Source organism: Leucopleurus acutus (assembly GCF_964270905.1).
Source record: "Leucopleurus acutus genome assembly, chromosome: 2".
Taxonomy (NCBI): domain Eukaryota; kingdom Metazoa; phylum Chordata; class Mammalia; order Artiodactyla; family Delphinidae; genus Leucopleurus; species Leucopleurus acutus.
In genome coordinates this window covers 45,959,171-46,083,089 of record NC_139143.1, presented here as the reverse complement: position 1 = coordinate 46,083,089, position 123,919 = coordinate 45,959,171, and the positions used below count along the sequence as shown (strand labels likewise).

General features: G+C 44.8%; 4 protein-coding genes across 5 annotated transcripts; 2 read left to right on the top strand and 2 right to left on the bottom strand.

The window, feature by feature from the left end:
* The first annotated feature begins 13,221 nt into the window (after positions 1-13,221).
* Positions 13,222-29,177, top strand: IRF6 (interferon regulatory factor 6). Of its 2 annotated transcripts, none has more exons than XM_082834786.1 (8): positions 13,222-13,488; positions 17,919-18,095; positions 21,659-21,863; positions 22,880-23,008; positions 25,428-25,586; positions 26,623-27,015; positions 27,727-27,845; positions 28,502-29,177. In XM_082834786.1, the coding sequence occupies exons 2-8, from the start codon at positions 17,922-17,924 to the stop codon at positions 28,724-28,726; spliced, it is 1,404 nt and encodes a 467-aa protein (XP_082690912.1). In that variant the 5' UTR covers positions 13,222-13,488; positions 17,919-17,921; the 3' UTR covers positions 28,727-29,177. The 2 variants fall into 2 exon arrangements, with proteins under 2 accessions (XP_082690912.1, XP_082690913.1); XM_082834787.1 differs by lacking the exon at positions 13,222-13,488 and adding an exon at positions 17,296-17,373.
* A 4,029-nt stretch (positions 29,178-33,206) lies between these two features.
* Positions 33,207-35,020, top strand: LOC309958628 (UPF0739 protein C1orf74 homolog). The gene is made up of 2 exons (XM_082834698.1): positions 33,207-33,394; positions 34,096-35,020. Exon 2 carries the CDS (start codon positions 34,191-34,193, stop codon positions 34,980-34,982), a length of 792 nt encoding a protein of 263 aa, XP_082690824.1. The 5' UTR covers positions 33,207-33,394; positions 34,096-34,190; the 3' UTR covers positions 34,983-35,020.
* A 321-nt stretch (positions 35,021-35,341) lies between these two features.
* Positions 35,342-54,957, bottom strand: TRAF3IP3 (TRAF3 interacting protein 3). Its single transcript, XM_082834697.1, is given in 16 exon segments — positions 35,342-35,444; positions 36,045-36,158; positions 36,935-37,014; positions 37,017-37,061; positions 38,155-38,214; positions 39,704-39,766; positions 40,301-40,436; positions 42,434-42,571; positions 42,694-42,834; positions 45,104-45,175; positions 51,802-51,897; positions 51,991-52,020; positions 52,282-52,306; positions 52,584-52,647; positions 52,780-52,927; positions 54,558-54,957. Coding segments are annotated over 16 exon segments (1,650 nt in total). The 5' UTR covers positions 54,903-54,957; the 3' UTR covers positions 35,342-35,351.
* Positions 54,958-74,427: 19,470 nt separating this feature from the next.
* HSD11B1 (hydroxysteroid 11-beta dehydrogenase 1) lies at positions 74,428-103,903 on the bottom strand. Its single transcript, XM_082857333.1, has 6 exons — positions 103,713-103,903; positions 102,841-102,971; positions 101,971-102,082; positions 101,649-101,840; positions 76,655-76,798; positions 74,428-75,043 (listed from the first exon to the last, which is right to left on the bottom strand). The coding sequence occupies exons 1-6, from the start codon at positions 103,798-103,800 to the stop codon at positions 74,826-74,828; spliced, it is 885 nt and encodes a 294-aa protein (XP_082713459.1). The 5' UTR covers positions 103,801-103,903; the 3' UTR covers positions 74,428-74,825.
* Positions 103,904-123,919: the final 20,016 nt, after the last annotated feature.

Sequence of the window (123,919 nt, the reverse complement as noted above, 5' to 3'; positions counted from 1 at the left end):
AAGTAACTGTACTATAGTCTCTTTGATGGCTGGGGTGGATGACAGTGAATGTATCTGGGACAAGGCAGGAAAAGAGATGAGGGCAGCATGGGTAAGTGTTGAGCATTGTTAGCTGGGACCCAAGGAGGACATTCTCTTCAACCAGCCAGGAATATACCCAGGAACCAGTGTTTGTTCTTCCCAAAACAAAAAGACCATGAAGAATCATTAAAAGAAAATAAAATGAGACAATTGTGTAGCCCTGATTCAAAAATGAAGAAAACACTAGCCTTTTCTCTTAGAAAAGATAGTTAAGGTTTATTTCCTATGAAGGGTATATATTATTTGAAGAACAACTGCTCTTCAAAGTTGTCCCTGTACTTCAGCCTTTAACTAAAGAGACCAAGTCTCTTTTAAAGTAGGAATCCCAACGACACTGAGTACAATGGACTGAATATTTGTGTCCCCGCGCCCCATTGCCAAATTCATATGTCGAAATCCTAACCCCCGATGCGATGGTAGCAGGAGCTGGGGCCTCTGGAAAGTGCCTCGGTCCTGAAGGTGGAGCCCTCATGAATGGGATTAGTGCCCTTATGAAAAGGACTCCAGAGAGCAACCTTGTCTCTTCCACCATGGGAGGACACAGCAAGAAGATGGCCTTCTAAGGACTTAGAAGTTGGTCTTCACCAGGCACCAAATCTTCTTGGACTTCCCAGCCTCCATAACTGTGAGAAATAAATATCTGTTGTTTATAATCCACCCAGTCTATGGTATTTTGTTATAGCAGCCCAAATGGACTAAGACACCAAGTTTCTCCATGAGTAGATTAGCAAGGAGTTCAGTCTTCCCTCTGGTTTGGCCAAGTCTCTCAATGATGCTGACCCAGTCCAAAGGGTCAGTCCTGGTTACATTCATCAGCAGTCACTGCTGAAGCCTGGCTGTGCTCCAGGGGGCAAGAGCAGACATTCTCCCCAGCTCTCCCTGTGCCCTCCCCCAGCTCCCCCCAATTTGTTATACTCAGTCTCAGGCATGCCACTAGCTCCCAGTGGTATAGCTCTTTAGGGTCTGAGTTCTTCACTTGATGAGTGCATGGCCATTTCCCTTGGCACACCCATAGTGTCAAGGCAGGTGGGCTGGAAGGAGGCTTCAGCGTCAGCCTCATGCCGTTCCCAGAGCCAACTCACCCCTATGATGGGCTCCAGGCCCTAGGTCACTACTGTCTTACGGTGAAGGCTCTTTCAGTGGCCTTGTCACAACTGTCTGTCATTGAGCCTTGTCAGGGCCCCTCTAGTTCATCTGACATGTTCTGGTGACTCTGAATCTCAAAGAAACTAGATCTACAAAGCTCAATATGCGCCATTATTGTTATTGAGCATCATTTGCTGTCTAAGCATAAGTTCCTATTAAATTAAACTGAATGAAATAGGAAGGTGGGGAGGAGTTGACTGCCACTCATGGATGAGTGTGTGTGTGTATGTGTGTGTGTGTATGTTGTGGGGAGAGGAACAGGCTATAAAGACCTGAGAGCACATTCTACAGAGGTCCAGGACTCTAATTTTCCTTCTTGTGATTTCCTAAGAGTCTAGGGTAGGACAATACCAAGGTGTTGAAGACAGATTTGGGGTGACAGGGAAATTTTATAACCTCTAGCCGTCATCAGAGTCAACTGTCTAAAATTCTTGAACCTTCAGCCAGTTTGGGCAGAGGCCTTGCACTGCCAATAGTAACAACATAGAACACTTCTGTAAGTTTTTACAATCACATAACAGGCCAGATAAAAATCATACAGTAGGTATGTCAGGAAACCCAGAGAGAGCTGCTAAGAGCCCTGGGAATGCAGAGAGAGGCAGACATGCTTCTTTGGTCTATCACAAACATCAATTTTTCCGCAACCCAATTAGTAATGCTGAGTATCTCCTCTATGCTACACCTTTAGGGAATGGAATGCTCTGGCTCTTCCTGTGCAAGAGTTGATCACCTTGGGGAAAGCAGAAGGATGCACCCCTAGAAATAAATAATGAAGACAACAGACTCTGGACAAGGCCTCTGGGCATGACCTTTAGCTGCCCTGGTTACCATTGTGTGACCAGCTACCTTCCGAAGGAAATGCTATATACCTCCCACATGGCCACTCTACATAACAACAACCTGATTCCTGGCATTAAGGAAGAGTTTGCTGTTAGTGGTCGGGGCATTTGGGTTGAGAAGTGAGATGGCAGCAGCTGGCACCCCTTCTGTCCGTTCCAGAGCTAGGGTAGACCGGACGGAAGGCTTTTTACCATTTACCAAAAGGCTTTACCCCAGGCTTTACCATTCATCAAGAAGGCACAGACATCTCCCAGGAGAGGGTGGCTACTGTGCCTGGAGAGCCGGGTGCCTTGTAGTGAAAAACCATCTGAACAAGTAAAAAGACAAGGCTAAGTCAGGGTAGGTGGGAGCAGGGACTGGGGCTGGCAGGGACATCTACCCTCGTATTGGATTAGAAGAGGTTGGCCATCTCCTGGGAGAGTGAGGTAGGTATTTCTTACAAAAAGCAAAGTCCCCCAGTTTCCTACAGGGCTATGAGCAAAAGTGCTGTTAATTATGTTAATTACAATAACAGAGCACTTCAGTTCTCAGGAGAGCTTTTCATCTTCAAAGGGACTCCAGGATGGAGCATTACCGGTTGACATGAAAGTCTCTGGAGTTTCAGAACTGAAGTCTGAAGTCCGAGGGGCCCTAGCTGTGTGGGACAGGCAATGCCCAAGGAATTCTCTTGCTTCAGGGTGGGGAGCAGGTCAAAGCAGGGTTATGTGTCCAGAAACTGGCCCTTGCCTCCCTGAAATTGGAGAGACAGGGGGATGGAGTGTCAGCCTCAGTCCAGTTCAACCGAGTCCTGCCTCCTATATTGGGGTTGCCAGATAAGTTCAGTTAAATTTGAATTTCATTTAAGCAAAAAGCGCATGGATGCACTAAATTATTTGTTGCACACACACACAGCCCCTGCGCAATCAGAGGCTGGGCTTCCTACCCAGAGACTCCTACCTGAGAGCTCAGCAAGTCGGGGCGTGTTCCCCCAAAGCCACAGGGAACAGGTGCTCTCCAGACCTGCCCAGACCCAGCCTCTTTCCCACCCTCCTGTAGGAATGTGAGAAAGTCCTCCTTTCAGGGACTCAGGACTGGGCTGCTGGGAAGACAGTCCAGCCTTCCCAACTCCCTTATTTGCCTTGGATTTGGGGATGAAACAACCTCAGGGATGGAATGTCTCAAGCTTCCCTTCCCTCCCCTCTTTACTTCTCTACACACTGATATCCACCCCACCGCTCTGTAGCTTAAGAGAGAAGAAGCCTGTGGCCACCCACCCACCCCCATCGCCCTGAACTGCTGGAATAGAAATTCCTCTGTGACAAAACCCAGGGAGAAATGGTCCCTGGGCTGAGATGAGCTTTCTGCCTAGGCGGTGGAATCCAGGCCACCAGGACGGGTCCGGGCCTGAGCTAGAAATGCCTCCGGTTTCCCAGGCTGGGCGGGAAGGGAAGACAAGCTGGCACTTGCCACAGCGCAGAATAGCAACTGGGAGGTGGCCATGCCTGCTATGAAACAGCGAAACTCTTGGGGCCTGCAGACATTGAAGCACTTAGAGGGAGGTTCCCAGGCCCCTAAACCTCCAGATCCAGCCCCTGGGTTCTGTCAGTCAGGGTCAAGGACAGAGCGTCTTGCCTTCTTCACGCCCCCAGGACAGACAGATGGTCATGCACATTCACATCCTGGGATATTACTTCAGGCCCGTGGGCAAGATTAACATTCCAAAGCTTGGGTTCCCCTCCATGACCTAATGCAAAGGACACAGAGCCGGGCAGATCGGGCCTGGCCAGCTTCCTACTCGCCATTTACCAGCTGGTAATTTATCCATTTACCTTGGATAAGACTCTTTTAAAGATTAAATTTAAGAAAAATCCCCTGATGAACTTGAAAATAAATCCATTTAAGGAAAATGAATGTGTGCAAGATGAACTGACTGGCCAGCAATGCAGTGCATGGGGTTCTGGTTCAGAAAGCAGAGCACTGAGCCCTGACTGTACCTTCAAATACAAGAATCTGGAAAGAGTCCAGAAATTGGTAAATTACTCTCAGAATTGTATAGAGGAACAACAACAGCTTTCCCCTGCGAATTGTAATAGTTGGCAAAACACGCTAGTGTTTCCTTCTCTCCTTATCCCTTCTTAATAAATTGAAAGTGTATGAATATATGAATAAAATGTGACACAGTTCACGGGCATCATTCAAATCATCACCTGCCAATTATGGGAGTCTGTTGAACACCGAACAACAAATGTTTCTTGACTGACTAAACTACTGTCTGATTTGATGAAGGGAGGAAGAGAGGAAGAAAGAGGGAAAGGAAGGAAGGATTGATTTTATGTCAACTGAGTAGATCTTAGCCTGACGCTGATTTTAGAAGCCTCAACCACTGATATTCTATTTCCCCAAATCCCCCTTCACTGGCTCTATTGTTTTCCCACCTCCTTTCATTTCTTTCTTTTTTTTAAATTAATTTTTATTACTTCACAATGTTGTGTTTCTGCTGTACAGCCCACCTCCTTTCATTTCTACGTATGCAGCAGCCATGAGCAGCTCTGCTAATAATGTTTGTAAAAGAGTGAACTAGATCAGAAAAAGCCTTGTAGCTACCTGGTACCCCTAGGGATTTAGTCGTTCAGGATCCTGGCCAGCAAGATCTGGTGGGTCCTTGTTTGGATTTGAAATACCCAGAAGAAACTGCTACTGCTAGCAACTCAACGTTTTACAGATGTCACTGTGCTGGGGAGGGACAGGTGGTGAGTGGGCTGCCTCATCTCTGATTCCTAGGTCTGAATAAGATAAGAGAGGGAAAACAGTCCCAGAGAACGGGATCAGAAGTTTCCCAGGGGGGTTAAAATCAAGTGGGAGTCACACACAGGACATCTGAGCTGTCCCCACATCCTGGATAGGGGATAGGGGGGTGGTGTAAGGGTCTGACGAAGAGCTGTTTCTACTCTTCTACTCCTAGTCTATCTTAATCCATCTTTCTTGCAAGACATTTTGTCTATTTCCAAGTTCAGAGATTTGAACTTGAACCTGAGTGTGGCCACTTCCCGTGTCATCTATTATCCTCCATGAGCCTCAGTTTCCTCAAGCGTACAATACGAATACTAGTAACTAACACATACATATACATTTAGCAAACATGTATGAACACCTACTGTGTGCCAGGCTCTGTGGCAAGCACTGAGAACACGGTGGAAATAAGACAAAGTCCCTGTCCTCCTGGAGCTTACTTATACTCCAGGCAGAAGCCCCCAGAGGGTGGCTGCTATGCGGGGTTTTATATACAATTAAAATTTTATACATAATCAAAATTTTTTTAAAAACTTGTTGCAAACATATAAAAAATTGGAAGATTTTATATAAAAATCTAGATTTCCCAGTGGCAAAACTGGGCCTGTCTTTCTGTACAGCAACCATCAGCCAGAACCCTGGCTGCTTCCTTTAAAAGGAACGCAGGCTTTCCAAGTAGACACAGTCCTCAACATTCCCGGACACTCTTACCTTGTTCAAACTTAAACAATATTTTTGTTTACTTATTTGTTTACCTAAAACCCTTCAAAGTTCCCTCACTGTAAATAGGAGAAAGTCTAGCTCTTTGATATGACATTCCATTCAAGGCCTTCCACATCTGTTTCCTGCCTAATGCATCCCTATAAATGCTACACACCAGTAAACTGCAGTTTCCTGACCATCCCATGTGGTACCTCTGAACCTGTGCAGTGCTATTTTCTTTGCCTTAAATGTCCTTTGCTTCTGTTTTTCTATCCAGATAATTAATGTTGACATTTAAGGGTCATCTTAAACATCTCCCTCTCCCTTTGTGCAGGCTTCCTGTGAGGAAATGCCTAGAGGGTCACATGGTCTGGAGACCCTCAAAGATGCAAATGGTCCACTTGAGACCAAAGAGGAATCAATTGTTCTTTATCTTATGGTTGGGCCCAGGGACCTTCGAATTGGTGGCAACTTGTAAAAAGCCTCAGCTTTCCCAATACGTGGGGACAAAATATAAACATTAAATGAGATAATGTCTGTAAGTGAAATTAGACAATACTTTTTAAAAAATTGAATGGAATTATTGATGCTGGATAAGTAGCAGCTGTTATTCCAGGTGTTATTATTATTCGAAGTGGAGGCCACTTCATCAAGGATGATAGGTCAGCAGCTGCAAAGTGTGTTCAGGGAAGAAGAGTCTGTTAGGGCTACAGGGTAGCAGAATAGTAAGAGATGTGATTGGACAAACAGAAGAGGGCCAGCAAGGGGCCTTCCAACTCATCTCCCTGCTTGGCCATTTTCTCTTTTCTCTTTATTTTAAACACTGCAGCCAGAGTGATCCTGCAAAACAAGTCACTCCACGTCACTTTTCTGCTCAAAACCCCTAGTGGCCCCCTATCTCTATCAGAGTAAAACCTGCAGCTATTAGATCTCAGATCTCACATGCCAACCGTCTCCCCTCTCTCCTCACTCTGCCAGACACTGGGCCTCATTCTGACCTCCCTGCTCATCCTTTAAAGTGTGCTCTTACCTCAGGGCCTTTGCACTTGCCAGCCTCCCTTTCTGGACCCATATTCCCTCTGCTATCCCCAGGGTTCCCTCCTTCATTTTCTTAGATCTTTACTTAGATGTCTTCTTCTTGCTGGTTAGTCTATCTAAAATTTTACTTCTCCCTCACCCCCTCCACTTCCTGACCTGTTGCCTTATTGTTCTTAGAACTTATCACCAACTAACACGCTTTACTTATCGTACATGTTTATCTTGGTTATCGTCTATCTCCCCCACTAGAATATAAGCACTATGAGAGCAGAAGTTTTTATCTGTTTCTCTTGCTCACTGCTGTATCCCCAGCACCTAGAACAGAGCCTGACACATAGCAGACACACAATAAACATTTGTTGGATGAGTGAATCAAGTTTCTTGATTCAATAAACATTGGGAAATCACAGAATGTTTTTGACCAGAAGAGTAAACCGATCAGAGCTCACAAAGGGGCTTAGGATAGATTAAGGTAGGGGATAGGATGGGGCCACAATAGTAGAAGGATACACATGCGAAAGTTTAAACAGAGGGCTTCAGTAGGAATAAAAGAAAACAATAGGAGGCAGTAAGTTTCATGAGGGTAGGGATTTTGTCTGGCATATAAGAGCCGCTGAATAAATATTTACTGAAGGATGAATGAAGGAATGATGCTTGTGTCTCATGTGGGATGGACCCAGGGCTCTGGTTTGGGTCTGTCTTAGAAAAGATATAAATCCTTTTTGATCTTGACTCGGATGTGCTCGTGGTCAGGGGTTACACGAGATCAACACTGAACTCTTATATCTGTATGTACATCTTCCCTTTCTTCCTGGATTGGGCTAACCCTCCATGGCATTTAGTCACCTTGTAGGCCTCAGTTCAACTCAGACAAATTGGGATTCAGACTGTGGTAACTGAGGAGGGGGGTCGAGCTGTAGGTGTCTAGGAGCAGCATCCAGATTGAATGACCTGTTTGAATGCTATACAACCAAAGTCTTAAGTGATGAGGAGACGTTAGTGTGGAAGGCAGCCCATAGTGTGGAAAATCAGTGTGCCAGTCCAGAGCCACTCAAGACAGAGGAAATCCCTGTGGACACCATCCTTACCTTTTCTGCAGAACTATAGGTAATGGAATAGGAGGCTAGTCTAGGTTGAGGCTGTGTACGTGGACACTGTTAAGAGAAAGTTCCCACAGTGGAGGGGTGGAAGGATGGAGGGTACTTGGTCAAAGAACCTCTCATTCATGCCCTCCCTTGTCTGCCCTTTAGTTAGCTACCTCTCCTCAAAGGAATTATACTAGGCTCTGATATCCACACTTGGACCTTGCCCCTAATACAATCAACAGAAATGAGGTGCTTCACATTCTCCCTGCCCCAAGAATAAATATAAGAGTAACCCATTTCTGAACTCTTCGGGTTTTAATTAAACCAATGCCTGGTGCCCAGAACTATGCCGGATCCTTGCCTAAATATGGGAGGTACAGCAGTGGAGAAAACATACATTTGCTGCTTTACTTATTTCATTTAATCCTTTTGTCAGTCCTGAGAAATAGGCAGTATCCTCATGCATGAGTTGAGTAAACTGAGGCCCAGCCAGCTCACACAGCTAGGAATTGAAAGAGGGGAAATCTGAGACAACTTTTGACTAATTCCAAAGCACAGGTTGTTTTTCTGAGGACGTCAGTGCTGCCTCTATAATTTACTTGTAGGACTAGGAATTGTTAGAACTGGAAGGTGATTGTGGGATTTGTTCAACTCCTTCAGATAAAGGGGCTCAGGCTCAGACAGCGACGGCGACAAGCTCTGCGTGTCACCAAGTACCAAAGAAAGATCTGACACCCAGGTCTCTCCTGAGTCCCAGGTGCTCTTTCTTCTTTCTTTAAAAAAAAAAAACTGATAATAATGTTTTTCTTAAATTTTATATATATCTGCTTTAAAAATTAAATAGTCCTGAAACCTTTATAATCAAAATATCAGCCCTCCCCACTCCTTATTTTTGTTAACATAATATTTCATCTCCTAATATTTTCTGTTGAAATCTTTCATCCATCTTATCTCCCCGCCTGTGCTTTTGTCCTCTCTTAACCTTGTGGGTTAAAATCTTTTTTTTTATTCCTTCATTGTCATTTTACTGGAATGGCCTGGGGAGGGAGACAAGATAAAACACATTTGGTCAATCAGTCTTATTGAACAGAAGTCCAGTTTTTCGTCTCACTGACCCCCAATGATCCTGTATCCCCAGGTAACTCATTTTTCTGAAGTCAACACATTCTCCGCTGCTCACGGAGATCACCCTGCCCCTAGCCCTGTGCCAGGAGCTCCTGACTTACAGGAGTTCCTGTCTTGCCTGTGCCTTGCTGCCCTCAAGGACTTGACTGAGGCCTGGAGAGAATGATTTACAGGAGGAAACAAAAAGCAGATGATAGCAGTGAGAAGCCCTCCCATCCACACAGCGCTTGTCCAATTTCAGAGAGCTTTCATATCCACGATCTCATATCGTAGCCATAGATAATCACAGGATAGGTAGTTTGGTGCTGACCAAAGTCAAGACACTGCTCTGTCCCAACAGGGAAACATATTTGAAATCAGGACTATGAACCCTCATGTTCATGGTACTTGTAACTTCTTGTTTGGCTCTTTTATCTGCAGGTCCAGTGACAACTTTCTTTGCCAGGGGAGATGGAAGTGGACTGTTAGATTGGTGCTGAAGGGAAGAAGTTTGGAGCGAGGGCCCCAGGTGGGCAACGTACTTCCAAGGGAGTTACTGAGCCTTCTTTTTCCTCCTCCTCCTCTTATACAGATCCAAGTTTGGAATAAAGAAAGCTGCTTCTCTGAGAACACGTACCAGTGCTCAGCTTGGTCCAAGGATAAGAAGAGAGTCAGAAACAAATAATTCTGAACACTTTAGTGGGCAATTCTCCTAAAGTCCCAAGCCAAAGTCTGTTTCATTGTCTGGGTTGGAAAGTGAGATTCATTTATGGATTTCTACTGCAGCTTCCGTTGCAGAAATCTCAGTGATTCTAGGATTTGGATTGCATTCTAGGATGCAGTCTATGGAGGGTAAGGGGACAGAGGAAGGGGCAACACCAATGTGCACTACAATTTAGGTTGTTGTTCAGGCAATGCGTTAGGCCCACCTGTGGCCCCAGTACCTTGAAACACTTGATGGAGCCAGAGATAAACCAGGGCACAGAAAGGACTGGGGGTAGACGTGATGGGTTCCAGAATTGCCTTCCAGAGGCTGGCTGGGGTCTGAGTTCCTCTGAGAGAGCACAGAATTGAATTGTTTAGCTTGAAGTCCCTAATACCCCTTCTTCAGCAGCTCCACTGACGTGCAGCCCAGTCTCTGAGATTATTCGTTGTCACTGATTCCAGGAACACTCTCCGCTATAGCGAGCCATTGGGAAAGGTTCCAGTTGCCATGCCCTCTACTCTGCCAAGAAGAGGGTGGGATTTGGGTCACATTTGGGCTTTATTGTCATATGTTTGATACTGCAGAGGCTAAAGCCACAGGGTGGTGAAAAAGACCCCTCCTCACCAGGTAAGAGTTGCCTGGGAGCCAGAGAGGGAAATTCCCTGATTCCCTGTAGCTGTGAATCACAGCCTCTGTGCTCAAACGTACATCTCACTGCCTGAAACTCAGGCTCACAAGTGACTCAGTAATGCCTCACCTGAGCAGGGACATAGGGCAAAATGCTGGGAACACTGCAGGCTCAAGCCATACTGGGGATGTCTGAATCCCGTGACAGCTCTTTTGAGAACATAGAAGAACTGATTCCTCTAGAGCCCTTGCAGGGACTCACAAGGTGTTCTTCTTCCTCAGACCAAGCAGATGAGGTATGTCTCAAGCAAAGGAGACTTCAGGGTGGCCTATTGCCAGCTCTCATAATTTGAAGAGCCAGAAATTTCCTCCTGATCTCTACCTTAATTCCTCCGGCTTTATTCCCTTTCATTGATTCTTCAGTAGAGTGATACAAGAGTTGTTCACCATAGTATCGACAGTGTCTAGATGCACGGGCAACTTTAAAAAAAAAACTTAACGACCAGTGCAGTACAGTCAGAATAGAGTCTGGCTGGGGTGCTGAACAGGGTCCAAGCGGGAAGAGCTCTGGGCTTGGGTTCTAGTCTTGGCTTTGTGGCTAATTTGCTATGTGACCTTAAGCAAATCACTTGACCTCCCTGGGCCTCAGTTTTCTCACCTTTAAAAAAAGGATATTTGGACTAGAGGTTGCAAACTCATATGCCTACAGAATCGGGAGATTAAAGTAAATGAGTGAATCCAATATGATGGGGTTGTCCTGACTGCTACCTGTAGACTCTCTCTAAATGGGCAGCTGTTGCCTGTTGGAAATGCTGACCTAGGCTGTCCAGAGCATTTGACTCTTCAAGAGATGCTAAGGATCTGGATGTGTATGTGAAATCTCCCAATGTTTAAAAAACTGTGTGGGGGACTTCCCTGGTGGCACAGTGGTTGAGAATCCTCCTGCCAATGCAGGGGACACGGGTTCGAGCCCTGGTCTGGGAAGATCCCACATGCCGTGGAGCAACTAAGCCTGTGAACCACAACAACTGAGCCCGCATGATGCAACTACTGAGCCCGTGTGCTGCAACTACTGAAGCCCATGTGCCTAGAGCCCGTGCTCTGCGACAAGAGAAGCCACCGCCATGAGAAGCCCGTACACCGCAATGAAGAGTAGCCCCCGCTTGCCGCAACTAGAGAAAGCCCATGTGCAGCAACGAAGACCCAATGTAGGCAAAAAATTTAAAAAATTTAAAAAACCAAAAAACGTGTGGGTCAAACAAATATCTCTAAGCCAGTCTCATCCCGAGACTAGAGGATTTGAAGGGCCCTCCCAGCTCAAATTTTCTGATTCTAAAATATGTGTCTTCCAGGGAATTCCCTGGCAGTCCAGTGGTTAGGACTTGGAGCTTTCACTGATGTGGCCCCGGGGTTCAATCCCTGGTCAGGGAACTAAGATCCTCACAAGCCACACAGAGCAGAAGAAAAAAAATGTGTCTTCCAAAGAAGATCGCTAAGAAATCACCTTAGTTACGGTAATTTCAGCTACTGGAAAAGTGAATGTCCGTGTGTGCACTCATACTTGTATGCCATTGGGCTTTTGGTTCCCCTCAAATGACACTCCCCTGGTGGTCTTCCTCCATCACACACACCTGCAGTGGACTGTTTGCTTGGTCCCAGGAGCCCAGCCCTCGGCCAGATGGAAGATTTGGCTTGTCCGGTGAGCTCATCAGCAGTAATAGACTGGCTGTGCTGATGAGATAGCCCTTCCCTTCCCCTGAGTGAAGGGAAGAGTGGCCACAAGCAGTGACTGAGACAGAGGCTGCCTGAGTCAGGATCTGGGCCTTGCTGCCTTCCCAGGCCTTTGCTGGCTATGTCACTAGGCTGAGTTGGGACTAGGAATCAAGTCCACAGTATTGCACAATCACATTCTGAGATACTGCAGGTTATAGGACCTCAATATCTGAATGGGGGGGGGACATAATTCAGTCATGACACTACTCCATCATGGTCTCTAACTCATTGCTTTAAACTCCAAAACCTAAGTACCCTGCTTATGCCCCTTCTTACCTGTGACAGCCTAGTGCTTCCACATCTCATGTGCTAGTACACAGCTCACTGTAAGCATGCACTTTACATGGACTGGAGTTCTCTGCAGTGGGAAAGGTGAGGGAACTTTTATCAAGCACCTGTTAGGGGACATACAGGCCTTGAATTTCACGTAACAGTAGATGTCTGTTTATTCCATGAGGCAATGCCAATATGGTACTTTTTATCCTCACACCAATAAAAATGGTATTTATACTGCACTTGGAAAGTGCCAAATACTGTTCCAAGCACTTTATATGAAGCAATTTTTTGAATGCCCACAACGCCCCTTTGAGGTGGGTACTATTATTTACCTCCTTCTACAGATAAGAAACTGAGGCCCAGACAGCTTAAAAAACTTGCCCAAGTCTGTAGTAACCGATGGAGTTGGATTTGAATATCAGTAGTTGGCTCCAGAGGCCATGCTTTTAATCATTACCTGATAGTATTTGGAAAAGGCAGGACTATTATTTTCATTGAATAGATGAGGAAACTGAAACTGAGCAGCTAAGCAACTCACTCAGGGTCATAGGGGTAAAAGGCAGAGTGAAGGCAGAATTCCTGCCCTGTAAGCCACAGGGCTTCCCTCAGAAGGGACCAAGTGTCCTGAGTCCCTTCCCAATACCCCACTCCACTTATACAGGCCCACAGGTATTAGGGCCAACCCAGAATCTCTAAATCCTTATTTGTAGTTAACCGTCTCCATACCGCAGGGTGATTATGGGGCATGAAGGAAGGGAGGCACCTTCTCGACTTAGATCTAAGTCTTTTCGACTTATTTTTCCTCCCAGTCGCTTCCAGTTCAGAAGACCACTAGCGCCAAGGGGTCAGGTCTAGACCCCAGTCCCGGAATTTTCTCAGCCCGGATTAGAAGCGGGGGAGGGCGGTGGGGAAGGGGCTGGGGGGGGGGGGGCTGGGCTGCCCAGGAACACAGAGTATCATATTTCTCGCAACCCGCCAATCCTGAACGCATGGGGGCGTGGCCACACCTGGGAGGCGTGGCCGGACGGTAGATGGGTCCGCGGCGTCCCGAGGCGAGGCGCTGACGTGAGCTTGGCTTACCTGGGCGGGGAAGGTGAGGGCCGGTGTGGGACTGGGAGCGGAGCCTGCAGTCCCTACCTGCGCAGAGCCAGGTGTTGCTTGCCCAACCGGCCGAGGAGAGCAGTGGCGACGGGTGATCCTAACTGGGGACTTGGTTCGGAGGGACGTTCGCTTCTGGCAGCCGGATTGAAGAAAGGTGGTGGCGCCAACGTCTGGAGCCTCGCTTGAGGGAGGGAGGACACGCCCGCCGGTGAAGAAGCGTCCCCTCCAGAGTTTGTGGGGGTGAGGAAAGCTTGCTTAAGGACATCTGTTTGTTTGGGGATACCCTCTAGGGCTGGGTGCCCATCGCTCTGCTTCAGGTAGCTTTCGGGCGGTCCTAGCGCGGGGGCGCTGGGCCCTTACCGACCCCCTACTTCTGTCGACTCCCTTTCCCTCCCGCCCAACTGGAGTGTGCGGCTCTCGGGCCCCTACCCACCAACCGTCGGGGAGCGCTAAGGCTCCTCCACCACGCTGGTCCTCCCAGCTCACCGCTCCGCAGGCCCCTGGATCCCGAAGAGGGGATTTCCCAGGCCGGCCGGCCGGCCCTTGATCTTGGTGGGTGTTTGGGGAAATTGCGCGTCGGGGCGGCCAGTAACTTTAGCCAGTTTGTTTCCTCTCCTGGGATTTGTTTAGCACAGTCAGGCCCCTGCCCTGGGCCTGAGAGACACCCGTGAATTTCCAAGTAGCTAAGCTACTTGCCGGCGAGGGTGGCGCCGGGCGTGGTTGCTCGGGGGGTGAGGCCCTCTTCGCCTGAAAGGGCTGGAGGCCTGGTATAGAGAAGTGGGGAAAGTCTTCCAGGCCAGACTGGAAAGCAGGCCCAGGGTGCCACTGTTTACAGGGAGCCTGCTGTGTGGCAAAGGGGTCATGCCTACCCCAGCCCTGCTCTCTTGGTGGATGTCACAAGTGGAAGCCAGGGAAGGGAGAGGAAGAAGGCGTTTGAGTAGGGGTTGGTGAAGGCTGGTGCTGACCCAGGAGAGTGGTTTTCGATATTTGTATAATGCGTGACAGCAGCACCTGTACCCTGTAGCTCCCTCTCTCCAGCCCCCAACTTCAATCAAGCAGGGAGGCAGGGCGTGGGAATTATGGCTAGAGGTCCAGAGTTTACCCCTAAACAGGGCTAAACTAAATGGAGGAAAGACTGGGGAACTTGGAAGATGGCATTTCAGGTCTCTCCAGGAGGAAGGGAAAAAGCAGGACCACGCCTGAGGCCTGTCTGCAAGAAATGAGGGTGTGTGTTTTACTCTGAGCAAAACCATTGACGACTGAATCTTGGCTTTGGGGTGGCCATGTTCCTGGAAACTAGTCTGGGCAGGGGCCGCAGAGGTGGCAGTACAGGTGTTTGTAGGGGACCTGTTCCCTGGAATGGGGGTGTGAGAGAGGATGGTTTATGCCTTGGGGAGGTTGATAGTGTCCCTGCTCAGTGCCCAATATGAGGGGAGTGGATGGGTTAAATCTTTGTTCTTTGGCTAGTTGAATACCTGTTGGAGACACAGGCCTTGAATTTTGCTGTGATGGCAGCTAGAGATACCAGAGCTGAGTTAAACTAGGCTAAGCTTGTTCTGTGGGCATTGGGATTTGGGTGGTGAGAGTGTTCTGAAAGAGAACTCTGGTTTAGGTGTGTTTAAGGCTGGGTGTCATGCAGTCTCCTCCCTAACCACTTCGTTGGCCCTCCATGCTGCTTGGATCTTTGTTGATGTTTTTCATTTACTTTCTTGGTGTATAGAAGAAGGGAGGGACTTAGAAGCCTGGGTGCAGTGGCAGGATATGGTACAGCAGACTCTGACTGAGAAGTGTTGGGTCCAGGCCCCAGATAAAACACTTTGCTGTGCCTCAGTTAACCCAGCTGTAAAATGGGGATGATAACAATGGGGATGATAATTTCATTTTGAGGATGAAATCAGACACGTTAAATAAAAGCGCATGTAAAAACTGTTAAGCCTATGTAGATAGAGGATTGCTGTTACCGTGGTTTCATTAGCTGAAGGCCATCATCTTTTATATCTCCCAGTGGCCAAGAAATGTCTTAGCTTCCTGTGGTTAAAAAAAATACTACTTGTAGTGTTTTGTTTTTAAGTTGTGAATCGAAACACGTCATTGTAGGAAAATGTGAATTGTATATAAAAGTACTTAGGCACGTATAAAATTCACCCATGGTCCTATCACCAGGTAACCACTAAGAACTTCTTGTTGCATTGATGTATTATTTCTTTCCCTTTTCAAAAATTCTCAGTGCTTATGTACACAAGTGCACGTTATGGTACAAGATGGAGATACTACTATACAGTCAATATTGTATGATGCCTTTTCCCCCCTTAAGTACATATTTAAACATTTTCCCAAATCCAGTAAACATTCTTCAGATGCCTCGATGTTAATGGCTACTTGATATTGCAGCCTATGAATGTCTAATTAGATATTTTTCTCTGTGATTTTGGTTGCTTCCAAAGTTTCCCTCTCTGCCTGTTCTTATAGTCTTAGGTGCTGGGTGGCTGGTGGAGGAGATCTCGGTGGACTTTCAGAAGGTGGAGAGGGTTAGCTGTGATGGAGGTGGGGCATAGAGGAGGAGGAGGCTGGGGCAGCGTTGCTCCTGTGTACTGCCATCTTGGGAGAACGCTGAGAACGCAGGGCTCTAGATCTTAGTCATCGACCTCTAAGGGCGGCTGCCTCTCCCTCCCCGTCACTCTATGCAGTTCCTTGCGTTGGCCTGGTTGCCTTAATTTTTTTTTGATGTGCTGTGGATCAACTAGGATAAGCCCTTTTCTTCAAAGCCCATGATCTGTCAAGAGGTGGATTTCACGTGTCTGCCGGGCCTCGACACAAGACTGACCAATATTGCAACAGAAATTCTCGAAAGCCCCTCACTGGGTGGACCAGTTTGCTGCCCATTTCCCTGTTCTCTTTGTTCTTCCCTTACCCCATCCCCCTTCCCGCAGGCCAGGACTGAGGAAGAGAAGGCTAGAACTTGCCCTGGGGAGAATATGCATTCCCTCCTCCTTATAAGGTAAATGTTCTCTGTGGTTTGATAGCTTGACTTTGCTGTCCTACAGAGCAATCTACATCAAGGCCAAGAACGTGGGGGTGGGGGGCCCTTGAATACCGAGTGCTACCTCACCTGCCCACTGTGAGCTGCTCCCAGGGGGGAAGGTTTCAGTTGCAGAATTTGGTAATTGGGTCAGAAGGCTCAGGTGAGAGCAGGTCCTGCCGTGTTCTTAAAGTGCCAGTGACCGAGCTGGGTTTGAGTTTTCCCGTTTGTTGGGGGCCTGGCTGGGGAGAGAAGTGGCCTTAGGACCCACCCCTTAAGCTAAGTTCCTCCGAGGGGGAAGCCTTCGGCTGACTCAGCTGGTTTGGTTTCTGAACCCGCGATCCAGGTGGGAATCTTTCTGGGTGGGAAGGTGACTTATTTATCTTCCTTTTCTCAGGTCAGTGGATGTTTGAGCAATTCCAATGTGGATTTCTTCAGGGAGTCTGATGAGGACATTGTGTTTAGTAACTAATGTCGCTCTTGTCACACAGTAGCTGACGGACAAATATTTGTTGAATGAACGTTCTTTTGCAGGCCTGTCTTTCTCACCTAAGTAAAAACAAAGAGAAATGAGAACGCCAAAAAATCTAAACACAACACCCCAGGCAAACACTTCTCCGGTAACTGCTTTTTCCTTTAGGCACCCAATCTGGGCAGGCCTTTGTTTCCCGCTGTTGAGTGCTGGCTGCCACCGAATGTTATCTGCTACGCTATGCCCTTTATGAGAATCAATTGCAGACTTTACCCAGGCTGGCTCCAGCAACCAATCAGTTCAATTCAGCCTCTGTGGGGAGGTAAACAGACCCAGGTGAGGAGGCTGTCCTAGCAGTACAGAGCTTGTCTTATGACTGGTTTTAGTATTCTATAGGGTTAGGAACTGTGGTATTTGATCATTCTAGGGCATCTTAGCTTTACCAGACTCAGATACAGGGCAGGGTTCTTACACTTTGTCTCCAGTGCTCCCAAGCCTTCTCCTAGACACTGGATTGTCGTGGGGATAACCAGCTCAGACCCCCCCCACCCCGCATTTGGGTGGCCCAGAGAAAGGAAAACTGACTCGAGGCCCAGCTCTCAGATCCCTGTGGATACACTTCCTGCTCATCTATGTAAGTGAGGACTTTGGAACCAGGGACCATCCCTCGCCTACTTCTCTCTCATCACGATGCTGTCATTTCTTACTAAAATATTCCCATTCACCTTAGTTGTCTAAGAAGAGAGCATGCTTCAAGTTCTTGCCTATATACCTGCTGTTTCCATAACTTTTTTCTTCCTTCTCCCGAGATGAGATTGAAAAGAGCAGTTTCTCTTCTCTTCCCTTGGTACTTGCGGAAGGACTGTTTTCCAGCAGGGATGACATCATCTCTTTATTTTTCTGCCTCAGGATTTAAATAGAAGAAATGTGATCTACTTACGTGATAAGTCTGATTTGGCTAGAGCATGAAAAATAAATGGCTTTGGAATAAGAATCAAAAGAACCTTTTAACCTGTTTTCTTTTCTTCCCCACCTGGCACAGTTTATTCCCATATTTAGTTTCTTTGCTGTAATCTAGTGAAACTGTAGCTCTATCATATGGGAACAGTGGCTGGGAACTTTTCCCAGGGGCTGGCCTAATTCTCCTCTCCCCATTTCTTCCCCCTCCCGCCAACCCAGATCATGGCTCTCCACCCCCGCAGAGTTCGGCTGAAGCCCTGGTTGGTGGCCCAAGTGGATAGTGGCCTGTACCCTGGGCTCATCTGGCTACATAGGGACTCCAAACGCTTCCAGATTCCCTGGAAACATGCCACCCGGCATAGCCCCCAACAGGAGGAGGAAAATACCATTTTCAAGGTAAAGGTATTCTTTTGCCATCTGACTTGAAGTGTTTTCCAGTTCTCTCAGACCTTTCTGGCTTTTTGTTCTTCTGTTTTCAATTTTGGCTTGAAGAAGGTACTAGATCCAAAATGCTCATGCCACAAAGAGAATGTTTATGATGTGGGGCGGGGGCAAACTTAGCAGGCATAGTAATTTCTCTTGTTGGGGCTTGTCTGTTATGGTTGAGGCCGTTTATTCTTTCCCATTGGTCAAAGCTACTCAACTCACATCCCAAGGGATCCCAGGTGTGATTGGCTAAACTCCTGTAAGTGCGTGTATGCTGTGGTTATTCTAGAGCTCCCAAGGGTCAGCCAGCAATCAACCCTTCATTCGCTCAGGGCTCTTGCTCTGGCCCGGGAATGGCTGTCCAGATCAGGGCACAGCTACTGAGTGTTAGCAGGCTCCTAACAGCCTGTAGCATGGGTGTCGAGGGCCCTTTGCAAGTTTTTCTTTTGATGTTAAAACATTTTGCCCATCCATAACCTCCACTTAAGAATGAAAGGCGATTTAATTACAGGTTTTTATTCTACAAATATGTTTTCTTAACTGAAGAGTAGCTCTGATGTGAGAGTTATTTTGCTTCACTGAAAATAAGATTGAATCACATGGCATTTCATAAAATGTAAGTGAAACCAAAGTCTAAGACAGAAGTAGGTGGGAAGCTAGTTGTGGGAAGGGGTGTTATGTGGTTTGTAACTCCGCAGCCCATGCCTCTGCTCCAGACCAGCTTCTCTGTGCCGGTCAGTCTTCCATCTCATGAGTAGCTTTAGTTCCTGCGCTCCCAAGACACGGAGAAATGAGTTTCCCCATTTCTTCCGTGACTATAAGCTGGAAGTCAGAAGTGAAATGCAGTCCCTACCCTGAGCCCCTCAAGATTGATGCTCCAGGTTCTTTCTGAGACTGGGCCGGGAAAGGTGGGCTCATACCTCAAAGGAGAGCCAACTTAGAGTTGTTTCCCACCCAACTCAGTTATATTGGGTGTAGAGATGAGAGGTAGAGAAAAAATTGGCCTGTGAATACTTAGAAAGTAAATGAATGCTTTTAATGTAAAAATTAAATAATGACATGAAAGTGGTAAGGAAAACATCCGTAAATCAGCACCAATTATTGGAGCTGGCATCAGAGGGGGATGGGCCTGCCCTGGCCCAGCTGGCCTCTTGCTGTGGCCTTGGTCTGAAACTGGACTTGCTGTTAAAGTGCCTGGTGGTGGCTGGCCGTGGGGGAGGAGGCTGGTTCCTGAAAGCTCCACTGGTGAGAATGTTCTGTATGCTTAGGGCTTGAGGAAAAATTGGCTGTGGGAAGCTGCTTTGTCTTACTTATATCTGTGTATCTGTTTGCAGAATGCTAAGGGAGGGCCTGGGTGTCAGGAGAAGAGTGAGGGTGCTTTCACAGATCCCAAGCTCTGACAGGCCTTTGGCAGGATATGGGGTGTGGGCAGTTCTGACTAGCATTAAGTGGGTGCCCGCTGCCTACCCTAGGTCCGTTATCTCATTTGCTTCTCGACAACACTGTAAGGGGGGCGCACCCTCATGTTATAGATGCAAAAGCTGAGTCTCAGAGGGGCTATGTAACTTGCCCAAGTCACACAGCCAGTAAGTGGTGGGGTTAGGGTTTGAACCCAGGCCTATCAGCTCCCCCATTATCAGACGGCCCCTCCTGACCAGGAGCTGGAAGACCTGGCTTCAGATCCTACTACCATCACTTGCATGTGTGGTCTTGAACAAGTCACATAATCTCTTTGGGCTTTAGCTTCCCCTTCAGTAAAATGGGGCTAAAACCAGTCTTGCCTGCCTCACAGGATTGTTGTGAGAATTGAGTGAAATCAGTGTATGGGAAGGGACTCATACATTGCCATAAAAATGCAGAGACTTGTGTCCATTTTAGGAAGAGAAATAGGGACCTGCCCAGTGACCAGAATCTCAGAAGCAAGACTCAGAATGGGTTTGAATGAGGGATGTTTATAAAGCACAGCGATTGTCACGTGGTGGGCACCACCCTCTGCTGCCCCAGCCTCAGGTTCTCTGCATCATCTGAGTGGGCCCTGGGGAATGGCTGTGTTGTGAGCAGGATGTTAGTCTGGCTGCTCTCTGTGGAGGGGCAGGGATTCAGGGAGCCACAGAAAGCTTGCAGACCTGGGCCAAAGTCAGCACAGCCCAAGCCAGCTGGATGGGGCCAGAGGGGGAGCGGGCACGGAGGATCCAACAAAGAGAGGGGAAAACGTGAGGAGGCAGCAGCCAGGTACTGCCAGGTGCAACTGGAGATGTGCCTCTCCGACACTAGGGACTGGTGAGGCTGAAATCCCCTACGGGGGTTGGATGGAATGGAGCCTGCTGAGTGCCCAAGGGCAGCAGCTTTGTCAGACCGCTTCATTCCATACTGCACGTCAAGTGGAGGAGCCCCCAGGTCTGAGAAGATGATAAGAAGAAATGAGTGAATTGGAGGAGAAGGATTTAGCTCAGCTATTGGGAGAAGCTTCCTCGTGATTGTGAGGCTCTGCAGGGGTTGACTGAGGGAGACCAGAGAGCTCAAAGGATGGGGCCAGAAAAATTCCCTTTCGGCTTGAGGAAGTAGTCTACGTTCAGGAGCGGAGGCGGGGAGTTGGGACTGGACAAGCGATATGCCCTGTCCACTTGAACAAGCTGCCGTGTACTTCCTGATCTTGAGTCCTCTGCAAAAGACATCCCCCTTTTCTGCACCAGCACATACGTCACAAGCCCTGAAGAAAGTGTAGACATCTGAGATATGTTCACAATGGGGGAGGGCTGATATCCCGTGAACAGACACATAAATGCCTGTTAGACCTGGAAATTGAAAACCAGAGAGGCGGGGCCACACTGGTTTTGGCCCAGGCCACCAGCCGCTGGTGTTCCCAGCAAAATGTTCCCAATGTGGGAGTTTGAGGAAGCAGGGAAAGGCAGGTGGTGTGAGTTTATTAGGACTTGATGCCCTCAGCCTCCCACTGAGGCAGGCTGAACCCCCAGAGTGTGCTTCCTGCCCTCCTATGGTCTGCTACTCCTAAAGGTACTTGGTTTCAACAGTTTTTGTGCATAAGATGGAAGACTGAAGGGAGAGGGAACAGCAAGCCTAAATTCTTCATATCATACGCCATCTCCCTTTCTCTTCTTATTATATAAGCAATTCATGTGAAAAATAAGTCAAAACAAAACAAAATTACCTGAAATCTTGCTATCCAAAAGTTACCGTTAGTATTTTGGTGTATATTTGTTCCAGATTTTTCTTTATTTTCAACCCTTCATTATGGCCATTGTAGTCTTGACAGATGATGCTGGCATAAGCACTTGAGACGAGGCTCCTCTTTTTAAAATATTGTATTTGCATTTGGCTTAATTTCTCTCAGGCCCTGGCTTGCCTGGTCCCCAGCGTGGTGTTTCCTGCTGCAGTCTCTATAAATTGGAGTTGGGGTGATGGGGCGGTCAGGCAGGGCTGTGTGTATCTGTGTCTGTATGAGGGAGGGCGGGCACACTTTCCAGTGTTTCTGGGCAACAAGCAGGCACTCACTGCAGTTTCCTATCCCTCAGGCCTGGGCTGTGGAGACAGGGAAGTACCAGGAAGGGGTGGATGACCCCGACCCAGCTAAATGGAAGGCCCAGCTCCGCTGTGCGCTCAACAAGAGCAGGGAATTCAACCTGATGTACGACGGCACCAAGGAGGTGCCCATGAACCCAGTGAAGATATATCAAGTGTGTGACATCCCCCAGCCCCAGGGCTCTATCATTAACCCAGGTGAGACCCCAGCTGCTGCGGAGAAGGTGGACAGTGTGCCAGGTTCCGGGCTGGACCCTTAAAGCGATAGTCGACTTGAAAGTCGCCTCGCTTACAAAGTGGAAGACTGGTAAAGCAAGAAATCCTGTCCCTAGAAAGAACCCAGAGAACAAAAGATATAAACTCAGCAAAGTCTTCCTGCCCACCCAGTGGAACAGTAAAGCATTAGAAAGAAGAGGGGGTATTGAGTTCTGTAAAAAAATAACTTCTCTTGGGACTCAACACTGAGAAGAGAGGCCAGATAGTTTAGAAGAAGGAGGGATTAAAACTTAGAAGGTCTGAGTTATAAACCTCGTTCTTTCCATTTCACTACTTGTGGGACATTGAATCAAGTCATTCAACCTTTTGAGCCTCAGCTTCTTCCACTATAAAATCTGGGTTCTCATCTTTCCTGCGTATTTCAAAGGCTGTTCTAAGAATCAGTTGACATGACATTATGAAGGCTATTAAGTTCTCTTTATAAATGATGAGTAAGTGATCATTTAATTTGTATGGTATTTTTCCTAGGAGAATACCACCTGATCCCTATGTTTACTCAATGTTTAGCAAGTTCCGACTAAGAGCCAGATTATTTAGACTTGACCTCCAGTGAATCTAGTGAGGCTCTGCCATGAGGGAAGGGTCTGTCTTCACATTAAGCTTACAAAGGAGAGAAGCTGTGCTCCTTGGGTCCTTAGAAGGGATGCTAATGTGTAGAAAGGGGTTTAGAGTAGGAATTAAAAGATTTCTAGAAGGGAGTAGGGTCTGCAGCTCCTGGATAGGGGAGGGGATGAGAGCTTGCACTGGGGCTCCGTAGGAGGAGCTGGGAGTGGGGTGAACACCCTTGGTTCCCACTCTTTGGCATTGAGGGTGCACACTGAACCCAAGGAGCCTCTGTGCTGGCAGTGCCTAGCTTGAACAGTGGGTCAGCTGCAGGGATGACAGTGCAAGGTGAGCGGCTCACCTGTGACCTTTGTGTGTGTCTGTTTCTCGGGTAGGATCCACTGGATCTGCTCCTTGGGATGAGAAAGATAATGATGTGGATGAAGAAGATGAGGAAGATGAGCTGGACCAGTCACAGCACCACGTTCCCATCCAGGACACCTTCCCCTTCCTGAACATCAATGGTGAGTGGGGTGGGGGGTGGGACAGAGGCATGGAGAGGATGTAAGGGGCTTTGATTTTGCAACCGTTGACACCATATCCACCATTGCACTGGGAGCAGCGACCAGGCCCTGTGACCAGGCTGCCAGTCCGTTAGCAAGTAGGAGTCATAGGCAAAGGAACTCCGTAGGCATAGTTATCCCAGTGGGATGGCTTCTAGGCAGAGAGAGCATCTTCTGAATCTTATGTGATAATTCAGAGAAATTAAAAAATTAAATTCATTCTCAATCCCGCATACAAATACACAAGCTGTTATAAATTTTGCTGATTTCCGTCAGGCCAAGTGCAGAGATCATTTTCGTGAACTGTAGGCAAACTCTTCTGCTATTTCCCTCGGTATACATTTTCTGTCACTGCCTTAACAGCGTCTGCTAAGGCTGTATCATGGGAAACTTGTGGCTCTACAGCTCTTAATACTAGGCTCTGATAAGATTTATCTACTAGAGACTTTTATCTTTTTTTTTAAATTGACTTTTTGAATTCAACTTCCCAGGAAGGATGAGTTTAGAGGTTGCAGGGTCACTGTGAGACAGAGCAGGTACTGCATCTCCCATTGCACATTCTGAGGGTGCTCAAACACAAGGTGAATTGCTCTTCCACAGCATCTTCACTTGAAGTTTTCACTGACATGCTCCTAGTCATATGACTTGCATTCAGTTGAGTAGCTTTCCACTACTTTTCTAAGTTCCATCTGGCTGCTAGGGTCAAATGAGATACTTTTGCCACCTAGAAAATTTAGTATATCAAGATGATTCCTGTAGGATTTTGGAGTACCCTACTCTAGGTGATGCCCCTTCTCTTGAGAATCAGGAAATGACTCCTATCTGTCTACTTGCCCTCCTTCACTTACCCTGTCATTTATAACTTTGCAACCAAGTGATGAGTAAAGACAACGACCATAGAGCTCTCTCAGGTTAATATTGCTACAGCTACATTCCCACTTGGTGCAATTTTAAGATTTGGACATTTGGAAATGTGAGATCCTTTCCCAAATCTTTGGCTGACTCATTCTGTTATTCTCACCCCTTAAAAGGATGCAACCCATTTCCAGAATCCTGATTTCCCTTTTTTTTTTTCTTTTTTTTGCGGTACGCGGGCCTCTCACTGCTGTGGCCTCTACCGTTGTGGAGCACAGGCTCCGAACGCACAGGCTCAGCGGCCATGGCTCAGGGGCCCAGCCGCTCTGCGGCATGTGGGATCTTCCCGGACCGGGGCGCGAACCCGTGTCTCCTGCATCGGCAGGCGGACTCTGAACCACTGTGCCACCAGGGGAGCCTCTCATGTCTTTTTTCGGTACGCGGGCTTCTCACTGCTGTGGCCTCTCCCGCTGCGGAGCACAGCCTCCGGATGCGCAGGCTCAGCGGCCATGGCTCACGGGCCCAGCCGCTCCGCAGCTTGTGGACTGGGGCACGAACCCGTGTCCCCCGCATCGGCAGGCGGACTCTCAACCACTGTGCCACCAGGGAAGCCCCCCCCTCATGTTTTTTTAAAGCTTATGTTGTGTGGCCTTATGTTATGGGCCACCTTGGATCCTTTATGGAAACATGTGAACATATATTGAAAATAAAAAAGTAAAATACATAGATATAACCAGACTCGTACACAAAGGGTCAAAGAAACCTTAACCTCTGTGATTTCAGAGCTGTTGGGCAGAGGAAGAATTGTTGAAGAATAGATGCTTAAAAGGTGAGGCTAGGAGGAAAAATCTGTAAACTTTGGAGTGAGCCAACTTTGACAATAGCAGGGATATAGGATGTGTTTTTCATTCTCTCTTTTAAAAGCTTTAACTAGATACTTTTGAATAAATAATACTCTTACATGGTTTAAAATTCATAATGGTACAAAAAGGAAATCAGCTGAAAGGTTTTCCTTCTAACTTGTCTGAACAGTTCCTTCCCTGGAGGAGACAGATCTTTCCAGGTTCTTGAGTATCCTTCCAGATGTTTCATGCATGTAAAAAAGTATGTGTTTGTTTTTAAAGGAATTTCTATACATTAACACTTATTCGAAGCTAATCAGTCAATTTAGTTGAGTTCATTTTATGGAAGACAACCAGTTTCTGTTTAATCGCTGGGTTCAAATTTTGTAACAGGGAATCTCTCATTCATGCCTGCTCTAATTTAACCCCAGAGAGTACCCACTTGTCTGTTAATCATCAGCAAATGCATGTTTTCAAAATTATGAGTTTATGAGAGAACTAATAAGATTAGGAAGCAGAAGCAGGGGAACCTTATTTCTTTTGGTGTTTGTTGGGGGAATTACTGATGGGCTGCCACACTGAGTTGTGGTCCAGTGTTGGACCTTTTAGATTTGAGAGCTTCGGACCCAGGTGATATGCACGTGTGGTGCTCCTGCCTGCTCACCCACATCCTTCTTTTCTAGGTTCTCCCATAGCACCAGCCAGTGTGGGCAACTGCAGTGTGGGCAACTGCAGCCCCGAAGCAGTGTGGCCCAAAACGGAACCTCTGGAGATGGAAGTACCCCAGGCACCTATACAGCCTTTCTATAGCTCTCCAGAGCTGTGGATCAGCTCTCTCCCAAGTAAGTGAGCCTTGATATTCTAGGTGGATCTTCAGCTCCTATTACAGTCCATTTCCTGCCCCACCTTCTGCCTCCATTTCTTTGCCATGTATAGAATAGTCCCCCAGGCAGCCTCTGTGTCTGGTTCCTGGCTGGCTGATGAGTCACCAGCCCATACCTACTTGCCCATGGGGGTTCTCTGATTGGTGCTGTGCAGCTCTAGGTTACTCACCTATTAGGTGGGTGGAAGGCCTGGGTTTATCAGTTTGCCCAGGGGATTTGAGGACAAGGTCAGTTGTGGGTTGGGGAAGTTAATGACTGGATTTGATCAAGGAGGCTCTTGGGTTTTGAGGGACTTTAGGACCCAGAGAAAATCTCTTTCTGAATTGGGTACAAATTGATCTCAGTGAAGAATCATTGTCATTGCACCTCCCTTTCACACTACATATGGTAGGGGAGGTGCCAGGGGAGTACTAGCATTTTGTCCAAGAGGCTGATAGCTTTGATAAGACCTATAGGGTTCAATGGACACTTGCTGAGTGAAAATTTACTTTGTTGTGCACTGTGTCCTTCTGTGATATATTATTAGAACATATCAACAGTGTGTGCTCATCTGTGTAATTTTCAGAAATATGCCTTGGTATTTCTTATTGTTCCTCTGGTTTCTTTAAACAGTGAGTCAAAAATGATTCACAAACCAGATGCTGCCTTAGTTTTCAGCTCCTTCCAATGCCTATTGATGTAAAGACTCAGTCAGTACAAAATGGGGAGACCAGGACCCAGAAGTTTGGTTGGAGAAATTCTAGCTGTTAGGGTGTGGTGACTGAACAGTGATAGTATAGATGGAATTTGAGCTGTTTGCTTCAAGGCAGCCTCTTGAGTGAATATTCCAGGGATATGTTGATGTCTCCCTTTGTTGCAGGAAGGATAACTATGGCAATGGCCTTCCTGAATGCTGGTTGAAAGGTGGCTTGATCTTGATGGACTTGCATGAGTCCTAGGGATGGATGGGCAGAGCAGCAGAGCAGGACTCTCACTGTCCCCCCTCACCTTGCAGTGACTGACCTGGACATCAAATTTCAGTACCGTGGGAAGGAGTATGCACAGACCATGACGGTGAGCAACCCCCAGGGCTGCAGGCTCTTCTATGGAGACTTGGGTCCCATGCCTGACCAGGAGGAGCTCTTTGGTCCCGTCAGCCTGGAGCAGGTCAAGTTCCCAGGTCCGGAGCACATCACCAATGAGAAGCAGAAGCTGTTCACCAGCAAACTGCTAGACGTCATGGACAGAGGACTGATCCTGGAGGTCAGCGGTCATGCCATCTATGCTATCAGGCTGTGCCAGTGCAAGGTGTACTGGTCTGGGCCATGTGCCCCATCGCTTGTTGCCCCCAACCTGATCGAGAGACAAAAGAAGGTCAAACTGTTTTGTCTGGAAACGTTCCTTAGTGGTGAGTCTTTTTTCAGACCATTGATGATGGGAACTGCTCCCTACAAGTATGTCTTCCTCCTTCCTTCCCCCCTTTCCTATCTCTGCAAAGATCTTAACCAAACAGTTTCTTCTGGAAGAAGTCACGGTAGAAGGGGACCTTGATTCTGAAAAACAAAAGTGACCTGGGCAACAAAGAAGGGTGTTCCACTCCAAAGCTGTGCATTTGAAGCCAGTTTTAGGTGGTTATGGCTCCTTTATTGGCAGAAGAAGACAGCCTTGTTATTGCTCCCCACATTCTACCAGCTTATCCTTAACTTTGGAAGGTGACCCTGTTCATCATAATCAGCAAAACATATACTCTTCTCATTTGGGACACATTTGCATGGCAAATTTAAGCAGACATATTTAGGGAGAGCACTGAGATGTGAATTTTCCAATGTGATTTGAACCCTAAGTCTGGTTTAAGCGGTGTCCAATAGAACTCTCTGAAATGATGAAAATGCTCTATATTTATGTTGTTCAATATGGTAGCCACTAGCCACATGTGGCTATTGAGTATGTAGATGTAACTAATGTGACTAAGGAACTATTTAATTTTAATGAATTTAAATTCAATACCCACATGTTGTGGCCAGTGGCTACTATTCTGGACAGTATAAAAGAAAGTGTTTACTGAGTAGGTGTGGAATGACCCGGTACCCCAAACTCCATGCTCTTCCATGTTCTGCAGATCTCATTGCCCACCAGAAAGGACAGATAGAGAAACAGCCACCATTTGAGATCTACTTATGCTTTGGGGAAGAATGGCCAGATGGGAAACCTCAGGAAAGGAAACTCATCTTGGTTCAGGTGAGGAGATAATAATGTGTCAACAACTCTTTGCCTTTTTATCAATGCTTTAGCCCCTAGGTCTGGGCTTGAGCCCTGAGTGAGGATCCATCAGCCTCTGTGGGTTTTAATCACATCAGATGTAGCAACCTGAGCTTTGTACGTTGTACAAAGTAGGACCAGGCTGGAGAATACAGTGTCCTCAAAGCAAGTGACTGATTCAGGGGAGACCTTATTCTCTTACTGACGTTAGAGTCTTGCTGAAACCTAACAGGATATGACTCTTTCTAGCTCTTTTAGTAAAACCTTTTGAGGTACTTGTAAGAACGTGTTCTCATTCTGGAAAATGGCAGCAAGACCACTTGGGTCTGGCTGTGGATTTGTGCATCAAGACAGGCAGCAGATGAAATTTGGGTAAAAGTCTTGCTAAATAAGCAGTTATTTATTTAGGCATGTGATGTGATGCTACTTCTAGGTACTTTACCTTCATTTGAACCAGATTCTAAAGTGAACCTTGGCAGGATGGTCCAGAGAGATGAAGGCATAGTCTGTATCTAGACATTAAAGTGGTGGGTTCCCCACAGCCTCACTGGTCCTTCCGTCAATCTTGGGCCCCTCCTGCTGTTTAAAAATACCCTTTCCTCAGTGGATAGCTGTGTGCTCTGTGTCCTGAACAGGTCATTCCAGTGGTGGCTCGGATGATCTATGAGATGTTTTCTGGTGATTTCACGCGATCCTTTGACAGTGGCAGTGTCCGCCTGCAGATCTCAACTCCAGACATCAAGGATAACATTGTTGCTCAGCTGAAGCAGCTGTACCGCATCCTGCAAACCCAGGAAAGCTGGCAGCCCATGCAGCCCACCCCCAGCATGCAACTGTCCCCTGCCCTGCCAGCCCAGTAATCATGAATGCCATCTTCCTTCTCTTTTTTACAATATTGTACATATGGATATTTTTTATTAGATTTAACCAGCTTTTAAACCTTTCTTCTTTCTAACAATATTAGTACTCTCTGACTCTCCAAATATGCCTAGCTTTTAAAGTTGATTTAATTTATGGAAAAATCACCCTTCATACTTTCCCTTTCTTTTTTAAACCTCCCCATGGTAGTGTAATGTAGTAGAAGGAGATTTGGCCTGGGAGTTTGGACACCAGGGTTCTAGCTGCAGCTTTGCTTCCAGTGGTGTGACCTTGAACCAAGTCATTTAGCCTCTGGGCTTCAGATTCATTACTGTAAAACGAAGGAGTTGGAATGATGCCTGAAATAATGCCAGCTTTAAAACTCTGACTCAGTGACTTCCTTCTACTTGTACAAGGCAAAACTGCCTGGAACAGAACATTTCTGCCTTGTTCTTGCACCACTTTTTTTTTTTTGCTTTCATTAAAGTTCCCTCAAGCACTGATTTGTCCAGGATTGATCTCCGTTTGACCTGTTCTGCTAGTATAGTAAGCTGGCTCCCTGATGGGGGAAGAGGGAGGGAGGGGCGCCGGCTGGTTGCTTGGGAACCAAGCTAGATATCTAAATAGAAATAGGTGCCAAAGTCTGAAAGTCACCCAGCCTGTGGAGTAAAAACTCACAAAGTGAGCTTGTAAGGGGAAGGTGTTGATGTAGAGGCTTAGGGATTCTGTAGAAGAATTGGCTGTCAGGTTTTCAACTTATCACCACTGAAATACAGGCATACCTCGGAGATATTGCAGGGCTAGTCCCAAACCACTGCAATAAAGTGAATATTGCAATAAAGCAAGTCACAAATATTTTGGTTTCCCAGTGCATATAAAAGTTATGTTTACATTATACTGTAGTCTTTTAAGTGTGCAATAGCATTATGTCTAAAAGTACAAATGTGCATACCTTAATTAAAAATACTTGGGGACTTCCCTGGTGGTGCAGTGGTTAAGAATCTGCCTGCCAATGCAAGGGACATGGGTTCGAGCCCTGGTCTGGGAAGATCCCACATGCCACGGAGCAACTAAGCCTGTGCGCCACAACTACTGAGACTGCGCCCTAGAGCCTGCGAGCCACAACTACTGAAGCCTGCACGCCTAGAGCCCGTGCTCCACAACAAGAGAAGCCACTGCAATGAGAAGCTTGTGCACTGAGTAGCCCCCGCTCGCTGCAACTAGAGAAAGCCCGCGCACAGCAACAAAGACCAAATGCAGCCAAAAATAAATAAATAAATAATTAATTAAAAATAAATAAAGATACTTGATTGCTAAAAAATGGTAACCATCATCTGAGCCTTCAGCAAGTCATAATCTTTTTGCAATAGTTATATCAAAGATCACTGATCACAGATCACCATAACAAACATAACAATAAAAAAGTTTAAGTATTGTGAGAACTACCAAAACATCACACACAGACATGAAGTGAAAAAATGCTATTGGAAAAATGGCGCCAATAGGTTTGCTTGACGCAGGGTTGCCACAGATCTTCAATTTGTAAAAAACACAGTATCTGCAAAGTGCCATAAAGCAAAACGATAAAATGAGGTATGTCTGTACCACTGTGTGTGTGTGGTAGTCAACAGTATATAACTCAGTGATAACCTTTGGAGAGGATAGAACTCTCTTGTTCTTTTTTCCCTTCTTTGAGGAAGACCTGAGAGTGAGCTGGGCATCCAGGACCAGCTCCTGTGACCACAGAGGAGACGGACAGTTCCTCCTTGTATGGAGATGTTTACAGTCTTCCTGTCATTTGGAGTTTTTGTGGATGGGAAAAATGGGGTGTTGAATGTGTTAAGGTCAAGGTGAAGAAGGGCTGGGCAGTGCTTTTCTGGAAATGGCTCACCTAGCACAAACCTGCTTGCCTCCCTTCCTGCTGGAGGTAGCTGGGTGTGAACATTTAAGATGAGGAGTGTAGATTAAGGTGTAGAACATTGCAGCTATGGCTACAATTAAGGTGTAGAACATTGCAGCTGTGGCTGCCACAAACTGGTCTGATCCATTAACTTTTGCTCTGTCCCTGACCCTTTGACTCTGTTTTGTTTTTGTTTTGTTTTTTAGGATGAAATTATACATAATTTAAACTCCAGGACCTAAATGGAAAACAAGATGCTTATCTCTGGTTGCAGGTTCCAACCCTCCTGAATACTGATACCTATGTGTGCCATGCCATATTAAGAAAGTCCATGTCTGGTCTGCTACCCTTAAAGCAGGCCACCTCCTACTTGCTACTGTAGTTGAGCTAGCTGTAAAGTTGGGCTAGCTTTATTTCAAAAACCCCTCAATCACAAGTGGCAATGGACTTATTTATTTAGAAAGCTTAAGCTGTGGTTTTAGGGTCTCTAAGGGACCTAGTAGAATCTGCTGTTACTAAAGCATGACCAAGAGAAATCTGGGTGCTCAGGTGCTCAGCTGTGAGCAGAAGTTGGGCTTCTAGAGACCAGGAAATGTGCAAGGTATAGGAATTTGATATTTTGGGGGCATTCTGTTGAGTGGGTGAAGTGAGGGATTTGGTCTTGATGTCTGGCTCCCTCTGTCTCTTATCTGCAAAGCTCAAAGTTAAAAAGAACCCACAGAAAATACATTGGGAGGGCAACTGCTGGATCTGGGCTGGTCCCTTCCCCTTATTCTGTGAGATGCTAACAGCCAGGCTGTACACCTGGGTGGGGGCCCAGAAAATGTGAGCTGGCAAAGGGTGTAGAGAACAGTGTTCTTAAGTGCCAAGAAGGATTGAACTTTTAGTATGTGATTGTAATGAAAAGCTGATAAATATGTTAGAGGAATGGATGAGTGGTTTTATGTAGTCTTAACCCAGTAGTGTAGTTTCTTCCTTGTTCTTTATCCTTTTCAGAACACTGGGAGAGTGCATGCAGGGCTCTCCACTGATCTCCTCAGTGCTCCTTCTGTGGTCCTGATGCCAGGTATCCTTTCTTGGAGACTCAGTCTGCTATCTTCTTTGGTGGCTACACCACTCATTCCCTTGGTGTTTTCTACTTCCTTGCCTTCACCTTGCTTCAGACTGGGAAGGGAGTTAGGTGGTGTCCCCAGCTTTTCATTTTCTCACTGTCCACCCCACTAAACTAGATTAGCTGTAGGTGTAAATTGGGAGGGCAAATGTTGGATCTGGACTGGTCCCTTGCCCACATAATTAGGTCCCTGGCTATATGTTCCCATAGCACCCTATAGTTCCTCTTTCAGAATAATCAATTCCCTTGTAATTACTCAGTTTGTGTCCTGCATGACTACAGACTTGCTGGAGGTAGGGACTGTTTGTCTTGGACTTTGCTGTCAGCCCTTAGCACAATGTCTGGTACATAGTATGTTCTCAAATATTTATTGTTAGAATAAATGCATTAACTCAATACGTCCTTCATTTCAGAAACTGATTGCTAACTACCATGGGAAAATAAAGTAAATATGGGGATGGAAAAGATTCTAAAATTAGTTTCTGCTCTGCTTCTGGCTCCACGTTAGTGTGGGAGCCCCTACAAGCTGGACCTCCTTCCAGGCTGGCCCCACCTTTACTCTACAGTGGTCTCTTCACAGTCTGAAGATGCCACCAAGGTACAACCAGGAGTGAAACTTCCAGCGTAGGTGACTGCAGTTCCCTTAGCCTCTGCCCTGCCCACGTATCAATAAATTTGGGCTATTTCTTCAGATACGAATTTTCTCAAGAAATTCTTTCCCTTCGTGGTATGGGTCATATCACTGGTAGTTAACCTTTCAGTGAAATAACATTTTCTTCCTAATGACCTGGTAAGCTTCTGCACCTCTGCCTCTCATTTCTCATGTGAAGTCAGCAAACTGAATTCCTCAACTTGAGCTCCAAGAAGGTGGGGTTTTTGTCTGTTTTCTACGCTGTAATACTTCCAGCGCCCAGAAGTATACCTAGCACACATTTGTTCGGAGTGAACACTCATGCACTTCACACCCTGCTTAGAGATGACAAACTTTGGCCAGGACACCTGTCCACCCACTTCTCGGAATTCAGCCTCTCAGGATTTAGGTAGGTCAAAGTAAAAAACAAAAAACTTTCCAGCACCCACAGGTGAGTATATTATGCAAAACACGTCGCTTGTCTTGAGATAAGTTTCGTTTGGAGGGGAAAGTACATTTCTCCAGAGACGAATCAAAGCGTGCTTTTGCGTCGAGTGCCCTGCTTCCGCCTTCCGGGTCAAACGGGACACCGGACTTAACACAGAAGGAGGGCAAGCGGCGGAGCCGAGGGCGGGCGGCGGCGGGATACTAGCTTCACCCGCCTCTTTCCATTCCTACGCCGACGGGTGGGGCCCACATCTGCGTAAGAATGGAAAGGGGCCGGAAGGGGCCGGGCCGCAGGCGCCCAGACTTCCGGCACTCAGCCGGGCTGCCCTGCGGGTAGTTCTAACGCGAGGCGCGCGAGCGGACTGGGTGACGTCAAGGAAGGCAGTGGGGCGGGGGACGTGTTGGGCATGCGCAATAGATCGACTTCGCCCACCTTGGCCCCGCCGGCAGTAAAGGACCTGACCACGCGGGTGGGATTTCCAGTTTTGTGGCAGAGGGCGGGCGCCTAGCGGCTTTCTTGGCAGCGGGCAGGAAACTGGCAGGAGTTCCTGAGCCTGAACGTGCAGCGGAAGTAGAAGAACGTATGTATGTGTGAGAGAGACCTCTGCCTCATTTAACAAACTACGATACTATGCTCAGGAAACGGTGTAGGGGTTGAGGTGAGCCCATCGTCCGAGGGTCCGTGGATGTCCACTAGTAGGGGAAGGCGGGACCAGCAGAAGTTAAAGTACAACCCTCTTGCAATTCTACCCGATTTCATTTATTTACTTTTCTGTCTCAGGGTGAGATGGTTGGTAGTCGACATTCTAGTGTATATTAGTTTAATCAGATTGCTATTCTTACAACTATTGGCGGGAAGCGAAGGGGGAGTTGGCAGTGAAAAGAGTGCATTTGGAACCTAGAACTCCATCTCAGAGGGCAGTTTTAGGTGAAATGCTCAGAATTTTGCCAAAAACTCCCCTGCTTCCTTTCTGCCCCAAACTCCTTAACGTTTGAATCAGAGAAAATAAATTACAACAGGTAAAATTCAGCCAGAGAAAATATAAATCTAGGCGTAGGCTAGAAAGACACATGAATTTGGGACTAATGGAGGCCAAGTCAACCAAAAAATCAGATAGCATTGTTGACCCCATCTTGTCTGGGCTGGGTTAGCATTCCAAAGCAGAGGGAGGGGGAAATGGCCTCTGGAAGATGCTGTAAGACTTAAGGGAAAGTTGTTGGCAGGTTTCCTGGTATGTCACTAGCTGGTGTTAATAATCCACTGCTACTGCTTTGATTTTAGGCCCTTCTTCAAGTGTCTGGAGCTCAGAGATGCAGCCCAGGGGAGGGAAATGTGACTAGTTGAGGAGGCCATGCTTACTGTTGCTGCCAGATCCCATGTCAGCACCAAGTCCTCAGCTGCTGGTGGCAGCTGCTCAGCAGACCCTGGGCATGGGAAAGAGACGAGGCCCACCCCGAGCTGTCTGCCTTCATCTAGCCGGAGAGGTGCTGGCTGTGGCCAGGGGACTGAAGCCAGCTCTGCTCTATGATTGCAACTGTGCAGGGGCAGCGGAGCTCCAGAGCTATCTGGAGGAGCTGCAGGGCCTGGGCTTCCCGACCCAGGGACTTCACATCCTTGAGATTGGAGAAAACAGCCTGATTGTCCTTCCGGAGCAGGTGTGTCGGCACTTGGAGCAGGTGCTGCTTGGTACCATAGTCTTTGTGGATGTTTCCAGCTCTCAACTTCACCCTTCCATCTGCTCCCTGGACCAGCTTCAGGACTTAAAGGCCCTCGTGGCTGAGATCATCACACATTTGCAGGGGCCACGGAGGAACCAATCCCCGGCAGTCTCCTGCAGCAGGCTCCGTTCCTCAGACTGGAATCTCTGTACTGTGTTTGGGATCCTCCTGGGCTATCCTGTCCCCTATACTTTTCACATGAACCAGGGAGGTGACAACTGCTTAGCCCAGACTCCACTACGGGTGTTCACCGCCCGGATCTCATGGCTACATGGTCAACCACCAGTCTTGCTCTATTCCTTTAGTGTCCCAGAGAGCTTGTTCCCATCCCTGAGGAACATTCTAAACACTTGGGAGAAGGACCTTAGAACTCGATGTAGGACTCAGAATGACTTCGCTGACCTCAGCATCTCCTCTGAGATAGTCACACTGCCGGCTGTGGCGCTCTGACTTTAACTCTTTTCCTGTGTAGAAGGAGCTCGGTAAATGATCAGCTCTAGGTCAGAGATGGCACATAGGAATCATCTCAAGTGCCAGTTCCAAGCATCTCGGGGACCTAGGGAAGAATGCTGTAATAAATTTGCCATTTTTATGCTGAACTGGACTAGGGAGAGTAGACCAGGATGCTTCAGGAATAAACAGTTTTTTGGAACAGAGGCCATCAGGTGAAGTTTGTTTATTTTTACAGCAGGTTAAAAAAATGAGAGTCAGAAATCTCAGTTGAGTTGGAAAAACCCACACATTAAAGTACCCAGACCTGAGTTTTTTTACTGAATTTCTTGCTTCTGATTTTCACCCAAGGCAGCTGTCACCAGTTATTCAGAGCTTCAGGCTGTCCTTATTGGCCAGGAACACTGCCACTGCTATAGCAATCAGTGCCATCAGCATCAGAAGCCATCGGCCACATTGCCTTTGTGAGGAGGGAGGGGGAGAGAAGAGAAAGAGGCCAGGGGTTGGTCAGAGAAGATGCAGGCAAAAATAATCTTCCTTCTTCCCATTCTAGCCCAGTGGAAAACCTTGGGTTGGTGGAGGAGAAAAAGCTTTTTATATCTCTGTCTCTCTCACTTTGCCACCTCCCTCGGGATAAAACCACTTTCCAGTGGTCACTGGCCCAGCGAACCACAGCCAGCGGGGGCCAGGTACTTCAATACCGATATGAATAATCAAAAGTGGAAAATAACTCAGCAAAATTGTATTCTGTTTATATTCCTTTTCTCGTCACTCTGTCCTTGCCACTATGCTCATAATAGACTAAAAGAACACCGTTTCATACTTCAGCTAGTAGTAAGTTTTTCCCTTCAGGCTCAGGCTTTCCATGAAAATTAGGCTTGGAGGCATGAGCCAGTGTTTCTTTACATGGTTGCTATACTCTCAGTACAGTATAAACCAAGCTGAACGGGGCCGGCTGGTCAGATGTTGGCAGGGGCTGAACAATTTTATGGGCAAGATTTGGCTAAAGGAGGAATCGTCCCACGATCACCTAGGGCTGTACGGGAGGATAGACCCTCTTACTCTGGGAGGCAGCTGCTGGCTCTGGTTCAGCTCTTCTCGACAATGCTGCAGCTTACGCAGGCAGGAGAGATACTCATCACTGAGGTTGTCTAATTCTGAATGCAGTTCTTTGCACTGTGTGGGGGCGGGGGGGGGGGTGGCGCGTTGCGGGAGAACACCACCAAGGTCATCTAGACAGTTCTGTCAGGGACGGAGCCCAGGTAGGGGAGAGGGCCCTGTGTAAGTTGCCCTGTCATTCATTTGGAATTTTTACCTCCATCCTCCCTTCCCAGCTTTTCTCAGAGCTTTCAGTTTGCCTTCTGACTGTCTCACCTAGTTTGTTTGTAATGTGTTCATTTAAATGATTGATTATAATGCATATTATTATATATTACACATGTGTGACAGTTGTATGTGCCAGTGCTTTGTAAATGGAGACACACAAAAATGAAGTTCCTATAGCACACACAACCTGGAAGAGATCTTAGTGCAAGTCTCTTTGCTGGGAACTAGTTGCATGTGAACACTTCAGGAGCTACGTATTTCTGTGAGTATGGAAGATAGGAAGAGATAGGAAGAGTTTTGTTATTTAAAAGACACTGTATAACGTTTTAAGATGCTCAATGTAGGACAAAGTTTGAGGAGTTAATGTGTTTGTTAAATGTGTTTGAGTTTAGGTTGACTTTCTGAAAAGTAACTCTTTAGTAAAACCTTGAATAAGGGTTGGTATAAACAAGAGAAAAGATTGACAAGTTAACCCGAAAGCAAAGATGTTTTATTCAGGCCTAAATGAATACCTGCAGGCACCCAATCACAACTTAAGCTCAGAAATGCCTGTTGTCTGGCTGCCTCCCAGCAGTTTCCCTGTCACTGTAGGATGAGCCCCTTACTATCGGAGGTCACCATCTCACCTCCTTTTCCTTGGCCAGGAGCTGCAAAGTTTTCTTTTGGAGCTGGTCTCTGAAATCCCAGTCCTTCTCCTTCCTGGGACCACTTCGTTATGGGAGGGCTTTGGACTCCACCCAGGCAAAGCCTGATCTAAAAAATCAGCCAGATTCGCAGTGAAAGTGAGGCCCATACCTCTGAGGAATGGTCCCTACACACTGAGAGAAGCCCTAAGCGGGAGGGAATAAGGAAGGGCCTGTCCCTGGCCAGACCGTGTGGATTGCAATTCTCTGACTTTTAAAGAACATCCATTGGGATCCTGCCCAGACTGGACAGAGAGTGGGAATTTGAGCCCCTTGAGGGCAAGGTTGGCATTTTACTTTTGTCTGTATCTCTAGTCCTGTCTAAAGCCAGATACTTTTAGAAAATACTCATTAATTTAGTTTCTTTGGTTGCATGGCACATCTTTTAGACTGGGAGGTTTGTTGGATGCTTCAGTATAACTCCATTTTCCTTCTGTCCTTGTTTCAAAATGATGAGATGAGAATGGCAGTCATATAACTCATCTTCATGTAGTTAAAGATGGTTTTTCAGCCACCTGGCAGTCTGCATCGTGGTGAAGAGAGCCCTGGCCTGGGAGTCAGAAATTCTGGATTGTGGTCATAGCTGTGTCCTTAATTTGTATGACCACAGACCTTCATTGACCTTCATTTTCTTATCCATCGTATGTGGGCATAATAATTCCTTCTTTATATTCTACCCAGTGATTGTGATGACAAAACAGAGGGCCATGTGCAGTGGGTAAATGAGGAGCTTTTGCCCCTCCAGATGTATGATGAATTCTTCTCAGGAAGCTAAGGCAGCAGACTTGAGGGCTGAGAGTGACGTGACTGTTCCATGTGACGTGGTTTCTACGTGGGGAGCTGGATGTGGTTTGGAAAGTTAAGGGTAAAAATTAACATAAAATCCTGAGTTCAAAATCAATTTATTGAAATAGTCAATGCAGACATATGTTTTCAGAGGAAGTAGGAATCCTTTTCACAGTTTATATACCTCTCAGGATAGGAGGCTAACTAAACTATTCTCAGAGCCAGTGATGAGTCCTTAAAATGGCTCTCTAGCTCCCTGACCTAATAGACTCCCAGAACTGGGTGGGACTCCAAGAGGTCATGTAGTCCATCCCTCTGTCTCTAGGCGGACAGGGAAAGGGCAATATCTTAGAATTTGTGGAAATAAATTTGCTGACCTTTCTTTGTTAAGAGTTTCTCCTGTTCTTGAAGCTGTAAGGATTGATTCTGAAGCAGACCTGTTGGAAAACACAAGGAACTTTTCTGTGCCAGCATATTTACTGCGAAGAGTATCTCTTCAGAACTTTGCTTAGAACCTTAATGATTGTGTTCCCATCTGTAGTTGGTTGAATTGTGTCTCCCCCACCTGCCCCCCACAAATTCATATGTCAAAGCCCTAACCCCCAGTACTTCAGAAATGTGACCCTATTTGGAGATAGGTTCTTTGCAGAGGTAATCAAGTTAAAATAGGACATTAGAATGGGCCCTAACCTAATATGACTGACGTCCTTATAAGAAGGGGAAATTTGGACACAGACGTGGATGGATGGAAGACGTGTGAAGAGATGGACAAGACAGCCATCTCCAAAACAAGGAAAGCGGTCTAGAACAGATCCTTCCCCCAGAGCCCTCAGAAGAACCAACCCTGCCTGACACCTTGATTTTGGACTTCCAGCCTCTTAGCACTATGAGAATGTAAATGTCTGTTCTTTAAGTCACCCAGTTTGTGGTGCTGTGTTTTGAACACACCATCCTTATGTCTTTTCCTACTATGTACATTTAAGTCTCTGCTTAAATGTTACCCTAGAAGAAAGACTTCCCCAGATGACCCTGTGTAAAATAGCAACTATTTTCTCTTTAACCTGCTTTATTTTTTTCTCTGTAGCCATTATTAATACCTGCCACATATTTGTTTACAGAAACTCCGTAGTCCACTGTAGTGTTTCCTTAGAATGTAAGCTTTGTTAGGGAAGAAACTGTGCCAGCTCTGTTCATTACTGTATCCCCAGTGAGTATCTAGGGTGTCTGGCACTTGGTAGGGGCTCAATAAATATGTATTGAATAAATAAAGGCATGATTTTGAAGTGACTTGCCCATTCAGCTCCCGCTGTGTAGGAGCCCGGCTTCTGCTGGTGTTCTTTTCCCCTTAGCCCTGTGGCTGCCTTGCTGTTTTCATATTCATTGCTGTTTGCATGAAACTTCTCTGTCAGGGTGTCAGAGGTTAAGGTGTGAGCTATTAATTGAATCAGGTTCTCCAGCTTTTCAGAAATTGCCTGCTTTTCTTCTGAGACGTCCCTTTTCTTCTTTGGCCTCAACATGTAATTTTGAAGTGGACTGAGGCATATGTGGTGTGAGCTTATTTTCTGAACCATTCCTAGTGACAGGTCTATGTGACATATGTACATAATAAATTAGAATATATAAAATAAGAAATACCTTAGAAAACTCAACACGTTTTGAAATCTGCAGTTCTGGGGGAAATGCAGGTGGTTGTCAGAGAACATGGCGGAGAAAAGTAGAAACAAAAAAACCAGAGGCTAATGTGGAACTTGTGAAGAGCTGTAAATGACCTCACTGCAGAAGAAGAGGGTCTGAAAATGCAGAGGTAGAGGATATGCCAAGGACCAGGCTCCCCATCCCTCCTTTGGGTGCCTATCGTGGGGCAGGAGCCCCAAGAATACCAAAAAGCCACCTGTGCTACTTTCAGAATCTGGAAAAGGGACTTACTCTGCAACTGCTGTACTCTGGTCACCAGGGCAAGTTTCTCCTCCTCTGACCTCTTTAGTTGATCTGAAAATGAAATAATGCAAACCAAAATAGACGAACCTAAGACTTAATGAGCTCACCCCTGAGGCTGGAAATTAGTAACAGATGCTGTCTTGCCCATGGCATCTGACAAGTGTCCAGTGGAAGTTGCTCTTTCTTCTGCTTGTCCCAGTTTGGAAGAGGTGAACCAGAACCCGACTACCTGGGATTTCATCTGCATCAACAGTGGGCTGAATTAAGGGTTATATGTGCACATAATTTGGTCCTCTCTCAGCTGACAGAGGCTGTGACTGGGAAACCTTCACTATGCCTTGTGTTTCAACTGACCTTTCCCTTTAAATTAGGAATGCGCCCTTGACACGTGACTGCTGTGTTCTGGCTTAGAGGAATGGGCTGGATACTTTCAGTCTTGGATGATTAAAACAGCCTTGACTTTTTCTCAAAGTCAAATGAAATCGCCAAGTCAACCAAAAGAACAAGTGAAAGACTGAAGCCTTTCTCCACCCAGCTTCCTTTCTCTGGGCTCCTTCAGCCAGAGGCCTCCAAGGAGAAGGGTACCTTGTAGGTGCTGGGTATCCGAGCTGCACAGGTCTCTGTCCCGCTGCAGGCGTTCAGTCTTGGTCTGCAGCTCCTGGCGCTGGTTCTCCAGAAGCCTTAGGGCCTGGTTCATCTGTAAGTCTCTACTGTCTGCTCCCTGGAAGGAGGAGGAGGGGTGGACACAAGCAGGTCAGTGCTAGGGTGGAGGTGGGGGGCAGATCCCAAGGAAGAGGAAAACTGTAGAAAACTGTGGAATTTTAGAGCTGGAAGGAGCCTTAGGGAAATGGAAAAATAGGAAAAGTTTTTAAATTCTTTGCTTTGCTCTATTCCTCACGCTTACAGCAAACAGTGCATTAGATTTTTGATGTTCACAAGGGATACATTTGGGTAAATGCCCAAATTAAGGATTACTGAATTATCACTTTTCTAGATGTCTTCACTTTGTCTTTACTTCTCATTCTCACGCTATCCGGGGTGGCGGGGGGAGGCGGGGTGGAGGGGGAGGAGGCGGGTAGGATCATTTTTCACAACGGATTAAGGTTAAAAAAGAAAAGGGCCTTCAGGAGGGTTGCCTTGTAGGTGATTCGAGGAAGAGAACAGTGGGTGAGATGTGGCTGCGGTGCAGCGCCCAGCGAGGTTCCCTCCTGTGATACGACGACTCACTTGCTGTTTCTTATCAAATGGGCTTTTTTTTTTTTTTAAAAAAAAAAAAAGAATTTTAATGTCCTTTGAGAAATTCTTTGCCTTTTAAAATAAAAAATTAAAGAACAATATAAGAATAATTTGTACATAAGAATATAAAAAGTGAGAAGCAAAAAAAGCGAGAAGCAAATTCTGAGGTTTCTGTTTTTTAGTAGATTTGAAAGGAAATCTATAGATAAATCTTTTTTGCGGTACGCGGGCCTCTCCTGTTGCGGAGCACAGGCTTGGGACGCGCAGGCTCAGCGGCCATGGCTCATGGGCCATGGCTCACGGGCCTAGCCGCTCCACGGCATGTGGGATCTTCCCAGACCGGGGCACGAACCTGTGTCCCCTGCATCGGCAGGCGGACTCTCAACCACTGCGCCACCAGGGAAGCCCAACCTTAAATGGTTTTAACCCCCATTCCTCTGTCTGATCGGTTCTTCCTTTTTCTACATTTGGAACATTAATTCTTCATAAACAAATATGTCTATGAGTACAAACTGCTCGAGGTAATAAGGGAATTACAAATGTCTTTTTAATGACTTTGAACTAGAGTTGCACTCTTCTTCATTGCTAATAGGATATTGTATATAAAACTCAAATACATTGATATCTGGACCACCATCCCCCCAACAAATTCTTTACAATCACTCAAAATGTTCCCTTTTCTCCCTGCTCACCTTAGAGCCACACATTAAGGTTTAGGTTGTTAAAAAACATAACAAATCAAACAAAAACAACTTTCACACTTAATTGATCTTATTTCTAGAACTGGCACACACTAGGATTCTCAGATCCCAGCTTCAGTAAAAGTATAAAGAGACACTTTTGAGGTGGGTCCTCAAAATTCCAAACCAAGTAAGTAAAATCTGCGAAAAACAATAGCTAATATCTATTGAGAGCTTATATGTGCGAGGCATTGTGCTAAGTGCTTTGCATGGATTTCCTCACCTAATCCTCACAACGATCCTATGATAGAGGTACCATTATTATCCTCATTTTACCGATGTGGAAACTGAGGCTTAGGAGGTTAGTTAACTTCTCCAAGGTAAACACGGATTGGAAATGATGGAACCCTTGAGAATGCCAAGGGTCTACTGTAATGGCTTAAAAAACACATTGGCAAGATGTGTTAGTTGATACTCAAACTGTAAGTAAACTGGTGACATTTATTCTGCCCCAATAGTGGGCATTTCTGAACTGGATGCCCTGCTGGGATGGGGTGCAGAGAGTGGGTTGGGGCATGACAGTAGGCTGATGACTATTCCAGCCCAGCCCTTTGCATTCGGATGATGTCATTTCAATGAACACTTAGGTCATTTGCATGAGCAGTGCAGACATCCTTGCTAAACTCAAAATTAGCTTTGGGTCCCCCTGCCCAGCGGCAGCGTCTCTCATCACTGCTGTCAACACCTCCCTCCCCTAAACCCTGCCTTCCCTCCCCACCTCCCTACTCCCAGGGCCTGGTACCTGCAGTTTGGACTGAAGCACGTGGAGCTGGCTCTCCAGCTCCCTGTGCTGGGTCCCCAGGGTCCTCCAGTCCTCCTTCAGAGCCTCGTACTGGCTCTTCCACTCTTCACACTTCTGCTCGGCCAGAGCCAGGGACCGCTGAGGGAGATCAGAGGAGAGGGTGGTGCCTTGGGGGTTCCAGGAGGTCGTGCAGCTGGCTCCTCTGCCACCCAGACTGCCCCAGCGTTCCCAGCCCCAAGGATTACGGAGCGTCCCCACACCTGTGTGCTCTGCAGTTGCTGTTCTGCACTCATTTTCTCCTCCAGCACTTTCTGCAGTGACTCCTTGGCCTTCTGCTCATAGCTGTTTTTCTGATCTTCCATCTCTAATAGCACCTTATTCATTCCCCAAGGAGTGTACTTCTGTAAATTTGAGGCAATTCAACAAATACACATTGAGCTACTGTGTGCTAAAGCCTGAGCAGGGATACAGAAATGAAAAGAAATTGGTCCTTGCCCACAGGGCAGAGATGTCAGTAATCTGGTGGACCTTCTTCCAGGCTGGAGGCAGGCAGGGAGAGTCCCTCAGGTGATGTGAGAGGTGGGTGGGGATAAAAAACTGCCCTGGGCATGCTGGGCATTCTCCCCTAGGCCTTCCACAGGCACTTGAAATCCAACATTTCCAAAGGGAAATCATCTTTCTAAACCTGCTCCTATCTCAGTGACCAGCATCACCACCCACCAAGTCTCCCAAACCCTAAACCAGGGAATCACCCTTGATTTCTCTCTCACCTTCTTCAAGGAATCAGTTCAACATCAAGCTTTGTCAAGTCAATGTCTTTAACAGCTCGTACCTGTATCCTCTATTCCTACTGCCACCTCCTTAGTTCAGACCCCAGTAATACTATTATATGGATTATATCGAGACTATATATTATCTTCATGCCTTGCCTCCCTTCAAACCCTTTTTAGTCCTGCAGCTAGGGGGTTCTTTCTAAAACTTAAATCTGATGACATCACAACCTGCTTAAATCTCTCAGTGGTTCTCAGTGTTCTAAGAATCAGGTCCAAACTCCTTGGCATGGTTTCTACTTACAAGCCCAGACTTTCATCTCATGCTGCCTCCACGCAAGCTGAACTGCTTGTAGCTCCCCTAAGCACTGTGCTTTTCAGCCTCTGCCTTTGCCCATAAAGCTTCTTCTACTTAGAGTATCGTGACCCACACTTTTCACCTGGTTAACTTCTATCCATGTTCAAGATTCAGCCCTAGAATCATAAATTCTGATAAACTTGGTCAACCATACCTACCCCCCGACTCTTTATGGATTAGGTAGTTTTACTGGTGTTCACATAGTATCTATATTTCTAATCTATTGACTCATCTGTCTCCTTTAAGGGACTGTAAGCTCCTTTGAGGCAGGGAGCATTTTTAAAAAAATAAAATTATTTTTGTAGGCTTGGGGATCTGAACAATATTCAGTAAAGTCAAGTTTTAAAAATTAATACATTTGTATTTTTAGAATTTCTCCTGGCTTCAAGATCGAAAAGAAAAAGACACAAGAGCAGCTTTGCAAATTCACTGGGGGTCTTGCCCTTCCAGTGCTTTTCATTTTTATGCCCTGTGATTTTTGGGAAAGCAGGAGTCTTTTACTATCGATTCTGGGTTACCCAACTGGGTAAGAGATAGTCTAGATAATGCAAATTTAGAGTTCAATATCAAATCATTTCCATTTAGCTTTGGAGTCATCTGAAAATTTGGATTTAAATGTTGAGTGGGTCTTATGTTCTTGGAATTGTCATTAGAAACCAGATACAGGAGTTACTGGTTGAGATCATACATGGTTATGTCCAGGTTATTGGACTTAACCATGCTGGTCACTGACCAGCTTTATCCCCCATTGAAAACGAGTAGACTGGCATTCTGGATTATATGTCAGTCTCTTATGAGCTTGGTTGGCATTACTGAAAAAATAAAAGTTGTGGATCCGCAAACCCATAGACTATATAGACTATGTTCCCCTGCAAAATTCTAACTACATGGCCACCTTATCTTCCTAACATCAAGTGGGAGCAGTCTGGCCGGTTCATCTCGTTCTCTTGACTTATCTCCCCGCCTGTCAGAAATCTATCACTTCTCGAGTGTGAAAACTGACTTTTTTCTATCTCATATAATCCAAGATCAGGCCAATCAAGAGATTACCGGAGCTGGATAACAATGCCACAGAAAGCCAGGAGTCACAGTCCTTTACTTTCTCCCAGGGATTGCTGCTAGATAAAAGTTGCCCATGGCATGAAAATCATTTTGCGAGACTTCATTGTAATATCCAACTCATCTGTTCAAATATTAGGGCCTGTGAAGTTCTATCCAGGTGAGCTGAATCTTTACCAAGGGCCTCTCCCTACGTTTCCAGGTATTCTCAAGGTTCCCCTGGAGCTGGCAAAGCGCTTAGTGCTGGGCTTCCTTTCCTAGGGTACAAAGTGAAGGACACCAGGAGAAAGGGAGAGGGGGATGGAGATAGTGTTTTGGTGAATTGGAGACCAAAGTGAAAATGGTAAAGGCCAGAACTGGGTGAGTAGGGATGGGTGCATTAATCTCTAGCAGGTGATGTTTCTAGAGAGTAAGCTTGACGTTCAAGCATTCTCTCCCTTAATTCTAGATTCCTGGGCTAGAAGTGTCCTCCGGAATGCTTACCTGGGTACAGGTGTACAGCTGGTTTTCCAAAGATCTCAGTTTGCCCTTCAATTTGTCTTCGTTAAGCTGGCCCTGGAGCAAATGGGATGAGTTAGCCAGAACACAGCTTGGGCCAGAATACAGCATGCAAAGAGTTTTGTTCCGTATTTCCAGCCTACTGCCTAAAATAAACAGTGTTTGTGGAATTGAGCTCTTTCAGGAGGTAGAGAGAGGGAGAGATGACAGATGTTTGGAAAGAAAAGGATCTTTTCCTCTTTCTCTGTAATAGGAGAAGGAAGAATCAGACTGGCCCCCAAAGTCTTCTGTGTGCCTTGAGGTTTTGTATCAAATGGCTCAGGGTATCGTAGCAGGGGCCCATTTGAAGGAAAGCTTCTAAGCTCTCCTTTTCTTCTTTCATTACCTCTCTCCCCTGTCTGTCCAGGCACTTATATACTCCGCACCTCCTCCCAGTCTAGTACATGGCCCTTTACCTCTAAAGGCCAATAGGACTAAAGGGGTCTCCCCTCCCAGGCGGAACATACATCCCTCCCTTACCCCCTGTTATGGGCTGAATTATGTCCCCCTAACCTCCCCACAACGTTCATACGTTGACCTCCTAATCCCCAGTACCTCAGAAGGTGACTGTATTTGGAGATAAGTTCTTAAAGAGATAATTGAGGTCCTTAGGGTGGGCCCTAATCCAATATGACTGGTGTGCTCATAAGAAGAGGAGATTTGAACATCAGGATATGCAGAGGGAAGACCATATGAGGCCACAGGGAGGAGAAAGCCATCTGCAAGCCAAGGAGAGAGGCCTCAGAAGAAACCAACCGTGTCAACACCTTGTTCTCACACTTCTAGCCTTCAGAACTGTGAGAAAATACATTTCTGTTGGTGAAGCCACCCAGTCTGTGGTACTTTGTTATAGCAGCCCTAGCAAACGAATACAGTCCCCTCCCTGCCCTACATACACACACACACACACACACACACACACACACACACACACACACAAACACACGACTCAAGATGAGAAATTCTTTAAGAAAGCAGGAAAGGGAGGAGGGATATTAGGGCAGGGTGTGTATGCGTGCGTGGTAGTGACGGTGGTGGTGAGAGTACCTCCCAGAGAGCCACACGCTATTTATTCACGATCTGGGTCTGTCTAGTGGCATTTTGGACATTCCAAGAGGGACGTAAATCTCAAGGGCGGGGGTGGCGAAAGGCAGGCAGGAAGGCCCGTTATCTGTTTCTCAGTTTTTCAGTATTTCTGCTGAGCAGCCGACAGCTTCCTTGCTGCCTTATTCTTTCCTCCACCTGTAGACATCTTCCTTTTTCCCAGGTAGGGGTTTTGTCCCTCCAGTCCTGAGTCTGATTTAAGGTCGTGTGTGTGAGGGGGTGAGGGCGGGGAGGTGCCGTGGATGGAAGCCAGTTTCCCAGAGAAAAGGCCATGGGTCTCTTTAGCAGTAACCGGTTCTCATATCCTTTCGCTGGCTTTTCCAACCAGGCCCCGTGGGACGCTTGTGAGGTCTAGAAATTACATTTCTCCTCAGGCCTGAGACGCCACCGTCCCTCTCCATCGGGAGACGGCTTGGACACGGCTTGGACGTTTCCAACCCTTACAACGTTTCTGGTCTGTAACGGCCAGAGGGCAGAGGAGCCTCTGTTTGTTTTTTTTGTTTGTTTGTTTTGTTTTTATTTTTTTCGGTACGCGGGCCTCTCACTGTTGTGGCCTCTCCCGTTGCGGAGCACAGGCTCCGGACGCGCAGGCTCAGCGGCCATGGCTCACGGGCCCAGACGCTCCGCGGCATGTGGGATCTTCCCGGACCGGGGCACGAACCCGTGTCCCCTGCATCAGCAGGCGGACTCTCAACCATTGCGCCACCAGGGAAGCCTGAGCCTCTGTTCTGAGGTCTGTCCCCCTCACTGAGTTTCATGGCACCTGGGAGAGGCAGGAAGTGGTATCTCACAGCTCCTGTTTTGATCTTGTTTGGCCGATTCTTCTAACCCTGGGAGCCCGGGTGCACCTCCACCCTTTTTCCTTCCTGTATTCCTCAGCAGGGCCTTGCAAAAGCAAAAGGCTTTGCCAAAAATAATTTTTCAAAGTGCCTCCTGCTATTAATGTTTTTCATAATGTCTGGTGTGAGAGCCGAGAGTCAGGATTTGGCATCTACAATAACCACAGGGCTTTGGGACAGATAGAACAGATGGAAAAGACTTCCACTGTTCTGGGCTCCGGAGTAACTGGGAAAAGTTACTCCCCTGCATGGCCTGTTCATTCTTAATCCACAGGTCCTGAAATCAACTCCCTCCACCTGTATCGCAGCTCCGGGTTCAGAGAGTCTGACTGTGTATTTTCCTTTGCCTAAACTCTTACTTTGCAGGATGCAATGAAACCCACTAAGTTTGACAGTTTATCTTGTGGTAGTTTCAGAAGAAAACAAACAAGCCCAAGGCAATATTCTTACAGTTCCCTCAGTCTCCTACCCTTTCTGGGTAGCTCCCTTCTCCTTCCTTAGTATGGTTTCTATCCAGTATTTTTGCCTCTTCCAACTGTTTTTGTGTTTTAGCCACTCCCCAGATTACTTTTCCATTCATGTTGTAATAGAAGACAATTCAGTTAGCCCCTTCAGTGGAGACGAAGGGCCACCCAAGTCTGGGGCTTGAAAACATCTCTGATCCACAGCTCCGCCTGCCCAGACTCCCTAAGGCAGGCAGGGAAGTTACAGCCAAGTTGTTGCAAATGGGGCATGTGGTTTCCTGGTCTGAGCCCCAGCTCTCCCCACAGGAAGCCCAGTGGTACAGTATGAGGAAAGGAGCACTTTTTACAGGCCAATTGTGGAACTTTTTTGGCAGTAGCATCCCAGGAACCCAGGGTTCAGAGAGCATAGTACCCCCGCTTGTAAAAGGGAGCAAGGTGGAGGCCATACACACCCGGTCTGAGGGCTTCAGCTCCTGCCTCTGCTTGGCTTTCCCCTGCCTCTGATCTGCTCTCCAGAAACACCACCGCCTCACTGCAGAAGCACCAGCCCACTTATCTCTCTGCTCTACTAGAGGTTGCTTAGGGCCTGCAGCCAATCCCCCACTGCGCTGTCATCTTAAGATCTCATTTCCACTTTGCAGAACTTAAAACCCACGTGTGCCCTGCTCTGGGTTTGTATTGCCCCATACTGAGGGCTTGCTTTCTCTACTGCCCGAACTGTTTCTGCTCTGAAGCTTGAAGCCAGTCAGGAGTCTCTGCTGTGCCCCAGGGCCTGTCACATCCAAAAGGCCCAAAGTCAGCTTGAAGGTGGAGGCAACAGAGGGAGCTGATCGCTGGTGTTCTAATAGAGTTTGTGGTGAGCTTCTCTGCATGTGCAGTTGGAGATTCAAATTATGGAGGCCAAATGGAAAAAAAATAAAGGCCTGAACTTGGCTGAATATCGGAGTCCCTGTTCTGGCCACATTCTTCCACTTACTTTTCCCAAGTACGGCAGTCTGGGACTGTCTTTTCATTGAAGTTGAGCTTTCCAAGGAAGGGGTAGGGGGTTGAATTGTCTTGTTTTGGGGGAAGCAAGAGCTGTTAACTGAAAAAACCTGAGACTATTTTTCTTAAAAACAGGAAGCTGAGGGGTTTGTGGGGAGGAAGAAGACAAAAAGGGTGAATATTAGGGGGTGGGGGGAGAAGGGAGGGAGAAAACCACAGCTGGAAGAACTCCTGCCCCCCGCAGGAGCATGGAGCTAAACCGCCCTCAGAGTCTACCTTGGAAATGTCTCTTAATAAATCCTCCCCATTCCCACCACGCTGGCTGTAATTCAAGTTCTGATTGTGTCTTACCTGCGGTATTGCAAGATCTTTCACCACCCCTACACCCACTGGGAGCCAGGGTCCTCATTGTTGTCAGAGAACCTTTTATAAGGTTTATAAAACACAGATCTGATCAATCGCTTTCAACTCAGTTCTACAGCTATCTTTTTCATTTCATTTAATTAATTAATTTATTTCTTGGCCACGCCGCACGGCACGTGGGATCTTTCTTCCCCGACTAGGGATCGAACCCGCACCCCCGGCATTGGAAGCGTGGAGTCTTAACCGCTGGACCGCCAAGGAAGTCCCACCACAGCTATCTTAGTACACGTGCTGCCAAGCGAGTGGAACTCCACGGCTACTGGACAAGCTCCTTCTCAGGATGGGCTGGACACTGCTAAGCGTAGGGCTTTAAACCTGAGGAAAACGTGGTCCCACTGCTCCCCTGCTTATTGCCTGCGGCAGTGTTTCTCAAACTGGGGTGACATGCATTCTCATGAGATATATATACATATACTTTTCCTTTAAGAGGGAATCTATAACTATTAAGTTTGAGATACCCTATTCAACAGAAAAAGTTTAAGCGCCATAATTCTAGAGACCTATCGGAGGCCCTTTCGGTCTTATCTTTGGAGCTACTCTGACACAGTCCCTTCATTTCCATCACACTCTGCTATACCCTACGCTTTGTTACACCTAGGCCTGTAATCATTCGGATTCCTTTACTGTAAGCACCCTTTTCCTTTTTCCTTCTTCTTACCCTTCATCATTCCTGCTTCTGTACTGGTAAACTCCTATTCAATCCTTCCAGACCCCGCTAAAGTGGTCCGTTTCCTTTGGAGTCTACCCTATACCACCTCAGGCAGAAGAATTGCTCCCTTCTCTTTTCTCTGTGTCACTTTGTAGAAAGTGCTGTTACAGCTTTAGCACACTGCAGTAGAGTTATTTATGACCTGTCTCTCTCTTCCTGGCTGCTACTGGAACTCCTAAAGACAAAGGACCCTACCTCTGTCCCTGTAGCACCCAAGCCAGCACATAGTTGGAACTTCTCAGATGTCTGTTGAATAAACGAATGAGACAATCTCAGTTTAGTTCAGCACCGGAAACCACCTGGCAGGCACAGCTGTCTGTCTTAGGCTCCTACTCAGCTATGAAAACAACTTCCTTAACCAGCAGGAGCCCTGAACATAAACACCTAAATCCGGATACAGTGACCGACATGAAGAGGGAGGGCTGAGCCTAGGAGTCTCTTTGACATCACTGCAAACTTCTTAGTTTTGTCCCACGTCCTCTCATCCCATCTCTCTGTCTAAGCACAGCCATCTACGTGGTAAGGTCAGATGTTCACGGAGGCTGGGAGGTTGTGTGTTCTCTCTGTGCACCCGGGGCTTTCTGCTCCAGTCGCATCAAACTGCTTATGCTCTCTGAACATTAAAGTCTAGGGGTTTCGATGTGGGGTCCAAGGACCCCTGGGAATCCAGGATCTGCAAGGTCTTCCCTTTTCCAACTACATATCTGTGTGAGGCTGGATTTTCCTCATATGCTTCAACCAAAACAATGTATTAACAACAGACTGAATGCAGACGCAAATATGAGAATCTAGCTGTCTTCCGTTCAGACATTAAAAAGATTTGCCAGCTCGGTGCTTTGCGACCACCTAGAGGGGTGGGATAAGGAGGGAGGGAGGAAGACGCAAGAGGGAGGGGATATGGGGATATATATATGCATATAGCTGATTCACTTTGTTATACAGCAGAAAATAACACAACACTGTAATTATACGCCAATAAAGATGTTAAAAAAACCCAAAAAACAAAACCAAACAAAAATTTGAAAAAGCATAAAACAATGCCACTCCTCTCACTATTTTTTAAAAAAATATATACTTATTTTTCACAAAAATATATAATTTAGGTTCACATGTAATCTATTTACTATTGTTATTTTAAAATTAATACATATTTTAAGATTCCTTTTTTCATTTCAAAGTGGTAAATATAAAAAGTTCTTTGGATTTTAACAATTTTTTTTAAAGAGTATAAAGGGGTCCTGAGATTAAAAAGCTGGAGACCCATTGCATTAGCCTATATCATGCCTCTGGTTCTTTGCCTATGCTGTATCCCCTGCCCAGAATATAGTTCTTGTTTCCACATTTGCCTGGAAAATACTAATATAACTATAAATATTTCCCTGGTTCTCCCCTTCTGTGGAGTCATTCATTCCTCCTTGTATTCTACTATATCCTGAAAACATTTATTTCTCACATCTCTGCATTGTTTAGGCTTCTGTCTCCCTGACCCGCAGGCTCTCTAAAAGCAGGAACCCTGTCTAATTAATCTCATTTCCAGTGCTCAGTGTAGAGAACATGACTTATGAATATTTGTTGAAGGAATGGACTAAAATCAGGAGGTCTGAATTTTAGTTCCAATTCTGCCTCTAACTAGAAGTGTGAATGTGGACTAGTCACCTGACCTCTCTGACACTCAGTTTCCTCATTGGCAAAATGAGAAAATTAGCTAATCTCCAAGGTCCCTTCCCGCTTTGACATTCACGTCTGGGCTGACTAGTAGGTGTAGGATGACTTGGAATTAATATTGGTGTGAATCCCATATGAAAATAGTTGCATTTATCACAGTCAGTAATATTAACTGAATTGGGACCGTCCTTTCTTTCTTCCAACAAATTAAAAAATGGAAACTCTTGCCTCTTTTGGTTCTGGGTCTTCCCTGGGGGTGTCCTCAGCTGACCACCCTGGACTGAGCCAAGCTCAATACTGTGACATGTTTGACCTTTAGGTCTTAGCACCATCCCCCTCCTTCAGCCTCTTCAGTAGCAAAAAAGCCCCTTCTCTTGCTGGGATGGTATGGAAAGAAGAATGAGATAGGCACACATAGAAGTCCATGAGCTTTGTTCAAGCAAAGATTTCCCTTACCTTCCAAGAGCTGTCAGAGGCCCGAATCAGGGCAGACAGTAGGTCTTGGAGAATCACCATTTTCTGTTTTAGAACCAGCTCCCTCTGTAGGGCCTCCTGGGGGGCAAAATGCAAGAGGGTAAGATTAAGTTGGAGGAGAAGGGAGCAGATGGATGGAGGAGCTGCAGGGAGAATTCACATGTTACTTACTTTGAGGTACTCAGAAAGCTGGATGATTTCCTAGAGAGAAAGAAAAAGGTATTTAAGAAGATTGTAGGTTCCCTGGAATCCTAGAACATGGAACCCGAGCCAGGATTGGCTTGTGCTGAGTAAACTTTCTAGCTTGACTCAGGGTCCCTCCGGGCCCCTATGTCTATGCTCATCCAGGAAGAGGGTACCCCTCCATCCCAGCTGAGTTTACCATGGAATTCCAGAATGTCAGAGCTTGGAGGAGATTAGATGCCACCTGATTCAACACCTTCACCATGAGGATTTTCTTACCTTATCTAGAACTGCAACTCCATAACTGGAAGAGAAGAAAAAAACAAAAAAATAAAAAACAAAAATGACAATGGATCAAAGAAATAAGAGTGTCAGGAGGCAGTGTATTGATTCCTTCTCTGATCTCTTCTGAAGATCCAATGGGGAAGGGGGGGAAGGCCTTCCTTTTTCTTAATTAAGGTGGATGTGGAAGTTCCTTGTGCTCCTCTCCACATTCTGGGGGAGGGTTCAGGTAAAAGCTTAGGAGAGAGGAATGGATGGGCTGTGAAGGAGTTGAGGTCAGGAACATGAAAGGTACTCACTTGGTTTGCTGACTGGCATCGTGCTTAATTGTTGGCTGTGTTTCTTCTGCCTTTGTCTGAGTGCCTGAGGGATAGGGATAAGGTGATTCAGAACCCATGGGAGAGGCAGTGAGGGAAGTGGGGAGGGATAGGGACTCTCCACTGCCAGCGAGTGGAAATGCCTCGGCCCAGTGAGTGAGGAAGGCCCTGCTCTTACCACGGTGGTGTTTGGGTGGCTTCTTGATGGGAGGGTCCTGTGGTGGAAGGCTCCCAGCCTGGGAGGGGAGGTGGTCAGCCGGATCCTTCCAGGAGCCTGAGGGAGGATGGTGTTGGGTTGCAAAGACCTCGGAGCTGGTCCCTGACACCTGGAAAGCAAGTGCGGGATGCTGAGAGCATCTTAGAACAGGATTCTCCAGCTGACTGCAGAAAGATGAGCCAGTGATCAAGTTTCAGGTCCAGAAAACCAAAGGAACCCATTCAAGGCTTCAAAGCTACAAGGTTATCCCTGCTCCTGCCCTTTCTTGTCCTGGCTGGTGGGATCGGTCCTCCTCAGTTCAGGCAAATGGGGAGCTGGGCTTGTCTCCAATTACTCTCTCTAGAGTCCCTGATCCCGGAAAGAGAACCAGTCTGAGGTGGGAGTGAGGGGATCTGGGGTCAGGTCCTGCCTTTTCTTGGTCTCAGTCTCCTGGCTGTATAATGAGGAGCTTGGAGTAGATGGTGTCCAAGGTGCCTTCCTATTCTAGAGGTGGTTTCCTTCCTCTTAGTAACAGCTGGACTATTGTTGAGGTTTTGTGTGAAGAGAAGGTAAATTAGGCAGCTGTAGGGAGGAACGTAGCAGTAGTTGTCACAATTTTGCTTGCTATTTTTATATTTTCTTCTTACAAACTAAAAAAATTTATGTTTGTAACATAACACTAAAAGGCTAAGAAATGCATGTGGCAGCTAATCCTGCAGACTAACTCTATCTCAAGAAACCTTAAATAACTGATAGGCTCAGGAAGAGTTCTTTAGGTAACTGTGTTTTCTGTTCTTTTTCTCCTTAAAGTTATTTTTTCAACCGAAAGCACGTAGAAACCTTCTTGCCTTAGAAAGGACACAGTTGGTTTTATTTTACAGCTGGGCTCGAGGATCATTTGTCTGAACAGCACCTCCTGTTGTGGATAACACATGCACTGGTTAAGAAGGCCCAACAGAGCACCTACTCTGGGGACAGTACAATACCAGTTACTTCCAGGGAATCCAGAGGACCCATGCCTGCTGTCCACATGCTCACAATGTGGATAGGAAGACACAGATGGTTTGCTGGCTGAGCTCATTTCAACGTACCCTGGCTTTTGCCAGCACGGCTCCTTCCCAGGGCGGACTAATGGGCCTTCTAAAAGTTACACAATCTTAGAGGATTTATAACCTCATAAAAACCACAGAGAGCAGAGGTGGCCTGGAGAAGCTAGGGAAGCTAGGGCTTCCTGGGCCAGATGCGGGCTTAGGTGAACGATATTGGAATTGGGATGGCCCAAGAGAAAGAGAGAAGGTGGGTGATGCAGCAGCCTTACAGAAGAATAGAGTTGAGAAATGTGTGTGTGTGTGTGTGTGTGTGTGTGTGATTTGAGGGAGACATTAAGAAGATTGGTCTGTGTCCCTGGCCTACAGTAAGCATTCATTGAATGTTGAATGACGGGTGAATGAATGCTGTAGAAGATATGTCTAGATAGACTGAATTTGAACTAATACTAGGAATTAGCTATGGAATTGTTTTTAAATTATTCTTTTCTCTCCTAAAAGGCAAGTGCAAAATAAAAAAATAGCTAAACAAAAAACACCCCCAAAACACAACAACAAAGATATCTGTTGAGTAAGTGGCTAAGAGAGACTTTATGATGACTGAGGAAGGACAGATTTCATTTAAATCACTTCTTAGTGACCTTGAGCCCACCCACCTGCCTTGGTGCTGCACCCCATCCCCTCCAGAGCACTGTGTCCCTCAACATGGCCCACCTGCTGTCTAGGGGAAGAAATCCTGTTGGCCCAAGACAAGGGCTCCTTGAGGTCGGTCGCCTGGCCTTGCCTCCTGGAGGGACCTGGCTCCCCGGCCTGCGGGCTCTGTGCCTCGCCTTTCTCTTCCACCTTCAAGTTCCTCCGTCTGAAAAACTGCTGTTGTCGTGCCCTCTGGAGATGTTCCCTCTGCTGGGTCCTCAGCACCTTCCCCACCTGGCGGCAAGTGGTCACATTGGGGCGGCAGCGGCGGCTCTCACGGGTCTCCTGCCGGCGCTCGCACTTGGTCTCGTAGCTCTCAGCCCACCGGGCCAAGCCAGAGGCAGGCCTAGGGTCTGGGCTGATCATGATGGCCTCCCGAGCACCTGTTGTGCTTGGCTTCCAGTTCCTGGAATAGCTGCCCGGATCTGCCAAGTGCCAACAGGGAGGCGAAGAGGAGGGGTCAGGAGATGGGCCGAAAGATGGCCATCTCCCTGGACGAGGGGGCAGAAATAGCACAGTGTCCCATATGTGTGGGTTGACAACTGAAGAGGGGATGATGTCACACGGGAGCTCAGGACTTCTGGATTCAGCCTCTAGACTAATTTCTGCTCTTCTCTGGCCTGCGTCTCCCCTTCTGCAAAGTGGCGAGATTCCTCTGGCTGCCACTTCTTCCTTGACCAAACGTCTCACCCTGCCTCTAAGTTAGGGGGACGTGAGAAATAATTGATAAAAATCACTAAAAGCGTCTAGTCTTCTGGAGGGCAGCTGGGGCTGTGTTCCAGTTAAATTGGCTCCCTGATCCCCAATCTAAAAGGAAAGCCAGAATCTTCACTGCTCTCTTGGCCCAGTTGTTACTAACATAGGTGAGCAACTTTTCTCAAGGCCTGGAGGGATAGCCACACCCCTCGACGTGCTACCAGTCCTATGACCAGCACTCACTGTCCTCTGTTTAGCCTTTAGCAGCTATCTTGCCAGCCTGGTCCGGGGCATGGTTCGGGAGGGACACCCCACGCTATTGCCTACAGTCTTGGAGCCCTGACCTCGGTCCCTTGGCACTCCACTCCTGGCCCAGGACTGGGCTCTGACTCTGAGGTACAGGACAACCCAGATCCGTACTGGCTGATTACTTGCCACTTGCCCATCACTGGCCAAAACTCATTTCAGAGCTTTCAGCTCAGTATCTCTTCAAGTGGCAGGTTCCATTTTTTTAGCATCACCTCCCTGTTAGGGCTAAGTATGGTGTCGAGTCTGCTTTCCTTAGCCTGGACACAGATTGTGCCATTGAAACCAGCAACGATGTGGATTATACGTAAATAAGGCTATTGCCAAGAAAAAGGAAACCAAAGTGAACAAACAAAAACAGTAACCAAAAGTCCCCAGGGAACCAGGCTTGGAGTAGAGACCACACTTGCTGCCCCTCTACATGGCCTCACCTGCTACTCACATAGCCCCACCCTCACCCCTTCTGCCTTCTCCGTGCCCTTCTCTCTCTTTCCTACTCTCCCTCACCTACCTTCTGCAAATTTGTTCATTCTCCTAGAACTCTCTGGTAGCTTGGCTGAGTTGGGGCTGGACATGGCTAAGCTGGATTCTGAGCACTGGAAATTCTGGTCCCTGGGGTCAGCCCAGAGACTGAAGAAGGGAGGGGGACTTCCCCTTACAGCTGCCGCCTCTCTCTGTCCCACAGCCTCACTACCCACTGCCCTGGGAATCTAGTTCCCGGGGAGGTCAGTGAAGGGATTTCTCAGCTTCACCAACCAGGAGGCATTTGCTGGCACTGGCCCTTCGGGTTTATTTATAGTCAAACAGACTCGACAGGTAACAGCCTCTCCGCCCTTTCATTGGAGTTCCCTGCTCCTCCTGGATCAGTCTGGAATTCTCTGCAGGATTCTTGCTCTCTCTTTCTCTCTCTGGTCGTACGACTCCTTCCGGGGGCTCATGGGTGGGGTCGTATCACACCCTGAGAGGGGGTCTTACACAGTCAGACCCTGTTCGCTCTCCAATGCCTGACTCTCCAGGCTTGGAGGGGCAACTCCTGGCCTTGGGCAGTGCTGACCCCAAGCAGAACTGTTAGGTTGTCAATGCTTGTCCGCTCGTCTCATCCCTGGGTGCCTCTCCCCTTTCTTTAGGCTTTTCTCCTCACTCCTACTCTGTAGGGTCCCCTCACTTCTCACCTGCCACTTTCTTTGTTTAAAAACTTAGGAAAGGATCTGAGAGGCCCATTCATATTAAATTATGAAGGACTGGGTGTGCAGGTAAACTCCACTTTCAGAATCTATACTTGTGGTGTCCTAAGCCATAGGCCCTAGTTATTCTGCCGTAAATGGGGGAGGCAGGGTGTCCCGACCCTGGACTCAGACTGTGTGGACTCCTGTCCTGGCCCTGTCATCTACTACCCACGTGCGTTTGAACAAGCTATTAACTGTCTCTATGTCTCTGTCTCCTCATTTATAAAGTGGGAACCTACCTCCTAAGGTTATGAGGATTAAAGAGAAAATGCACGTCAAGCATCTGGGACATAGCACACAATAAATGTTAGCTTTTTATAATAATATGATTATTATCACTCCTGTCCTACTGATCTTGGATATTGAAGACTCAGGGCTATAAGACAAATGCCCCGAGCTAACCTAGCACTCCAGGACCAAGAATGCCTCATCCTCCAACTCCCCCGCCCCCTTTCTCTTTGAAGGGGCACTGTCTACCCCACGGAGGCGATGCTGGTCCCTGGTTGAAATCGTATTTACTGTTGCTCTGTTCCTCTGACTTCTGGGTGAGAAAGGGAGAAAGGACTACTCTGTGGTCTGGATACAACTGCCATTTCAGTTAGGCCTGGCAGAAAGGCAAAGAAGAGAGGACTGCCTCTTTCCCACCTTTAAAATGTGGGGCGCTAGGTCCCCTCCCTGTCTGGTTCCAGGTAATCCCTCAGGCTTCGTAGACGAGGCAGATCCCTTGATTGTGGAGAATCCTCCTGCCTCCTGCTGTGAAGAAGAGAGGGCTGTCTGGGAGAGATAAGTGTGTGGGCTCTGTCTACACTAGTTCACTGAAACGCATGGCTGCCCTGCTCTGTTTCCGGTGTGGGGGGCGCAGACGTTAGCCCTTGCTACCCAAGCTGGGAGTTGCAGTGGGAAAGTCTCCTCAGAGATGTGAGCGTTCTCAGGCCCCCAGGCTCTCACACTGGGTAGGATTTGGTGTGGCACACCTGGGTAGAATCATACCCAGCTTTCCGGGAGGTCTTGGCTATTCTGATTTGCTTAAACACGAGAAGTCATGTGGACGGCTGACTGACAGAGATGGGCTGTAGAAGAAAATGGAACGGGTCCCCGTGTGCTTCAAAGAAAGGTCACTGGGCCACTGCCCAGGCCGCACTTGGTGGCATGACAGGGCCCAGCTGGAGCTCTGGGAAAGGGTGGTATTGGCTGGGGGAGACTGTCCTCACTGCCACAGGGGGAGATCAGGGCGCTGCCCTCACCTGACAGTGCTTTGTTGCTGCCTTTCCCAGTCTTTGCTCCTAATTCCCTGCTGTGTGTGTGATAAATGGCCTCCTGCATGAATGAACGGTCTGGCCTTCCTAGCCGAGAGCTCTCAGAGTGAGGTAGGAGAGAAGGGCCTGCATGCAAGCTGCTAGGCAGGCAGCTTGGTGCTATGGGGTCCCTGCTGTGAAGGGAGCTGTAAATGTACCTCCCGTCACTGGGGAGCCTGAACCCTTAGTCATCTGACTCACTGCTAATCTGACCTTATGGAAGCAGCAGAGAGGGATGGAAGCTGTGCCTCTGGAGACCAACGCGGGACACCTTCCTGTTCACCCAACCCCCAACACTCAAACTACAACATCCACTCCAGTGTCTCCCCCTTCAGACCAGGGAAGCTGGCAGACAGAGCCTCTTCTGCCCCACCCCAGAATCGGAGGTCCCCAACCTGGACACAAAAGCCTCCTCCTAAGTTACCTTGGGTCCCAGGCTCCAACCCAAGCAGCTCAGGAAAGCATCCCAGCTCCTGGGCAGATCTCGGCTCTGGTCTCTGATGGGGCAAGCTCTCGATCCATGGCTCTGGGCCCCCTCAGCATTTCCCTTCTTGGTACTGTCTTTCTTTTTGCACAGCAGCCTTGCTGAAACAGGAAACCACAATACTTGTTCACCCCAGTTCCTCTCTCTTCCTCTCTGGTGCGATCTGAGGGGCGCCTGAACCCTTGAGGCCTTCAGGGCTGGGCTCAGGAGCTCCTCCCACCAGCGGGCATCCCAGCCACCCTTTCTCTTGCTCTTCGATTGGTCTGAGCTCTCGGTCAGTTTCAAGTCAAAATTCCCTTTCCAGCTTAGACAAGGATGGGTCTCTGGGTCAGATTCAAACCTTGCAGTTTCTATGAAGGGGAAGAAAAGGCCTTTTTGACCTAGAAGAGAGGTTCCAGTGTAGGTTTTCATGTGTATCAGGTAGTTCCCTGTGTAAGGATTTTCTCTTTTCTTACTTTACTTCTTCCCAATCCTGGTGTTGTAAAGGCTTTCTGCTCTTCTAAAGTACTGGTATTTTTTTTCAGAATTCTGGAATGAGGTCAGCTCTGAACTTCCTCCTTTCTGAAGCAATGGGACGGGACACAGCGGGTAGGGGAAGGTGAAAAGATGGTGATTGGGTGGCTGGGAAATCAGGGATCAATAGCAGGCAGGATCTTATGAAAATATTTCCTAGTCACTGAACTAGGAAATTTGGGGAAAAACTGAAAGGAACTTATCTGTGTGCATTGAAAAGAAACTATTACAAATGCGATAGGAAATTTCCAAGAAGTTCAGTATAAGACGGTGGAGAGGGAACCGGATTGGGACAAGTTGACTGAGTAGCTTTGTAACCTTTGTGCAATTCATCTTGTCTGAATGGCCCATTCAGTGTCTGAATGGATGATTTATGTGTCTCCCATGAAGTCTAAGACTTCACATGTGAGGCACGTAATGAGACTTTTAAATAGCTGTGATAAGATAACAATTATTAAGAGGTTGGGAGTATGTCACAATCTTCTCGGTTGCCTACTACTGCCTCCATTCTCTGAGGAGAAAGAGAACAGGAGAAGGCAGGGGAAAATGAAGAGGATGAATTCTCAAGCACTGGGACTGAAGGGAAATGACACTCCCTCAGGATGAGAGACAATAGCCCAAGGTCCTGTGCCTGAAGCTTGGCACATGGAGATGGGGATGAGGACAGAGGGGCTGGGGAGCCCAAGATGGCAGAGCAAGAGAATGTTATGGGCATAGAATTATGAGAGGGTTCTGGGAGTTTAGGGCGCTAGAGCATAAGAGAGGACAGGTGACGGTAATAGGAGTTCCTGTGGGCCAGCTATTTGGGTTCCATTGAAAGTCAGAAAGAAATGTGTATGAAGGTTGAAATCCCTTTTAGGGCTATGCATTCAATGGGATACCACCTGTACCTTAACTGGGGTTTGGAGAGGTTACAAGTGTGAGTTCAAGGTCACACAGGTTTGCCTGGCATCAGAGCCTGAGCTCTTAACACTATGTTCTGAGAATAATACAATTAATAAGGTTGTCATACCTATCTAATTATATGGACAGAAAGAAAGATAAACACACACACACACACAGAGAGAACTCTGAAAACAGAGAATGTACCTTATTTTCAAATGCCCACGAAGCATCAAAAAATTCACTGTATTGATCATAAAGCAAACTTCATTTAAAAAAAGCAAACATTAGTCTAGTGTAATGCATTGAAAATAGACAGGCTTTGACTTTTAGTCTGCTGCTGCCCTCAATCAGTTGTGTGAGCTTGGCTTATTATTTTATTTCTATCCCAATTTCTTCATTCATAAATGGGGAGGGCCCCTTCTGGAGCTAATATTTTCTGATTCTTTGCTTTCTGTTTAAAAATGTGTTACCCTCAAAAGAATGATGTTGGACCCTTATCACATAAATAAAAATGAACTCAAAACGGATCAAAGACCTAACTGTAACAGCTAAAACTATAAAACTCTTAGAAGAAAACTTAAGGCAAAATCTTCAGGACATTGGATTTGGCAATGATTTCTTGAATGGGACACCAAAAGCACAGTTTGGGATGATGAAAAAGTTCTGGAAATGGATAATGGTGGATGGTTGCATAACAATGTGAATTACGTAAGTAGTGCCACTAAACTGTACAGTTAAAAATGGTTAAAATTCTAAACTTTATGTTGTATATTTTACCACAATAAACATGATTATATTTCATGCATACAAAAGAATATAGAAAAAAAGACAACGTTAAAACAAGTTTATCTCTTACAGCAGGATTTTCTAACCATAGTACAGTAAAATTAGAAATAAATAGCAAAAGTTGGAAGAAATAAACATTTCAACCTCTTGGAAAAAGAATCCTCCTGGTTTACTCTTGAAATCTAGAGGAGACCAAATCTGTAACTAAGAATGACTTGAAAACAATGCTAATGAGAATATTAAGAACAAAATCTATGAGATGTGGCCAAGGCATAGTCTTAAATATTTCTGTATTCGTAGTCTTAAATATTTTCATTACTTAAATAAGGGGGATTAAAAACAAATTAGCCATTTATTTATTTTCAAATACATTTCTAAAAAAGAAAGGAGGTAAGAATAAAAGGGAGATAAAAGGGGAAAGCAATAGAATAAATTGGAATTTAGAGTAGAATTCATTTATTTATTCATAAATAAATTCAGGAACTGGTCCTCTTGTGTGTTTGTGGAGAGAGGTATAAATACCAATAGAAAAAAAAAGCAATAAAATAAACTACTAGCAAGCCAAATCAATTTAAAAAAGCAAAAGCACATCTGTAAAAATGTATTAACGATACATGGAAAGTAAACATAATTCAATGGAAACTAAAATAAATTTAGAGTTATTTGTGTAACTATGTTAGTGTTTTGAAAATCTGGATAAGATGGATTTAAGAAACTCTGCTTTACCAAATTAGACTCCAGTAGAGGTAGATGGTCTAATCATCTGCCTGCCTCTACCTGAGGGTCCCCTTCCTCTAGTGTGGGTTCGTAAAGAGAAGGATTTAGATCAGGCCCCTGTTGAGTTGACCACCTGGCATTTACTGACCAGCATTCTGTGCTTCTCCTCACTATTTCCAGGTCCCTTTGTTGATGGTCATATCCTGAACTTTGGGATATGGTCTCCTTGATAGATGCTGAGCCCTCTATGAGCTTCCATGAACGGGTAAATATAGGATAAGAAACACTATGCTTTAGAACCCTGTTGCTTTACCCTTCACAACATCACACAAGGAGGTATAGGATTATCAGATTTTATGGCAGGGTTGGGTAATGACGGGGAATCTCAATCATGAAAGAAAAAATTTTAAACTGTATGCTAATATGACTTTTCCTATACTCCAAGAAATAACACTATGAAGTTAACCCCTAGTTAACCCATGGAAGGCCCCCTATGGGTGCTACTAGTTCTAATCTTGTTCTCCCTTTCCACTCTACCGGATGACTCCTTATTCATTTTTTGGGAAATGGCAACCTTGCTCAAAAGAAGTTGTCCGTCCAATATTTTCTCAGCAATGCCTTCCTGAAGTCTAAGTTATTCACTTTAGAATAAGTTCACAGACATTCAACAGAATAGTACCTGGGGGCCTTGGCAACCCACATTCTGCAGAAGGTACCAGGGGTGGGTAGTGAGGGGAGCTTGGAACTCCAAGTCCTGCAGAGCAGCTCAGGGTGGGCATACTTAAGTCTGTTCCCATTCAAGTTTTCCCCAGTGCAGACTTGCAGACTTTCCTCTTTAGTCTTCCAAGTGTCTAGCTGGTAACTGTTTAATCAGATGTCCATACAAACATCTCTAGGACAGATATTCATTCTCAGAGGTGATACAGTCTAAACTCATCAGGAGAAGATGAATATCTTCTTAACTTGTCCATTTGCAAGTCTGCTTCTCTAACAGTGGAGTTACAACTTCACATTCATGGCAGGACAGAATTCTCAGTCCTCTTCTCTTTTGTTGCTTTGCGTCATCATTGTTGATAGAGGACCTTTTACTGTACTAAAACCTCCAGGTTACGCTGTGAGGGATGATCAACATTGGAATGAGATTCATCTATTGTATAGATGCTAAGAATCTGAAAGGCTTAACCCCAACGCACAACTAACTGTGGATCCATTCTTGTGGGTCTCAGCACTGAGCAAGGAACAAGTTACTTTTCATTCGAGGCTCCTGAGAAGGACCATCTCACCGGCTTTGACCTGGAAGGGCCCAGACAGGATGCAACTTTAAGCCTGGGGGTGGGGTGGAAGGTGTGTGTGTGTGTGTGTGTGTGTGTGTTAGAATGGACAGATAGAAAAGTGAAGAAGAAGGTAGGCCAGAAAAGGAGGGCCTCCCAGACACCAATCTGTTTGGACTAAAAGGAAAAACTGGGTGTTAGTCTTCAGAGCAACTTAGTTTCTCCCTTTAGACTTTGTTTCGGATTGTGTCCCCTTGGGCCTGTCAGAATACAAAATAAGGCTTATCTCCGAATCAGATATCATCATGAGTTAACCCCTAGGTATGCCATACCCCTTTCTGAACTTTAAAAACTACTGCTTTTTCGGGTTCAATTGAAGCACTGCCCTCCTCTCCCCAGGGTGAGTTGTCCAGTAACAGGACTCTGAGAACTTCTAGTTGATCACTAAAAAGCCACCTTATTTATTAAAAACAATATACTTACACAAATTACTCAGCTACCAAAAGCCATTTAAGAAAAAATTAAAAATATGAAGCTTCTATTCTTTAAAACGTGCTTTCACTTACTTTACTTCACTTGCATATTGTTTTTTCATGATAGCCTGGGTCGTCGGAACCAGTACCTTTGTCTTAAGCCAGGAATTCTAAGAGCCTCAACAATAGTAACTGTTCTCACGAACAATGTACTTCCAGAGACGTTTGCTCTCTGGTAAAATTAGGTTATTTGATAGTGTTATCCTCTTTCTGAAACTGACAATTTTCCTTCCTAGTTTCAATTGTCATTTTTTGGCCACAGCTTCAGTTAAACAATACCAATTATTTCACAGATGGCCTCGCATTCCCAAACTGTAATATCCTCCAGAGCCTTTTCAATACATCTTACATCTACATTTATACCCTTACCTTTCAGATCTGTTTTAGACTCAGCACAATCTATTATCCATAACAGAGAATATTTGAATTGATGCAGTAAAATGAACCCAGACTGATCTCACCAGAGGGCTGACATGTTAGACGGCTGTCAGCCTGCTCTGCAGAGAGCATTCCAGGGCTCTGAAGACTAATAATGAAAGCAGCTTGGTGGAGAAATGGGTCAGAAAGCCTTCAGATTTTCTTTCATTTTCTTTTTTTCAGTTCTAAAAAGGGGTAATCTGATACCCTTAAAAGAATTTTTAAAATAGAAAAAGAAAGACTTCATCTTACCACCCAAACACAAATTAGTTTCATATTTTTTACATTCCCTTCTAGTTTTTGCCTGTATGCACACATCTTTTTTTTTAACAATATAGATTTTGTGTTGTGAACCTACAATTGTTTTCTTTCCACTTGATACTGTATTATAAATAGTTTTCATGTTTTTACCTTTTTTCATATTTTTACTTTTTAGTGTTGTCACAATCTTTCATAATGTGAGTGTGCTACGATCTGTTTAATAATTTCCTTATTATTGAATGACAGCCATGCCTCCCTAGCATTGCTCAGGATAATGATTAACTCCTGGTTAATACCATTTAATAGACGTAAAAATAACTATGAGTTATAATATTATAATTTTCTGTGATTGCAATGATAAATTCAGAGCTGGGATAACTTTCAACTTTGGAACAAGATTACTTTATGTATCATATCTGATACATCCTTTTGCTCACTCTGAAGGGTTTTGCCCTGAGTGGCAGCCCAGGGCAATAGAGCAGCAAGGGTGCTCCGAAGTAGGGCTGCCTGTGTTGGAAGCCTGGCTTCACCTTTACTGCCTGTTTCAGTTTAGTAAATTATTTAACCTCTTTATATCTCAGTTTCTTCCTCTGTAAAATGCCTATAATGATAATCCCTACTCTATGGGATTATTTAAAGATTACATGAGGGCTTCCCTGGTGGTGCGGTGGTTGAGAGTCCGCCTGCCGATGCAGGGGACACGGGTTCGTGCCCCAGTCCGGGAAGATCCCACATGCGGGGGAGCGGCTGGGCCCGTGAGCCATGGCCGCTGAGCCTGCGCATCCGGAGCCTGTGCTCCGCAACGGGAGAGGCCACAACAGTGAGAGGCCCGCGTACCGCAAAAAAAAAAAAAAAATAAATAAATAAAATAAAATACATCTATGGGCATAATACAGTAGTTTTGGGGTATGGAGACAGAGTGTACAGGATAGCGTTTAAAAGCGCTTTTGTGGGCTTCCCTGGTGGCGCAGTGGTTGAGAGTCCGCCTGCCGATGCACGAGACGCGGGTTCGTGCCCCGGTCCGGGAAGATCCCACATGCCGCGGAGCGGCTGGGCCCGTGAGCCGTGGCCGCTGAGCCTGCGCATCAGGAGCCTGTGCTCCGCAACGGGAGAAGCCACAGCAGTGAGAGGCCCGCGTACCACAAAATAAATAAATAAAGATTACATGAGCTAACACTTATGTAGTACTCAGTACATGTTAGCTCTCACTATTATTTTAGCCCTTGTGACCTATCAGTGGTGGAGGTAATGGATCCTCACTTGGATCTGCAGTTGTATGAATATGAAGGAGTGGTTTCAGTGAGTTTTTGTCTGGTATAATTTCACAAGTATATCTATAGGATAAAAATGTTTAAAGTTATCACTTCAAAAGACCAATAAACATGTGGAAACTCTCCATCCATGAGATGATGGCAAAAGTTAAAATATGTAATTTTTGGACAATCTAAATATCTTTATGATTATTCTATTTTTTGTGTTTAATATGTAACTTTTAAAACTCACTGAACAGACCAGGTTCTTTTAAGAGTACGTGTTACACTACTCTGTGGAAGAAAAATATTTGACGTGCCTCACAGAGCTCCCCCCACATAAGTGTCTGGTAGGTCACTTAACTTCTATTTTTTTTTGGACCAAATCAAATGTGTTCTGACATGAATAATAGGAATCATAATAGCAATGACCTCATGTTGAGCATTCAATGAGTTAATATTCATACAGTAGAATAATGTCTGAACATAGTGAGTATATGGAAATGTTGGCTAATAAATGAAGTTAAACAATCATCCCAATGTGTCGATACTCTTTAGCTTTTGCATTATGTGACTGATAACTTGATTCATACGGAGGAGCTTAATTTTATTTATATGGAGATTTTGGTCATTTCTAATTTTTAGATTTTACTATGGTGCTGCCAGTGAGCACCTGCGTGCATACAGTTACGTGTTTTCCTCTTTTAAAATATATCCTTGAGGATGAAGATCTCAGCAGTGGGTTTGCTGGAGCGGTTTCATGAAGACGTGGTTTCCTTCTGATGAGAAAGTTTTGCAGGAAGTGGGCCGGAAGGAGTAGAGCTAAGGTGTAGGGCACTGCTGGAGATGGCAAAGTCAGGAGAGCTGCAGAGAGGGGAGGGCCCTCCTACCAGCATGATAGCTCAGTGCTGCTGGGTGTTGGCAAGGAGGCAAAACCAGGGTGGTGTGGTGAAAAGAGTAATGGTCTGGAATCTGGAGAAATGACTTTTACATCCATCTACGCCTCTCTCCTGAAATGCAAAGTTGTTTCGTCCCTGTGGGTCTCAGTTTCCCCTAAAGCCTTTCCCAGTATTAGGGTCTAAGAGTCCTCTATTTCTGATATATTAATTAAGTACTTTATACATGTCAAGGTCTGTGTTTGGTACTAGGGAGGCAACAATGAGTAAAATACAGCAAGTCCCCTGACGTAGTCATGTAAGACAATTTAAAAGGTAAATTTAGAGTTGGTAAACTCAAGTGATAGGCAAATACAGAAATTTATAGAGGCACGGGAGAGGGGTGGGAGAGCACCCATCCCAGCCTTGAGGGTTGGGCCCTGGCAGAAGGGGGCAAGTTTTCCTAGAGGGGGTAGTGGTTGAGCTGGGTCTTAAAGGATGAGCAGGATTTAAGCAGACTACGGGGAGAGTGAAGAGTGTCTGGGCAGAAGCGGTGGCCTGGGTAGAGGTACAGCGGGAATAGCAGGGCGCCTTCAGAGGGCCAGCGGTTCTGTGTCCTCAGGGAATCCAAAGCATGGCAGGTGACCTGAGGTGTGTCTGGGGAGGTGGCCGGGGTCCTTGCACGTCACTGTAAAGAGTTTAGGTTGTCTATGTACCATTTTACCCAAGGATGGCTTTGGGTATATGCTAGCCTCCACTCGCAGCCAAGACCCTGTCTTGATTTCCCTATACCTTGACATTTCTTTCCCCTGGAGGCTCAGAGCACCTTGCTTTTGAGGTTGACCACTAGCTGTCGCTATTGAACAGATCTGGCTGCCCACAGCTAAAGGCCAATGGTGGTGTCCTAGGCTGCGAGCTCCCGGCGGCCCTACCAGATGCGTGAGTGTGCCCCGCCTCCTCTGGGTCTGTTCATCCGTCCTGAGAGGTGACTCCCCGTAGACACGCAGTGAGGAGGTGGTGGTAGCCCTTGAGCAGAACCTGGGCAAGCTGGGGGAAGGAATTGTGGTGAAGTGCGGTCCACCACACCACCGCAGTCAGCCACTGGGTGGCGCTGCCACCACTGACCGCAGAAAGGGAGGCCTGTGAAAAGGGTAAGTCTCTGGATAGGACTGCTTTGCTGCTTTGGGATGGGGTAACTTTTGCGTCCACTCTGTCACCTGGAGTTCGGGGGCCACAGGACTGGTCAAGGACAGTGTGAGGGAGGTCTGGAAGCACACCGACCCAACAGTCCCAGGTCAGCCAACACTGCCATTTTTCGGGTCCTTCAGGCCTCACCCCTGGCCGGTGTGTGTTTTTTGACTTGTCCCCAGTTTCCACCCTTTGGTTCCAGGTCATGCAATGAGCCAATACACCCTTCCCTTTGGCTTTTCTTTCCTTATTTTCCTTCCCAGCAACTCCCATCTCCAAAGCCTCCCCATTCAGCGGGTGTTCATCTGGGACTTTTCTTTTTTAGGAATCCATTTCCCCCTCTCCTTTTTCCTGTGGCATTGCTGTTCGCTGTGTCTGTGTCCTCACCCTGTGTGTTCGGGATCTGTGCAGACTTAATTCTGCTTCTCCTGGCTTTCTGCCTCTGGGCGTTGTAGTTCTAAGGACTATTTTACCTTTTTAAAAATTCTCTCTTTTCTTGTCTGCCTTCGTTTTCACATTTGCCCTGTCTTCGTCCCTGTCTCCCATTCCCCCACCTTTAAAAACCAAAGAATGTAGACATATTCTAAGTCTAACTAGAAAACTTGTGAGTCTAACAACTAGAGAAGTTAAAGTCTAACAACTAGCGGGGGAGGATATAGCAAGTAAGGGGTATCCTGACTTTTCTTGGCATCCTTCATGAACTGGCGACCCTCTGGGGTGGGCTGGTGATCTAGGGGCGCTGAGAGGCTGACACTGAGGCAGACTTGCTGGAGACATTGTGAGACAGCATGGGTAGTTATGTGTTTTTCTTTTCCCTCAATGCTCCAAGTTAGTTTGGTTCTCATACCTCCCTTGAGAAATTAAGGGATGCTTCTGGGACTTCATTAGCATATGTGTCCCCGTGCTCTGGGATGGACATTAATGAAGAAGAATGTGGGTTCTTGGCAAATTCCCTGGACAGCAGGCAATGCCAGAAGGGGTAAGTGTTCTACCCAACATGTAGCATCCTCAGAGGGGAACAGGAGTACACTCTGAGCCAAGGGAAGGTTAGGCCTGTAACTAAGGTCCCAAAGGACTGGTTAGTAGCATAACATATGCTGACTGCTTCCTCTCACACAACTTTAGAGGCTTAGTCTCCAAAGGGGATGTGCTGCAGGGACTACTGGGGTGTAGGGAGAAAAATATTAGAATTTCTCATTATTTTTTTTATCTTGTCTTTTTAAGATTTCTATTTTTGCATATGTTTTGTGCTAGTAAATATTACATGGATATATTATATAAATAGTAGCTATATATCTATCAGAAATACATGCGCCTAATCATTTTTTAATGATGAAGTGTGGGATCCAGAGTTTCAGAGATCACTGCTCTGGAGAATCTTTGGAGCTTGCCATGGACTCCAGCGGAGGCCTGTGATGCTGGCCCAGAGCAGCCCAGCTGAGGAGAAAGGTCCAGCCTGTGTGGACAGACTTGGCGGCGAGGTGGGACTTAGTTGTCCTTGAGAGGGAGCTCTCCAGAAACAGCAGCTGGATGACTGTCCCCCATGCCCATGTGAGTCACAGCCTCTGAGATCAACCTCAGGGTCCCCTGCTACCTGATATCTTAGGGCCTTTTATTATATTCTTTGCTGAGGAGAGGTTTCATAGTTTCTCAAAGGGAGATTTGAAGAGGTGGGAGGCCTAGGATATTCTGCAGCATGTGGGGAGCTGTGACTGATTAGGACTTTGTAGATGGTCAGGTGGGAGGGGATCCTGTCACCATGGTTAGGAGCCCGGCATCTTAGGGACTGTGTCCTTCTGCTCTGACTGTATCTCAGACTTGTTTCCGAGGTGATTTACATTTGTGACAAATACTTGTGGTTGGCTGACGGAACCCCATTTTTGTTTGGGGTGGAAATGTGCTCAGCTGAAAATTCCATTTCTCAACCTCTCTTGAAGGGAGAGGTGGTCCCAAGATGTGACCCTAGCCCAGGGGATGTAAGCTGAAGTCCTCACTGGGGCTTTCCTGTTGGCTGCTTATTAGGGCTCAGAATCAGCCGGTGCACACATTTGACCCTTCACACTCCTCTTTTTTTTTTTGGCATGATGCTGAAGGTGGGGCAGCTGTCTTGTGACCCCACCGTGACAAGGAGGAAGATGGATAATTGGAAATATAGAAGGAGCCTGGCTGCCGGAGGTGCTGGTCTGCTCTTCCCAGACTTTTTGTTATGGAAGGAAAAGAAATCTCTATTTGATTCAGCCATTGCAGGGGTTTTTCTGTTGCTCCCAGGGGAATGCAGTGCTAGCGAACACGAAGGTGGACTCAGGGCTCGCAGACACCTGGGTTAAGGCCATGGCTTCATGCAAGATGCTGACGTCCTTAGAGTTGAAGAGCGTGAGCGTCCCCTGTCTCAGGGAGCCCTTGTTCCCTCTTCTTCTCCAGCAAGGATGGAAACAAGCTGTCCTGTTACTTGCAAGTCCTTGGAAGAGGAGAGAGGCATTGAGCTGGCCCTTTAAGAATAACTAATTCTGTTAAGAATGTGGAAAGTGAAAGTCAGGGCGAGTGCTGGAGCCGGCTGTGCAGGTTTGAGCGAACTGATGGTGCTTAGCTCTGCTAATACAGATTCAGTGGTGGCAGCTGGTGGCTTCAAGTTGGCCACGGTGAGAGTACTTGTATCATGGAAGTAGGCAAATATTACACATCAGGGCTTTTCTCTTTTTTTTCCTTTTCGGGAGAGCCAGTTGTTAAGCATTTACCAACACACCCTTGGCAAGACCACAAGTTTAGTTTACTAACTACCTTAATATCGTTTCATAGCTTCTCTGCTTTCCCCATGCTGTCTAATAAGTTATAAGTGAGCAGAATCAAGAAGCAGCTGATTTCTACTGAACTCAGGCTGGAGTCTTTTATGTATTTATTTTTAAAGATCCTTGAATTTTATTTACTTATTTATTTATTTGGCTGTGTCGGGTCTCAGTTGTGGCATGCAGGGTCTTTTGTTGTGCACGGCTCTAGGCGTGGGCTTAGTGGCCCCGAGGCATGTGGGATCTTAGTTCCCCAACGAGGGATCCAACCCACATCCTCTGCATTGGAAAGCCGATTCTGAACCACTGGATCACCAGGGAAGTCCCAGGCTGAAGTCTTATTATGTCTTTGGGCCTAAGGTGAGCCCTAAAAGTTCAGCCTGAAGGCAAAACTAATTTTAATCTGACTTGGCTGTAAATTTGTCATCCGGTCAAGCCCCTGTCTCGGCATTCGTCTCCTTTCCACATCATCAGCCTCCTGCCCCCATCCTGTCGACAATCTACAGGGCCTCAGCTCTTGCAAACCCAGCTTCTTGCCCCAGTTGTGCCACCCACAGAAGCCCCGGATTCTGGGTCCGGAACGGCAGTTTCTCACTTGCATCCACATATCTTATGATCTTCCTTATGAGCACACCACGTGCTCTTTTTACGATGTGACATGACACTCCTCTATCAAGAGCTGGGGTCTGTATGTCCTGTCCTTGAAATGGGGTGGATCTTCATAAAACTGCTTCACTAATAGCATATGGTTGGTCGTAATGGGCAATACAGCTTCTGCCTGGCTCTGTCTCTCAGGACACATGCCTTTGGAGCCCGGAGCCACCATGTAAGAAGTCTGGCAGCCCTGAAGCTGCTGTTCTGAGAGACCACGCGGAGAGGCCACAGAAAGCTAGAGAGGCCCAAGGAACCCTCAGCTGTTCCAGGCTCCAGCTAGCCAAGTCTTTCCAGTTCAGGCACAGGCTGCATGTGCGACGGGGCCTGCAGATGATTTAATGCCTGGCCTTTGAGCCAGCCCAGCTGTGCTGAGTGGAGCAGAAGTGAGCTGTCCCTCTCTGAGCCCTGCCCAGACTGCAGACTCAAGAGTTAAGGAAATGTTTCTCTGAGGTACTGGAGATGAAGCCTTCACCATATCTTTAGTGGGGACACACTTCAACCCACAACACTGCCATTGCAAGAAACACAGGTCTGCTCTTCAGAGGGAAACCAGTCCTAATTCTGTCAGGTCTGAGAAGAGTGTTTCATGCAAGTTAACCTCCCCATTCCATACACTCACACTGACACTCACACTCACACACACATGTGCACAAGCCTCCCATTATGTGTGTATATAGATATAATATAAATATTATATATATAATTTTAACATAAATGGGATTATGTTATACACATTTGTAAACAACTTGCCTTATACACTTAACAGTATGTCCTGAAGGTCCTTCCATGTGAGTACGTTTCAATCTACCTCATCCCTTGTTATCATGATATAGTGATTTCATAGTATTGATAGGCTGTGGGTAGATAGTAAAGTTGTTTTCAATGTTTTGATTAGAGTTAACCCTAACCACAAATGTAATGTTTGGTGACTTTAAAATTTTCCTAACAGTTAGGACAGTAATTCCTTATGGTAAGAGAATATTTTTGTTAAAAAAATATTGCTGGGTGACCTCCAGGCGGAGTCATAATCCACTTTGCATGATAAAAGAGGGAGCAGAAGGAGGGTCGGGGCTGAGCACACTGGGGTCTGAGTCAGGGAAGACGTGGAGCTGGGAGGAAGCACTTTGAAAGAGACCTGGCCCAGGGGGCCCTTTTGAGTTAAGCGATGCCCAGCCATGGAATGTAAACCCAGTCTTCCTTCCCCTCCCTGAAATATTAGGAAAAGGTGACATTGCTCACTAATACGTTCAGTGAGAGTGGAATTGGTTTTAGAATCCACAGAGGAATGCTGAATTTTTGTGTCACTGTGGGTGAAAACAGACATCCTTGCACATCTGTTTTTGAGCTCATTATGAAGTGAGCCAGGCAGGCCAGATCCTCTTACGTGGAACTCATCCAATGACAAAAGCCTTCAGGCTGCTGGTATCACTGAAATTGGACCTTGCCTCTGGAGACAGTGGGCAGATATCTAGGGGTAGGGGAGCCAGGTAAGGAGCTGGGCATCTTGGGAAGGGCTCCCTGAAAAGATCACTACAACCACCTGTGGGTGAGAGAAAGAGCTGAGTTTGTTGCTCACTCAGGTAAGGGGAAGTACTGCCTTGGATGGAGACTTAGCAGCCTTTCAGAATGGGGAGGGCAAAGCCACGGTATTTATGAAGTGTTGGAGTCTAGTTTAAGGTGGGCTTTCAGTGTGGTGGCTTGATTAGGATTGGGGAAGGATCGTGATGCAAACATTTCAGATTGGTGACGACAGGGTTTTGACATCAGGTTCCAAAGAGCCTTGAAGAGAATAGCCATTTGATGCTGTCTATTGAAAAGCTGAGCATTTTTAAATGCGTTTGCAACATTTACCTTCCCGGACAGAAATTGCTTGGAATAGTAAGGTCATGCTGCTGAAGACAAGGGAATTGTAATGTCCAGGTTAGTGAAGACAGCAAATGATGAGGGTGTCAATGGTATTGGTTCTCAGACCTAATTTCTGAGATCATCCCCTTCGGATTCTGGGGAAAACCTCATGTAGTAAGATGTTTAACCTGTACCCAAGCAAATGCTAAGTCGCTTTTAATATTGTCCCCACCCTTCAGTTAAGGAATTATTGCACTCTATGTCATCAACAAAGTCTGTGAAGAGGGAGCCTCATTTCTACAGGAGACTGAGGAGTGTTAATCTGACTGGTCAGAAACCAAGACATCTACTAGACCTCATTTTACATGTGTATGTGTGTGTGTGTGTATTATGCTATATAGTCAGAAATCAGGGCTTCCCTGGTGGCGCAGTGGTTGAGAGTCCGCCTGCCGATGTAGGGGACACGGGTTCGTGCCCCGGTCCGGGAAGATCCCACATGCTGCGGAGCGGCTGGGCCCGTGAGCCATGGCCGCTGAGCCTGCGCGTCCGGAGCCTGTGCTCCGCAACGGGAGAGGCCACAACAGTGAGAGGCCCGCGTACCGCGTACCGCAAAAAAAAAAAAAAAAAAAAAAATCAAACTTCATGTTTTTGGTCCATTTTCTCACACACAGGTTCAGTCAGGTCTCTCCTGCTCCCTTTGCCCTGGACATAACCTGGGAAGGTCCATGTTATGGACTGAGAAAAGTCCAGCTATATTCACACTCCCAGATCCAACTCCTTGTATATGCGGCTGGCAGCTCAATGGACTCCAATCTGTTCTGCTGACCAGCCATTTCGATTAAGAAGTGAGAAAAGGAAATTTACCCTACACTTCCAGACCCATGTCTTGTGTCCCAGCATTACTTCCCGTGGAAACTCTACATTTGGGAGCGTTGGGTTTGGGCTGGATATACACCATCTATCCCTCCAAACACTGTCCATCCTTTTCCACCCCGCTCTGTGTATGGGTATGCTGACCTGTATGGTTTATATCAATCTACACTTTGCCCCTTTGTTCACCTAATAGAAAATACCAGCCAGAAATCAGAGGGAGGGAAGTGAATGAGGCTGGTATATTTATTTCCCCAGATCCCTCCCCTGTGGTCCTTGATGGGCTGGTGGTATCCTTTAACTGAATGTCATAGCTCCCGTCATGTGGCACTCTGCAAACACTTCTTTCTATCTGGGCTTTTATAACAGTTCTCACCTCTTTTCCTGATGGTGGGCCTAGGGTTGGAAATAGCTGCAACTAACCCTGAGATGCTACATTACCTCTGTGATTTCCCTATAACCTTGCCCACACTTTTGTAAAAAATCTCCTTTTCATTAACCTCTACTAAAATTATGCAGTTTGCCACTCTTACCTGTTGGGGGACCTGGCCAATATAGGGCTTTGTTGAGTTGTTAATGTTTTGTTTCCTCTTTGGTTGTAGTCACGTGATGCCTGGCAAGTGTTTGATAGATATTTGTTGAATGAATGAATGACTAAATGTGTGAGTTGAATGAATGAATGACTAAATGTGTGAGTGACAGGATTTGAACTCCAACCCCTCCTCTACAGACTTCTAATATACTACTGAGCGTTCACATGTAGAGTACAGTTGCTTGATGCACTCTGAGTACAATAAACAAGTGCGGGTGCTGTGGCTCCAGTTTCCAGGAACCTCCACTTCTTTGGATTTGCCCTGGTTGTTCATACCCAGATGTCCTCCTTCCCAGAGGAGCAGTATGAAATAATATAAAGAGTATCTGAAATATATAAAATGGTAAAGACACGATGTTCACTAAATGAAGAGTAGGATGATTTCTTCGACTCAAAAAGAGATAAGAGGTTCATATCACAAAATAAGAAATGTACACTGAAAAGTTTCACATGTATAGGTTATGGTTTTAATGGAGCCGTACTGAATGAACTGAAGTTAGAGCCATGAGGTATGAATTTATAAAGTTTATGTGACCTTTATTATAACTGATATTGACTAAGCATTATAACATTATTACATATGAGATAAATTTGATATAACTATCTTGTAATTATATCTATTGTTACTATCAGCTTCACAATTGCTGGTTCATGACATTCGTACACTTTCTACTGCATAAGTGTTAGAGGAGCTTCTTTAAATTTTGAGATGTGATATGTGACTTGCAACCCCCTGGGAACACTCATATGTCTCTGGGGAGATACCTTCAGGATGGAGCTCATGTAAATATCAGGCAGAATTGTTCCAAGCCCCCTTATCATGCCTAGCCCTGAGGAAGTACCTAGTTGTTTATAAATATTTCCATATTATAATTTCGTAAGGAGAGAAATTCCATGATCTTCCTCCCTGGATTTCCCAGCAGGAACGGAGTCAAGACCGAACTGTCATAATATACTTCCTTTCGGCGCAGAGCTCCCCCTTTGATAATCTCCAGGGCACATTCTTCCTTTGGAGATGCTTCTGCATTGTATATCCCAGCAGTTCCTGTCATGGCTGTTTCTGTAGAGCGACAAGAGAAGAGTGGGGTTATCTAAGACTAGCAGAGTCTACACGATAGAAGGCCTGCAGACACCAAGAGCTTAGCTTTTAGGGGCTGTTGGCCAGTGCTTGCTTGGCAAGGTCCACGGGCCCTGGCAGGAATACGTGGAGAAGACTGGGTATGTTTAGGGCCTATTGGGCAAAGAGAGGCTTGGTGTTCATATGGGCCTCGTCTAACTGGATGAAGATCTGTGGAGGCAGCTGGAGGTTACTTGTTGGGAGATTTGAATCATACTCCTCTCTTGGGTGTTTTGGCTGGAGTGAGGGAGTAATATGGAGGAGCAGAATGAGGATAGAGGTCATATGATGGGAAGTGTCAGTGGGCAAAACCAGGGTGAGGTATGATAACGACTACTGATTTGTAAAAGGAAATGACGGGAGAGAATCCAGACCTTTGCTCCCTTGTCAACACCAATCACTTTCACTTAGAAGGAAACTCTTGTTACCTGCTCTCTTCCTCCAGGTATTCGTGTCCTTCTTGCCCAGCTTCTGTCTCTCTCTCCATCCTTGTTTCATTGTGTTTCTTTGTCTCTCTCTCTCTCTCTCTCGTTCTGTAACTACTACTCAATTTACTCAATTATTCTTAAATAAAGTTTTCTTTTAAAATTTTTTAAAATTTTTATTTATTTATTTGGCTACACAGCATGTGGGATCTTAGTTCCCCAGCCAGGGACAGAAACCATGCCCCCTGCAGTGGAAGTGCGGAGTCTTAACCACTGGACCACAGGGAAGTCCCTTAAATAAAGTTTTCTTATCATACTTGCCACATGTTTTAGATAAACTTGTATTTGGACTTAAAGAAAAGTTGTAAAAATTGTGCAAAGTTTTTCCTTATATCCTTCAATCACAACAACATAACCATTGTACAATTATCAATAATAGATATGATAGAATTGGAACAACCTTACTAATTAAACTGCAGGCTTTATTTTTTCACTAATATCCTTTATATATTCCAGGATCTTATCCAGGATTTCACTTAGTAGTAATTTCTTCTTATTTTCCCTCTTATCTCTGACAGTTCCTCAGTCTTTCCTTGTCTCTCATGGCCTTGATGCTGTTGAAGAGTACTGTTCAACTGATTTGTGTAATGCCCCTCAATTTGGGTTTGTCCACTGTTCTTATAATTAGAATGAAGTTATGAATTTTGGGTAAGAATACCCCCAAAATGATACTGTGTTTTTCTCAGTGCATCATATCAAAGGGTTCATGATATCTATGTCTTATTACTGGTGTATTATTAAGGAAAACAAACTCACATTTGATAAGTCTCACATAGGAAAGTAATGGCCATTGAGTTTTCATGAGGACATAAGGTGTTTAGAATAGGGTCATATGATGCGTGTGGTGTCACTCAGCTCACTTGGTGGTCAGAATGGAAAGAAGGGTCAAAGAGCAGTCAGAGGCTCCACTAATGACAGTGGAGCCCCTTCATTAAAGGGAGAATAGCGCTGTCACTGGTTTTCAGTGCATGACACATGACGATATCAGGGAGTTCAGCACCCTCTTTACCCACAATGGTAAGAAAGGCAATCCATCTACAGGCCATTTATTCCAATCTCTTGACCTTACCTGTGTCTATGAGGCCAAGGATACAGAGGGTGATCGACACATTGACATTGGTCACTGCATATTCCACCCTGATAGAGGAGAAGAACCCATCCAGAGCAAACTTGCTTGCAGAATAGGCAGCAATAAGTGGATTAGCTGTTTTCCCTAAATGATATAGAGATGGGTTAACACGGGGACCTATTTCAGCTCTGACAGAGCTGATCTGTGTTTTATCAATAGCAGGCTTTGTAACCCCTGTGAAGTCCTTTTACCCTTTGAATCTTAGTTTTTCTCTACTCCCCAAAGAGATTATTATGCTGTGTTGAATTTCTGAAAGAGAAAAAACATTAAGGTATCAGAGAAACTCCCCTTGATGAGACTGGGATGCAGTGTGGAGTGGGCTGCAGGAAAGTCTTCATTGAAGAGGGATTAGTTAGATTTTTAGTAAAGATAGTAAATATGTGGATTATGAAAGACCCATGTAATTCCACAGCTGCTAACTCTTCCACCTCTGACCCAAGAGTGCTGGAAGGGTTTGGCAAGGGCTGTCTACACAGAAACCTATCACTGATTTACTTTCTATGCAAGGGGAATGAAAACTCCTGTCTTTGTTTTCTACTCCATATCACTTTTCTTACTTTCATCAGCCTGGTTAATTCTCACTCAGTTTTTTGGAGGATATGTGGACATATGCCTGACAGCATAACCTATTCATTATACCCTTTCCAAGACGAGAGAGTAGCGGTGTCCTGAGACCTTAGACTCTTTGCTCAGCATTATTATAACAGCTACTTTAAAATCCTTGTCTGCTAATTCTAAAATCTGGGTCATTTTAGGACTGATATCCATTGATTGCCTTTCCCTCCTGAGTATGGGTCACATATTCCTATTCTTGTATGTGCAGTAATTTTTCATTGTATCCTTGATATTGTAAGAGTCTCTGGATTCTATCATATTCCTCCAAAGAGTATTCATTTTTATTTTTTAGTTTTTGGTAGGCAGTTAACTTGGCCGAAACTCTGTGTCTCTTGCAGTAAGTACCAGATGAAATCTCTGTTTAATATTTGAATCTTAACTGGGCTTCTTGGTATCTACACTGCCCTGTGAGTATTTCAGGGGACAAATAGAGATTAGAGAAGTGTTTACAGACAGAATTTGGTGCTCTTGCACTGTGGCTCTTTCCTTTCTGGGATGTCTCCCTTCACTTTCCAGCTGCTACAGAAACCCCACACTCTTCCTTCTGCTTTTACAAGGTAGTAAGATGGCAGATTTCAATCCTAAAAATGACACTGATTGGGGTCTGCCCTTGAGCACAAGCTACAAAATTGGGAAACTCATCTAGTGTCATTTCCCTCTTTCAAGTGCCAACAACTCTCCAGTTTCTTCTTTTGATTCTTCTCTTCTGTGCTTTGAATGGTTGTTTTCTGTATTTTGTCTAAGTTTGTTACCTGGAGAAGGTTGGTCTATTAGGTATCACCCTGCCATTATTGGAATTGGAACCTCTGTGAGTTTTTAAAATATAATGAAGTTTCCAATTCCAATTCCATCCTTCCAATGAAGGAAGAATGATTTATTCAGTACAGATGCTGGGAAAGTTGGTTAACTAATTGGAACAAATTGTTAGCTCTTTGTTTTATGTCATATATCAGAAAATGATACATGGAAAATTATGGCAGGTGGTGTTGTCTACCCAATATCCATTTCCCTTTCTTTAATAAGAGAATCTAATTTTGTTCAGGATAGCAATGTATTCAGATAAAAATATTTACTTCTTCAAGATTCCCTTGCTCTTTTGGGTAGTCATGTGATCTAAATCTGGCCAATGAGAAATCTAGTAGTTGGGGTCTCCAGGAAAGATATTGATTACCTGATAAACTAGACAGATTCAGGTGACATGCAGCTTTTGCATTTTGCCCTTCCTCTTTTTTTCTAAGTAGACTACAGATGTGATGCCTAAAATTGCAGTAGTCATTTATGAACTTGAGGAAAAGCTGTATATTAATTATATAATTAAGGATTATAGAGCAAAAATGTGGAATGAGCTTAGATTCTTGAAGATATAGTAAGCCCATCAAACCAGCCCTGAACTTATTACCTGAGAAAAGGAAACCCTGTTTAGTGTTAAGCCATTTTAAGTGGAGTTTTTGTTACATGTGGAGCAGAATGAATCTCCTGACTGATGAAAACATTCAATCATAGAAAGATAATATAGGCAAACACTTACCAGATTCTCGTTTATGAAAAATCATTCTAACATAAAAGTAAAAAAACATGTAAAGGCAAAGAATATTTTATTAAACAAAATGTAAAATGTCTATATGCCAAAACGGTAACTATAATAATTTCACTATAAAGATAAAGGGTAAATGATAAACTAGAAGATAATTTTCAACATATTAGTCAGACAAAAGCTTAATATCATCAATCTTTAGTATATAAAGAACTCTTAAAAATTCAAAAAATACAAACAAATCTCTGTAGGGAAACACTCCATCCTCAATCCTCAATCATGAGTTTTGGCTTGAGATAACTCTACAGTCAAGTTCCAGGAATGGGTGTGTAACACAGGATGGCCAATCAGAGTTTCTGGTACCACTGGGTTACTGACTAGTCTAAGGCTGGACCAAAGACTCAAGCAGGGCATCAAGATACATTGTTGTTGCTTAACAAGAAATCAGTTCCCTTTTCTTCCTCTGTATCAGAACCCCAACTGAATTCATGTTTCCACCTGTTGCAGAGACTGCAGTATTCTCTCCAAATATCTTCTGCCCCTCTTCCTTAGCAGTAGAATCCTGGATTTGTAGCTGGGCTCCGTTATCTGGAATAAAGTCCACACTTCTCAGCTTCTTTCAGCCGGATGGTGCCAAATGACTAAGTACCATCCAAAAAGTTGTACACAAAAGTGTGTCACGTGATTTCTGGGATATGTCCTTAAAGGAAGAAATCAGTCTCTCCCTTCTCAATCCTTCCTCCTTCTTGGTTCCTGAAGGTTGACCCCAGAACTATCATGGACCTTGAAGTAGAAGCCGTATGTTGAGAATGACAGAGCATTTAGAGAAAAGGAAGAAACCTGGGTGACCATGGAGCTGCCATCCTAGCCCTATACTGCTTACCTCCAGACTTGATTTGCCCTTTAACTTATTACATCCACTGTTATTTTAGGTTTTCTGTGTCAGAGAGCTGCACCTAATCCATGTTGAGAGTCTCCCTCACTTTTATGTAGCCCATGTGCCAAAGGAAAGCTGATACCATCTCTAACTCTAGGGGTGGCTTGTATGATTTATTTAATACCATCCTCCTTGCCCATGATTGTTACTGGAAAGGGCATGAGGCCCAGTTTGGACCAATGAGACTTGAGCGGAATCTTGTTGGAGTGTCTGGGAAAGTGCTTTTCCTTGTGGGAGAGTTTCTTAAAGTAGAAATCCTGTTTCTCTTCTGCTGGACATTTCCGTGTATGGATATGAGGGCTGAAATTGCTACATCTGTCTCACTGTCAGCCTGAGGATGAAGCCACACATGGAGGAGAGCAGAGCCAAGAGAGTCACGGGGACCCTGAGCTTGAGCCAAGTCAGTTGCCTGCCCTGCATCTGCTTCCACTTATGTCAATAATTTTCCTGTTGTTTAAGTCAAAAATAGATCCAAATTGTTAATAAGAATAGCACAATTGTCAAAACTATGAGTTCTCGAGTTAGATGACCTGGGTGTGAAATCCCAAGTATGCCATTTCTTAGCTGTAATATGTGGATAATAATATTACTAAGCTGAAGTAATCCATGTAACAGACTTAGGACAAACTGACACTTAGTAAATGCTATTATTAGTAGTATTAGTATTTCAAATTGGTGAGAAAAGCATGAGCTGTTCCAAAAATCACGTTGGAACAAATAGTTAGCTATTTGGAGAAAAGAAAAATGCCATTCTAATAAATAAATTCAAATTATATTAGAGAATATATGTGGAAAATAAGATAATAAAATATGTGTGAATATATAACCTCAAGGTAAAAGATATTCTTTTTGTGGTACGCGGGCCTCTCAGTGCTGTGGCCTCTCCCGTTGTGGAGCACAGGCTCCGGACGCGCAGGCTCAGCGGCCATGGCTCGCAGGCCCAGCCGCTCCGCGGCACGTGGGATCCCCCGGACCGGATCCGGGTCACGAACCCGCGTCCCCTGCATCGACAGGCGAACTCTCAACCACTGCGCGACCAGGGAAGCCCCCGTTTTGTATTCTTGATTACAATCTAGGTAACGATCAAAATAATAAAAAGGATTCTAAGTTGTTTTGCAGGAGAAAAGGGACAGATTTTTTTTTATTGTTGTTGTTCCTGAGAGGAAGGTGAGAAAAGAGAGAAAGGGAAAGAGGAAGAAAGGAGAGGGGTACGGAAGAAGCCATGGCAGAAGAGTTTTTGAAAAATTCATCAGATAGCTGTATGGTTTCAATAAACGTTTTAAATGGTGAAGAGAAATACTGAATTGACATAGAGATGGCCAACAGGCACATGAAAAAATGCTCAACATTGCTAATCATTAGAGAAATGCAAATCAAAACTACAATGAGGCACCACCTCACACTGGTCAGAATGGCCATCATTAAAAAGTCTACAAATAATAAATGCTGGAGAGGGTGTGGAGGAAAGGGAACCCTCCTACCCTATTGGTGGAAATGTAAATTGGTACAGCCACTATGGAGAACAGTATGGAGGTTCCATAAAAACTAAAAATAGAGTTACCATGTGATCCTGCAATCCCACTCCTGGGCATATATCCAGAAAAAACTCTAATTTGAAAAGATACACACATGCCAATGTTCATTGCAGCACTATTTACAATAGCCAAGACATGGAATCACCTTAAATGTCCATCGAGAGATGAATGGATAAAGATGTGGTACGTGTGTGTGTGTGTGTGTGTGTGTGTGTGTGTGTATAAAATGAAATATATATACATATAATGAAATGTTACTCAGCTATAAAAAGAATGAAATAATGTGATTTGCAGCAACACGCATGGACCTTGAGATTATCATACTAAGTGAAGTAAGTCAGACAAAGATAAATATCATATGATATTGCCTATATGTGGAATCTAAAAAAAAAAATTCAGATGAACTAATTTACAAAGCAGAAATAGACACACAGACATAGAAAACTTACGGTTACCAAAGGGGAAAGGTGGGGAGGGATAAATTAGGAGTTTGGGATTAACATATACACACTACTATATATAAAATAGATAACCAACAAGGACCTACTATAATACAGGGAACAATACTCGATATTTTGTAATAACTTATAATGGGAAAGAATCCGAAAAAGGATAGGTATATTATGTATAATTGAATCACTTTGCTGTACACCTGAAACTAACACACACACACAAAATACTGAACTATTAGACAAGGGTCAAGATTGAACAGACTACTGAAAGTTTTTCATCTTTATTATGAAAATTATGCATGAGGTACACTTTAACCTAACTACCTATGGGCACTGTCAGTTTTTCAGCTGAAGGCTGCAGCTGTCATTGACATTCATTATAACCATATTTCATTTCTTAACTTTTGTGACCTGCCACTGATCTGCAAACCTTTAAACCAGTAGTTCTCATATTTAATTCCCGTAAGCACCATGTGTCAAGAACATGCAGTTTTGAGCCCACCTCTTCCTCAGAGTCTTCTAGTTGGTGTTTTGGGGTAGAGGCTGTGCTGAAGGGTTCAGTAGGAAAGAGGGTCATAAACCATATCTAGGGTAGTTTTAAAGGTGGATATGGGAGCAGGAAAGGTGTGGCGACATAAGCTTATTGAACTTGATCTAGGAACTTACAGGAGAAATGGAGGGGGAAGGTCTTTGGAAGGGGCTGAAGTCTCTCACAATGATAATTGGATGAGCCGTCAGTAAATTATGAGTTGTTGGATCTCTTTAAAGCTCATACTAGTATGATCAGGGAAAACATCTGTCCCAAATCTAAAGTGGATATTCAGGTGAAGAAACATATTGGACTAACCAGGAAACTTCACCTGCAGGAGGTAAGTTCTGAGCTCTGCTTTGATGAAAGAAAGTGCAGGAAGGGCCAGGTTGGTGGGGGAATGGTTTGTGCAAAGACTAGGGGTGGGAATGAGTTAGTTACAATGAAAAGCCAAAGGAACAAGAAAAATAACAACAAAGTTTATTATATTTTCTCCTCTGTAGAAGTAAAGGCTTATAAGCACTTATCCAAAGCCCTTAGGGCCTGATGTGTTATGGAATTATTTTTGGAATTTAGAAGATGGTGTGAGGCTTACACAGTGTATTCTATAACACTCCCAGTAGGGCCTGGGGAGGCATCCTGTAAGCAAACACATTATTATTTCTGCACTAAGATATTTGAAAGTTCACACAGAGATAAAGGCTTTAAGTAGCCTCAATTTAGTTCAAGTTAAATTAATTACAGTAAGTCCCTTACATACAAACGAGTTCTGTTCCAAGAGCGCGTTCCTAAGTCCACTTTGTTCGTAAGTCCAGCAAAATTAGCCTATGTACCCAACTAACACAATCGGCTATATAGTACTGTACTGTAATAGGTTTATAATACTTTTCACACAAATAATACATAAAAAACAAACAAACACAAAAAAACAACGAAAACATTTTTAATCTTATAGTATAGTACCTTGAAAGGTACAGTAGTACAATACAACAGCTGGCATACAAGGGCTGGCATCGAGTGAACAGGCAAGAAGAGTTACTGACTGGAGGAGGGAGAGGAGGTGGGAGGTGGTAGAGCTGAAGGATCGTCAGCAATAGGAGACGGGGGGCGAGCTGCCGTTTCACTCACGCCGGACATTGATGGCACAGGTTCTGGCTCCTTGGTGGATTCAGTTCTATCTACCTTCTTGAAAAAACGATCCAGTGATGTCTGGGTAGTAGCTCTTTTTTTTTCTCGTCATAGATGACACGGTGGCACTGGATTGCATTCTGAACGGCTGCTGCAACCTTCATGTACCATTCTACATTCGGGTCCTGTGCCTCAAAAACTAACAGTGCCTCCTCAGATAAAGAAAATCCCCTTGCCATTTCCTGCGTCGTGAATCTCTTTGGTTCTTCAGTTACTTCTTCCTCTTGTCTCTCTTTGTCCTTTTTCTGGACCTTCCATACCATCAGGTCCTCATTAGTAAGCTCCTCGTGTGGCACATAAACAGTACTGTACAGTAAAGTACACAAAAGCACAACCACTTGTAGAGGATGCACGTACGTAACAATGTACACCAGACACGTGAACTAACTTACATGCCTGGACATTCGAATGCATGTTCGCATCTTTGAAAGTTTGCAACTTGAAGGTTCGTATGTAGGGGATTTACTTGCATATAGAATTAATTTAAAAATCCTTGGTTTTCAGAGTGTTTTTTTTTTTCTTTTACCCCACACAGCTTTTTGGATTTTTGGAAATTGCAGATAAAGGATTGTAAACCAGTCTAGGCTCGCTAAAGGAAAGCTGAAACATATCAAAAAATAGAAAAAAGAGGAAAGAGGAAAAAACCTCCTAGGTTCTCACGATTCCAAACAATCTTGGTGCATTTCGTTAAAGTCTTGTTTTCTCTTCACAGCACTATTAATCATCTCCCCACATAATGCTAATTAGCTTGTGTGAGGAAACCTTTGCATTCTGCTCTAGGTGAGATACATTTTGAAGTTTCAGAGAGCTGAAAAGGGCAAAAGCCCTCTAAAAACACAAACTTTTATTTTTCAGAAAGGATCTTTGAGCTAAGGGGCCCTGGTCAAAATGGAATAAATAATATGTAACTGGATGTTAAAATACGACTTTTCCTGCTCTAATTTCAGCTGAGGTTCAAAGACTGAGAACATAGTAAATGGCGAAAGCCTCCGTATTCTGAAGGGAGGTTCCAGACTACCTGTGCACCTTATGTAGGATGTGGCAACACAAACAACCCCCCCCAAACCCTAAACATAAAATCTAGTTTGCAACACGTAGACCCTTAACCATCCCAAGGGAATAAAAAGGACTGAAGGTGAAGAGGTTGGAAAGGACAGGCGTTAGGGAGAGGAAAAGAACAGTGTCTCAATGAGCTTCCAAGAAGAAGGGGTTAATCCTTGTGAGAGGAGCTTCAAGGGCACCTCGTGGAGAACTTGTCCCCAGGAATTTGAGGGCCACTAAGGGCTGGGGTTTGACCCAACCTGAGAGGCGCTGGTTACGGGCAAGGCCACTGCAGAGCTAGTGCAAATTGTGTCGTACGTAAGGGAACTCTCCCTGTGGGGGGCCTGAAATCCAGCCCACACTCTGCTTGCCAACCTGCGGGTCTTGTCCCAGGGCTCATCCCTTCTCCCCTAGAGTCATTTCCAGTCCTGCCCAAAAGGACAGCCCTATGTGATAAGTGTATTTGCCTGTACTCCCACTGTATTCTCAGAGTCTGAGGGAAATAACGTAAGCAAGTGCTGCCCAGCTCACAGGAAGAACTCTCAATATCCCAGCAAGGACCTCCAGAGAACCCATGAAAGCACCCAGTGGAAGAGTCAGGTGTGGTCATCCTCCCAGTCCAGAGAACATGAGCTTTCAACATGCACTGTGTCCAGAGGAGACTGATGCTGTAATAGCTGGGTACCAGCCAAGGAAGATCTTTCCTACCCTGAACTTTTCTTCCCTGCATCCTCCCTTTCCTTTTATAGAAGAGGCTAGAGGGAACCTGATGAGTAGGGAGATGCGGAACAGGAGGAAAAGTTGAACACATGTCTCTTTCCTATCCCAGGTCTCCTATGACAACAGGTTCAAGCTTGATGAGGGGAGAAGCTTTACTTAAATTACAAATGAATGGACATTTTAATTACTGAAGTGAGACCTTTCCTGAGACTGGAAGCAGCTGGAGGATCTTTTATTATCCTAGAGTGTTGCCATCTGCCCTCAATCACAGCCAGGTGCAGAGAACTCACCCATAGAACAGGTCTGAAGGAAAGAATAAGTTTGTTTTCTGATTGCACCTTACGAGATCCACCGTTCAACCATTGCTCATAAAAAATATGCCAGAATATGAACCTAATTAAATCAAATGAATAACTGAATGAATGAATAAATAAAACAAGCAAATAAATAAACTGTTCTAATATGCATGACTCAGTCATGAAAGTGAAGGGATTAGAAGCCTGAGTGCTTTTGGTCAGGATTAAGTTTTGGTTTACGTCTGGAGAATGGAGCCTGCAGTGAGATTTATCTTCCGGGAAGTTTTAGACCACAAAGAACGAGAGCTATGGTGACCGTATTTCCTGAAGCAAAATATGGGACATGGAATCTGACAAGTAAGAGTGCAGACTCGGTGATAAATGGGACAGACTGCAATTAGCTCTGTCCCAGAAACGCAGGGACTTAGCCACTGTAGAAACAGCAAGAGCCAGAGAGCTGGCAGATCAGCTGCGCGCTGGAGCTTGTTAGCTGAGCAGAAGAGTTCAAAAGCAGGCCTCGGTGCTTTTGTTCATCCACTCCACACCCTCCATCCCCAACTGCTTTGCTGAGATTTTGAAATGATTTCCATTTCAAAGGCAGATTTTAAACTACTTTAATTGAGAACTCGGAAGAAAGTGCACAGGATGGAAAAGCTTCATTCCTGCATGCCCTTAGACTTTCAGAGTGACCCCAGGAAAATGTGCCACATCCTCTGCTGAGCAAGCCCCAGCTTGAGGTTCACCATGCCTCAAAGCCTGGGTCCTGCCCATTTTTTCTAGCTCTTCCTAGAATATTTTTTCTCAGCTAGGACCCTCATGGTCTAAACTCTTTAGTTGTTTGGGTTGAGTTGGGTGCTAAAGATAAATCCATCTCTTTACTCCAAGCTTTGGTAACCTGAGGTGTCATCATAGGTATTGAGACAACCCACAGTTATCCAATAATAATTGAAATAATGGGAATGGATGGGATTGTCCAGGGAGAGTATGTCGGGTGAAAAGAGACACAAGGGCTTACAATGGAAAGAATCCTGAGGAAACCAACAAGACAGAACTGAGACAGGCAGTCAGAGCAGCTAGAGGAAACCCAGGGAAGGATTTTGGCTGAAGACAAGAGAGTGTATGGTGTAGAATCTGCACAAAATCCTGCAGAGATGAGATAAAACCTGTAAAATTTCACATGGCAACTTTGGCAAGAGCATTTCTGTGCAGGTACTGGACCTGGGAAATGTAGCTCCTCCTTAGATCCTTAGCACATCTCCCAAGGCAAGAATAAAAGAGTAGATGTTAAGAACCCCCATAGTTGAAAGGTGGACCCAAACCAGTTCCACCAGCATCACCACATCTCCCACATGCAGCCTAAATAGTTGTACTTGGAGAGAGGAGAGTTGTCAGTGTCCTATGTGTTCATCCACCAGAGGTCAGTTCATCCACTAAGGGTCAGGTTCCTCCACCAAGGGTCAGGGGAGGCATTTGCATTGCCTTCATCTTAATCAGCATGAGAGGGACTTCAAGAGGATTTTTTGGAGACCTTTACAAGTATCCTGGAGTTTGGGGATTGGTATTTGACACACACCTGGAAGTCTAAAGGCAAGAGGCAGGGCTGGAACTGCTCTAGCTTGAGAGTGGATCTGAGTGCATTGTGGGATCAAATATATCCACACACAGCAGGCTTCCCAGAGACCTGGGAAGGGTGAAGGGGGACTGGCTTGGTGTCACCTACTCAGGGATGGTGGGTGGACTGGGTCAAGAAGGCTGGATTTATTGAAGCCCTGGAGCTGAGGAGGACACTTAAAGGAGTGAGCTAGAGGGACCACTGTTCATGCCAAGGGGGTCTCCTGCAGGGGATCTCTGAGGAACCCACAATAAAGCCCCACAGAATCCACCCTCACTTCGTCCAAGTCAATAGAGCCCTAAGGTGGGGATTTTTTTTCTTTTGAAATAATTTCAGATCTATGGAGGTGTTGCAAGAATAGTACAAATGACCCACCCCTCTTCCTGAACTATTTGAGAGTAATTGCTATAATTTAGGTAGTTGCTGACCTGATATCCCATAGCTCCTGGATATGTTGGCATGCATTTCCTACACGTAGGGACATTCTCCTACATAACCATCCAAATGAAGAAAGTAATTTATTAGTTTCTTAGAACTGCTGTAATACCTTACAATAAGCTGGATGACTTAAGACAACAGAAATGTATTTTCTCACGGTTCTGAAGACCAGAAGTCTGAAATCAAGGTGTTGGCAAGGCTGCACTCTTTCCAAAGGCTCTAGGGGAGGGAGAATCTTCCTTTGCCTCTTCCAGCTTCTAATGGCTGTCAGCATTCCTTACAGCTGCAAACTCTGCCTCTATCTTCACGTGGACCTCTCCTTGTTTCCTTCTGTCTTTGTCTTCTCTTCTGTCTCTTATAAGGACACTTGTCATTGGTTTTAGGGTCCACCCAGATAATCTTGGATGATATATTGCAAGATCCTTAACTTAATCACACCTGAAAAGGCCTTTTTTTTCCAAATAAGGTCATCTACACAAGTTCAGGGAGCTTGGATGTAGGCATATCTTCTGAAGGCCACCATTCAACCTACTCCATCAACATTGATGTATCCATTTCCTCTAGTCCAAAGACCCCATTCAAGTTTGTCACATGTCCCAATGATATTCTTTATAGCAAAGAATTCAATCAAGGATCACATGTTGCATATAGTTGTCATGACCCTTTAGCTTCCTTCAAGCTGGAACATTCTCTAGTCTTTCCTTGACTTTCATGAGTTTGACACTGTCGAAGAGTATGCCAGTCATTTTGTACTGGAGTTGGTTTATCCTGGATCATGAGAGCTGGTTGTGCAATTTTCATGAGTTTTGCAAGCAGGTTGATCTTGATATGGCTATCAAGAGATTATTTACACCATGGAAATGCTACCAAGCAGAGTTCTTAATGTTCTCCTTCTAAAGAGCTAGTTGGTAAACATTTACCAGCTCACTGCAGATGGATGTCCCTCAGTTTGGATTTCTCTGTTTCCTATGATTTGATTCAGGCATATATTTTTGGCAGAATCATACAAATAATTATCTTCTTTTCACACTGTATCCCATAAAATTATACATGATTTCGATTTATTCCATTACTGGTGATGTTAAGTAACTTTGATCATTTGATTCAGGTGGTGTCTGTCAGGTCTCTCCACTGTAAAATTACTCTTTTTTTCTTCTGTAATCAATAAGTATTTTGTAGGATGATACTTTTTTTGTTTTTTTAAAAAATATTTTAACCATTTTTAATTCTACAGTTCAGTGGCATTAAGTACATTCACATTGTTGTGCAACTATCACCACTTTTTATCTCCAGAGCTCTTTTCGTCTTGCAAAATGGAAACTCTGTACCTATTAAACAATAACTCCCCATTCCCCCATCCTCTGAGTCTCTGGCAACCACCATTTTACTTTCTCTCTATGGTCTTGACTACTCTCAGTACTCATAAGTTTAATCATGCAGTATTTGTCTTTTTGTGACTGAGTTACTTCACTTAGAGTAATGTTCTCAGGGTTTATCCATGTTGTAGCATATATCAAAATTTCCTTTCTTTTTAAGACTGAATTGTATATATGTACCACAATTCAAGTTGCTTATCTATTATCTGTTGATGGACAATTGGGTTGCTTCCATGTTTTAGCTATTGTGAATAATGCTGCCATGAATGTGAGGGTACAAATATCTCTTCAAGACTCTGCTTTCCAAACATATTGATTCACTGTGTTGTACACCTGAAACTAATATAACATTGTAAAGCAACTATACTTCAACTTAAAAAAAGAAGGAAAAAAGAAGAAAAGACTCTGCTTTCAATTCTTTTGAGTATATACCCAGGAGTGGAATTTCTGGATCATATGGCAATTCTATTTTTAATTTTTGGAGGAACCTCCATCTATTTTCCACAGCAGCTGCAACATTCTACATTCCCACCAACAGTGCACAAGAGTTCCAATTTCTTCACATCCTTGTCAACAGTTGTTATTTTTTGTTTGTTTTTGATATAGGCCATCCTAACAGTTGTGAGGTGATATCTTCTTGTGGTTTCAATTTGCATTTCTCTGATAATTAGTGATGTTGAGCATTTTTCATATACCTGTTGTCCATTTGTTTGTCTTCTCTGGAGAAGTGCCTATTCAAGTCCTTTGCCCATTTTTCAATCAGGTTGTTGGGTAGGGTGGTACTTTGAGACTATGTAAATACTATGTTTCTTATTAAACTTTTACCCACTAGGTTTAGCATCGATTTATGCTTCCTGGATAAATTATTACTATGATAGTTGCCAAATGGTGATTTTACTAATTTCATTATTCCATCTATATTTATCACTTGGCTTTTTATTGTATGGGAAAACCTTCTTCTCTCCCCATTTATTTATTCATGTATTTATTTATATGATTTTGAATTCTTATTGTATGTAAAGGTTTATAGTCTGTTATTATCTTTACTATTTATTTGAATGTCCAAGTGGTCCCAGATTTGGCTAGTGGGAGCCCATGAGAAGTTTCTGTGTTCTAGTAATGTGTCCCTATTTTTCTTTGAGCAGTTCTTTACTTACAGATGCAACGAGATTTTCGGGTTCATCCTTCTGGTCATTGTCCTGGAATCAACCTTTTCTCCAGAAAGTCTTGGTTTCTTTTAGTGGAGAATGATATTTAGAAACTAAGATCTGGGTGCTAAGTGTGCTCCCAGGGCCTCTCAGATGACAGAGCTAGGGAATATATGCACTCATATATAGACACGTATATCTATATTTCCATATCTATCCATGTATATTAAAAACTATTGATTCATACCAACACCTCCAATTCCAAATCACTGGATTCATTCTAATTTTCTTATTTTCATATTTATAACTCCAAAAGTGAGAGCCTAGTTTCTGTTATCCTCAATAGATACTACTTATTTGATTAGTGATCCTGTATGTGTGTATTCTTCAGTGGCTTCTGTGCCCTCTACGTGGATGCCCTCTCCAGTGTACCTGGGCTCTGACACCCCCATGCCAGGCTACACAGATGCCCTCTTCACTCCACATTGGCCTGCTCCATTGCAGCCCCCTTGAACATACCCTCTTTGCCTTTCTTAGTTCTGACACCCCGTGCCAGATTATCCAAAGGCTATGCAAGCAACTCAGACATGTCTACCATTGCCTACCTTGCTTCTAGCCTAACTCTGCCTTCCCTCAGCATGGCTTTGCTGATTAGACCTGAGTCAATGACTGTACCTCTCTAGGCTGGTCTTCATAAATAATTTGGGGGGTTGACTTATAAAATTCAGCTGAGCCAGTTAGACACCCCTTCTTTGGGGGGAAGTTTAGAGTTGGAAAATCGAGAGACCAAGAATGTTGGCAATGGGGTTGAAGTCAAGAGTGCACTGAGAACTGTCATGCTGAGAAAGAACTGTAACAGCCAGATTGAACTCTGTCTCAAATGAAGCAGAGCTTAATAGGGAGAGAAGGAAGAGGAGCAGATGTGCTGAGGGAAGCTGGTATGACCTGACCATGCTACCTCTGGGATATCCCAGCTGCAGTTCCCCCAAGGCCAGTTGTCTCCCTAGGGATGGACTGAGACAGATGTGTGCCCAGTGTGGGCCAGTAATTTGGCAGCCCTTCAAATAATATTCTTTAAATATTGTTCACATTTAATTATTTAGTGAGTACAGGGAAAGACTAATTTTCTAATGCTATAAGTAAAGGATTTATTATATACACTTATTACATGGAAGTTCCTGAACCAGACAACTTCATGGAAAAATGTCAAGTAATTTAAAACCCATGTAATCAACTCAACTCTGCCATACGTTAATCGGAATCTGACTTCAGGCACATGTCCATTGCCTATTTTCAGCATTGGTAGCTTTGCTTGTAGGTGCATAGACACATTGAAAAAAATCCTACAACAAATGTTTTTGTGCATACATCTATGACTGGATTGATGATTATTCCTTGACAGATTCTTAACATTATATTTGCTGGGTGAAGTTGGAACCGAGCAGAACCCTGCAGACTCCACACTACCCCAAGTACAAAAGCCCCTCTATGTCCCCTGCCTCTTGTTTGTAGGAAACCTGAAGTCTCCCAGGCCTCCTACAGTCACAAAAGAGCGGGCTCGAGAAGTCAAAGATTAGGACAATAGAGTCACAGACTCAGTATCTCATGCACACTCCTGAGCTGTTTTTCAGATACTATAACTGCCGCCAGAGGACATGACATAAGCTGCTCCATCTTGATCAGTACTAAATATATGACTAATGCAATTCCAAGAACTGGCCTCAAGAGAATGGGATTAACATTATTGCTCATAATGATCTATATCTTTGTGGTCATCAAAATAATTATAGCTTGCTCTGCCTGTATATGTAAGTGGGCAATTAAACTTGTCAGCAAAGAGATGCTACAGACCCATGCTGATATCTTCAACTCTGAAAATACGGCACCCTCTGCGAGCATGAAGAAGTTACGGAAGATGGACCTTTGCTCCTAATCCCATAGAAATGGAATGATGCTGGACAGTGGGGAACTGAAAGCAGCTCTCCTGTTTGCCCATTTCTGTTCCCGTCTAACCTTGAAAGAACCTAATTATAAGAATGAGATCACTAGACAATTTAAACTAACTTCTGACTTATGTGTTCCTGAATGCACACCATGCCTTGCCTAAGCTGTTGATTCTTTTCCTAGATGAAAAGAATTAAGAATGGAGAATTAAGTGGTTAAAGAGTGACTGGCTCTCTACCCCCAATAACCCTCTAGCAATCCTGCAGGCAGAACACAAGGGCAAGATAACATCTGAAGAGTCAGCCAGCCTGCAAGAACGCAATGGAGAATGATGCAGAACCCAACTTCCTGCCTCGAAGATTCACTGGGATTCTTCCCCCGCTTTTTCCCTTTAAAAACTGTCATGGCTGAGCAGATTCTTTGGAGTTGGTCTCCGGACATGAGTCTACCTTCTCCCTAGATTGCTGGCTTTTCTGATTAAAGTGACTTTCCTTTCTACTGACACTTGCCTCTTGAATTATTGGCTTTTGAGTGGCGAGCAGCCGAACCTGAGTTCAGTAACAAAATGATGGGAACACTTGAGGCTACATATTGAATATAGAATATTCATATTCTACAAATAGAATGCATATTGCTAGATTGCTTTAGGTAAGATGAAAAATGAAGGACTAGACTTTTAAAAATCAATAGTGAAATCAGTTAAAATGAATAAAAGAACTATACCCTTTCCCATCATCTCACACCCACTTTGTGGAGTTAACAAAGTTTGCAACAATTTACAATGTTGTAGGCAAACAAAAGACCAAACCAAACAAGAAAAAACAATACCTCCACCCGCTCCATGGTATTTAATAGTTTGAATTTGGTGTTTTAGTACTTTCAGTCATTTCAATTTATTTGTTTACTTGTGAGATGGAGTACAATCTCTGTCGTCCTGAAGTCAGTCATCCTGAGAGGTGAAATATTTTGCTTTTGGTTACCATACAGAACCTCATCCTTTGCTTTTCTTTTTTTTTTTTTCCGGACGCGCAGGCTCAGCGGCCATGGATCACGGGCCCAGCCGCTCCGTGGCATGTGGGATCTTCCCGGACCGGGGCACAAACCCGTGTCCCCTGCATCGGCAGGCGGACTCTCAACCACTGCGCCACCAGGGAAGCCCCCTTAGTTTTCTTTAACAAAGTTATTCTAACAAAATTCATACCAAGCTTGTTGTACAATAAGCAGTTCCAAAGTGTATAAAATGAAAGGTAAAAGGCCCTTTCTTTAGACACAGTTGAGCTCATACTATATATACTGTTCTCTAAATTATTTTTCCTTGAATTTATGATTTTTATAGTCAGTATGCATAAAAATTTATGTAGTATTTCACCACCATTTAGAAATCTGTCCCTAGTGGTGGATATGTAGGTTGTTTTTAGTTTTTTTATGACCATGAACAATTCAGTGGCAATCGGTTTGCACTGGAATGTGGGCTCCAAGGTGACAGGGGCTTGCCTTGTCACAGGGCTGGCATCTGGAACTGTGCCTGGCTCAGAGTGGACCCTCCATTCATATCTTTTGAATAAATGAATGAACGTATTTGGGGAACATTTGTGCAAGTTTATCTGTAGAATACATTTCTCAGGTGTAAAGTGATGTTCTCTCTCCCCAGCCTGTCCTCATTTTTTTAAAAGATTTTTAAAAATTTTAGATGGTTTTATTTTTTAATGTTTATTATTATTATTTTTTATTTTTGGCTGTGCTGTGCAGCATGTGGGATCTTAGTTCCCCAGCCAGGGATCGAACCCACACCCCCTGCAGTGGAAGCGCGGAGTCTTAACCACTGGACCGCCGGGGAAATCCCCTGTCCTCATTTTGAAGTAGCTTAAGTGGATTTCTCCTCATTGAAATCAATGCTTATTTCGAGAGGAATCCTCCTTGGGTCAAGCTCAACCATCTAAAGCTATATAGTCACACCATGTCAAATTCACTTTTCACTTTAAATTTAGCTGTGTCTCAACAATATACCTTTGTCAAAGTTTGCAACAAGAAGCTGCATATGACATTGATTTGCTATACATATTGTTAGAAAAGTTTTGCTAACATCTCAATGGGCAAGGACATAGAAAAACAACTCACAGAATAGAAAATATAAATAACCTATAAACACATGAAAATTCATTCATTCATTAATTACCTGACTTTTATGAAATATCCACCACGTGCCAGGTGCTGTTGTAGGAAATAAGGAAATAAGTATAACCAAAAATAGAATACTACTAAGACAAGAGACAGTTGGGCCCCCAGGGCAAACGGTTTGAGTTTGTTCCTTGTGGACAAATACTCCGAGACGGGAATAACAGGGCAATTGAGAGAGGAGGCTGGCACCTGCCCAGAGAGAAGATGAGACCACATATTCCTCATTCTCGAAGTCAGAAGACCTCCCTGACTACATATGTGCAGAAAGGCTCCTTGGAGGTCAAAAAGGGAGTGATGCCAACTAATGCTCACTACCCATAGGCCTCTTCGGTAGAATCCATCTTGGCTAAGAGATATGCGTGCACACATGGGAAATCCTGAGCTATACCAAATATGGACTTTGAACCAGGCAAATCAGAATGATTGGCCAAAGGAAATCTGGAAGGAATGCACCGTAAAAGTGATTCAAACTGACACGAGGGCGTGACTCTCTCTCTGAGCCTGCCCGTGTGTCTATCCACACGTACTCTTTTTTCCTCTTAATAAATACTTTACTTGTTTCACTACTTTCTGTCTTTGTGGGAATTCTTTTTCTGCAAAGCTGTAGGGCTAGGGCCTTGTCACTGATCACGGGTCTAGTGGCTAGGAATCAGTGCTCTCACCGCTGAGACCCAACCTCAATCACTGGCCGGGAACCGAAACCCTGCTTCAAGCTGCTGCAGGACGAGGCCACCCGAGATCACTACTGCTCTCAAGGGGACAGGGACCTCACATTCCATTTCATAAGTTAACAAAGAAATTCAAATTATAACCACTAAACACCTTTCTCCTTTACTTACAAAATTGTCAATGGCTGAAAACTTTGTTACCTCTGCAAAGCAGGTGTAAGCTGAACACTCATATGTATACTCAGGGTGGGAATGGGACATGATGTTCATGTTCATTTAAACTGGTTTTTATTTTTATATATTTAAAAAGTCAGGTCCTTTATTTTTCATTTTATATAAAGCGATTCGGAAATATGTACCAACAACCTTAGAAATGGTTCCATCATTTCACCCAATAAATCTAGTACTAAGAATTTATCAAGGAAATAATCATCAACCAGGCCACAGATTTATGTGCAAGATACTTGTTTAGAATTTTTAAAATACATTGAGAGTAACTGAAACCAAGTCCCCCTTAAACTGAGTTCCCTTGCTGAGTTAACAATCTTTCTATCCAAAACTTTATTCCCTTTCTTGTCCCACCCTTGTTCCCCTCAAGATTGAGAAGCATCAAAGAAAAGGGGGGATTGAAACCAAGCATGACCCTGAGGGGGCATTCCTGGGGCCTTCCGCGCTCCCCATTTCTTGTTTGTAGAAAAAAGGTTTTCACCTCCTAGGCCTTCCCCAAGTTCCAAAGTGCAGACTCAAGCCATTAATGATTAGGACAAGAGTCGTAGGACTCCTATTTCCTCCTGAAGGGATATAAGTAACAATCTGATGCATATCTTTGAGTTGTTCTGCAGGAACTAAGCCCCTCACTCCGGTGGAGGATGATGACTACATGCTGACCACAAGCTTGTGGACCCCAGACTGTTGGAACCAGAAGGCTGATGATTGAGATCTCAGAAACGTCACCCTGTTACCTCACAATCAACCAATCAGAAGAAGGTCCTCAAGCTGATCCTATGACCCTCTCCCCAACACTGTCTTTAAAAACCCTTGTCTAAAAGCCAGTGAAGAACATGTTCGAACCCTGGTCGGGAAACTAAGATGCCACATGCTGGCCAAAAAAAAAGCCAACAAAGAGTTTGAGTCTTTTGAGCACGCACTGCCTGTTCTCCTTGCATGGGTGACCTGCAGTAAATGCTGTACATTCCTTCACCACAACCTGGTGTCAGTAGATTGGCTTTGCTGTGAGACAGGTGAGCAGACCTGAGTTTGGTTCAGTAACATAACCTAAATATCTGGCAGTAGGAAAATAATTGTTCTACACCTATATGTACCTGGAAGGAAATTCTCCAAAATATTGTCATGAATACGGATGATCTTTATTTTCAGCTTTGGGCTTCTCTTCATTTTTCCAATTTTCATAATGTGTGTGTATGTGTAGCTTTTATAATCACAGAAACATTTAAAAAAAGTTGTTAGGGGCCTTGCTAGTTCCATTATTTTGTGCCTTCAATTTATAATCTTTTATGAGAGGTTTATTTCAGAAATTATTGGCTTCCTGCAGTGCTTCCTTCTTTGGAATATAATCTTGTGTATATACTGATACTATTTTTTTTCTTTTTGTTAAGAAACTCAAGAGCCAAATTAGAAACTTAAGCACAGCTTCTATGTTGAGTTTAATTTTGGTGTTTTTATATTCTTCTTTTCTTAAGACCTAGTTTTTTATTTGGGTGTTTCCAAATAGAGTGTATTTGTTGTAAGCCTTTTGAAACTCCTTGGTGAGTGAACGTAAAGGCATGGATGATGGTAGAACCCTGCTATTTTTGTCAAGAACAGTACTTGAACAAAAATAATGGTCCAGCAGGGTTAAGGAGCCATGACTACTTAAGCTCTTCCCACCCACCCCTTTCAAGGGAGTAAATGGAGTAATGGTCACATGGATAACATTACAGTGTTCTCAGCCTGCACTAAATTGTCACTGTCATCAGCAGGGAGTCTTCTCTTCCCCTTTAAAATCTCCAGTCACCCCTCCTGGGGGGACAGATACAACACTGAACTCCAATGTCGAGTGCATCAAGTTGTTTCAATCCTCCAGATTCTGCCTGAGCCCAGTCTCTTGAATTTAGGTAACAACGACTCCTGAAATTTTTATGTCCAGGCTGTTGATTCTTACTCTGAACTCCTTTTTTTTTTTTTTATGCTTTAACATTTTTTATTAGATTTGTTTCTGATTGCATACTTAGTACAGACAACATGGAAAATATTTTTAAGAAAGGAAAATTTGTATAATTCCATCACCCAATATACATTTAACTCCAGTTGCCTTCCAGTTTTTCTATATACATAAATATTTTGTTTATAAAAGTATGCACACTGTTTTGTAGCATGATTTTTCTATTACAAATATTTTCCCATAGCAATGAGTGTTTTTATACAGCAATACATATAATAACATCCATTAATGAATGTACCAAAACATAGTAATCTCAATCCAAATCTATACGCACACCGGCCTCACCTCCCTGTGTTTCTCCCCACGCCCCTCCACACAGTCCAAATCTGCAGCACTCCCCCATCACGTAAATACCTGTATCCACATGCATACACTCCCACTTACCTTGGAAATTGCGGTCCCTGAAAATTATTTCTGAGGTAATCAGGTTTAAGGGTAAAGATTCATCTTTCTTAGAAAAATTAGGACAATTGGGTGAGGGATAAACTACCCCATTCTACTATATTTCTTAGTCTCCTTTGCATCCTAGACCTTGGTTGCCACCCTCTCCCCCCCACTCAAGTTATATCCATACACTAAGCTATCTATATTTTAGGAAAAAATGTGTGCCAGAGGTGAAGGTGGGGGATGAGATTAACACCTGTACATTCTTGTCTTTATGCAGACCAGCATTTTGCATATTTCAAATCCTGTTAGTTGGTCTGTGTAGTTGAGAAATCTGTTTCTTTTTTCCTCTTTTTAATGTAGAATTCTTGAAATAGGTTTGGACTGCACAGCCAACCCTCAACCGACAAAGTTTAAGGTCCAACAAGTGACTTCATGCCTTGGTTTGAGTTTTCCCACAAAAGCATTGTCTTACAAGGTATTTGCCTCTGGCTAGTCAGCTTATAATGGGCCTGAAATACTACACATTTGTCTAAAAAATAGTATGAAACAATGCTGGGAATGAGTAAACCAGGAAAGGAATACATTTGAATAAGACTTAAACTTTATATATATATATATATATATAAAGTTGATCTTTTTAAAAGAAGATTTACTTGGAGAAAAATGAATAGGTAACTGGAGACATTTAATGGAGCTTCCAAAGAGAGATCTGAGCATTCAGAAGTTATTGGCAAGGCTCTTTTACTCCTTTTGATGTGTTTTTCACTTTGAATATTTAAAGAAACCCAGTGTTTTATTATGTCTAGTTTCACTTCAAAATAGGCCTTGGATTTTTCTTGATACAGACGAATCACCATCCTTACACTTGTACCGGTCCAGTGTGGTTGGCATTTGTACTATATTTGCTGTTGCTAGTATTTGTATCACCAGTGAAGCCAGAAAAGAGAAATAGAGAGGAAGTAGGGTTTCTAAAGGTAACTTAGGAAAATGTAGTAGGTAAGAGGAAACGTTTAAAGGAAGCTGGTGAGGACTGAAAAAGTCTTCATAGAAGGTGAGGTTAAATGGATCCTTAGAGGAAAAAAGGTGGGGCTGACAGGTTTGTCCATGATCCCCCTGAGGGGGAGTAAAGAAGGGGCAGAGAAGCAGTATTAGATGCTGGGTCCAGCTGTCATGTGTGTAACTACCATAGTTATGGGGTTCACAGAACCAGGGAATTCAAAAATGGAATGACTTTTCCTTTTCTAAAATTGAACCTAAGACAGCCTTTTTGACTCGGGGCAAATAAACTTTTTCCAGATGTTGTCAAATGTTCTGTGCCCAATCCAGTGATTTTTCTCAGGCAAATTGGAGTGTTAATCTCTCTGTCTCAGTTTGTTTCACAAATACCATCTAGGTATTTTCTTCCCATTCTTTCTCCTGCCCCACTGTCTCCTGCATCAGTGGAAGGGGTTTTGCTTTCGTGATGGACCTGAATGTGAGAGAGATTGGGTCTGGGGTGTGTGTGTATGGTGTGAGGTACACATGTGGGGGGGCCTAGAGGGAATACTGCCTCTGGTCTTATATGCATGGGTGATATGGGGGAGACTGTTAATTGTCAACATCAGTGTCTTTTATAGAAATAGAACCCCTGATTTTCAGCTGGACACAAGTTCACCTTGAATAAAGTCCACAACTGCAATCAGCTGTAGCAGAAGTATATGACATTCAAGTTGTATTCTTCTTTCTCCATTTTCTCTAGCTAGAATTCTGACATGATAATGAGCCACCTTGGACATACAGGTGAGGATAACATCCAGGGATGGTGGTTTTGTGATAGAAGGTTCCTAGACGATTCCATGGGGCAGAACTCCCATTGCAGCTCTAAACTGCTTACCCCAGGCTGTTTCATGAGAGAAAAATTAATTTCTATTTGTTCAAGCCATTGTAAATTTAGGTTTTTGTGATAGTAGCTCAAAATATATCCAAACTAGCATGTGGAGGAAGGAGGGGAGACTAATCGATGCCACATATACATAGAAAGTTGAGCAGTAGCTGCCAGAAACAGTGTTGAGTGGTGGATGGATGTGGACTGTAAGGAAATTCCCAGAGGCAGCCATACTGTCTTTGATGATGCTAAAGAAATAGCTGAGGCTTTAAAGAACGTATTAAAAGTATGGGATTTCCATGTAACACAATACCTAGAAATGCACTGGGGATAAAAACAATTGCTGATTACTGCAATTCAATAAACCACTTAAGGCAGTCCCTGGAAAGAATTATTAAAAAGCCAACCCAACACTCTTTGGCTGACCTTAGGACCAATCTGCGGTTTAGCGTCCCATGTTTGTGGAATTCAGATTTTACGGAGGAAGGATTAAGGAACATATTTGCTGACTGTCTGAAAGAACATAGCTTATGTAAATCAACTATGCTTCAATTTTAAAAAAGAATATAGCCTAGAGCAGAGAAATTCTTCAGTTAGGGCGAGAAAGCAAAGTGTTTGTACTTTGCCAATTCACAGACATGCTTCAAAGCAAACAGGCTGAACTTTTGGCTATACAAACAATAGACATGAAGGTTAGTAGTCCAGCTAGATTTCTACCTCCCAGAGTCCATAGAAATTACCAGGTGACATTTGGTAGGTGGAGAAGATGTGTGGAAGCAGAGGTTATCAGAATTTCATCACACCCTTGGACTTCTACAGTAACTCTGTTCCTTCTGAGAACATTTAGGCTGTAGTGTTGTAAGGCTAAAGTGGATATATTACTTATTCAACTGAGATCATTAAAGCCACCTACACCATGACTGATGCGAGGGTTTGGGCCAATGCCCTAGGATGGTTTGGGGATGTGCCCAGCACCCTCTCACTCAGTATGCATCCAGGAGCTCTCCCTTCCTTTCAGCCCAGAGAGAGGCTGTGTCTGGGGAGGGGCAGGGGAGTCTGTGTAGTCCAGGAAGCACAGGGTTGCATATCAATCACCCTGTTTGGCGGGTAGAACAGACACACTGCCCTTTTATCTGATCACTGATCACTATGCAGGCCTTTTCCGTCCTGGAAGTAGAACTCTTTACAACATAGATGGTGTTCTGAGTCACAGTAATAACTAATGTTTGTGAAGTACTTAAGAAATTACAAAGTCTAGGTTATTTGTTTTTACATTGCTAGGAATCACATGTAGATGGCTAATTTTGATCCTGGTGTTTGCATCTTCCATGCACATCCTTCTAACGGACTGATCGACAAATACGTGTGGAACTTCTCTACTGGACCCATAATGAAATGGGCCTAGGAATCCCCCAAGGTGGAAACGCTCTGGCTTTTCACTGGTGATAACTTCGAATGCTGTCACCCTCCGAAGCATAGGGCACTCCTCTTGATCACGCAGAGTTCTCTTTATATTTCTCTGTACACACTCTCTCCCTACCCTCTTGGTGGATTAAAATAGACTTTTGATGTAGCAAGTTCAGATTTTGGAGAACACCCCAATATAGGCAGGTCTGTTATAATACGGTGCATTTGTTTTTGTTGTTCATTTCATTTGGTCTTGGCTCAACCCACTTATCAGACAACTGTATGTTGTTCAAACATTTCACCTCTCAGTTCTACCTTTGTATCAACTAACTTTACCAACCTAGAGCTCTTGGTCATGGAAGAAGCAAAATCTTGTTTATCTATGATGACCAGGTCTCGCCCTGAAACTCAGGACAGGCTGTCGCTCCAGCAGCCTCTCGATGACCCTTTGGACTCCCATTTGTTGATCACAAACCACCAGGCGAGTTCAGGGAAGCACTCCGAACTGCTGCTCTTCCTCTGTTACTTCCAGGAATCTTGTAGTCTATCCACCCTGAACAAGCCCTCATTTTCATGGTCTCACTTGTTCCTAACACTGTGTCTTTTACTCAGCGTGCACGCATCTCGGTGAGTTTCCATACCCAAGGCTCTTATTCGTACATCTGCCTGTCCACGCATTTGGGCAAGCTGTTTAATATCACTGTGAGCATTTCAGCTTCCAGTTTCTATTGTGTTACTTCTCGGGATGGAAACTGATAACATGCATGTTCACTGCAGAGCCCCCAACACCATCCCCGGCACTTCTGCCACTCCTGCCTTCCACACTGGCCCCTGCCCCACTCACCGGCTATCGAGGAGACAACCACAATGCTCCCGTTGCTCTGCTTCAGCATGGGCATGGCGGCCCCGCTCAGGACCACATAACTCAGGAAGTTGACCTCCATGCTTTTGCGCACGTGGTCAATGTCATCGATAAATACAGTCATAGGATTGTTGGTGTTGGTGATGTGGTTGAGAATGAGCATGTCTAGTCCCCCTGTAAGAGACGGCTGTGTTGAGAGAAACCATCTGAGGTTGATACCTTCTCCCCCTCCTCCCCGTCTCCAAAGCTCCCTGGTGATCCCTAGGGCAAAGTCCAGAAGAGGAGAGAGGAGAAGCTGTCTCACCCATGAGTTTTCCAGCTTTGGCCACAAATTGCTCTGCGAAGGTCATGTTCTCCATGGTGCCAGCAACGTAGTGCGCGGAGGATGCGCCGAGCTCCAGGCAGTGGGATACCACCTGCAGAGGCACAGCGGCCATGGCGTCAGTCTTGGCTGCAGACTTTTGGGGGGCAGTCTCTGACATAATGGGGGTTTAAATGAGAGGTTGCTCACAGCCCTGTTTTGGTAGGGGTGTGTGTGTGTGTGTGTGTGTGTGTGTGTGTGTGTGTGTGTGTGTATGTGTGTGTTGCTAAATGCAATTGACACAATATTAGTCCCCTGTTTGAAATACTGTCTGGAATAAGATAGGGTATAAATGGATAAATCACTGTGCTGGAGTTTAAGTCTGTGCTCATGAGTTTCTGTAAACAGATGTTTCTGAACACATTATTGGTAGGGATGCTAGTTCCTGTGTGGGTAGCCCTAAGTTTGTGAATATTTGTGTATCCTTGGGTTTCTGAGTCTGAGTATATAAGAGAGCATGTGTCTGCATGGGTACCAGAGTATGAATTCCTGAGTAGGTCCTGGAATGTTGGTATCTGAGCACATATATGTATGTCTGTGACTCCATGTGTCAATGTGTGTGAATAGGCATGCCTATCTCATAGATAGAGATAGAGCCCAAGAACTTTGTGTCTAGATATGTATGCATGAGAATGAATACTTAAATGCATATTTTTATATTCGTTTGGGTGTTTGAACCCTCTGTGTGTGTGTGTGAGTATGCAACTATGTCTGAGTGTGCCAGTTTTGTGTGTTGGCATGTATATGTGAGCATACATAGGAATACATCTGGGCACGTGAGGGTACCTATGGCTGTGGGCACAGTACCCTCACCTTCTTTAGAGCTTCTTCTGACCTCGCTGTCACTACCACATGGGCTCCCATTCTCGCCAGATGATAGGCCATCTCTCTTCCAATCCCCTTGCTGGCCCCTGTGACAATCACTCTTTTTCCTCGAAGCATCTCTGGGAAACCCCAAAAGAAAATAAGGACCATAGCTGTCAGCAACATACCTCCTCCCACTTTAGAGGTGGACAGCCTTATCTCAGTGTCTAAAGGTTATGAGCCCAGATCAACTCATCTCAAATTGCATAAATCAATGAAGGAACAGATCAACTCTTCCGTAAACATTCTCTGAAATGGGAGTTTGCTTTGGTTGCTCAAAACCAAGCCTTCCTGCTGTCCTTTTCTGAAAACCCCTATGGAAAGGGAACAGCTAAAACACTGGAGTTCCAGACATTTCTGGATTCATCCAGTTGCTCAATTGAAATAAAATTCAAAGAGTCATCAAAACACATGTGCTCAGAGAGATTCCAGATATTTTCTCTCACTTCTATTTAGTCATCAACTCCAGAATTCTTTCTTGTTTCCCACTTATCCATCTCTCCACAGAGCCCAATTATCTGGCTAAGTTGTGAATTTTGGAATAGCCCTATTTTTTTGGTAAGAGATCTGAAATTGCTTTTGATCAAAAGTGCCAAATAAAACATGGACTATTTGGTAATCTTCTAACGCGATGATTACCCCTCCCTACACCCCTATTACCCAGCCTGTGGCTGGAAGACATAGAAACACAGTCTCACCTCAGGGTCCCCTCTTGTCCAGCAGCTTTGGGAATCAAGAACTCCTTTTTATCCTCAGAAACACTCTAGCCATCCCTGGGTTTTTAAATCTATTCCTCCAAAATTAGACACATTGGTACTTACCTGGTCTGAATTCCTCCTTCGCAGAATAGTAGTAGTAGGCCAAGAAGATCCCCAGAATGGGGAGGAGATATTTCTTCATAAAAGCCATCAGACAGGGATCTGGCCTGAGGAGCCCTGGAGGACACACAGAGAGAACCTACAGAGCTTTCTACAACCTCCTAGGCAGGCAGCGGCCTCTGAATTGTGACATCAGGGATGGGGGAGGCTGGTTTAGTCTCAGGCAGTCCTAGCCAATTTCCCTGTCAGAGCAGCGATTGGCTTTGGGTGGGATCCCATTCGTCCCTGGCAGCCTGTGTGGTGGATTTCATAATGGACAATGTTTACGGCATTTCATTGAGCAAGAAGAGACTTCCAGATGGCCAGGCTCATGATTGTACAGGACCGGATTCCAGAGCATCCCTACCCTGAGCCCGTCTTCCTCTTAACGCCGTTTACTCCAGGAATCAACGGCCTTTCAAAAGTGGTATATCAAAGGCAGAGAGAAAGTGTGCACAGGGCTTCTGGGGAAGTGTGAGTAATAGCGAAGAGAGCCAAAGTCAAGCAAGTCTCATTCTCAGCCCCACCTCCTAGTCGGAAGCAATTAAAAATAACAGCACAAAACAGAAAAATAAGCTTAGTTAAAAAAAAAAAAGTGCACATTTTGGAGGAAAAAAAAAAAGCAAAGAATCCCTATAAATCCCACACTTAAGTTCAATGAACAATATTACAACATCAAAGGGGAATGCAAGCCAGCCAGAACCCAGATGGCGGGAAACCCATGACCGGGTCAAGACTCTCAGGCAAGTGCAATGGAATGTACACTTATTAATTTAACAGCAAATACAGAAGAAATAATGAGTAGGTCTTATAAATGCGACAGAGGACCAAGAACGTGAACAGGATGGTAGGAAGAGGGGACCTGACGTAGAAGAAAAAAGAATGAGCATCTTTGAAGCAAAGCTAGCCTGAAAAGCCCACATCCAGCTAAAAATTGATCTAGTAACAGTAAAAGGACCAGCGGGGGAGAAACCCCTACTAATTTAGAATTTATCACAGAAATATAGAAATAACCACCTTGGTATGTCTGTAGCAAGAATTCATTAAGGCTCAATCTTCAAAGAAAGAATTTAAGATATAGTATTGTTAAGTTTTTCAACTTAAAAACAACTAACCAAACCATACACATTACCCTATCACAGAGCAAATCCAGAATTCTGCAAGTTACCAGCGTAGCCAAGAAAATCATTTAAATATGGCAATAAGAATAGGTACCTGTGCTTTGGAGGAGGAATGTGGGTTGAGGGCGGGGGTTGGAGGATTCACACAAGATTAAGAGAAATTGAATTATGACCCCAAGCACAGTATCTGGAAACACTCACTGAATTTTCACTTCAGACCAAGGGAAAATAAGTTAAGACCCAGAGGAGATGAAATAATTTGTCAACAAAGGCCCACAGCTGTGAAGTTCACTTCCAGAAAACAATGCAGATTTGAGAACAGTTGAGGGCTACACAGAGCTCAAGGTTCATGGAGGACAAAATAGAAAACATGTTTTTTAAATACTTTTTTTTTTTTGCGGTACGTGGGCCTCTCACTGCTGTGGCCCCTCCCGCTGCGGAGCACAGGCTCCGGACGCGCAGGCTCAGCGGCCGTGGCCCACGGACCCAGCCGCTCTGCGGCACGTGGGATTCTCCCAGACTGGGGCACGAATCTGCGTCTCCTACATCGGCAGGCGGACTCTCAACCACTGCGCCACCAGGGAAGCCCAGAAAACGTGTTGTTTAAAAATCAAGTGGAAAATTACATTACATAGTGTCAGAACTACAAGACCTTTAGGCATAGTTTTATAAAGGACTTTATGCCACCAAGATATGTTACACACTAGACTCCATTTTCATCTCTACAGGAAAAGGAATTTAAGTTTTATTTTCTTAATACTATACTATTAATAGCAAAAATATAGGAAACAATGAAAAATGACTTTCAAATCTGATGATGCTAAAATGATAGAAAGATGAACAGATTAGGGAAGTTTATTGCCTGACACACACAAAAAAAGAATTTTAAAGTGCACTACAGAAAATATAAATTTAAAGAAAGCAAAAATAGCAACGAGCAGGAGGAACTGTAGGTGACAACATAAAACAAACAAGTCAACTATTGCTCATTGTTGGCTGAATTAAAAAATGAAGTCCAGGGCTTCCTTGGTGGCGCAGTGGTTGAGAGCCCGTCTGCCGATGCAGGGGACGCGGGTTCGTGCCCCTGTCCGGGAAGATCCCACATGCCGTGGAGCGGCTGGGCCCGTGAGCCATGGCCGCTGAGCCTGCGCGTCCGGAGCCTGTGCTCCGCAACGGGAGAGGCCGCAGCAGTGAGAAGCTCGCGTACCGCAAAAAAAAAAAAAAAAAAAAAAAATGAAGTCCAATGTTGTGCTGCCCCCAAAGACACATTTAAATGCAGACACATAAAAAAACGCTGCAAACAGATTAATAATTAGATGTCCAAAGAGCTATCATGTTGGAAAATAGGGATACAGAGAGAGCATCCAAGAAAATAATTTTCATGGACTTTGATGAAATAATTTTTTTTATATCTTTTTTTTTTGTGGCTGCGTGGCATGCGGGATCTTAGTTCCCCGACTAGGGATCGAACCCGAATCGGTGCCCCCTGCAGTGGAAGTGCGGAGTCTTAAACCCTGGACCACCAGGGAAGTCCCTGATGACATAATTTTTAATCAATAAAATGCATCAGTGAGAATGAGGACACTGCGTAATGGTTGATGACATTCAATCTTAGAGGCTCTCAGAAGTTTTGGTCTTAGGATCCCTTTAACAATGTTAAAAATCATTGAGGATCTCAAAGAATTTTTGCGTATGTGGTTTTACCTATTGGCATGGATGTATTAGAAATTGACTGAGAATTTTTTTTAGCTCAAGAATACATAAGCATCCATGTATTAAGCTTTGTGTTATTACACATCCTGTAGGCTGGGGAAACTCATGAGAGAAGGAGAAGGAAAAAGGACAAAGCAGTTTTGACTTTTCAAACTCCCAAGAGGGTCTCAGGGACCCGGGGAACCACACTTGGACCACATTATGTAATACACATGGATCCACTGTATGTCTATAGTTACACGCCTGGTTCTCTCATTAGCTTGTCAACTCGGACACGGACTATGTCTTTTTCATCTTTACCTCTCTCCATCTCCTTCTAGCTTTGCTCCAAAATAGGCATTCAGTGAACTTTTGCTGTTTTAGTGTTTCCGAGGCACTGCAGCAATGAGAAAATGGCTGTCTTTCTGGAGCCTGATTTAATCCAGGGAAGTCACTGCGATTTAGCATTCTGGCCAGAGCTGATCAACCCCCGCCCCCCTAATCCTCTTCTGGCGGTGCTCAACAAATTGAAAAAAAAAAAAAGAAAGAAAAAAAGACAAAAGAAATATGAACACATCACCTAGCATTTGTTTGGACAAATTTTCACCAGTCAAGTAAAGTTTCTTTCACTGCCATAGCAACGAACTGAGCTGTTCATTCCTTCACGCTGCTCCTCCTTTGTAAGGCATTGACCACCTACATTTTAGAGCAGGGTTTCAGTGAAATGCCCTCAACATGACCTGGTCATTTTCAAAAACCCACGTAGCATGGGTCACTCTCAGCTGGAGGTACATGGCTGAGCCCAGCCAGGAATTCTCTCCAACTTGATCAGCCCCACCTAAATAAATGGGGTCAAGAAAAGCGAGATGGTGAGAAGATGTGCGGTGTTGTTGAATGGGAAAGGGCCTCGGAGGGATGGGCCAGATCTGGGAGGACTCACAGGAAGTGGCAAACACTTGAGGGGGGGCGGCCACAGGGGAATTCCTGTGCATTTGGCATAAAATGTAGATCATGCAAGGAGCACCTGTCATTTCTGAAGCAGCAGCATCTGGAGGGCTTTCTGGGACTGTTTGGTAGCTTTGTTAAGAAAGTGGTCTCTTCCTTGTGAAAACTAATCCTGCCAGTGGAACAGTGGGCAGACCTTGGAGTAAAAGGTGGGTGAACCCTCTCTGTTCCGAGGTTCTGCCTTCTCTGGGAAAGTAGCACCAACAGGTTGAGACAGGAAAGGATCTTAGCATAATGTTAGAACGCATAAAATTCTCCCCTTTCCTCAATCCTCCCACCCTGTTCCCCACCCCAATCCAGTTCCTCTGTCCGATGGTTTTAAGGACTCCTCAGTCTGTGCCATGGCTGCCAAAATCTGTTTCTAGCCATGGAAACAGCTGTAAAATGAAATTCATTAAATTCATTTTATGGCAAGACAAGAAAAATTTAAACAAAAAATCTTCTCTGCCCTTTGGCCTCCTCTCTCCTCCCACTGTGCATTGTATATCTGTATTATGCATGGCCCAAACCTTCCCCATCGACAGAAATACCTGCTCAACCATAAGAGCGATGTTCTCCTAGCACCAATAAGACAATTCCTTAAAGATAACAGTCCTTCATGGTGCTTAGATGTGGATTACGTAAATTGTCAATAATCCGTCATTATACGTCAATAATACAGCCCTCTGTCTCAGAAAACTTATATAACTGTGGCTTGACTTCTAACGGGCAGAACAATTCTCAGAACTTTCTGAGATGATTTTCCTGGGTTGTAACCCTCAAATTTGACTTTTGTAACCCTCAAATTTGACTTTTGTAACCCTCAAATTTGAAAAGGAAATAAAAATTTCCTTTTCTTTCTTAGATCAACTGATTCATTTTTTGTCGACACAACTATCATTTTACGTCATTTTGTCTAATAACATGGATTCCCTTCCTCCCCTACCCCGTCCCCTTCTTCTCCGTCCCCTGTATACCAAACAAGAGGGGAAGTTCTATTTGTCAACCCTTTTGTAGGACCTTACTCCTAATGCACAGATTTACTCATTTTTTCCAACTAATGGAAGCTCAGGTGCAGGAAAATGATGGGATAACCTGCCCTGTGTCTGCCATCCTGTCCCTACCAGTCACATGTAGTCCATGGCAGGGGGACTGATGAGGCAGACTACCTGGAATGTGTTTGCCTGGGAGAGCCGAGAGCCTCCTGGGAAAGAGTAAGTACCCTAATGAGGCCCAGAGTTTGGCCTGATCCCTGCCCCCTCAATGTGGGTAGGGCAGAGACAATTCTAAATATGTACTTGCATGCAGTTTTTCAAGATTTTCCTCTGGTCTATGGCACGTGAACTTGCCCTGGAGCCCCGAGTAGCCATGCACAGTAACTGTAAAGTTACTCCCCAGAACGTTTGGTGAAACAGGGGCAGCACCAGGGCTCCACGGGAGAGGCCCACACAGCGGGGAGGAGAGGACTGACTCCGGCAAAGCTACCGCACGGCTTCGGCCACCCGGTGCTTTTTCTTGGTTGTTCAGCCCAGCTTTCAGGAAGCACATCAGGTTGGCATAGCAGCCTCCGCCAGGTGGGATTCTTAGGGTGCCAGTGACTACAGCATTAGAGGGAGGCCACTTCCCTTAGGGGCGAAGTAGGGTTGCCACATTCAGCAAATAGAAAGACAGGACACCCAGTTAAATTTGAATTGCAGATAAACCACAAATGCTTTTTGAGGATTTATATAATCTCAACTATTGCACGGGATTATACGAATACTAAAACATTATTCATTGTTTATCTGCAATTCAGATTTAACTGGGTGCCCTGAGTTTTCTCTGGCAACCCTGGAATTGGCACAGAACTTTGGGAACGCTGGGAGAAACTGTACCTTAGGTGTGGACAAAGCATCCTTGGCCATGGCTAGTGATAGCAGAGGTGAGAACACCTTGTGTACCTTCCCCACAGTGGAATCCAGCTGCCCGGCCACAGGCAGCTCCCAAAGGGCTATAAGTAGCAAAGGAGGAAAAGGGTACATGCCGCATGTTGGCTGAGTGACTTCATTTATTTAGGTTGTACGACCAATCAGATCCTATGACCTATGAAAGAACAAAAGCCTTCCAAGTCCTAGAAGGCACTAGACATGGCAATAAATGAAATGTGTAAAGTATTGTCAGTGCTGTGATGGAAGTCTACGGTGGGGAGTAAAGAAGGAAATGGCTCTCTCAAAGTGGGGGATGGGCCAGTAGGGCAGGCTTCAGAGGAGAGGTCAACCCTGATCCATATTGAAGCAGGAGCAGGAATACTCCAGGCAAGTGAAGAAGGGTAGGAGGGAGCATTGCTAGGGTTCCAGAGTGTGTGGGAGAGAGAGGAGGGTTGGTCTATAGCACATTCCATGCAGAGGAAGCTGTGTGAGAAAATAGAAGGAGGTGCGGAAGAGAATGGAGTGTTTGGGAAACTGCAAACAATTCCACGTGGCAGGATCACTGAATTTCAAGGGGTGGGGTTACGTGGGGCGAAATCAGCCAGGAGAAGTAAGCAGAACCGCATCCTTGAGGGCCATACACATTTACTGCTGGAATCTGTTGTTCTGGCGTTTACGGCCAGACAAGAAGCCTCGGCACCCTAATCCCTTCCCAGCACTCTGCCTGTTCACTGGCCTTTTGCATCCCTCACAGCCTTATGCTGAAAATTCAGGATCCCCTGCCCACCTCGGGCTCATCAATCCAGCCCCCCTCCCTCCATCAACACTTCACTCTCCCAGGGCCACGCTGGGCCTGGCCTCGTCCTCTGGCTTACAGCTCTGGAGCTCTGCTGAGCGATGTTCCTGGGCTCCCCAGCCCATACGCAGGTAGATTTTCCTACCACGTCTTCCGCTTTTTGGTTCTGTTTACTTATCTGATGTCTCAGGAGCCCTTTCTGCTCTTGCCTCTCTCCCCTGCTCCCAAGCATCTTCTTCCCTTGGATTCTGTCCATATATAGCCTCTGGGCTTTCTTCCTACTCCTCAGACTACTTCCCCTTGGTGTTCTTTATATTCTGTCCTCACTCTTTCCTCCTTTCTATCTTTGGGCGATTTCCCTCATGCTCATGGTTCCAATTGCTGTCTTTCAGTTGATGAGTATTAAAAATCTCTATCTCCTGTGCCGCATTATATCCTAAATTTCAGGCAGCATAACCACCTGTTTACTCCACCTCTCCCTCTTAATGCCTTCTAAACACCTCAAACTCAACATGCCGAAACTGCCCTGATTATTTTTTTAACAGCTTTTGTGAAGTACCGTTTTTCTTGTTCTTGGTTTTTTGTTTTTTTTGTTTTTTCGATATGCGGGCCTCTCACTGTTGTGGCCTCTCCCGTTGCAGAGCACAGGCTCCAGACGCGCAGGCCCAGCGGCCATGGCTCACGGGCCTAGCCGCTCCACGACACATGGGATCTTCCTGGACCAGGGCACGAACCCGTGTCCCCCACATCGGCAGGCGGACTCTCAACCACTGCGCCACCAGGGAAGCCCAGTACCGTTTTTATACCAGAAAAGTATCTCGTGGTAAGTGTACAGTTCAATGGTTTTTGATAAATTTGAGACGTTGGGAAACCATCACCACCATCCAATTTTACATTTCCGTCACCCCCCAGAGGTTCATCTTTACCCATTGACAAGTCCCCATCCCCAGGCTTGGGCAACCAATAATCTAAGTTTCTGTCTCTCATTTTAGTGGAATCACATAATATGTGATCTTCTGAGCCTGATTTCTTTGACTTGTCATGTTTTTGAGGGTCGTCCACATTGGAGCATGTATCAGTACTTTGTTCCCTTTTATTGCCAAATCCTAGTCCGCTGTACGGAGATACTACGTTCTGTTTATCCATTCACTAATTCACAGACATTTAGAATTTCCCACTTTTTGGCTATTACAAATAGTGCTTGTATGAACATTGGTGTGAAAGTCTTTATGTGGTCTTGCTGGGTTGTGAGGTAAATCTATATTTAACTTTTAAAGAAACTGCTAAATTGTTCTCCGATGACTTTGTGATTTATTTCAATCAAGGGCTTTAGCATCCATCCAGTGAATGCTCCAGAACCTTGGAAGTCCTTCTTTACTCCTGCTTCCCCATCTCCCCACATCCCATTACTTACCAAGCCCAGGCAATTCTACCTCCTGGATATCTCTAGAACCATGTCATTCCATCCTCACCCTCGCTGTGACTATCCTCACTCTTCTCTCTGCCTATCCCACCTTCTCCAATCCATTGATTTATTTTTTAAAAAGTTTGTGAAACATTTGATACGCACAAAACAATAGATGAAGACATGAACAATTTAGGGGGCATGATAATAAGGCAAAAGCCTTGCTGGCCTAGCAACCACCTTAAGACCTGACTGTTGCCAACACTGTGGAAGTGCCCTGTGGGCTTCAGTGCACCCAATTCTTCTTCAATGACTCCTTATTGTTCTTAGAATAAAGTCCAAACACATTATTTTAGCTTTAACAAGCTCTTTGTAAGCTTTGAAATACTTTCCCAGGAACCTCTCACCACTCTACCCCCATTCCTTCTTATCCTTCAGGTTCTACCCATTGAAGTCACCCTCCCTGCCCTCCCTTGGACATGTAACGTATCACCAAACACTGGGTATTTCTCTTATCATAGCTCCCATCACTTTGTACTCACAGTTGCTCATTTGTCTGTTTTTCCCATTACACACAGGTCTGAGAGGGCAGAGGCTTGATCTATCTCAGCAGTGTATCTCCCGTGCTTAGCACGGTGCTTGCACACGGTGCAAGTGCTAGAAAGCATTTTCTGAGTGCTTAATGGAAACAGACTTTTATACATACAAATAAATATGTCTGCTAGGTATTTGAAGGTGAGGAGAAATCTCTAAGCTAGAGATATTGATTTGGGAGAATGAAATCATATAAGTTAAAGTTAAAAGCAGACAGATGACACCCCCAGGGAGAGGGTGAAGGGCACAGTGGGATATCACAGAAGACGAGAACTGGTGGAGCGGAGCAAAGGAGGAACAGGCAGCGGGAGGACCTGAGGCAACAGGTAACCTGGGGGAGGGGTGGGGGTGGGCGGAGGGTGGTCTCTACGAGATGCGAGAGGTCACAGCTTCTGAGAGGTCAAGGAGGATGAGAAGCGACCAAAATACATCGGGTCTGGGAATGGGAATCGCTGGAGACCTGTCAGAGTCGTGAAGGCACTAAAGCCTGGATGCTAAGGGTTGAGGAGTGATGTATAGAAGGAAAGGACATGTTTAGTGTGAGTGTGGAGAAGGGGGACATTCGAGGAGCTTGGGAGGCACGCAGATCTGAAGGAGGGTTCTGATTTTTAGGATAGCGGTGAGTTAAGGTTTCATTCAGATGTTTCGGAGCATTTTCTCTGTGCCAGACACTGTGCTGGGCTGAGCAGATTTTCAGCGTATGGGAAAGATCCAACAGCGTCCATAGGCGGAATCGCTGGATTTACAGGGTCCGACGATCTGGCACGTGGCTCCAGAAAAGGAGACTCAAGGAAGGAAGGTGAGGGTGGCTGTTGAACTCCTGCGGTCTGCTTCTAAATTCCGTGAGCTTTTTAGCCTAGCGTGTGTCCTTCCTTCGATTTTTGAGAGGCAGATGGCTAAGGCTTCCCCATGTGTCCATCTCTCTTGGAGGAGGGCAAGGAAGCAGGCGGGGAGTTGAACTCCTTAAGGTCTCCTTTTCCTCGGATTTGGCCACAGTAGGTAACTTCTATTCTCATACCTGCCTCATCCCGCGCCGTTCCTGATCTTCGTGTATTCACACCTGTAAGGCAGGAAAGTCTTTCCCAGCGTGGTTGAATTTTTCCTTTTCTGTCTGATGGGAGGTTCACGAAGTTTGAGGGCTTGGAAATCACCCAGGAAAATGGCCTTACAGGAACGGAGGGAGAATTTCTAGGTTTAGGATGCTACGAGTTTTAACAGGTTTCTGCCAGAAGAGGGAGCCCCAGGGCTGAGAGAGAAAGCACAGACGGTTGGGGTTTAAAATCATGGGGATGGGGTCTTTGTTTCTGGTATTGTGTTTCAGCAGTCCACAGGGGTTTATGGGTTAAGATAAAAGAAGATGAAAGAGGGGAGGAGGGAGGAAGACAGACTCGCAATACACCGACATATACACAGAAACAGTTACACACACACAAATCACATAATCCCCCCTCCCTCACTCCTCCCTACACGCACTCACAGTTTCTGCTTTAGTCCAGTGATTCCTAAAACTTGCTGTGCAATTGAATAATCTGGGGGAACTAAGGGCAGATCCTTAAGCCCCACCAAGGCCTGTTGAATCAGAACCATCCAGGGTGGGACCCAGCAATCTGTATTTTTGCACAGCTCCCCAGGTGATTCTGAAGTAACCTTTAGGTAGACAGACTGGGAAACTCTTCTGGGTAATTAGGTAAATACTTTAAATATAGCTTGTTTGAGACTGAATTTAAGGGCTCCAGCCATCAACATGTTGAGTGGTAAGTGGAATGTAATCCATGAATGTTGTTATAACTGAGCCATTTCCTCTCTTTCTTCTTTTCTTTCTTTCTTCTTCCCTCCCTCCCTCTTTCTTTCTTTCTTTTTCTTTCTTTTCTTTCTTTCTTTCTTTCTTTCTTTCTTTCTTTCTTTCTTTCTTTCTTTCTTTTTCTTTCTTTCTCTCCTTCCTTCCTTTCTTTCTTTCTTTCTTCCTTCCTTTCTTTCTTTCCTTCCTTCTTTCTTTCTTTCTTTCTTTTTTGTATTTATTAATATAATACATGAGAGGCGTTACAAAGTCACATGATATCAAAAGGCTTATGATGATAACAGCAATCCTTGTTTCTCCCTTCCCCATGCCCTAGTCCCATTCAGAGGCAACCACGTTTTAAAATCTTCTTTCTTTCCTCTGGGAATTAACTGCATATTTAAAAACATTTACTGCTATTTCTTGATTTTGCAGTTTTAGAGATTAGGTACTGATTTTCCACTATGGAATATTAGGACTTTTCCTTTTTTTTTTTAAACAGCACACACAGATACTCATTCCCTTCCTTCTAGATTCCTAACACTATAAAATTACAATTTTAATTAAATCAATAGTCAGTGTTCATATTATTATGACGGATTTTTTGCAGCTCAGCAATATAATGTACTATGATTGCATTTCTTTTCTTCTATTCCCCACCCCCGACCCGGGAGTCAATAATCACCTCATTTTTGCTTGTTTGCTTACTCAGTTGTCATGTTCTCCAAATCCTCCAGTAAGGGCAATACAACTCAAATAAAGTGGTCAAATTAATTGGATAAGCTCTCTATTTTTTCCCTTGGAGACATCCATCTGGGAGCCCCATTCTTCCTGTTCCAATCTGGACTAGGAGCCTGACAGGCTGGTAGATGGGACCTCCCTTTGCCATCCACCTGGCAACCCCGACTTTTTCTTGGTTTATTTCTTCATGATGGTAGGGAACTTTTTTTGAGACCTTGGATGCAGGAGTGCTATTTTACATTGAACATCTTTACATGGGCTTTAGTCCATCAGACCCTGGCCACATACAGCCCAGTGTGTCAGCCCCGCCTGCTTGTCCTTACTTTACCTTCTCCCTGATTCATTGTTTGGCTGGGTAAGGATTTCAAGATTGGAGATTATCTTCTCCTGGAATTGGAAGACATTGCTGCATTGCCTTTCGGTTTCTAGCTTCCAGTATTGATACTGAGAAGGTCAATTTCTGTCTGGACTCCTGATCCTTGTTTTTTTTTTTTTTTTTTTTGCGGTATGCGGACCTCTCACTGCTGTGGCCTCTCCCGTTGCGGAGCACAGGCTCCGGACGCGCAGGTTCAGCGTCCATGGCTCACGGGCCCAGCCGCTCCGCGGCATGCGGGATCCTCCCAGACCGGGGCACGAACCCGTGTCCCCTGCATCGGCAGGCGGACTCTCAACCACTGCGCCACCAGGGAAGCCCTGGAATTCTTATTAGAAGATGTCAGAGCTCCTGGATGGATCCTGTAAGTTTCTTATTGTTTTTGTCCTATTTTTCATCTCTTAACCTATCTGTCCTACTTTCTGGGAGATTTTGTCAATTTTATCTTCCAGTATTTCTTTTTAATTTTTAAATTTCTAGCTGTATTTTTATTTTAAAAAGCTCCTTTCTGTTCTCCACTATTTTTAGAAACACTGACTTCCTGATCTTCATTGATGTATACACTGCCTTCCTTTATCTCTGGGGGGGATATTGACGTTGCCAGGGCTGCTGTTAATGATTTCTTCTGCTCCCTGGATTACCTACGTTGGGGTCTCCATCGGCAATGTCAGGGGCTTTCATTTTATGCTTGGTGATCTTTGGAGTCAATTCCTTGGCTGTTGGAAGCTTTGTGTGTGAGGGCAGGGCTTGTCAACTATGGGAATGCACTGCAGGATAACCCAGAGGGAAGTCGGCAGTATCATTGGGGGACCCCCAAATATCAGTGTCTGTAATCAGTTTTTCTTTAGTTGTATACTTTCTACAAGGAGGAATGCTTCATTCTTCTGCCTGGGGTGGGCTGGAATAAGGAGAATGCAGAGGGCTGTGCGTGTTCTGGGATCTGAGTCAGGATAGGGGCTGAGGAGTCTCATCTTTCGGGATGGCGTCTTCCTCTAATCCTCTGTTTCTAGCTCCCTGCCTAAGCCCACCCTTTGCTGTGCCTGATGTCCCTGAGCCTGGCATCTCTTTGGCCGATTTCTCCAGAAAATAAACTTTCCTTCTTCTTGGAGGGAAAGAAGGGGATTTGGAGCATCTCTTCCTATTTTTGCTCCCATCTCTCCCTCTGAATTGAGGTTTCTGGTGGCCTGATCCCTGGGACTCTCCTGGGCTCTGTGGCTTCTTGTTGGCCTCCATGGGCTGTTGGGCTTCAGCAGTCTCCAGTTTGCTAAGTCACTTATCCCTCGTCCATCCACTTTCCATCTTCTGAAAGGGTATTGACATTTCTCATCTGTTGTTGTCTCCATCCTGGTCCTCTGTCCTTGTGATTTATAGCATGCACATTCTTCTACTGTACTGTGATCAGTGCATTTTGTAAGGGAGCAGAAATGAATGTTTGTTCAACTGGCACGTATAACCCTAGAGAGTGCTTTTGAGCAGGCTGTCAGGTTTGAAAGGAGAAGAAGCCTATAGTAGTGCCATTTTCTATTCCTCTCAAGATACCCAAAATTCAAGAGTGTGGGAGTGAGACTTTTTATTAAATCATTTACGTGGAAGAAAAGGAGGGGAAATCTTTCATTTGTTCATTCATCCATTTCTCCCAAATGTTTATTGAGCACTAATAAATGTCCAAAACTGTGCCTGGTGCCAGGAATGTATTGTAGAAGCTGATCAATATCTGATGCTTTCCTTCAAGGAGATTCTAGTTAACTATAAGGAGGGTAGGTAAGTAAGTCAAAGCTCACAGTAGTGTAATACTAACGTGCATAGGGTGCTAACGGAGTACAGAGTAGGGCAGCCAAGTCATCCCAGGGCAGTGGGAAAGCCTTCAGGGAGGAGGTGACCCTGGGGCTAAGTTTTGAAGAAATAAGTACAAGTTATGGAGATGAAGAAATTGGGGGAAGGCCATACCAAGCAGAGGGAGCTATATGTGTTTAGGTAAGGAGTCTAGAAATAGCTTGATACCTCAGAGCGACCTCAAGTAGTTTGAAGTGGCTGGAGCTGGGGTCCATGTTGGGGAATGGCCTGAGTAAGAATGCAACAGTCACTGAACTAAATATTCACGTTAGTCCACGGCATGATGCTGGGCCTACTAACGAAAGATGCAGAAATAATAATATCTTATTCTCTCTGTGAATTTGAGCAAATTAAAAAAAATATTACTTGTAAAAGGAGGATACTATGCGATTATATAAAGAGGTAAGATATGTAAAATGCTGGATCAATGGTAGGAATGTAAAATATTCTGGCTCTTTCATGACAAATCTGTCTTGAATCCTTCTACTCTCCAGTTTCCTAACAGTTACAAAACAGATCTAGAAAAGCTTAACTATTAGGAAAATCTTTTCCCATTTTCCATTTCTGCCAAGTAAGGATTAGTTGAGCATCTTTAACTGAATATTTTATTTTATTTAATCAGGAGTTGCCGTGTTTATGTGTCCTTGGGTATCTGGGGCTCTTTTGTATAAAGTTTCTTGCAAGGCGCCTGGGTGGGACCCAGATAATTGAGTTCCAGTCTCCCTTCCTCCACTGACATATATGTGGCCTTGGGCAAGACCCTGCCCCTGTCTTGGCTTCAATTCCCTCACCTGGCAAACAAGGGGAATTAGATTACCTTTAAGATTTGTTCCAGCTCAGAAATTGGATGCATGGAGCTTTTTAGCTGTACTGAAATCAGCATCAAGAAAGAGCTAGGATTTTTGGATTTTATTTTCATATCATACATAAGAGGGAAAGGCAATTCCTTCCAAATTTTGGCAAGCAAGCAGAAGTGAGATTCTTCCATCTCTCCTTACCTCTCCCGCCTTCCTTTCAGCTTCCGTCTGTGAGGCACTCACAGAAAACCCAAAGGAAAATACTGGCACTAAAAGAAAAATAAACACTTCAAGTGTGTCCCTTTGAATTGGTAAGCTCTGTTGGAAAAGTTGCGGGAGCAAGATTCTTCAAAGCCAAGTGTTGTGAAAACACACCATCATGGTCTACAGGCATTTTCCAAAGTGTGAGTTTAACTATTTTAATTCCCCCAAGTGACTGCAACCTTCTGGATGGTACTAGCTATCGATGGCAAGGGAACGTTTGGGCAAATGGGGGTGTAGAGTGTGGGGAGTGCTATTTCTTGCTCCTGTTAGGTTTCCTCTAATGGACCTGAAACCAGGGGCTTTGAAATCTGATTAGACCCTTCTAAGGCTCAGAATGTCAGTATCCTAAGCAGCAGGCTGGGCTGGGATTAAGGAATAGATGAACAGCACAGGAAGAATTTTGAATGACAACTATAGGCCTCCCTTGGTCCTTTGAATAAGACTCCTTGAGATAAAACATGCCTTCTTCAAAGCTCTAGATCTCAATATTAAAAATATGAAACTAGCTGATGATTGGATGCAAAAGGCAGATATCTGCACTCTTAGCAGTTCCCAAGATACAGCATAGTGTTTGTGCTCTGTCATTACTTTAAAGCTGCTTTATAAAAATGCTTAAGACCTGCAATCTTTGTATGATTTCAAAAGAACATGCAGACATTTTTGAAACTATTTTTGCAATTTTTGGTTTCAACTTAACTTTCTGTCCCAAAATGATCAGAATGTACTCAGTGCCAGTAACAGACATCTGGTTCCATCTGTGTTTTATCACATCTTCCCTCCTACAGAATGCAAAGCTCCAAAAAAAAAAAAAAAAAAAGAATGCAAAGCTCATCGGGCATTTCTTTTTGTTTCTTGTTTTGACCAGCATTTGACATTGAAATCTCTTTCAGCCCAGCCCTCCAGTTTATTCCAAATAGATGCGTTATTTCAATAGCGGTTTTTTGAGGACCTACGATGGACTAGGCCCTGACACAAATGGTGATGCTATTACATATTATTGTGATTTAAAAAAGTCTTACCTTGGGGTTTCAACCAGATTTGACTTCTTTTTATTGATCTCCTTTTTTCTCTTGCTTCTTTTCTCCCTCCTCCTCTGTCTTCCCTTCTGTTTCATCTCTCTCTTCCTCTGCGGTTTCCCACTCTTTGGGGAGGGGCAGGGTTTCCTGCTCAGAAGGTGGTTGGTTTCTGGGAGGAGTCAGAAGATCTGATTCGGGACTGGAACCAGCTGGTCTGCCACCTGATACAAGAAGGTGAAGGAAGGGCCAAGGAAGAAAGCCCTCATGCTAGGACTGAGCTTGCAGCCAGGAGGCACTGGGAGATGAGCCCAGTTCAGGGCTCCCCAAAGAATAGAGGGCCCCTGCCGCGGCCCACGGTGGGAATGCTTGGAAGTGGTCCTGGTTGCCCTGGAGACTTGTCCATTACTATTGCTAGCTCTGAACATGCCAGAGGCACACCAGGCAGAACCCCTGTTCCACCCTTAGCAAGCGCTCCTCTCAGATTCCTGGCTTTGCCTCAAAGGAAATAATTAAAACAAGAACTGGGTTTGGGCAGATTTTCCTTTCCCACCCAGAGAGACCAGCAATCTAATGTACTCTGTGAGGCTGCGTGTCTACGCGTTTCTTAGTTATAAACTGCTTAGGAATCATCGAGATGACTTATAGACCATTACGGTGATCACATCAGCGGGAGTGTGGAGTGGACGGCAGTGGGGAGACGGATCCACATGGGGTAGGGTCTCCACAAGTAGGGACAGTAATGCCAGCCTGATTCACACCAACTAATGATGGAGGGTCACATCCCAATTCAGAGGTTTCCATTCTTTTGGACTAAAGGCACGGATAACAATGGGTCATCAAAAAGTTTACTTTCTTCATCCATTTACTTATTCTATATTCAACAAATATTTAATGAACACCTGCTCCTTGCCAGGTCCTGGGTTAATACTGCAACTGCTGGGTTTACTCCAGAATGCTCTTTGAAAGTTTCCCGAAGTCTGTTTTCATTTTTAACTTATAATTTTGAATTTTTGTCCACTGTATCTTTAAAAGAAAGGCTTCTAGAATTGTCTTTTTTTTTTTTTTTTTTGCGGTACGTGGGCCTCTCACTGTTGTGGCCTCTCCCGTTGCGGAGCACAGGCTCCGGACGCGCAGGCTCAGCGGCCATGGCTCACGGGCCCAGCCGCTCCGCGGCATGTGGGATCTTCCCGGACCGGGGCACGAACCCGTGTCCCCTGCATCGGCAGGCGGACTCTCAACCACTGCACCACCAGGGAAGCCCTAGAATTGTCTTTTGTACTGTGTTTTCTGTTTTTTTTTCTTGCCCCCCTTAAAACACTTTTTTTTTCATTTTACACAGCTGACTTATTTAAAATTTTCCTTTCTAACCCTGCTGCTTTTAAATATTTTTCTCCAGCTGAAGGATTAACAATTCACTGAACTAGTTGGTAAAGATCTAATCCAGAAGAATAAGTACCAAATAAAATCCTAAATTATGTCAAACTTTTTTACCTGGCTTCCTGAGATTTAGGAAGATCCTTAATTTTAACTCTTAATATGGCTCCAGATCAGGGTTTAAATTTAACTTCTTTAGGGATGCCTTCTGGTTTAGCAGATTTACAATGTAATTGCATGTTTTCTAAAGAAAACTCTGAAAAAAGGGTGTTTCATATAGAAGGTCGGAGAAAGGTGAGTGGAAGAGCGAGAAATGAAATTAGGGTGGATCTCAGAAGGTACTAGAGTCTTTGCGGGAGACCATGTTGGAATTAGAATTTTGTTTTTTAGACCTCAGCATACCAATCAAAGAAGCTAACTACTGACTCTTTAGATTTCTGGGGTTCCTCTTAAATGTATTAATTTATTTGGGGGTTCCTCAAATGAATTAATTTATTGATTTTGATATGTCAAAAGTTCCCCCATGTTGACGATCGTTATTCTAAACTCAGTTTTTGTGCTTTATCGAAGTAAGTGCAAGAACTGGGATTATAGTGCAACAGGAAGCAGGAGTTCTTCCAAGAGGAGTTTGCAGATTAGAAGAACCCAAGAAAGACAAGAAAGGCTACTTAGTAAGAATGTGTGCCTGTGAATGGTATCTTGGGTTCCCTTTCTATGCAAAAGTTAGGAAGGGGCCATGTAATCAATGACCTGACAATCTTTGACCTCAGAATACAGACTAAAAGTGACCTTCTTTTACACCTTGGTGAGATAGATAGAGAGCGGCTCTCAACAAAGTTTTAAGGAGACCCAAAGCCAAGTTTGATCATTTACCTTTTCCTGAATTGGTCACAATCTAATGGAGCTCCAACTGTTGTCCCCTAGGACCAGCTTGGATTGGATTGTTGACTTATTGGGCCATTCCATATGGAACACTTCTTTATCTGTGTATCAGAAATAAGGCTTTTCAGTACAAAACAAAAACACATAAAATAAAACTTTATAATATAGATAAACAAAAGCAAAAGCAAAGTGAGCAGCAGGGGATTAGCAGTTTAATGGCAAATGCAGTTATCAAATGGTATGCCTCCAATAAAAGAGTCTAATGAACTTATACAAGACCTATGTCTAATTACTCAATAGTATACCTCCCAGACAAAATGTCTAATGGCCATATACAAAGGCCTAGGTATAATTATTTACCAGAATGTACATCTGTAAACTAAAATTTCTATTTACTTTACACAAAGACTGAGATCTAATGATTTTATACAAAGACGTACTTGGTTAGAAATTTTAGAAGCCGTGAGAACTCAGTGAAACTCATCAGATTCAGACTATAGTTGAGACTGACTTATCTGGCAGCAGATCTGAAGGCCAAATAGAGTCTGAACACAAGGAACCCGGTAAGTATATCTTTTGGTTTTGGGAAAGCAGGAAGTTCAGAGTTTGGTGTACTTTCCTGGTCATAGGTGGGCTGATATCTGTAGAAGCATATTTATTTATTGATTGGTTGGCACTCTGAAATATATTTATGGGGTTGAGTCACTTCATGGTTAAATGACCCTTAGAAGTGAGGGAATGTTACTGATTGGTTGGCTTGTAAAAGTGTGTTACCTGAGGAGAGTTGTGATTGATTGAGCCAATGGGTTTAAAACTGGTTCTGGTTACCATGATTACACAACAATCAAACTTTTCCTAAGAAAGTGTGAAACTTTTAAATGTTCTCACAGTTGATACCTAGTATCTGTTTTCACTAGAAAGTAGTACAAGTTCACATCTGATCACCTCCATAAAACAACTGGGACAAAAATGTCCATTACTGCGTGATCCAGTATGAGACCCAGACTGAATGTCCTGTAGGAATTCAGAGAAGTGAAAAGATCAGTGAGGACAGAAAAGATTTCTATAGCTTGGATTTGATTGGGTTGGGTAGTTTGTACACGTATAGGTAAAAGGCATACCCTTCGAAACTAAAAATACACAGGCATTTCCTATATATTTAGGCAAATATGTAAAATATATGTAGTTTTACATATAGGCAAACCAAAAAATATAGGCATTACCTTCTAAACCAAAAATTGGAGTACATGATTTGATATACAGTTTGACAAGAGGCAGAATATTTGAAATTATCCCTCTCTTGGAGAATCTGAGGTCTATGGCTTCAGAAGGTGTGGCGACTGTGGATGGACGGGCATTCAGGTGGGAAGAGTAATGTGAAAAAAGGTGTGAAAGACCAGAAGGGACTAGGAAGGTCCTGAGTTCATGCGGAACATCAGGTGGGAGGGCTGAGATGCAAGCAGATCATGGAGACACTGGAAAATCTGGACAGGGGTCTTAGGCGCTGACATTTTTGAGGGAGGAGCAGCAGGATGAAAGAAGGTCACAGTCCCCAGTCTGGCAGGGATGTTTTGGTGTGAATGTGCTAGAGAGTGCAGGAGGCGGTTTGAGATGCTGACAGCTGGATCAGAGGGTGGCTGCATAGGTGGAAGAATAATAGACATAATAGGAGAGGCACTTGGGAAGGACAACTGAAGAATAAGATGGGGTGGATTCCTGAGAAGTTTTTTGGTCATTTAAGGTGAGGTTATGTCACCTTAATATAGGGTCGAGTTTCCCATTTTGGAAACTGCGAGATCAGTGGTTCCACTGATATTCTTCTTTTCCTTTAAATACGTGTCTTTTCCCTTGATTAATCTCACCCCATTCCGACGGCTCTCTTGTCTGGAGTGATAAGGATAGATATCAGACAGAGATGGCACTAGATCAGGGCCAGGAACACTGGGTAGGATTTGAGTTGGCAGAAATAAAATGGAAGGGCGTGTGTGAGGGAAGAGGGTGGTGGTGGAGAGCGAGTCTGGTCGGAGGCGATGGCACGAGCCTTGCTATGTTTGGCAAAAATGCATAGCCATGGATGGAGAGAGGGAAATGTCTGTACCCGGTTAGGGCAGGAGACATATTAAAATCACTAGGGGAGTGGCATCGGGCCTATGCCCCTAACTACTTCTTTAAGAGCCATTGTTTAAAATTCCCTATGCTGAGCCCCATAGAGCCACTGGACTAGCTATTACCACAGAGCAAGTTCTGTCCCTGGAGGAAGATGACTCAGGACTCAGGACTGTGACAACCGGTCTTTTCCCCTCCTAACCTAGAACTTCTTACTGTGATTCAGTTTGTGAGGAGAAGGGCTTGGTAGAGCTAGACATCCAATTAAATGTTCTTGGGAGATTGCCTTCCCTCTTTTCCTACCAGCTAGCTAGTTTCCTCCCTCCCTCCCTCCCTCCACCCCTCCTTCCCCCTCACTGTCCCCACCCCCCTCCACTAAAATACAGTTAGGAAGAAAGAGGTATCAACCACGAGATCCTCTGGTGCACAGGTCTGAGATGGCAAGTAGGCTTTGTGCCCTAGAATTAATCAGTATCTCTCATTCACTTACGCTAGCTCATAAGTTGATT

Bases quoted from the DNA above. Each gene is read 5' to 3' on its own strand.
- IRF6 (XM_082834786.1), top strand. From the start codon at position 17,922: ATGGCTCTCCACCCCCGCAGAGTTCGGCTGAAGCCCTGGTTGGTGGCC. The intron at 25,587-26,622 runs GTAAGTGAGCCT...CTCACCTTGCAG, and splicing joins GTGGATCAGCTCTCTCCCAA to TGACTGACCTGGACATCAAA. The intron at 27,846-28,501 runs GTGAGGAGATAA...TGTCCTGAACAG, and splicing joins GGAAACTCATCTTGGTTCAG to GTCATTCCAGTGGTGGCTCG.
- LOC309958628 (XM_082834698.1), top strand. From the start codon at position 34,191: ATGTCAGCACCAAGTCCTCAGCTGCTGGTGGCAGCTGCTCAGCAGACC.
- HSD11B1 (XM_082857333.1), bottom strand. From the start codon at position 103,800: ATGGCTTTTATGAAGAAATATCTCCTCCCCATTCTGGGGATCTTCTTG. The intron at 101,841-101,970 runs GTGAGACAGCTT...CGTCTCTTACAG, and splicing joins CAAAGCTGGAAAACTCATGG to GGGGACTAGACATGCTCATT. The intron at 76,799-101,648 runs GTGAGTGGGGCA...TATATCATTTAG, and splicing joins GGTTGTCTCCTCGATAGCCG to GGAAAACAGCTAATCCACTT.